Below are 144,179 nucleotides of genomic sequence, written 5' to 3' on the forward strand. Positions count from 1 at the left end.
ACCCGAGACCGAGACACACGCTGAAGCGGCCATGATGAAACTGAGCCAGAGTGAATTAAACAGACAGTTGAGGAGAGGAGCCCTCTGTCACCAGACAACACAGCTCAGGAGTTCACACTCACAGATCACAACTCAGACATTTGAAATATAGAACAGGAAGTCAATCTTGTACTCGAGAATTCGGAACATAACTATCTTCTTGACTGTCAGCAGTGAATGGAAGATAAAGACCCAAGGATACCTGCTATAGGTAAAGACTATTTTGTGTGTGTGTGGTGTATGTATGCAGGCTAATTCCATCTGATTCATGTCTGGCATTAGGTTTTTGTGCTGCCCTATAGATCATAGTATAGAGTACAATGCACAGTATAGGGGATCCGTTGCTAAAAGAACAGAATTGTTTGAAATGGGGGATTTTGATACTATAAGCCTCTTATCACCTTCACTGGACCATTCATTCAAATCAGCTCCCCTCAACACTTACTTGGCTGCGTGTGCCTCCACTGATGTACATTCCAGACCTCACACATGATGAACTCCGCACATACTCACACACACGCATCGTTCAACACACGAGCGTCACACACTCCGGACCCTGACAATCGGACCTTGTCCTGGGATTAGGGGGAGGGGGCTGCTAATCTGCCTCCTTACTGCCGCCTACATGGTTTCTCTGGGGGAAGGTGGGTGGTGATGGAGGCACGGAGGGAACAAGAGGGGAGGGGCATGATTGTCCACTGTTATGTAACCATGTTAGATCGCCATGGTGAAGAACAAATCATAGAACAAAAACTCTGATCACTCCCCTCTCTCTCCTCAACCCCTTTCATCTTCTCTCTGCTACATGATCCTCAGCTCTTTCTCTCTTGTTGCTTCTGCCTGCAAACTTCTTGTTCTACTCCTCTCACCCATCTTTTCTTTCTTCTAACATCTATTCCATTTCCTCTCAAACCTGCTGTCCCCCTGCTGTCCTCATTTCTCATAACGTTTCTGCCATCACCTCTGGCTCCATTCTCCTCCATCTGTATGAGATCGGTAACCTTGGGAATTCTGTAAATACTAGATCTCTCTCAGAATCTGTGTGACTGTTAAACCCCTTTCCTCATGTGGCCAGCAGCACACGGCGAGGGAGGCCTCAATTGCCCCTTTAGTAGAGACAATTCGGTTGCAGCATCAAATAAAAAATATAATACAGGTAATCCATGACCCTGGGAAATCATAGAAGGGTTTCAGTGTTCCAGAGCTGGATTTGCAGCACAGGAAATGGTTTCTGCTATGGCAGGAAATGGTCCTCAGGCATTCAAATCACAAAAACAGAAGATTTAGCCCAGATGCATTTTATTTTTAACTTTTTGGTCTTTGTTCCACTCATATACAGAACTTCACTGCTGGTTTACATTCACTGTAAGAAGTTATTGTGCCTTTGTTAGTTAGACAGCCCAAACACAGGGTGAACAAAGTGTCTTGAACAATGATGGTGCCCGTTAGACATAACAATTAGCTGTTTTTTTCATGATGTATTTCGTAAAGTTTCATATCTCCAACCTTATCCTGAGGGATATGCGTCCCTCTCCTCCCCGCCCTCTCCCTACCCACTCCCATCTACCCTCCCCTCCCTCCTACCCACTCCCATCTACCCTCCCCTCCCTCCTACCCACTCCCATCTACCCTCCCCTCCCTCCCTCCTACCCACTCCCATTCACCCTACCCTCCCTCCTACCCACTCCCATCTACCCTCCCCTCCCTCCTACCCACTCCCATCTACCCTCCCCTCCCTCCTACCCACTCCCATCTACCCTCCCCTCCCTCCTACCCACTCCCATCTACCCTCCCTCCTACCCACTCCCATCTACCCTCCCCTCCCTCCTACCCACTCCATCCACCCTCCCCTCCCTCCTACCCACTCCCATCTACCCTCCCCTCCCTCCTACCCACTCCCATCTACCCTCCCTCCTACCCACTCCCATCTACCCTCCCCTCCCTCCTACCCACTCCCATCTACCCTCCCCTCCCTCCTACCCACTCCCATCTACCCTCCCCTCCCTCCTACCCACTCCCATCCACCCTCCCCTCCCTCCTACCCACTCCCATCCACCCTCCCCTCCCTCCTACCCACTCCCATCTACCCTCCCCTCCCTCCTACCCACTCCCATCTACCCTTCCCTCCCTCCTACCCACTCCCATCCACCCTCCCCTCCCTCCTACACACTCCCATCCACCCTCCCCTCCCTCCTACCCACTCCCATCTACCCTCCCCTCCCTCCTACCCACTCCCACCTACCTCCCCTCCCTCCTACCCACTCCCATCTACCCTCCCCTCCCTCCTACCCACTCCCATCCACCCTCCCCTCCCTCCTACCCACTCCCATCCACCCTCCCCTCCCTCCTACCCACTCCCATCCACCCTCCCCTCCCTCCTACCCACTCCCATCTACCCTCCCCTCCCTCCTACCCACTCCCATCCACCCTCTCTCCCTCCTACCCACTCCCATCTACCCTCCCCTCCCTCCTACCCACTCCCATCCACCCTCTCTCCCTCCTACCCACTCCCATCTACCCTCCCCTCCCTCCTACCCACTCCCATCTACCCTCCCCTCCCTCCTACCCACTCCCATCCACCCTCTCCTCCTTAACTCAAGCTGTTCCAAATGCTCCGATGTTATTTCTCAATCAAATATTTAAGCTCCTGGTAACCCAAGTTTGCGCAATCCACCTGCTTTTATGGCCAACCCACTTTGAACCTGATCTTGGGGGAATCCGTAAGTGATCTCCACATAGTGACTGAAACCGAGACTACAACTCCATGGCTTTAGAGCTTCAGTAGGGACTAACGTTGTGACAGTTGATCTGAGCGTTGCGGTCCAGACGTTCTGTTTGTGCTAGGATTCGTCTACCGCATGTCCACATTTCATAATTTTGTGTCCAAATGAGGAATTGTCCACCCTTAGAAATATGTTGGATAATTTGGCAATGCATTACAGTAACGCAGTGAGTTGTTGAGATCATGTTGCAGATTGTGTGTTAAGTGCATCATAACCTGCAACCATATGACCCTCCATCATTAGTGGTGTTACTCTGAGATTGTACTGGTCCACTGGCATTAAAGGGGTCTAAACAGTCTACGGAAACGGAGCCAATGGAGGAACGTCGCTCTCTCTACTTAGTTATACGTACTTTTGTGCGGCTGCAATTTTGAAACGAGACGCACAGGGACCTTAGTCAGCTCCGTTTGTGTAGACTGTGTAGACCCCTTAAGAGTGCCATGTCATATGACCGATGGCTAGGTCAGCATGTACAGTATAAAGACATTTCTCTGAAAACAGAGGCGGCAGTAAGTAGTCATTGATGTCAGGGAACAGCGCCACATGCTGTCCCTTCAGTGGAGAGACACAGGATGATAGGAACACAGGATGTTCTGACCAGATGTCACCAGTACCACCACCTCTTAGAGCTGGCAGGGGAAGACTTAGTGATTTGGAGGCCCCATGCAGAGGCTTTTATAGTAAAGATGCAATTTAACTGTAAAAATGTATTACCTTCTAATATGCCATGACAACAACCAGTCATTATGTTTTCAAACAAATCACTTCAAAAAGTAGGTTACCGTCGCACGCACGTTCATCCAAAATAATTCCAGAATACAGAAAGTACACTGTGCACCCGTCACCTTTCCTTCAATTTGCAAGTGGCTGAAACTGTCTCACCAGAGAAAGCATCCAAGCTAGTGATACAGCTCCCCTCTATCTTACTATACGTAGTCCATGTATCTGATGCTGTCTGGCCAAAATCTTTCTTACCAGACTCTGGCCTTTGGTCTGATGAGGCCAAATGGGAGATTTTTGGTTCCAACCGCCGTGTCTTTGTGAGACACAGAGTAGGTGAACTGATGATCTCCGCATGTGTGGTTCCCACTGTGAAGCATGGAGGAGGAGGTGTGATGGTGTGGAGATGCTTTGCTGGTGACACTCAGTGATATATTTAGAATTCAAGGCACCATTAACCAGCATGGCTACCACAGCATTCTACAGCAATACGCCATCCCACCTGGTTAGTGGGACTATCATTTGTTTTTCAACAGGACAATGACCCAAAACACACCTCCAGGCTGTGTAAGGGCTATTTGACCAAGAAGGAGAGTGATGGTGCTGCTTCAGATGACCTGGCCTCCACAATCACCCGACCTCAACCCAATTGAGATGGTTTGAGATGATTTGGTCTGCAGAGTAAAAGAAAAGCAGCCAACAAGTGCTCAGCATATGTGGGAACTCCTTTAAGACTGTTGGAAAAGCATTCCTCATGAAGCTGGTTGAGAGAATGCCAAGAGTGTGCAAAGCTGTCATCAAGGCAAAGGGTGCCTACTTTCAAGAATCAAAAATATAAAATATAGTTTGATTTGTTAAACACTTTTTTAGTTACTACATGATTCCATATATGTTATTTCATAGTTTTGATAGTTCTACATAGTAGAAAATAGTACAAAAAAATTTAACCCTGGAATGAGTAGGTGTGTCCAAACTTTTGACTGGTTCTGTATATAAAAAAACTTTTCATTTGACCTTACTTCTATTACCCCATAAAACTCATTGAATAATAGATTCATACATGGAAAAACTAAAATGTAATCAATTGGAAGTATGTTTTGAAGTGTCTGTCCTATATCTGAGAGATATAAGATCAGAAAAAAAGTAACATCTTTTTTTTCAGTGGAATAAATAACCTGTATACATTTTTTCGGACGGGTACCTTCAGACGAGTCCCGTGACACTCGTAGAGCAATTTCCTCTTCTGCCTAATGGTAAGTCCACCAGTGAGAGCCGGGTTCACACACACACACATGCACACACATACTATCAGTTTGACTAGGCCCGATGCTCCCTCAGATAGCTGGGATCAGCCCTAGGCTAGCAATAGTTTCCAGACCTGATAACGACCACACCAGCCACTGGGAAAACAATCTATTTGATGACTCAACGTGGAAAATGGATTGGATTTGCAAAAAGTCCTCAATTTAAGGGCATTTAGTTTTTTTGTTTTTTACCCACCTTTTGAGAGAGAGAGAGTTCCTCTGTCCAGTGTCTGTGTTATTTTGCCTATCTTAATCTTTTATTTTTATTGGCCAGTCTGAGATATGTTTTTTCTTTGCAACTGCCTAGAAGGCCAGCATTCCAGTCGCCTCTTCACTGTTGACGTTGAGACTGGTGTTTTGCGTGTACTATTTAATGAAGCTGCCAGTTGAGGACTTGTGAGGAGTCTGTTTCTCAAACTAGACACTGTCCTCTTGCTCAGTTGTGCACCAGGGCCTCCCACTCCTCTTTCTATTCTGGTTAAAGCCAGTTTTTGCTGTTCTGTGAAGGGAGTAGTACACAGCGTTGTATGAGATCTTCAGTTTCTTGGCAATTTCTTGCATAGAATAGCCTTCATTTCTCAGAACAAGAAGAGACTGACGAGTTTCAGAAGAAAGTTATTTGTTTCTGGGCTTTTTGAGCCTGTAATCGAACCCACAAACATTAACAATGTCTACACTGTATTTCTAATCAATTTGATGTTATTTTAATGGACAAAAAAATGTTTCTAAGTGACCCCAAACTTTGGACCGGTAGTGTAAATGTCAACCCTGTGACACTCATCTTTTCACATTGCACCCAATGCATTTGTGACGCTCATCTTTTCCCATTGTCTGCAATGTATTGAAAAAAATGTAAACCGTGTGACACTCATTTTTTTCCCGATTGACTGCAATGTACTGAGAAAAAACTTAAACCCTGAGAATCTCATATTTTCCCATTGATTGCAATGAATTGAGAAAAACGTCAACTCTGTGACACTCATCTTTTCCCATTGACTGCAATATACTGAAGAAATTGTCATTCTGACACAATTTTTTTCACATTGACTGCAATGTATCAGCTACTGTGACATTTGACCTTTTTTTGCAAAATGTGCCTGCGTGATGTTTTCAGGCTGATAATGGGCTGGCCACAAGTGTTGAATTGGGTGGAGATCTGGGGACTGAGAGGCCATGGTGTATGGTTTACATTGTTTTCATGCTTATCAAACCATTCAGTGACCACTTGTGCCCTGTGGATGTGGGCATTGTCATTCTATGGGGGCATAGCCATGGTAGCCAAAATAGTGCTAATAGTGTTACGTGATAAATTAACTCAGGAACCACACCTGTGTGGAAGTACCTACAATATACTTTGTATCCCTCATTTACCCAAGTGTTTCCATTATTTAGGCAGTTACATGTACCTGTACACCTTATATGAATCTACCCTCTCTCAACTCTGTATCTCCCCCTAAACATAGCTGTCACTAACTTACCTGTGACACTCCCTTTTCAGGAATGAACTCGCGTGCAGGCTCACACCGTAAATCCCCGTGACTTTATAATAACACCTTTACGACTCGAGAAGCTGATGGAACAAGCGCCGAAATATTTACATGGGGTCCGGCTGCAGAGCGAGCTGGAGAGGAGAGAAACGTTTTACTGGAGCTTTGTTCTCTCTTTTTTATATTTAATAGTAATTTGCAAATGTGTCATCCCTTTACAGTAGGTCTAGGCCTACAAGCCAAATCGCCATCCCCCCTCTTCATATATTTCAAGCTCGCGCGTAATGGAGTGATATTGTTGAAAACACTTCTGTTTCTTTCCACTGTATTATGGGGTATACCAATATTATTTATTTGCACAGTAAGAGGACGCGCCCGAGCCTCTCTCCTGTGCAACCCTGTCCCACGCGCCACCCAGTCCCCTGTGACTGTTCAATGTCACCTGCTGCCCAAAGCGCAACAATGGTGAGCTCATATGTTTGGACAAATAGCGTGAGGCGTAGTGGTTATACCATGGAACTCCCAATCAGATGGTAGAGAAAATAATGTATTGTCATTTGACACATGAAAGCAAACTGTAAAGGCAACACAGCAATAATCATACATTTTCTTAAATAACCATTCATAACCACCCACTTTGATAATGTCAATTTCTATACTTTGGCAATTTCTATATCTGTTAATTGGGGTATTGACTGGGAAGCGCTGTCAAAAAGAAACAAACTATAATTTGGTAGGTGAAACTCCATTATCAAAGCCACCCTGTGGTCCCATCCCACTGGTCAATGAGATTACAAACTATATTCACCCACTCAAAGACAGCCAAAAGTTAGTTGAATTTCCAATATGTTATCCCTATGCTTTCCCTAAGCACATGCCGTTCGAGATTCTGTGCAGATTATTACAGCAATGAAGATCTCTCCGTAGACCTGCGATGACCTATGCATGCTTTCTTGAACATGCACACGTTATATGATTACATAAGAAGACATTTATAGTTAAAGTGACCTAAAAATGTGGCCATGGATGTGTTACACCATTTAACCTTTTACTGCAATGGACTAAATCAAGGTCTCTCAGTGTTTCTTGTAGTCTTAAACAAATCTACTTTGAAACAAAAGTATACACCTCACACCCATGGTTATGGGCTTAAAGAAAAGAAGACACCTGTACCATGTCAGATATAGAGTTGAAATGTATTACATTTTGAGTTTGCATCCCAATATTACATTTATTTACATCACAGAAGACTGAAATAAAACAAAACCATTTGACATAGAAACACCGGATTTTCTGCAGTTAAACAAAAATTATGAAATGCTGAAAAATATGAATAACATTCCACTCATGAGGCCACTAGGTCATTTGACTACAGGAAAGGGCTACATTGAATGTTACGTTAGCTTGTAAAATAGCCTTAACTTACTGTATCACAAAAGTAATATGGAATCAACATTTAAAGGAGATGTATCTACTGCTTGGATAGTTCCATCGGCGCCTCTGGTTTAATCTCATTCTTTAACTTACATTTTTGGTTGAGTTGAATACGTGAATCCAACATATCATTGGTTAAGTTGTTGACAAGTTAATAAAAGCTATTTATTGTATTTCAAAAGTGGTAACCAAATATCTTCTGCTAGGATAGTTCCATCTGTGCCACTGACTAAGTCTGGCTTTAATTTTAGTTTGTCTACTAATTAATTATTGATACATTTGATTCAGGTCTTCCAAACCGCTCTGCCAATAACAGCTAGTTTTCAGTTTCCCCCTCCCCACTCAGACAACTCCCCGACAGTCCTATCAAAATTCTTGTTTGAGAAATTGTAATGTCAAACTATTACAGTAAGGTACTTAATTGTTTCCCAGAAATTATTTGATATTGATATAAAAATGTCTGCACTGGGCCTTTAAAACCAGACTAAGTCAGTGGCACAGATGGAACAAGACATACAGAGCATTTGTCTTCAAATGTTGATATTTGGTTGTGTTGACAACCAAACACAATTCAACATCACTAAATATAATTACATTTGAAATCAACCAGAGCTTGAAAGCCTAGGCCTATTTTATGGTTTATTTTTTGTTTAATTCTGTGTTGAACTGAAACAATAGCTGATGACTTTGCAAATGCTATATTTACATTTAAGTCATTTAGCAGACACTCTTATCCAGAGCAACTAGCGTTAAGAGCCTTGCTGAACGGCACATTGTACATATTCAACATATGTTATACAAGGTTTGTCTATTTAGACATTTGGTTACCATGATGACATAATCCTGTGATTGAAATTTCAAATCAAAATACGTTGACAAATTACGCTAAAACAACATTGATTCAACCAGTTTGTGCCCACTGGGATGTTCTCTCTCTGCAAAACAATATGCGCCCGGAAGCACAGGAAGGCCAGGAAAATTGTTAAAGACTCCAGCCATCCAAGCCATAGACTGTTTTCTCTGCTTCCGCAAGGCAAGCGGTACTGGAGCAAGTCTGACACCAACAGGCTCCCGAACAGCTTCTATCCCCAATCCTGAACAGCTTCTATCCCCAATCCCGAACAGCTTCTATCCCCTAGACATAAGACTGCTAAATAGCTAATAAAATGGCTACACGGACTATCTGCATTGACCCTTCTATTTGAATTTTTACACTGTCGCTATGCACACTTACACACTCACTCTATTCACACTCCCCTTACAGAAAAACCACATAATTTCACATGTGTAGTTTAATGTTATCACATGTTGCTTTACATGTTGTCACATGTTATCACATTAACTTCACATAAGATCACATGTGATCACATGAAAACATGTGTTTTTGGAACACTACATGTGATCACGTTAAATTCATGTGTTTTTTTCACAAGGGTCTACACACTCACTCACACTTACAGTCAAACACCCTCAAACAAACACACGCACGCGCGCACGCGCGCGCGCACACACACACACACACACACACACACACAATCATTTTATATGCTGCTGCTGCTCCGTTTATTATATCCTGATGCCAAGTCACCTTAGCCCTATACATATTTAATCCTATCATTCCAGTATCCCAGTATATTGTAAATATGGTATTGGCACCCAGGAACTGACCCTGTATATACTGTACCTTACTTACTGTACTTTTTCTTGTTCTTATTTCTATTTCTCGTGTATTTTTGTTCTACTTTACTTTGTATTACATGTTTATAGTACTACTGATATTGATTAATGCATTGTTAGGAAAGAGCAAGCAAGAAAGGCATTTCACTGTATTTGTGTAAATAAAAGCTTGAAACTTCCGCAGCGCGCTACCCGCTAATTAATTACAGCGAAACACACACACACACACACACACACACACACACACACACCTTTCCCTCAATCTCCCACTCTCTCACACTCTATCTACCCTGCTCATGAAAACTTGTTGCAGACTATACTTTTTCTCCCTGACACCAGGAAACATTTTGGGATAGGCCTACTTTGGAGAGTTCTCAGTTGTCATAAAAAGGATTATTATTCTTCTGGTTGGATTTTTGGAAGGGCTTCACTATAGGTCCCAGTCGTGGAGTTAACTTTCCGGGACAGTTTGTTTCACTTCGTGAGACTCCAGCGATGGTGCGAGGACAGCGGCTAGGCGGAGGGACTCTCCGCGCACCCCTCTGACATCCCTCACCGGTTATTTAGGTGCTCCGTCAGGTTGGTCTGCTGTTGTGTTTAGTCGTTTCTCAGAGACCTCTGTTCATATGATTGATGCGGTATTATCGTGAGGAGGAATCATAGCCCTTTAACGCCGAAATTAGCTGCTATTCTGTGGGATCGTGCTATTGCTATTTCAAAATCCCGACACAGATGTTAATACAATAACGATTGATTAAGATGTGCGTTAAAATGACATATTTTTAAAATGAAAAGTGATTTTAAATGTTTTTCATGATAACCTATGATAAACCAGTGCATGTGAAAGAAAGTAGACAATGCCATTCATTGAGTTAGTAGGCTTTTGAGAGTGAAAGTTAGGACTTGAACCCTGTAAATTATAGTCAAGTTCAATTTGTTCTTTTGATTCATTGTTTTTAGTTGAGATTTAAATATGTTTTGGCAAGAAAGACAAAGCAGTCAGTTTGAAAACATGCTTATGTTCAAGCAGTTTAAACTACAACACATTTAGGCTTTTATTTAAAGTTTAATAGGGGAGACAAGGGATGAATGTAACACAAGACAGCTGTAACACTTTCAATATCTCCGAGCAGAAACGAGTGCTGTAACTCACTCTGCACATGCATGTCAGGAAGGAAAGTCATAAACCAAAGTAGGAAAATAATAATTGGCAAAAATCTCATAGAAGAGAAAGTTATAGGGATAATTCTAATAAGAGCCTCATATGGAGTGTGCACCATGTGGCTAGTATACTATGTCTAGCCACTGGCTTGAGGCAAGGGCAAGCTATGCCAATAACTGCATTCTTACACTTGATTTGATCATCTTAGAATAAATTGCTAAACGGATTACAGTGCGAGGTGGAATGTTTCAATATTGCCCCTGCAGAACACTGGCTGCGCTTTGTCCAGCTTTGCTAACCGCATGCAGTTCACCCGCTGCTCCCCGTGCCACCCCTCTAATCTTAAAAGGGAAAGAGGGGATTGGGCCAGGCAAACTGACAGGGACAATGAATGGATTAAAAACAATTGAAAGTGGTACTGGGTGGACAATAGGAGGCTCAAAGCCACAGGGTTACACCTATCCGTGACAATCCTACTGGTAATTGGTCCCTGACTGATCTTGATACCACATAATCTCTCAGGTGAACGGAGTAGATAGTGAGGCCACAAGTGAAAGTTGTCAGAAAATAGGCTAACTATAAGCTTTTACAGTAAAATTGTCTTCTCCGCCTAAGGCCCCAGTTAGCTCAGAAATGATTTGTGGTTAAGGCCACATGAGTTTAAAGGACAAATGTAGAGACAAACACACATTATAACCATCATGCACTGTCAAAACATGTCCATCAAACTGCTGCCGGGGCCAGGAACAGGCCTCATGCTCGGTGCTCACGCCGACCCCTGTGGCTAAGTGTTGACTGACCTTTGTTAGCACACGTTTCAATGTGGTTGAAACCGGTGGAGAGGATTTTGAAAAAACTGCGTAAACGCCTCTCTAGTCCGGTTGTGCCTGCAGGAATCCGTAAAGCTGTGATCTAAACTGGGAAAATTACGAAAGGATACGAGGAAGGAAACTACAGACATTTCCCAGACCCCCAGAAAAGAAACGGAAGAAGTCATTGTTCATTTTGACAAGACAATTACAACTCGTGTCATCCTAACAGGCCTACTTACGACTTAATTAAATAGCTATTACTGAAGATTTTCTCCAGAAAAGATACATATGCTGTTTGATATAAGGTATAGGTGTTTGTAGGCCTGCAGGCTTTAGTAGTATTATAGTAACTTGTGTCTTAAACTGGTAGCTTCTCGGAGTTGTTGACTAGCGAGGAAGCATCTAAATGCTGGTCATCCTTGTTTAACCACTGAGATTGAAAAACAAAGACCTAGGATTAAGACCAATCAAAGGCACACCATAGTGAAAGTGCTCTGTCATCAGCCTGCGACTGCTTATACTGTGAGACGGTTACAGCCCTGGGGATATCTTAGTCAGCCCACAGACAGTGACATGGTGTGACACACACACACACACACACACACACACACACACACACACACACACACACACACACACAAACACACACACACACACACACACACACACACACACACACACACACACACACACACACACACACACACACACTACTACTGGGCACACATAAACACATTCATTTAGACCCAGGTAAAGAAGGGCAGACAGACAGACAAGCGAACGGACAAACAGACTGAAATACCCACCCCTTCGTAAGCTCTCTATACACAAAATATGACAGACAGACGTACATATACATGTAGCTCATGAGTCAGTGTGGTTATTAAAATGGTAATGTAGAAGACAGATCGAAACATTGTATGATGTCATGGTCGATTGTACATAATTATATCAGCGACATGTCAGTGCAACCCATTGCCTAACGACTCAAACTGAACTTTTCCACTGCTCTATCGTTCGCTACATACTTCAGTCTGAGACTGCCATCATTGAAGTCGTTTGTGGTGATGTCAGAATAAGAGGTGTTGTACAAAACAAAGTCATCAGCGATTGGATCATCTCTAACCAATCAGAGTATCAAAGCCAATGACACATTTTCAAAAAAACGTCCGCTTTACCCACAAGTGTTCTGGCTCGGCCCAACCCAAAGGTTTCTAGGACCAATCAGACGGTCTAAAATTGATTTTTGTTCTAGTAATCGTCAGGGAGGTACTCAGATCCAGACTCATTGCGGAGAAGAAACTAACGGACGTGTGGCTGTTGCATAGCATTTGGCCAGAGCAAGGAGTTTGGGTAGCCAGGCAATGCAACCCAGATGCAACCTCATAAAAATGCACAATATAAACCTATAGTGCTTCTAGGTGCTGTATATTGTGATTTATGTATGTATTTGTTGTTTATTTGTCAGGGACTAAACAGCTCACTTATATGCAGACCCACTGGCTTACACTGTAAGTTACCTGTCAAGCTCATTAACATCTGTGGTTTCCAGGCAGGTCACAAAAGCTCTGATCAACTCAACATTCTGTGCAATACCTATAATCTCACTCAGATTGTCAACAGTGTAACTAGGTTGAATATAAAATATCCTCTGAAATCCTCTTTGATTGATTTGATCTTAACCAATACTCCTCATCGTTTTAATGCTTCTGGTATTTTTGCAAATGACATAAGTGATCACTGTGTTATTGCCTGTGTGAGAGATGGTAAAATTCCTAAGAAATCTCCACGTGTCATTACGAAAAGAAACTGGAAGCGGTTTAATATTCAAGGTTTTTTACATGATGTATCTTGCATTGAATGGAATAGAATGGAATTAATCCCTGATGTTGAACTAGCCTTTTCTTACTTCCACAACGCATTCCAGGATGTATGCAATAGGCATGCCCCTTTTAAAAAATTCAGGATTAAGGGCAGAGAGAACACTTGGTTTACTAAGGAACTTACAAAAATCATAAGGGAATGAAATGCTATGTGGGCTAATGCAAGAGGGACTGGTTTGGCAGATGATTGGATGGCTTTTAAACGTCTTTGAAATATGGGTGTGGCTATGGTCCGTAAATTGAAAGCAGACCACTACCTGAAATCTACTTCACATAATTTAAATAATCCACCCAAATTCTAGCAAGTAGTGAAAGATTTAGAGTACAAAAAAGATACACAGCTTCCCAAACAATTGTTGGTAGACACACAGATTGTAACTGAGAGAACCTCCATTCTGAAAGCCTTGAATCAGCATTTTTTTAGATGCAGGCAGTTTATTTGAAAAGGTCAAAGGTATAATTGAGCCCCCTATGAATTTACCTGACACCCCTGTGCACTCCTTCACCAGGTTCTCCTTTTCATCCTTCTCTATTTCAGAAGTGTGTAAAGCCCTGAAAGAAATTGATGAAAAACTATCCCCTGGCCCTGATGAACTAGATCCCTGCTTCCTACACCTAGCTGCAGACATTATTGCTCCCCCTTAACATGTATTTTTAACCTCACACTTGATGTTAAGGAAATCCCCAAGTTATGGAAATCTGCTTTTGTACTGCCTCTCCTGAAAGGTGGAGATCCTTCGCTACTTGACAACTATCGACCCATATCAAAATTGTCTGTACTGTCTAAGGTACTGGAGTCCTTAGTTAGTAGGCAGCTAAAAGCCTACTTCCAAGAAAACAACATCTTAAATGGAATGCAATCAGGTTTTAGGTCTGGCCACAGCTCTGTTTCAGCAACACTGAAGGTTTTAAATGACATCCACTGTGCTCTAGATAAGAAGTTACATTGTGTGTCTGTCTTTATTGATTTGTCAAAGGCTTTTGACACCATGGACCATGCTGTGTTAGTGCAAAGGTTAAAATGTTGTGGAATTACTGGTCATGCTCTAGATTGGTTTATAAATGACCTGGTTGTAAATCTGAGTCCATAGAGGTGTGCTCAGGTGTTCCGCAAGGTTCTATTTTGGGCCCACTGTTGTTCATTTTGTATTGGGGATCTTATTGAAACAGCGGGTGATCATTTTTATGCAGATGATACTGTTCTTTATTCAAGTGGTAGTAGTTTATCTTTAGCTTTTGAAAATGCCCAAAGAGCATTTAACATCATACAACAGAATCTGTATGATTTAAAGCTGGTTCTAAATTTGGGTAAAACAAAATGCATGGTATTTTCAAATGGCAGGCATGTTACTAATCATGTCATTTCTACATTGGCTGGACATACTATAGACCAAGTTAAAGTGTACAAATATTTGGGTGTGTGGGTTGATGATAAGCTGAGCTTCACTGTGCATGTAGAGAACTTGATAAGGAAGCTCAAGCTGAGAATAGGTTTTTATTACTGGCATAAAGCTTGTTTTTCTTTGGAGGCCAGGAAGGAGCTGGTACGATGTACATTACTGGCGGTTTTAGATTTGAGTGATGTTACATATATGCAGGCCTCAACCACTACCCTGAGAGCACTTGATTCAGTGTATCATGCAGCCCTCAGGTTCATTACAAATCAGAAACGTCTAACAGATCATTGTGATCTCTACAGCGCTGTTGGCTGGTCGTCATTGACCTTGCGTAGGCTTAAACACTGGTATACACTGATTTATAAGGCCATATTGGGTAAAATCTGATCTCTGTTCTTTTTTAGTCAGGTCGGTAAATAAATATCAGTTACGGTCCCATTCTCATTTGCTTCTAACAGTAACAAAAATTAGAACAGGTCATGGTAGAAATAGTTTTTGTCACTTAGCTCCGTGGTCCTGGAATTCTCTCCTGAACATTTTACAATTTGATGGTCTAGTTTCGTTGGTGGAGTTTAAACACTTGATCGATGTATATATCATAGAAGAGTTTCTTTAGGACAGCTGTTTTTAGTCAAGACTTTCGTGTTTTTAACGTAATATGTAATTGTTGTGCTGTATGTGTTTTATAGTTTTGTTTAATGTTGTATTAGTGTATGTAAGTTGTTTTGTCTGAAACATTGTTCCCCCTGCTGCTATTGGTCTCTCTTGGAAAAGAGATGTTATCTCAATGAGAAAAACCTGTATAAATAAAGGTTAAATAAAATTGTAAAAAACAAACAAAGAACATTATGATATTACAGTGAAATTGGTACACAATAAATACACTTAATATACTCTCTCTCTCTCTCTCGCTCTCTCTCTCTCTCTCACACACTTATTAACTCACTCACTCACTCACTCACTCACTCACTCACTCACTCACTCACTCACTCACTCACTCACTCACTCACTCACTCACTCACTCACTCACTCACTCACTCACTCACTCACTCACACACACACACACACACACACACACACACACACACACACACACACACACACACACACACGTTTTGTTCTTCTATCCTCGTGGGGACCTAAATTGATTTCCATTCAAAATCCTATTTTCCCTAACCCTAAACCTAACCTTAACCTCATCCCTAACCTTAATAATAACCCTAAACCTAACCTCTTACCCTAATTCTAACCCTAAGCTTAAAATATTCTTTGTCCTCATGGAGATGTAGGAAATGTCCCCATGAGGGAGACTATTCCTTCTTTTACTATCTTTGTGGGGACTTTGGGGGATTTTAGGTCCCCCCCCACACACACACACACACACACACACACACACACACTAAATCTAGATGATTTGGTCTGAAGTGTGGTCATGTATTGTGTTGTTCAGCTCTGTGCTGTCTTGTAGAGACTGAGGACAAGCAGAAGCTTGCAAGCTTCCTCTCAAATTGGCCAGATCCTGTGCTCTTTTGGGTTTGGTCAAACCTCGCTGTAGCCTTCTATGCATTGTCTTTCCCTGTAGCTTTCTTGCAGTTTCTGTGGGAGTTGTTAGTCCAATCTGCCCTTATTAAACTTAGTCACGAGACTAGAATAGTTGTGTCATTTTTCTGTCACACTGATATATGAATCTTATGTTTTTATATTTTCCCCACTCCAAGTTCACTGTCTTGTGTTTTCCATGAGCAGTGTCACAGGCCCCTGCTAAAACCACTTCTGTTTACTGGGAATATTCGTAATGGCGCCACCCTGTGGTGAGTGCTGAACAGTGATCCTGTATTCTGTGGCGTGAATAGGAGAGACTTGGGTATAGTTGTTCTATCTAGACTTCTGCATTCCTGTATATTAAAACAATGTGGTGTTGGTGGGAGAATGGGAATGGAGAAAGAGAGTTTGTGTGTAATAATACACATGTAAGCGTGGTATTAAATATATGTCTGTATTTCTCCCCTCAGTGTATAAGTATCTGTATGTAGTATTGTAGTGTGCAGAGATAGTTCATGACAACTGTATCTTATTCTTCAGGATGTGTGTGTGAGGGCTGACGGTGTGGGTCAAGCCATGGAGCCAGAGTTGAACTGCAGCTCTCACTGTGATTCCGGACTCTGCCTCATCCACCCTGGAGTCAATACACAGGAGGACCTGGAGATACTGCAGAGACTATGTACCCTCAGCACGGTAAAGTAAACATGTAAACATGCACACATGCACACACATGCACACAGGTTCAGGGTTCAGAGTCAGGTTTTGCATCGTCCCGCAACAAGCCATTGTTTACAGACAGATGGCTCGTTGCAGAAGCTTCCGTAGCCTGGCAACCTTTATCAACTTGGGGGGACCGAGTGGCACAACGGTCTACGGCCGTGACCGGGAGTCCCATAGGGTGGCGCACAATTGGCCCAGTGTCGTCCAGGTTAGGGGAGGGGTAGGCCGTCATTGTAAATAATAATTTCTTCTTAACTGACTTGCCTAGTTAAATAAAGGTTAAATAAAAAAATTAAATAAACCTTGGTTTGGTTTCAACAAAATAACATTTCCTGCCACCAGAGGCATATCCATTACGTCTAGGAACAATACTTACTATTCGTCGGGTTGAACGTGTCCTTAAAACACGTTTTTATCCAGGGTCTGCTATTTTCTACCTGTGGGCTGCAATTGAAGTCCATTCTAGGCTACACAGTTACGCGAGAGTAAGCTACCACGTAATCTCTCGTATCAATAATTAACTTTCCACACACCTAGTTCCTCTTTACCCTTCCTTGACCCCGAACACACACATTCCTTATACATGTAATCAATAATATTCCCTCCTTTTTGAATAGTAACTCCATACTGTTCAAAATTATACAAACTTATACAAAATGACTTATAAATGAACAGAAGAGAAAACATGATTAATATTCTCAATTGATTTGTATGTTTACACCTCCAAGACTTATGGCCTCTGACTATGTAATCTTCTTCCATGGCTTTAGGACCTGGTCTCAAACTTATAATTATACTATATACACTCTTACCCCCCCCCCCCCCCCCCCTGGAGCTGGAGCTTGCGACTTTCTCTTCCTCCTTCGGGTTCCTAAGAGAGTGATAGCAAAAGTCTTGAAATGAACAAGAAAACACAAAATATAACAAGTATTAGTAATGCGTTAAGCTATGCATAAAAATGTATGGCAATAACCGAAGTTTTATAACATGACGATTCCCACTCTCCCTTAGCCTGACTCTATACCTTTGGGATACTATTCTGCTGGGGTCCACAAAAATGAAGGCTCTATACACCTCATGATAATAGGCAGACTTCCCCCGTCAGGCTGCAGGTTTACAGGAGGTGTTCCCACGCGATGTCATCGTCACTTTGCCCTCTGTTTTCCCAGACAAGTCCTACCCCCTCCTGAGTCTAGTATGTACAATGAATCTCTGTGGCTAGGCAGGTGGTGTTATCGTCCCATCCCGAGTCCTGAACCTTTGGTACTCCTCCACACATCTCCCGGTCTTCTTATCACTAGGTAGTATACATTCTTGCACATAGCCTCAGTCCATTGTGAATTTTCCGGACTCATACACAAAGAGTTATTTGAAAATAAGCAACCCATTCATACTCAAGTGAATATCATGATGCAAAACATAGAGAGAATACAATAATATAAAACAGGGAAGCTATAAGTGTCACACCCTGACCTGAGAGAGAGGGTTTGTTTCTCTATGTGGTTAGGGCAGGGTGTGGGGTGGGCATTCTATGTTTTTGTATTTCTTTGTTTTGGGCCGAGTATGGTTCCTAATCAGAGGCAGCTGTCTATCGTTGTCTCTGATTAGGAATCATACTTAGGCAGCCTTTTCCCCAAATGTGTTTGTGGGTTATTGTTATTTCTGTGTGTGTACGGCATAGTGCGTTACGTTTCTTGCTGCGTACCTGTTTATTGTTTTGTTTTCGGTTTCCTTAAATAAAGATGTGGAATTACCGGCACGCTGTGCCTTGGCTCCTTTATGACAGGGGATTTGAAGACAGCACTCGTGACAATAAGACCTGTTATAAGGCAATAGTTCACAATCTATAGTATTATCTCTATAATATGACTCCTATCTCACCCTTATGGAAACATTCTGTCTCAGAGACAGGCCCCCTTTGTACTTTGCCTCCGGCCACAAATACATTTGCACATAGATCATTCCATCTAACCCATAACACGTTGATCACTACTGCTAGGCCACTTATGTAGTTATAAACATACTAAAATGTGCTCAAGTCAATTAGTCAGTTTCCAACAGTCCATCATGTGGAACAGTGATCACCCCCCTCCCTCCCGGCTCTCATTTGTCTGGCGTCTCTTCATTTTCATCTTTGGATAGCTTTACAGTTCATACTCCCAATGGCACACATGTAACTCATGCCTGTCAAAGTGGATGGCCCTTGATAATGTCCCCGATTTCAATATCTGGGGAATAATCTGATTTTCCCAAGCAGACGAAGCACACGAATGTCTCACCACCAACGTTTACGGTCCATTCTGTCTTGTCCATTTCTGTCTTGACCATTTTCCAACCAGTACACCAGCAGCATGAGATAAGTTTGGACATGATCTCTCTCCATGCTCACTCCACATGGACGGTCTCAGGAATCATGCTGCGCTCCTGAGAGAAAAGGCATTGATAGCTTCGACTGGATGCTGTACACCGTTTGCTGGCTCGGACTCATGTCTCAGGTAGAGGTGGTGGAGGACAGGGTCATAGTGAACACCATTGTCACCATTTCTTCAGCCGGTTAGAGGGGGTAAGGCTCACACTGTTCTCGGTCGAATGATCCCTTCCATGCATCTAGATACAGACTGGGGTCGTTATCACCATAACCTTGAGAGAGGACAGACCAGAACAACAGTTTAGGGCATTTCTGATTCAGGAAATCCAGACAAACTATTCACTGTATGACTAATTATTACATTCCCAATATTCTTAATATAAATGTCTAAGACAAATGTCAATGAGAATAACAACATACTGTTTTGCAAATTGGCTTATCATATTGGCGATCTCACCGCAGAGTTACAGGGTCAGGGAGTTAGAGGGGTAACCTTTAGAGAGAATTCCTGACCATACAGCAGACTCAATCTGGTGAGATTTGTATTGAAGCAAAGACAAAAACAAAACCACAACAGCAATACACTTCTTCATATTTACCAACATTTACATATTATACTTAAATCTCAGGGTGATCACGCCTCACCAGAAAGTCAGAACAGAGGTCACCATTAAGTGAGTCTGTTCTTTCCCTTTTCTTTCCCTGTATTTCAGACTAATTATTTAAAGAAAGTTCAAACATTCTGTGTACCAGGTTTGTATTGGGTTTTTCAGTACATTTCTAATGTACTCGCCACCGAGTCTAACGATTAACTTCAGTACATGACTGGTCTCTCTTTTTCCCTATAATTTTGCGTAACCACCTCACTACAATGCCCTTCTTGCTCATGAACTAACATTTAAAAGGTCATTTTAGGTTTGGTAACCCCAATGCTGGCACTTGACACAATTGCTTTTTTAAAACTCTACAATTATAATTGTTTCCAATATTAACTACACTCTAATTTCTCGCGAGGACCCCTCCTCCCTTTTGTCAATTCTGTAAAGCTATTTCAGAATAAGATGGAATGAAGTGTCAAACGAAATTAAAAACCCCAATGTTTTTCTAAGCTTGCGAGGACTGTTTGGCCGTGCCAATTGTCATTTGTTACCTTTTATAATCCATTGCCCTTGCATTTTGCAAAGATTATCCAAACCCAAAATCGGTTCTACCCCAGCTACCATAAATAATGAGCCCGGTATTGTTACTGGACCCATTGTACACAGTATGGGTAGTAATTGCATAGCTTTAGATTCTGTCCCTGTTACTCCACTGAACATAATGGTTTTTCGCCATACATTATGCCAATTTGACGACCTCACAGAGGCCAAATAAACCTATGCGTTACTCCCAACTCCGGCCGCTTTCAGGAGTGCTTCCTGTTGCTCACCAGTCAGTGAAGAAAATGTCTGCACAGCCGCACTTACCCTGCAATAGCCGTTTTGATGGTGGGTTTCATCCCTGCCAGCAAAGCGGAGGTACAAATTCCCACATCTTGATTCAAATGATCTGCTAGTGCCAGATTACTGCGCAATACATCTTCCATCCTATCAACATACTCACGTACCCAGTCCTTTTGATGCTGAGTACATCTGCTAGTTTTGGTTCTATCGGTTTTGCTTTTCTGTTGATAGAACGCTGACATCAAAATGCCAGTTTATTGAGATTTTTATTTTGTATTTTATGTCATTGTGCCAACTCACAATAGCATCTTTGAATTCTTTATTGGATTGGAATTTTCTGTCAGCAGGGAAGCTGACCAATTTCATCAATTTTGCAAAAAAGGCCCCATCTTCAAGACGAATTGGTTGATTGCTCATGCGTCTCTTTCAGCTCCTCTATGGCTTTTTTAAAGGGAGGATCGGGGCCATCGGTCACCATTTCAATAGTTATTATTCTGACGCTGTTACGTGGAGTGGAACAGGGAAACCCAAGAGCAGACTCAGACGAGGAGACTCGGATGAAGTAACCAAGGTTTTTATTGAAACACAGGGGGAAGATGGAGTGCAGGCCAGGGGAAGCTCAGGCGGGTTGCAGGAAACCAGGTGCGGAGGCTGAGGTTGGAGCGAGAGGGGTTGGGGCAGGGTAAGCAGGTCCTGAGGGGAATCCAAGGGAGAAGTAGAGTGGGGAATCCAGGGCAAAGTAGCAGGATGAGGAGATGTGAGACTGGAGACAGGGACCAGAGTCAGAGCGGGCAGAACTGTAGCGGAGCGGAAAACTGTGTCAGGCAAGGAAAACAGGCACAACAGGATAACAGGATCTAAATAGTAACAAACGGCTACAAACGTAGACTGACTGAGCAGAGATTACAATCTGGCAGTGTGGAAGTGGCAGGACTGAGTATTTGTAGAGGTCTTGATTATGGAACAGGTTGCAGCTGGTGGGGATCTGCTCTGACTCCAGCACACCTGTCTCCGCCCACACAATCACACACACAGAGAGAGAGGGAGAGGGAGAAGGAGAGAGCACTGGGGGAGTGGCGGCAGGTCAAGGAGACACAGGATGAGCAGTTGAGGGCGTGGCAGGAGCAGATGTAACAGACGCTTCTCCCGACGGTGTCTAGGGTGTTTAGATTTCCTCACCCACGGCTCTAATACACAACAATTTGAACTATTTTTCCAGGTAGTGATACCCACTTCCCGGAGAATACTTACAGTAAAGGTGCTTAATAATTTGGTAACCGAACCTGATACCTTGTTTTAAAAACGATACTGAAGCGTCTGACAATTTACTACTGGAGAATACAGGAGACCTAATGCCTTATACCAGTGTCACGCCTCAAATATCACTGTTGTTGACAACACACACAAAATTACTCAGTTGTCCTCCTATTTCAACATAATCTGTCACGGTTCCCCGCCCCAGTAAGGCATTAAACCAACCTCTCTCCTTATTGTTACTGCTAATACACACAAATCACTTTAAAACCTCTTACATCTACACGTTCCGCTAGCGGAACGTCTGCTCCAATATCCAATGATGGGCGGGGCGCGAAATACAAACTCCTCTAAAATCCGAAAACTTCCATTTTTCAAACATATGACTATTTTACAGCTATTTAAAGACAAGACTCTCCTTTATCTAACCACACTGTCCGATTTCAAAAAGGCTTTACAGCGAAAGCAAAACATTAGATTATGTCAGCAGAGTACCCAGCCAGAAATAATCAGACACCCATTTTTCAAGCTAGCATATCATGTCACATAAACCCAAACCATAGCTAAATGCAGCACTAACCTTTTATGATCTTCATCAGATGACACACCTAGGACATTATGTTATACAATACATGCATGTCTGTTCAATCAAGTTCATATTTATATCAAAAACCAGCTTTTTACATTAGCATGTGACGTTCAGAACTAGCATTCCCACCGAACACTTCCGGTGATTTTACTAAATTACTCACGATAAACGTTCACAAAAAGCATAACAATTATTTTAAGAATTATAGATACAGAACTCCTCTATGCACTCGATATGTCCGATTTTAAAATAGCTTTTCGGATGAAGCACATTTTGCAATAATCTAAGTACATAGCCCGGCATCACAGGGCTAGCTATTTAGACACCCAAACAGTTTAGCCTTCACCAAAATCACATTTCCTATAAGAAAAATGTTCTTACCTTGCTTGTTCTTCGTCAGAATGCACTGCCAGGACTTCTACTTCAATAACAAATGTAGGTTTGGTCCCAAATAATCCATCGTTATGTTCCATCAAGACGTTTTGTTCGTGCGTTCTAGACACTATCCCAACGCTAAATCTCGGCCACGAGCATGACGCAGAATTTGACAAAAAAATTCTAAATATTCCATTACCGTACTTCAAAGCATGTCAACCGCTGTTTAAAACCAATTTTTATGCAATTTATCTCGTAGAAAAGCGATAATATTCCGACCGGGAATCTGCCTGTCTGTATACTGAGGGAAAAAACGAAAGCCGGGGGCGGGGCGGGTCGCGAGCGTAAGGCTTAGTCCACTGAGTGACCACTTAGCTTTTGCTCTCGTGTGCTTCAGCCAGGGCTTTGAATTACGTCATTCCTGTTTTTCCCGGGCTCTGAGACTTCATTGGAGACGTGGGAAGTGTCACGTAACAGCAGAGATCCCTTGTAATAGATAGAGAGAATCAACAAGGGCAAGAAATGTTCAAACAGGGTACTTCCTGAACAGAAGCATCTCAGGTTTTTGCCTGCCATAGGAGTTCTGTTATACTCACAGACACCATTCAAACAGTTTCAGAAACTGTGGAGTGTTTTTTATCCAGCCGTGAAAATACTGCCCCCTAGCCATAAGAGGTTAAAACAACGTTCTAATATCCCTTTGCTTTTCCAACCATGGATGAGGCTATAGGAAACCTTCTATCACCATCCACATTCCCACTCACTGACAATGTTTCATCTTTAAGCACAGATATCCTCGGATACCTCCTATTCTCCACCGAATGCACTTCCTGCCTTTGTTCTTCTACATGGACCTCTTTTCTACAATCTATCATACAAGCATGCCAATTTCTCCATACACTATGCAGGTAATAACACATGATTAAACAGACATGTCATAGGGATGGCCACTTCCCCCGACCCTCCTAAGGGACTTCCACCCCCTAGTCTAATCTTCTGGTGGACAGAGTGCCTAGTCGAACATTCTGGTGGCTAAACCCCCCTAGGGGCCCCAACCCCTAGGTCTATCAGTAGTATATACAGTGGGTCTACTGAATAAACTCAGGCTTTCCAGATCTGTATCCTTTCATTTGTATTAGAATCTCGCCTCACCAAGACGTCAGAATGAGTAGTAACAGGTAGGATCTTTGCCTACCTTGTTTTTAGGTTCCGGCTCCTGTTCCACTGATTTGGACTCTCCAGTTCAACTATACATCTTGGTTAATCCTGCCAACATTGGCAACTGTTAGGTTCTGTACAAACAGAGTAAAAACTCACGGATGACTAGAAAAAGCTCAAACCAAGTTTATTCAACCACTGGGTCATACAGCTGCAAAGACAACATACAAGTCACACAAGCACATCTTTATTCCTTCCAAATATGCGGAGTCATCTCCTATCATCTCCTATCTAAGATAGACACTCCTTCTCTGTATATAGGCAGAAACAGAGTAGGTTCCTCTTACTGGTATTGTCATGGCCATGGCTAAGACTAGGACCCTCATGGGCGTGGAAATGTGCATGTGTGTGAGATAGGACTATAATCAGATGGTCTTTGGGGTGGACCCCTGTGGCCCCCCTCCCAGCAGTGTCTTCTCTCTTCATCTGTTGACGTTAATGTTTTGTACACTCAGTGTAGGAAGATCTGCTCCTTTAAGAGATGGAGAAGAAAGCTCAAAGTCTTTCAATATGGTGTTGGGAGGAGCCTGTTTCTGAAATGAAACTAAACAACAGAGCTGAATGTTGAAGACCTGAAGACACTTTCTCCTTATACATTTTTCTGAACACTTGCCAGTCCCCTGAACTCAGTCTTACTTTGGGATTCAAGAGAAAAAAAAGATAATTCAACAACACACATCATCTCAGGTAAGAAGAGATAGAGAACATCTTAGAATTTTTGTATTTTATCGTAGCTTCTCTTGTTTGTAGTGTATGTTTGAAGTTTATTTTTGTTAAAGAGTATGTTTAGAAACGATAGCATTCAAGAATTGAAAAGAAAATACATAAGCATAATTCTGGTGTGAATGCCAAGATAACACAGATTGTTGATTCATTCAGGAAAGTTGGTTTCACTTTCTGTTTGTTCCTAGGCATGGCATCAGCTAACAATCCACAGTCTGAAATGCAGTTAATATGCAGTATCTGTGAGGAGGTGCTCAAGAAACCAGTCACAACCCCATGTGGGCACAACTTCTGCATGGATTGTATCAGAGAATACTGGAAAAGCAATGTCCTGTGCCAGTGTCCACAGTGCAAGGAGAAATTCCTTAACATATACGAGCTAAAAGTCAATACTCAATTATCTAAAATGGTTGATGAGTTCTGGAATCCATTCGTGGTAAATAACACAAGCCCCCAGGACCAATGCCTGGACCATCCTAGAGAGGTGTCCCATGATATCTGTGTTGGGAGGGAGGTCAAGGCTGTGAATTCTTCTTTTGAGGCCTCTTACTGTGAGACTCCCCTGGAGCCCAATCAGAGAGTCGCAAACTTGAGGAGACAACAGCATGTAGAGAATCCTGAAGAACATATGTGTGAGAGGCATGGGAGATGTCTAGAGTTCAAGACCGACTACAATACCCACAACACTGTCCCTCTTGAAGTGGAAACCAGAAAGAATAATGTACAGTTAGGAAAGGCTGAAGTGCAGCAGATGATTCAGGGCAGACAGCAGAAAGTTATTGAGATCAGAAATAGACTACAATCTAGCGGAATAAATGCAGAGCAAGAGGTAGAGAACAGTTGTCAGATCTTTAGAGCTTTAATGCGCTCCATTAAAAGAAGCGAGGCTGAACTCATTGAGGTGATTTCAGAAAAGCAAAAGGAAACCAAAAGGCTGGCTGAAGGGCTCATTAAAGAGCTGGAGCAGGAAATCACTGACCTAAAACTCCTCCAGAGCTCACCATCCCTGTGCACCTTTCCACCCACCAAGGACTGGTCTGAGATCAGGGTTCAGAGTGTTGAGAATGTCGGCATGGTGAGGAAAGCTGTGAAGAGAGCTGGCTCTCAGTTTGAAGACGCACTGAAGAGTGAATTGAAGAGGTTGTGGGAGGCTGAGCTCAAGGTTATTCAGCAGTGGTCAGTGGATGTAACTCTGGACCCTGATACAGCTCATCCCAATCTCACTCTTTCTGAAGATGTGAAACAACTTAGACATCCCGGTAGACGACAAAACTACCCTGGCAATCCAAAGAGGTTCTTCTATATTGCCAGCATCCTGGGAAAGGAAGGCTTCTCCTCAGGAAGATTCTACTACGAGGTGCAGGTGAAGGGAAATACTCTCTGGAGTGTAGGAGTGGCCAGAGAGTCCATTAAAAGAACGATTCATACAGCAAAGCCTGAGAATGGACTCTGGACTATCCAGCTGGGGAAAGGGAACGTCTACAGGGCCTGCACCACTGACCCTACCACCCTCTCCCTGAGTGAGAAGCCCCAGAAGGTGGGGGTCTATGTGGACTATGAAGATGGTGAGGTCTCCTTTTACAATGCCCAGGCCAGGTCTCATATCTACTCGTTTACCGATTGTTCCTTCACTGAGAAACTTTACCCGTACTTCAACCTTGGGGTTTGTGGCATTGACAAAATGTCAGCACCGTTGATCATCTCTCATGTGAGCCAATCAGATTGAGATTTAACTTGTATCAATTACATTCTAAAGAAAACTGAAAATTCCATGCATTGATTTATATTAAATATTTAGAGAGGTATATATTGTATCTTACCAGGAAATCTAGAATCACATTTGCTGGGCTGTATTGTGATGTCATTTACGATTGTATGATGACATACTGAAAATGCAGCTCATTACTAATCCTGCCCCAATATGTCTCTGTATCTAATTTATGTGGAAATATTAAATTGAATCCTCTTTGCATTGAACTGATCTGAAATGTGCATACTTTTTTCAATGGCTTTGTTATTTGGGCAGGTCCTCAGTAAATCTTCTGGGCTACAGCACAATAAAAGCTTTGTGAACTCCTACATAATATGAACAGGAAGTGTGACTGTATTAGATGCATGGCAACCATAGTACATGGTTCAGCTGAGAGAGTCCTGTCATGTTAAGGGTTAATTCAGCCATGTACTGTACCTTTAAGAGCAGCTGCCTTTCAGCTTAGCAGTAAGGGACCGGGACAAGCCATGGTAATGTCACCTTCTAAAATGAGACTAAACTAGAGAACTTTGTGCTTTAGCATGACAAAATTCCCTCACAAATCTCTCTACACAGCCTAATAGAGTACAAAATATATCGTCTTTGACATTGCTGTTCTTCTGAATACAGAGGTGAGTGGAGGTTCTTTCATTTGTGCTGTGTTGTCTGTTACGTTAGGTTGTTTATTCAAGTTTCAACACCTGTCCCTCCCAGCCCAGTTATAAATATAATCAAGGGGAAGAATACAGTTATATATATATATTTTTAAATTGTATTACATTACTTTTAATGTGTATACAGTAGGCTTGATTTAGAGACAGATTGAATTTGACATGTGAGGATGTCATCACTGTCCCTTTCAATTTCTTTATCTGTTAGGCTGTATTAGACTTTTCATCATATGTTTATAAATGCATATTTCTGAATGAAATATAAAACCATATGATTGGTACCATTGGTTACATGTATTGAGAAAGCTATTTGGGTGTGCTGTAACTGCATAGAGCTTGGTGGTCTACTGTAAGCTAGAAAAAAACATTCCAGTAAAAAAATTCCAAGGTCGAGAGCCAACTGATTCCATGAAGTCCCATGTGGTTTATTTTTGGATCTCTTCCCAGACCCAGACATGGCTTCCGCCAGCAGCCTGCTGTCCGAGGAGCAGTTCCTGTGCCCCATCTGTCTAGACGTGTTCACCAGCCCAATCACCACCCCGTGTGGACACAACTTCTGCAAGGACTGCATACATGGCTACTGGCATGTCACCAGCCCATGCCAGTGTCCCATGTGTAAGCAGAAATTCGGCAGAAGACCTGAGCTCAAAGTCAATACTTTCATAGCTGAGATGGCCGATCATTTCAGAAGGTCAGTTGAAATTAGGGCTACTGCTACTAGTACACAGGACCAACCCCAAGCAGCCCAACCTGGAGAAGTGCCCTGTGACGTCTGCACTGGGAGGAAAATCAAGGCCTTGAAGTCCTGCCTGGAGTGTCTGGCCTCTTACTGTGAGACTCACCTAGATCCTCACCATATACTGGCCACCTTCAAGAAACACAATCTGATTGAGCCTGTGATTAACATAGAGGACAGAGTGTGTAAGCGGCACCAGAAAATTCTGGAGCTGTTCTGTAGAAGTGACCAGACGTACATGTGTCAGGTTTGCGCTGAGAAAAGACATAAGAGACACAATGTTGTCCCTTTGGAGGAAGAAAGCAGAGAGAGGAGGGCTCAGCTGGGGAATATGGAAGATGTAATGCAGCAGATGATTCAGGGTCGACTGCAGAAAGTGAAGGAGATCAAACACACAGTACAATCAGGCAAAGTAAATGCAGAGAGAGAGATTAGGGAGAGCTTGCAGGTCTTCACTGCTCTGGTGCGCTCCATTCAGAGAAGCCAGGCTGAGCTCATTGAGGTGATTGAAGAGAAGCAGAAAGCAGCAGAGAGGCGGGCTGAAGGGCTCATTAAAGAGCTGGAGCAGGAAATCACTGAGCTAAAGAGGAGAAGCACTGGGGTGAAGCAGCTCTCACTCACTGAGGACCACCTCCACCTCATCCATAGCTTCCCATCCCTGTGCACCCCTCCACCCGCCAAGGACTGGTCCGAAATCAGAGTTCAAAGTGTTGTGTACGTAGGAACAGTGAGAAGAGCTGTGAGGAGAGCTGGATCCCAGTTTGAGGAGACACTGAAGAATGAAGTGAAAAGATTATGTGAAACAGAACTTACAAGAACTCAGCAGTGTGCCGTGGATGTGACCCTTGACCCTGATACAGCTCACCCTAAACTTATTCTCTCTGACAACGGTAAACAAGTGGCCCACGGCAATACAGCACTGAACCTCCCTGACAACCCCGAGAGGTTTTACCCTGGTATCAGTGTCCTGGGGAGGGATGGCTTCTCCTCAGGGAGGTTCTACTACGAGGTGCAGGTGAAGGGGAAGACAGAGTGGGACATAGGAGTGGGGAGAGAGTCTGTCAACAAGAAAGGAGGGAATACCCTAAACCCTGAACATGGCTACTGGACAGTAGGCCTGAGGAACAGGACTGAGTACTGGGCTCTGACGACCCCTCCTGTCCCCCTGCCACTGGTCGATAAGCCCCAGAGGGTGGGGGTGTACGTGGACTGGGAAGGGGGGCAGGTGTCCTTTTACGATGTGGATTCCAGATCTCATATCTACTCGTTCACCGGTTACATCTTCGCAGAAAGACTCTATGCATACTTCAACCCCCGAAAGAATAACGGCGGGGTCAACTCAGCGCCATTGGTGATCTCTCCTGTCAGTGATGTTACCTCCTCACCTTAACCTTTAACCTATCACCTCTCCTTGAATAGGACACTGAGTGTTGTGTCAGTTTTATTTGTTAAAGAAGCTTGTGCCAAAATATATTTTCTCTATCTCTTGTATTGTGTGGTTGATTTAATAAAGATATAATTAATATTAATAAAGGTTCATAAAAGTTGTCTGTATGCCATATATTTATGAGGCGATACAAAAAAAACACCAGGTTGAAGGTTTTGGGCCGACTCCAATCATTCCAGAATGCAAATGATAGCAACTGAAACACATACAATACTCTTAACATGATCAACACATACACAAACACACAAACACAAAGTTACTGTATTTACTCAAGTGTTTCCCATTAGTGTAGATATTCTAATTGAAATGTGATTGACATCTACTGTAGATGGGAGTGGAGCTGCAGAGGCAGTCTCTCTCCCCAGTGCTCTGTGCAGTGGTCTGGACTATTCTCTCCTGTGGCATCCTGCTGGCATTCTGCTTCCTGCTCTTTACCCTGCGCTTCAAGAACAACAGGTATACATATAGACACACTACAGTGCCTTCAGAAAGTATTCAACTCCCTTGACTTTTTCCACATTTTGTTGCATTACAAAGTGTGATTATAATGGATTTAATTGGATTTAACAACTAAAACTATAAACAAATGATATATATACATATATATATATATATATATATATATATTTAAATAAAATACGTTTTTGCTCAAAACTTTGGGGGCAAAATAAAATCACCTGAGGGCCGAATTTGGCTTTGGGCCGCTTATTGGGAACCCTGCTGTACAGGCTTCCTTCTTTTCACTCTGTCATTCAGCTTCATATTTAATTAATTATTAAAAAAAATCTAAAAACTAAATTCCACTTTGACATTATGCGATATTGTGTGTAGATTAGTGTCCACAAAAATCAGAATTTAATACATTTTAAATTCAGGCTGTAACACAACAAAATGTGGAAAAAGTCAATACTTTGAATACGTTCTGAAAGCACTATAAAAGCATATATACATGCTCAAATCGATACACAGACGTGAACATTCTAACTTTTGTGTTTGTTCCTCTCTCTGTCTCAGGATAGTGAAGATGTCTAGTCCTAACCTCAATGTGCTGACTCTGTGTGGGAGTGTCCTCACCTACAGCAGTGGATTCCTATTCGCTTTTGAGGAACGCGCCCACCTACAAGGGGGAGGAGTGAGAGCTATACTACAGGTAAGAACACACACACACACATTGCTCTAATGGTGCCGTGCTGTGTGATATTATGGGATGTCCTGATGTTATTGTGGTGTATCCTAGGCCAGGATCTGGATGTTTTGTATCGGCAGCACTCTGGTATTTGGGCCCATCCTGGGGAAAACATGGCGGCTGTACAGAGTATTCACCCAACGCGTACCTGACAAGAGAGTGGTAAGCAGGCTGCTGCTCTCACTGTCTCTCTGGTTGAAGTGTGTAGTAGAGTGGGTGTGTTGCACGGTGTATTACTGAACTCTATGTGCGTGTTTCAGATCATCAGAGACATCCAGTTGATGGGCTTGGTAGCTCTGTTGATTCTGCTGGACATGCTGGTTTTGACCGCCTGGAGTCTAACCGACCCGGTCAAATGTGCACTGTCCATTGGGGCTATGGTCAAGGTGGTGGAGAGGGAATTGTCCTACTCTCTGTCTCAGCTGGACTCCTGTTCCTCTCTCTATTCAGACCTGTGGGTTATCCTCCTCGCTGTGATGAAGGTAAAGCATACAACTGGGAGAAAGGCTCAGATAAAAATGAGAGCACATTATAGCTGTTTCCTCTGAGTTTGTGTTGGTTTGTCATGTCATGAACATTATGTGGTTATGTTGCGTTCTCTCCAGGGTAGCCTGCTCCTGTATGGGACCTACCTGGCCGGTCTGACCAGCAACGTCAGCCTCCCTCCGGTTAACCAGTCCCCCACCATCATGACCGCGGTCAGCCTGGTCACCCTGTCCACGGCGGTGGCGGTCCCAGTGTCGCGGTTCCTGCAGGCCTGGCCTAACGTGGTCTATAGCGTGGTAGCTGGAGCCATCTTCATCTGTACCCTCGCCACCAACTGTATGCTGTTTGTACCTCAGGTGAGAGAGACAGTTAGCACACATCACAAAAAGACGGACAGAGCAGAAACCCCTATCATTTATGACAGGCCCAATTCGAGTGGCTACATGAGTGTTTCCCATACCTCACCGTAGTGTGTGTGTGTTAACAAGGCTGTGTGACTCATACAAACACACACATTGATCCATGAGTCAACACGCTACAGCCTCCGCCAACAAGTTAATGACTCCCCATAAGTAACTGGTGGTGAGCTGATGCTATGATACAGGAATGCATCCTGGACAGAAAGAAAGGAAGTACTTGAACAATGAGCAACACACACACCTGGAGATTCAAGGGTATGCTCAAAGACTGGCACATTTGTCTAACAGTTATCTGACTATCCATCACAATCCCCCTCTTCCTCTCCAATCTTTCCCCTTTCCACCCCTCTTGGTCCCCTCTTCCCAGTTAACCCAGTGGCGTCGGTTTGAGGAGGAGCACAACAACCTTAGCCAGATGGCGAAGTACTTCAGCAGCCCCAGTAAGAGTGTCCACTCTGTCTACAGCCAGGATGAAGTCTACTATCTACTGGGGGAGAACAACTCTATGAAGAGGCTCCTCAATGAGGTAGTCAGTGTGTAGGCTATGTATTATTTTAACCCTCACTCGCCCCCTAAAGGTTATAAAAGGTAGTGAAATACTCTCCTTACTGACTGAAATGGTCCCTACATGGTCCTGTACTCAGAATAATCTCTGTGACCCCTCAACACTATAGTATATACCTAAACTTGTTTACTTTGTATTCTGAATACCCTCCTACTCATCACTAACTTCACCTATAACCTTTAACCCGGCACCAATCTTTAGGTTAACCTTTAACCTGACTCTTGTTGTTGATGTTTTTTGTTTTGAAGGGGATTTAAAAGTTTGTTGTTGTCATTTGGCAGAAGAATGCTGTAATTGACAGTCTGCAGGAGCAGGTGAACAACGCCAAAGACAAGCTATTGCGCCTCATGTCCAATACCCACCCTCACGAGGACCAGGAAATGGACTCTTCCACCACCAACCTCCACTCTTCCTCCACCCAGACCACAGTGGTGCCGTCCGACTGCTCTCCAATTCCCCTGCCACAGAGAGACGTAGCAGAACCTACCCTCTCTTCTCCTCCCTTCTCTCCACCTCCTCTGTCTGCTCCTCCCACTACTTCTGCTCTCTGTACACCTCCTTCTGAATTGACCTCTGCTCCTCTCTCTTCTCCTCCCCCTCCTGCCCTCTCTTTCCCCCCAGGGGATTGGGTGAATGTTAAACCGTGCAGTGTAGAGTTTGGCCCATACATCCAGGGTGCAGGGATGGAGACAGAGGCAGGGGGGCGTAAGGTTGAGGGGACTGTGTCCCAGCAGCAGTGTGGAGAGGAAAGGTCTCACCTCCCAGTCTCCCCTCAGCCCTCTGTTTCTTCCAAGACAGGAGTCAGAACACCAGGGGAGATGGGAGGGACACAAACCACACCCTCCTGTCAGTCAAACTATGTCACTTCCTCATCCACTCTCCCCCCGGTGGGTTTGGCCCCTGCTCAGTCGGAACTGTCAGGTTGCCATGGCGATACCACATCACCGTGGATGGCAGGTGTCAGGCAGGCAGGGTTTGTGAGCAGTGAGCAGCTGCAGGAGATACTCCAGGAACTGAGCGTGGACACTGTCATGGAAACGGCCCTCCGCTCACCAAATCACAGCAGGGGGTTCAGGAGACCCTCTCAGCCCTCCTCGACCAATCCCTCTGTCCTCTCTCCTCTCTCCCTCCGCACTCCTCATTCCCCCAATCTCCCTCTCCTCTTCCGCTACCCCAGTATCTCCCCCTACGTAATGAGGAAACGCAGACCTCCATTCCATTCCCCCAGAGGGGGGCCTCCGCCCTGTTACTACCCAGGCTCCGAGCCTCCTGGTTGGGGAAGGAGGAGGGACACGGGGCTCTCACAACCAGACAAGCACTCCTCAAAAACACAACCTCTGCTCAATCCTGTCGCCACAGAGACTAATCATCTCTGCCCCGATGACAGTGATGGAGAAGAAGGGGTAGAGGCGTGGCATAGGGTAACAAACAGGTGCGGGAGGCGCGGCTTAAGGTGGGAGCACCGGCCACCACCCCTTCGAAAATGCCCTCCAGATGGTGACGGGGGGGGTGAGGGAGGGCCAGGCAGAGAACATGGCAGGGACTCGTATGGTTACTGGGACTCAGACTCCAGCAGCTTGGCTGACTACTCCTACTACCATCGTCCCTACTGCAACGCCTGCCTGCAACACGGCTCCTACCCCTCCAGCGACAGCTCCTCCTCAGACTCCTCGGACAGTGAGTACGGCGGCTTCACCAGCCTCTGCCGCTCCACACATCCGGTGGTCAACTTCAAGGAGGACCTCAAACCGACCTTCGTATGAGCCTGTCTGGAACCTAGACTGAACCGGTGCTGCGGAAGAATCATTTAAGTCAAACTGTGTTGTAATTTACTTTCAATGGCCAGTTCACGGCAGAACATTTCAGTTTACACACTGTTGTAACACTATTTAGAAGTGGTAAATTGAGCAGGAACTAATGCTAGAAAAGCTTGCCTTGTACCCATCCAAGATGGCTAATTTGAAGGCAAAACATCTGATTTTGAATTCAACAATGCATCTTCCTTATCTATGTGTGGAGTACGAGTACCCTAGCAACACATTACCTCACAGCAATCACATTACAGGCTTTTTAATTGGTTGCAAGTGCTTTAGAAATGGGACCAAGATGGAGTGTGTTGTTCAATGGGTCGAGTTTGCTGTATGATGATTGGTTTCTGATTTTAATTTATTGACTTTGTCTTTAACTTATTGCACTGACTGCCATTGTCTCTAGGTCATGTTAAATAAAATGTATATTTGTAGCTAAATAAGATACAATATTTAGATCATATAGATTGTTGCATGTTACAAAAAAACACTGGGTTTTATTGATCTGTTACCACCTCTTTTAATCCCCCCTACATTGAATAGAGCCCACCAGGGATGGAGTGCAGCGTCACCATTGTAAAGAATACTATTATAACCATTTTGTCTGAGTTTTTATGATCTTTATGCTTTTGTTTACCTTTTTATACATCAAAATCCCTCAATGCACTACGTTGGTAATGTTATTAATTTGAGTGTTATGTGTGTGTGAGTGCGTGCGTGAGTGTGTGTGGCGTGCATGTGTGTGTGCACAATGTACTGTATTCATTGCATTTTAATTGGAAGCTCTGCCTCCAATTCTATCAATTGTAGTTCTCTGTGTGCTGATTGATTATTAAATTACCTATTGGCCTTTGCCCTCCGGTCCCCTCTGGTCCCAATTCACCCAGTCTGCCTGTAGATTACTTCTGTCTCCCTCTTCTGGCTCTCAATGCTTCTCATAAGAGGATGCAACTCTATTCATTTTCAGAATGAATGAGTTTAGGTAATTAGATGTTTTTCTCTGGTGTTAATGATACAGTATGTACTGAAGACGCAGGGAGTCAGAAAGCAGGTGCAGTTGGTGAGTTTAATAGGAAAGAACATAGAGTGAATACAAAAACAGGAGTAGCGTCTGAACATGTAAACAAACAATACTGCCTGATGGGTGATACAACGGGGGAGCGGGAGTAGATGTGACACAGTAACTGCATAGTATAAAAGCTGATTTGCTACTGTGTGCTGTACCTTTTAGACTTTTGTAAGTGCTCTAAACTCAGCCTTAATGAGGATAAGTATAATGTGTGTGTGTGTGTGTGGCTTCACATACTTTAGGCCTACTAATGTAATGACATTGTAATGACATAATAGCCAATGATCCCTTACACACACACACACACACACACACACACACACACACACACACACACACACACACACACACACACACACACACACACACACACACACACACACACACACACAATGACAAACATTATGTGTGGAAATCAATACCCACAGCTGGAAAATCTGCACACCCAGTCAGAGAGAGATGCAAAGAGGGAGGGAGATACAGTGTGTGTGTGTGTGTGTGTGTGTGTGTGTGTGTGTGTGTGTGTGTGTGTGTGTGTGTGTGTGTGTGTGTGTGTGTGTGTGTGTGTGTGTGTGTGTGTGTGTGTGTGTGTGTGTGTGTGTGTGTGTTGTCTTGTTTTGTACGCTTTGTACAAATAATAAAACGCAGAACTACAGGATGTTTCTTAACATAACTCTTTATTAACTAGCTACAACTACATGTTCGCCTATCTCCAACCACGATCAACTGACGATGCCCTAACCGTCTGGGTGGTCTTAACCAATCACTGCACAGTAGGATACGGCGGTAAAATGCATCCAATTATAATTCAGTATGTATTCACATATGAATATTACATCCCCTTTCTTTTAAAACAAAATACAAATTTTTACATATTCTAAGCTTTTCTTTTGAATACATGCTCTGTAGTTTGAACTCAAGGTAAGTAACCATTTATATTGCATAACACACCAACTGAATCAACATAGACTCTGAAACAATGATCCAACATACTGTTACTTTTAGAACAAGGGATTCTCAGCAACTCAGCTTTCACTGTAGAAATGACATCTTAACATTTCAAACAAATACAATACCAAAGAATTTCAAGTGAACTTTCAATAACAAGTTTACAGTCTGGAACTCTTTTAGGGCAGCGATCCGCCTACACCCTTTGACATTTCACAGGTCGAGGACAGCTCTGGGCTTGACCTCTCTTCCTGACCTTGTGCGATATGATGTTGAGCATGCTTCTGTGTCAGTCAACAGCTCTTGTGGTGTTGCAGGTAAGTATGGTGTATGTTGTGCTGTGTGTGTGTTTAGTCCATCACGTTCTCTTTCAGGGGAACAGTTCATCTCATCAGTGTGTTGTTCTTTTGTATTCAGTAAATGACGACGATTGCGGCGGTACACTGCTCCTTCTGCTGTGCGGACGTGATATGAACGTTCAGTGTCAGCTGGCTGGATGACGACTGCTGGTTTCCAGAGGCCATGCTCCTGGATGGATTCTAACTGACTCTCCGTCGATCAGTGGTGGCAGTGGTCTAGCTGACCTGTCGTAGTATCGCTTTTGTTGTTGTTGTCTCTGTGCACGTTTTCCATGCATTTCATTGTAGCTGACGACCTCAGGTTGCAGCTGCTGGTTGGTGCTGGGAAGGGTTGAGCGAAGTCTGCGGCTCATCAACAGCTGGGCTGGTGATTTGAAGTTGTCAACTGGAGTGTTGCGGTATTCAAGGAGACTGAGATAGGGGTCTCTCTTGTCTGCTTTTGCTTTGTCCATGAGTGATTTAGCAATCTGCACAGATTTTTCAGCAAGGCCATTACTTTGAGGGTAATGTGGGCATGTGGTGACATGTGTGAACTCCCATGCTTTTGTGAAGGATTCAAACTCATTTGATTTGTAACAGGGCCCATTGTCAGATATTAAAGTCTCTACAATGCCATGCCTGGCAAAGGCTGCTTTTAGCTTGTGTATCACAGCTGCAGATGTGGTGCTGTGAAGCTTGTCGAGTTCGAAGTATCTGCTGTAGTAGTCCACTGTTACGATGTAGTCCTCGTTGTTCCAGGTGAACAGATCGGTTGCCACGACCTGCCAGGGTCGGTCTGGGATACAGTGAGGTAACATTGGTGTGTGTGTGTGTGTGTGTGTGTGTGTGTGTGTGTGTGTGTGTGTGTGTGTGTGTGTGTGTGTGTGTGTGTGTGTGTGTTTCTGCAGGTGGCCCAGTCAGACCCAGAGCAGGTCTAATTGCTGTGTGTGAGTGTTGTCTTTTATCGGCATAATTACTGCTGTTTAATCTTTCCTCTGGCTGGCACACACACGCGCTCGCACACACACACATATTAGAGAAAAGTTTTAGTATCAACTGAGAGTAAAATGGAACCACTCTCATTTGACTGTCATGGGTTGTGTTTAAAAGTATCAGTTGTTGCCTACCTCATGCTATTGGGTAGATTACAAGAGTTGACATAGCAACAGTGAGGGAGATCTTTTAGGTTGGCCCAACCCGTCATGTCATCGTGCGAAAACGGGGAGGAAGGAGCACCCTTCTCAAATCCAACAGTAATCTGCACCTGCTCGGTCATTTTGTCAACAATGCAGCATGGTGAATCCTCCAGAAACATAAAACCTGTTTTCCATCAAATAATGTTAGCATTTTCTAACTAGTTTTCATTGGGAAGGAAGATAAAGCGCTTTTATCAAAAGCATTAACTTTTGCATGGAAAAACACAAAATCCTACTCATTACTTTGCTTGTGCTTCAGCACTTCTGTTTTGTTCCGACTTCGTTGTTCGCTCACGCCCGGGAGGCAGCCCGGTTCCAAATCAAATGCAATCAACTTTTAACGGTGCACATCTCTCCGGCATCTGGTTGAGATGAATCGAATCCCCGCATTGCAAAAATGCTACCGGTGCACTGTCGGTAGCAGCTGTTTAGCCATTGGTGCAAGTAGTGTGTCCCTGAGTTGGATTGGCTGAGACTGCTATCAATCCCTCTGACTACCCCGCCCATTTCCCCAGTGCCTATAACGCACGGACACGAGCCTCTGAACAGCAGGGACGGTGTCAGGGACATTATGCCATGTGTTTTACAAGAACAGCGTCCTTATTGGTCTACAGTACGGGCTATCTGCCCATCGCCAAGGGATACGCTTCGGATTGGCTGAATCGGCTACCCCAGATTCACCCTTGCGCGTGCACAATTCTCAGATTCTCTACAGTGGTTTATTTGCGTAACCCTGTCGCCACGCGCATCTACACATAAAACCAAGGCTCACAATTTACGCAAATAGCGTTACAAAGGTCCGTAGTGACAAAGACAGCGAGCTGAGGAGGAAGGAATAAAGAAGAATTTCAGGCTTGGACTGCCACTTCACGAAGAACGAAACGCACAGGGTTTCCTCAAGACCCGATACTAGAAGACCCGTATTTGGACGTCGCCGTGTATGGAGTTGGGACAAATTTGAAGGGCCGTAGAAATCGTTCACGTATTGATTGGGCAACTGGCAGATTTTTCCGTTTGAATCGTCCGTAGGGTAGGAGAGCGAGCAGCCATGGCGGTCGGGTCATTGAGTCTTCACATCGGAATATAAAGAGGAACTGCATGGCCCTGCATCTATAGGAATATACAGCAACCATTCCCCATGTCTGATCTTCTCACTTCTCATTTTGTGTTCAACTGTGACCACGTTAGAGAAATCAAACCAGCAGTGCAGTGGGTTTATTCGGAGGCCAGCTTCATGATTATTTTAGTTGGAAGACGTGTCTCCAAGGCCTAGCAACTGAAGGAAAACGAGGGCTCAAAGGGAAATAGGATGCTTTGAATTACTGTTAGTGGACGAAAAAGGGTGATTGATAGACTAAATAACGGCTGTCAAGGCTCGTGGACAGAGGAGTTGATTTAAAAAATCATATTGTGAATAATCAAACATTCAGATTAAGGAACTGTTATTCTTTGGATGCAAAGGTTTAGAAAGATAAACCTACCAAGACATCTACACTCACGTAGCCTACAGTATTTGATTCGGGGATTGGATCATGTCTGGTCGGCCCAGAACCACCTCCTTCGCAGAGAGCTGCAAACCAGTGCCGCAGCCCTCGGCTTTTGGCTCTATGAAAGTCAGCAGTAAGTCTACCATTTTTAATCATCTAACTAACTTGCCAGCCTTTTGAATAAAACCAATTTTAAACTAACCTAGCAGTCTCATTGTTAAGCACATTGACTCGATGCTAGGTCTGAAAGGACAGGCAGGCTTTTCCTTCTGTGTGTCCTTGCTGAGATTCTCAGGCATAGAGTGACACCCTGGTTTCTGTGGGGAGGGAGCACTGTGACGTGGGGGAGAGGGGCAGGGCTGGCAGCCACGCAAACCAGCATCGTGGCAAGTGGGTCAATCTGATTTGCCTCATCATTTGCAGATTTTTCAAAGTGTCTAGTCCATCAGATCACTAGAATAATGCTAACCGATTACTGATCTCTCCAGATCGACCCAGCGCCAGGATAAAGTGACTAAGGGGGCAGTTGAAATTGCAAGGGTGTTTCTAGGATTTGAAGATATTTGGGGCTTATCCCAAAGCCAGTAGGAGGGTCCGGGGGCAATCTCCCATGTCAAAAAAGAAAAGGGAATTTCATCAGTAAAATGCATGAATGTGGTGCACTTTGAGATTAACATTGGGGAGAGAAATTACAACAATGAGAGATTAGATATTTTTTCAGGTAACTTGCACCTTCCCACCTGCCACAGCAGACACTGCCAGTACTCAGTTATAATAGCTACTGTGGGTATCTCATCTCTGGAACACATACATATACAGTGTATTGCCAAAAACCACACAACAACTTTTTATTTATTTTATTTCACCTTTATTTAACTGGGTAGGCAATTTGAGAACAAGTTCACATTTACAATTGCGACCTGGCCAAGATAAAGCAAGCAGTTTTACACATACAACAACACAGAGTTACACATGGAGAAAAAAACAAACATACAGTCAATAATATAGTAGAAAAATAAGTCTATATACAAAGTGAGCAAATGAGGTGCGATAAGGGAGGTAAAGGCAAAAAAGGCCATGGTGGCGAAGTAAATACAATATAGCAAGTAAAACACTGGAATAGTAGATTTGCAGTGGAAGAAAGTGCGAAATATAAATAATGGGGTGCAAAGGAGCTAAATAAATACAGTAGGGGACGAGGTAATTGTTTGGGCTAAATTATAGATGGGCTATGTACAGGTGCAGTAATCTGTGAGCTCCTCTGACAGCTGGTGTTTAAAGCTAGTGAGGGAGACAAGTGTTTCCAGTTTTAGAGATTTTTGTAGTTCGTTCCAGTCATTGGCAGCAGAGAAATGGAAGGAGAGGCGGACGAAGGAGGAATTGGCTTTGGGGGTGACCAGAGAGATATACCTGCTGGAGCGCATGTTACAGGTGGGTGCTGCTATGGTGACCAGCGAGCTGAGATAAGGGGGAACTTTACCTAGCAGGGTCTTGTAGATGACCTGGAGCCAGTGGGTTTGGCGACAAGTATGAAGTGAGGGCCAGCCAACGAGAGCGTACAGGTCGCAGTGGTGGGTAGTATATGGGGCTTTGGTGACAAAACGGATGGCACTGTGATAGACTGCATCCAATTTATTGAGTAGGGTATTGGAGGCTATTTTGTAAATGACATCGGCAAAGTCGAGGATCGGTAGGATGGTCAGTTTTACGTGGGTATGTTTGGCAGCATGAGTGAAAGATGCTTTGCTGCGAAATAGGAAGCCAATTCTAGATTTAACTTTGGATTGGAGATGTTTGATGTGAGTCTGGAAGGAGAGTTTACAGTCTAACCAGACAAAATCAAATCAAATTTATTTGTCACATACACATGGTTAGCAGTTGTTAATGCAAGTGTGCGAAATGCTTGTGCTTCTAGTTCCGACCATGCAGTAATATCTAACAAGTAATATAACCTAACAATTCCACAACAACTACCTTGTACACACAAGTGTAAAGGAATGAATACAAATATGTACATAAAAATATATAAATGAGTGATGGCTGAACGGCATAGGCAAGATGTAATAGATGGTATAGAGTACAGTATATACATATGAGATGAGCAATGTAGGGTATGAGAACATTATATAAAGTGGCATTGTTTAAAGTGGCTAGTGATACATTTAATTACATCAGATGGCAAGATGCAGTAGATGGTATAGCGTACAGTATATACATAAGAGATAAGTAATGTAGGGTAAGTAAACATTATATAATATAAAGTGGCTAGTGATAAATTGATTACATCAATTTTACCATTATTAAAGTGGGTGGAGTTGAGTCGGTATGTTGGCAGCAGCCACTCAATGTTAGTGATGGCTGTTAAACAGTCTGATGGCCTTGAGATAGAAGCTGTTTTTCAGTCTCTCGGTCCCCACTTTGATGCACCTGTACTGACCTCGCCTTCTGGATGATAGCGGGGTGAACAGGCAGTGGCTCGGGTGGTTGTTGTCCTTGATGATCTTTTTGGCCTTCCTGTGACATCGGGTGGTGTAGGTGTCCTGGAGGGCAGGTAGTTTGCACCCGGTGATGCATTGTGCAGACCTCACTACCCTCTGGAGAGCCTTCCGGTTATGGGCGGAGCAGCTGCCGTACCAGGCGGTGATACAGCCCGACAGGATGCTCTCGATTGTGCATTTGTAAAAGTTTGTGAGTGTTTTTGGTGACAAGCCAAATTTCTTCAGCCTCCTGAGGTTGAAGAGGCGCTGCTGCGGGTTCCTTGATAATTTGTGTGAGATTGAGGGCATCTAGTTTAGATTGTTGGACTGCCGGGGTGTTAACCATAACCCAGTTTAGGTCACCTAACAGAACGAACTCTGAAGATAGATGGGGGAAATCAATTCACATATGGTGTCCAGGGCACAGCTGAGAGCTGACGGGGTCTATAACAGGCGGCAACAGTGAGAGACTTATTTCTGGAGAGATTAATTTTTAAAATTAGAAGCTTGAACTGTTTGGGCATAGACCTGGAAAGCATGACAGAACTTTTCAGGCTATCTCTGCAGTAGATTGCAACTCCTCCCCCTTTGGCAGTTCTATCTTGATGGAAAATGTTGTAGTTGGGGATAGAAATCTCAGAATTCTTGGTGGCCTTTCTAAGCCAGGATTCAGGCACGGCAAGGACTTCAGGGTTGGCGGAGTGTGCTAAAGCAGTGAGTAAAACAAACTTAGGGAGGAGGCTTCTGATGTTAACATGCATGAAACCAAGGCTTTTACGGTTACAGAAGTCAACAAATGAGAGCCCCTGGGGACACGCAGGGCCTGGGTTTACCTCCACTTCACCCAAGGAACAGAGGAGGAGTAGGATGAGGGTACGGCTAAAGGCTATCAAAACTGGTCGTCTAGTGCGCTGGGGACAGAGAATAAAAGGAGCAGATTTCTGGGCGTGGTAGGATAGATTCAGGGCTTAATGTACAGACAGGGGTATGGCTGGGTGCGGGTACAGTGGAGGTAAACCTAGGCATTGAGTGATGATAAGAAAGGTTGCATCTCTGGACGCACTAGTTATGCTGGGTGAGGTCACCGCATGTGTGGGAGGTGGGACAAAATATTTATCTGAGGCATGTTGAGTGGGACTAGGGGCTCCGCAGTAAACTAAAACAATGATAACTATCCTGAACAACAGTATACAAGGCATATTGACATTAGAGAGAGACATAAAGCGAGGCATAAAGCAATCACAGGTGTTGATTGGGAGAGCTAGCTAAGACAACAACGGGTAAGACAACAACAGCTAATCAGCTAAGACAACAACAACAGGTAAAATGGCGATGAATGGGCAGAGAGGGTCAGTTAACTACACACAGGGCCTGAGTTCGAGGCTGGGGCCAACAGATAAACAAAATGGAGTACCGTGATTAATGAACAGTCCAGCAGGCATCAGCTATGTAGCCAAGTGATCATAGGGTCCAGTGAACAGCAATAGATGAAACAGGGAAGCCGCTAGGTAGTCGTTGCTACGCTAGCAAGCGGGAGACACGGCGTTCAGAAATTGCTGTTCTAAGTGCTCCATTGGCCTGCTGTTCTCATGTGGCCTCCTCCTGGCTCATTTTAAAGGTAGCACGTTGGAGGTGCAACATGTCATTAGTTTGATTCTAAAGGGAAACTGCACTTCCTGAAATGGCCTCGTTTTAGGTTTGGTTCATTGACTGACGTGAGTTGGTTTTGGGGTGTGGTTTGATGTGCGTGTCTCGTGTGTGTTCGCAGGTGGGAATTGTTAGACAAATTATTTAGCCAATTTCCTTCAGCCTGCTGGCGTGCGACCTGACATTGACTTTGGATAGCCTATCTCTGGGGCTAGTTAGGGACCGTCAATAAATTTCACAATGTAAATGAGACAATATTTTCATGTTGCATGCTTTCAATATTTGTATATGAATTTCTACCGTTTATATTTGGTTTGGAGCTATAGTATTTTAACATATCGTCCCATGTACATTGTGTAATTTACAGATTTACAGTCCCTATCCACAGGGATATCCAAAGTCAACACAAATTTACGACACACATTACGATCAGGTCGTATGCAGCTGCACTCCGAATTGATGATTACTCGTGTTTGGTGGGCAGGATTGAAACAAACCAAGCCTTCATTTACATTGTGATGCAGTCACGACCACAAGTCTCACAAATCTCTGTTTTGGATGAGACTGACTTTATGACCCAAATTATTCTATTTACACTTTGTAGTCAATTTTGACAGTAGAATAAATGTTTCTGATGCATATCAATGCCATGTAGTCTGTTTTCTAAAGGAGAAGTCGTTTTTTAGGGGCATTTGATCTTTAAAGATACTGTACAAGACCAGGGCAACCCAACTGTAAAGGGAAACCCAACTGTAAAGAAAAATTCAAGTGTCCGTATAACAGCGCAACACAACTCCAAACATGAGAGATAAGAAGCAACATAGCCCCTAGGCTGTATGAATATTAAGAGATATGAGGAAAAAAATGTACCTGTATAATGGAATAAGTTATAAAACCTCTTCATTTAATCAGTTCTACCAGCTGTGAGATTTTTGGATTACGTAACATTTGAGGACAATTAATTTCAGGGCATATGCATTTTCAATGTTTGTTCACGTACAATCTAACCACAAAGCTGGCCATTTTTTCCTCCCATCTTCCTGGCTGCCCTCCCCTTCTAAGTTCATGTTTGTTTATTTGTCATATACATGTAGTACACTGTTTTAATGAAACGCATACTTGCAGGTTAAACTCTCGACAATTCAACAACAATAGAAAAGTAAGTAGCTAAGTGAATAAAATGATAAAATAAGAGTGTGCAAAGCTGTCATCAAGGCAAAGGGAGGCTACTTTAAAGAATCTCATATAGAATATATTTTGATTTGTTTAACACTTGTTTTGGTTACTGTATGATTCCATATGTGTTATTTCATAGTTTTGATGTCTTCACTATTATTCTACAATGTAGAAAATAATAAAAATAAAGAAACAACCTTGAATGAGGAGGTGTGTCCAAACTTTTGACTGGTATTATATATACTGCTAAAAAAAATAAAGGGAACACTTAAACAACACAATGTAACTCCAAGTCAATCACACTTCTGTGAAATCAAACTGTCCACTTAGGAAGCAACACTGATTGACAATAAATGTCACATGCTGTTGTGCAAATGGAATAGACAACAGGTGGAAATTATAGGCAATTAGCAAGACACCCCCAATAAAGGAGTGGTTCTGCAGGTGGGGACCACAGGCCACTTCTCAGTTCCTATGCTTCCTGGCTGATGTTTTGGTCACTTTTGAATGCTGGCGGTGCTTTCACTCTAGTGGTAGCATGAGACGGAGTCTACAACCCACACAAGTGGCTCAGGTAGTGCAGCTCATCCAGGATGGCACATCAATGCGAGCTATGGCAAGAAGGTTTGCTGTGTCTGTCAGCGTAGTGTCCAGAGCATGGAGGCGCTACCAGGAGACAGGCCAGTACATCAGGAGACGTGGAGGAGGCCGTAGGAGGGCAACAACCCAGCAGCAGGACCGCTACCTCCGCCTTTGTACCATGGGGAGCAGGAGAAGCACTGCCAGAGCCCTGCAAAATGACCTCAAGCAGGCCACAAACGTGCATGTGTCTGCTCAAACGGTCAGAAACAGACTCCATGAGGGTGGTATGAGGGTCCGACGTCCACAGGTGGGGGTTGTGCTTACAGCCCAACACCGTGCAGGACGTTTGGCATTTGCCAAAGAACACCAAGATTGGCAAATTCGCCACTGGCGCCCTGTGCTCTTCACAGATGAAAGCAGGTTCACACTGAGCACATGACAGACGTGACAGAGTCTGGAGACGCCGTGGAGAACGTTCTGCTGCCTGCAACATCCTCCAGCATGACCGGTTTGGCGGTGGGTCAGTCATGGTGTGGGGTGGCATTTCTTTGGGGGGCCGCACAGCCCTCCATGTGCTCGCCAGAGGTAGCCTGACTGCCATTAAGTACCGAGATGAGATCCTCAGACCCCTTGTGAGACCATATGCTGGTGCGGTTGGCCCTGGGTTCCTCCTAATGCAAGACAATGCTAGACCTCATGTGGCTGGAGTGTGTCAGCAGTTCCTGCAAGAGGAAGGCATTGATGCTATGGACTGGCCCGCCCGTTCCCCAGACCTGAATCCAATTGAGCACATCTGGGACATCATGTCTCGCTCCATCCACCAACGCCACGTTGCACCACAGACTGTTCAGGAGACCATCCGCCACCTCATCAGGAGCATGCCCAGGCGTTGTAGGGAGGTCATACAGGCACGTGGAGGCCACACACACTACTGAGCCTCATTTTGACTTGTTTTAAGGACATTACATCAAAGTTGGATCAGCCTGTAGTGTGGTTTTCCACTTTAATTTTGAGTGTGACTCCAAATCCAGACCTCCATGGGTTGATAAATTGGATTTCCATTGATTATTTTTGTGTAATTTTGTTGTCAGCACATTCAACTATGTAAAGAAAAAAGTATTTAAGATTATTTCTTTCATTCAGATCTAGGATGTGTTGTTTAAGTGTTCCCTTTATTTTTTGAGCTGTATATATATATATATATATACATACACACACACACACACAAAGTTTTGATTTCAAAATGTCAGCATTCAAAAGATAAAGCCTCTCATCAGGCAAAACCTGTCTCAACCAATAATGCAGAGGTGGGCTCTACCATGCTCAGTTTTCTAACCACGCCCCTTACACACACACACTACCCAAGTTAATGGACGTGACAGCAAGGCAGAATGGCACATTCCAGATGAGCACTGGGTCATGATACATACAGTTGAAGTCGGAAGTTTACATACACTTAGGTTGAAGTCATTAAAACTCATTTTTCTACCACTCTACAAATTTCTTGTTAACAAACTATAGTTTTGGCAAGTCGGTTAGGACATCTACTTTGTGCATGACACAAGTGCATGACGCGTTCTGTCTCCTAGAGATGAACATACTTTGGTGGAAAAGTGCAAATCAATCTCAGAACAACAGCAAAGGACCTTGTGAAGATGCTGGAGAAAACAGGTACAAAAGTATCTGTATCCACAGTAAAATAAGTCCTATATCGACATAACCTGAAAGGCCGCTCAGCAAGTGAGAATTCACTGCTCCAAAACCGCCATAAAAAAGCCCGACTACGGTTTGCAACTGCACATGAGGACAAAGATCCTACTTTTTGGAGAAATGTCCTCTGGTCTGATGAAACAAAAATAGAACTGTTTGGCCATAATGACCATCATTATGTTTGGAGGAAAAAGGGGGAGGCTTGCAAGCTGAAGAACACCATCCCAACTGTGAAGCACGGGGGAGGCAGCATCATGTTGTGGGGGTGCTTTGCTGCAGGAGGGACTGGTGCACTTCACAAAATAGATATATTGAAGCAACATCTCAAGACATCAGTCAGGAAGTTAAAGCTTGGTCGCAAATGGGTCTTCCAAATGGACAATGACCCCAAGCATACTTCCAAAGTTGTGGCAAAATGTGTTAAGGACAACAAAGTCAAGGTATTGGAGTGGCCTTCACAAAGCCCTGACCTCAATCCTATAGAAAATTTGTGGGCAGAACTGAAAAACCGTGTGCGAGCAAGGAGGTCTACAAACCTGACTCAGTTACACAAGCTCTGTAAGGAGGAATGGGCCAAAATTCACCCAACTTATTGTGGGAAGCTTGTGGAAGGCTACCCGAAACGTTTGACCCAAGTTAAACAATTTAAAGGCAATGCTACCAAATACTAGTTGAGTGTATGTAAACTTCTGACCCACTGGGAATGTGATGAAAGAAATAAAAGCTGAAATAAATTATTCTCTCTACTATTATTCTGACATTTCACATTCTTAAAATAAAGTGGTGATCTAATTGACCTAAAACAGGGAATATTTCCAAGCATTAAATCAGGAGTTGTGAAAAACTGAGTTTAAATGTATTTGGCTAAGGTGTATGTAAACTTCGGACTTCAACTGTATGTTTGTGCATGTACATTGATTGATTGTACTGTAGTGACCAACATGGTATGTCCATTTGGTGAATATATAGATTGGCGGAGCAAATAAAGGAATATCATAGCAGTTGCCCCCGAGGCAGATGAACACTTTGCCCCTAAACACTATCCTCTAACCTTTTGGCGATGCAGGGGCACAAACTTCCCCGCATGGGCCTTTGTTGAAGCAGGTAAGGGAGCATTCTCTCCCCCGAACAATGCAGTGGACACTGGGGTTGTATCCAGACCCCCCAGCAGTGACAACTTTTGTGCCACATCCAGGAACATTTAGCTGTGCAGTCCTTTTCTCTCCAAGTCCGGGGAAAGTGTCAGAGCACATTCTCTCCAGACTCCGGAGAGAGCTCGGTCATAATCAATTCAGTGTCAGTCAAATGTCGGGTGAAAACCTCACACCTCATCATAGGGCAGACACTCCTGCAGAGCACCACCAATAGCAACAGCAGATGAGAAGTAAGGAGGGAGATGAGTAGTAAAGAGGCCTCCAACACTGCGTCTTCACCAGGGCCTGACGGGTAAACTTGGCCCTGCCCTAATAAATCAAATATTGCAGGCGGAGATGTATCACGTTATTCACTTACGTAAAAAAAAAAATTGTTATGGGAAACCCAAAGGTGTCGTACCTAAACGACTCAGTGGCTTTCCATAGCCCCCCCAGACACACCGCGGCATAGCCCCCCCTAGACACACCACGGCATAGCCCCCCCAGACACACCGCGGCATAGCCCCCCCAGACACACCGCGGCATAGCCCCCCCAGACACACCGTGGGATAGCCCCCCCAGACACACCGTGGCACGCTCTGTCAATTGTGCTGACGCAGCGGAGACACAGATTTTATCTTGCGCCAACCTGTCACTCAATCATTTGAACTTTTTTGCTATTTTTATATAGGGACATAAAACCAAGGCATATAGCTGAGAACCCAATGGGACAATATGAACTACAATCCCGATCTTCAGTTTTAAAGTTGAGAAACGTCAATCAGTACGGTTTTCGAAACATACGGGACTTATCTTTCATGTCAGCGAGAAATAATCTGTCAAATTAAAAATATACTTACTGTAGGAGGTTTGCACAGATGCGTACGGCTGTCAGCCTCCAGCCGACGAGCTACACTTCCACTACACTTCCTCCTTAGTTACACTAACACACAGGTGTTGGAGCATGCTAGATAGAGGCGACCACCTGTGCTAATTAGTTGTCCATCGCAAATTATGTGTGTTACGAGCGTTGGGGCACTAAACAAAACTCCCACGACCAGAAGATACTTTCATGAATAGACACTAAAGGCAGTTTGCGTCTATGAATGGGCTCAGTTGGAGTAGGCCTATGTGTCACAATGTATAAGACTGAAGATGCTGCAATACATAGTTCAACCCCAGCCTTGCTCTACATACAGTACCATTAGGCCTGTCACCTTCTGCACTTCTGTAAGTCTGTGTGTGGGCTACTCTGAGAGAGAGTGATGTGGCAGTGGTGACGGATCTCAGATACTGTTTCACGATGCAAGTTTCCCTTTCACTGGATGATTGACCCTATTAGTGTATGGAGAGTGTATGGAGAGTGTATGGTTGAGAGCGTGTGTGTGCGTGCAGATGGGAGTTGGGAGTAGAAAGCATTATTTTGCACTTACAGCGCTGCAGAAGAATGCCTTTCCCTCCCCTCCCCCATCTCTCTCCCCATCTCACGCTCCCTCTTTGTGCCCCCACACCTGTGTTATAAATAGTGATGCGTGTTATTGGGGCGAGGCTGCAGGCTGAGACTCCTTTTAAGTCTCATCACAGAAAATCACCCACCGGACCATCAGGATTACACACAGCCAGACACCAGGCCTCTCTCTCTCTCTCTTTCTCCCCCCCCAGGCACGTGCGCCAGTGTGTGTGACTAACTTGGCCGATGTTCTGAAGCAGCTGTAGCCAGAGTGTATGGTCCTAGAGTGAACGTTGCCCCCCCCCCCCCCCCCCCCCCAGCAGCTGGCCAAGAAAAATGGCAGCTGGCCAAGAACAATGAGCAGCTTGTTTAGCATTTCAAAGCTTTCTTTTTCTCTTTCTCATTCTCTCTTACTCTATTTCCTTCGGTCTCAATGAAGACCTGAACAAAATGAACAAATTGAACATGATGTTCAATTTAAATTGCCGGTTAACGTGCAAAAAAGGACAGAGCGTGTTAAACCAACTGAAGAACAAACAGAAAGAAACAGACAGACTGAGCATCAGAGAGAACTGAGAAGAAAAAGGACAGAGCGTGTTAAACCAACTGAAGAACAAACAGAAAGAAACAGACAGACTGAGCATCAGAGAGAACTGAGAAGAAAAAGCGAAAGGGAGAGAGGGATGTTAAATATTGGGTCTGAGTTATTACTCTGTAATAGTTATTTCCTACATACTGACAACCCTTCTACTCCTCCCATTAAGGCCTGTGGTAGGTGATGACTGATTAACAAGGTGATATCTAGGGTTGATCTATGATTAAATCGAATATTGTGATATTTGACATTGATGAAATTTCGTGACGTTCAAGATGATACATCGTGAAGACTACTCTATTTGAACTTTTACAAATCAAAACGATTCAGTTTTATCAGTTAGGCTGTATCAATATGTTGAAAATTAAGTCAAAATGTATTAACTAAACCTTATTGTTTTCTCCATACTAAGATTATTTAATGAGAATGTGACTATAATATCGTAAATAAGCACAAAAGTTGCACAGGCTGGATTTATCTAGTCAATAACAGCGCAAAATGATTATTTGGGATATCACGATGTTTGGAGTAGCATATCATAGAAGAGGCCCAAATATTGCCCAACCCTAGTGATACCCAGATGTCTCTGCCTTAGGCCACACCCATTAGATAGTACTGCTCCACAGGTCTTCTTTAGGGGAGAGAGAGATTTGGATTCATTCAGAAAGTCTGCCTGCTTCCCAGACAGCCATACAATGGAGACTGTTGACCCACTCCCACACCACCACAGTGAGTGTGTGCTGTGTGTGTTTCAGGGTTTTCATTAGGAAAATGTGACGCCAGACAACATGACCGGGAAGATTAACATTTACCGTCCATTTGAGAAATTTACCAGACCCATATGCATTGGGTGCGTAACCCAATGATTGTCTGATTGTCTTAACTCACCACATCCACCACTAATGAGCTTAGCTTCTGTCGTTTCTTTTCTTCACCTCACACAGTAAGTCAACAAAGTCTGTTTTTTTTAACATCCATTGTGAATGATAAATATTTCCAACAATCTCTGCCTCTTAATTACCAAGTCTTAGTGTGAAAGACCAAAATATCATGATCTGATGATCCCATATATCCAGTGGAAACATCATAAAATAACTGAACATTTTTCCTTTGTGCAAAAACAGCTGTCTGTCCCGAGCTCACTGATGGGGAAACTCTGAGGGCCCAGAATAGGCTAGTTGATACAATGTTACAAGTACACTAGTGACAGCTTCGGGCCGGACCCACACTGAAAAAATATCAATTCTATTTAATATTGTGTGTTTTAATTAACTACATTTTAATAATATTTATTGTGGGTAATTTAACACTTTCAGAGTTTCTGCTACTTTTACACAACGTTATCTGCAAGTATATTTATATATTAGTATAAAGGAGTTTGTTGCGCTATGAGGTATAATGGATCATAATGAACGGATATCAAAACTGTCGTTCAACGATGAGACCCACCATTCCCACCATCAACAAGGTCACGTGCACAACTGCTCGCAACCCTTAATGCTAGAGGCACATGCAGCATCATACAATGCTTGCAGTTCTACCTCTACTGACTGCTAGGGGAATGAGCACTGTGTTCAGTAATGCCTGCTAAAGTGGGTTAAAATGGCAAAGAATAGAAGACATCATTTTTTGGGGAACATTAAGACAAGATCACCCAAAGTACCTGATCAAGAATATTATAATAACAGTTTTGGAATTGATACAATTCAGATGTATTTAAGCCGTCTTTTAGATTTTGGGAGTAATATATTAGTGCAGGACTTCAACCCTGTTCCTGGAGAGCTCCTGTCCTGAAGGTTTTGGCTCCAACCCGAATCTAGCACACCTGATTGTAATAATTAGCTGGTTGATAAGCTGAATCAGGTTAGTTACAACTGGGGTTGGAGTGAAAACCTTCAGGAAGGTATCTCCAGGATTAGTGTTGGAGAGCCCAGTATTACTGTTTGTGAAACACAAGTTAATTAACTCAAGGATCCACCCCTTTTTTTACATTTTCGCCTAAAATGACATACCCAAGTCGAACTGCCTGTAGCTCAGGCCCTGAAGCAAGGATATGCATATTCTTGGTACCATTTGACGGGAAACACTTTGAAGTTGGTGGAAATGTTAATGGAATGTAGGAGAATATAACACTCCGTCTATTGAAGTCTTTATGAAAGAATTTCCCCCACGTTTCTATAGTCTGACTTTGCCTAGGCTAATTTGAAGCAAGGTAAGACATGCTTCATAATATGAAATAAAACATTCAGTTTTCAAACAATTAGGCCTAAGTATGTTTTCAAAATGCATAGCTCACATTGTAAAGTGGTGGGTGATGTGCTGATAGCCTGCCTATCGTTGCCTTCACTTGAATGGGAGGCGTGCTTCAATTACCAAATAAAAATAGTAGCTCTTTTTAGTCGTGGCCATCAAAACAGTTAACACTTGATTGCATTTAGAATTGTTGCGCAATGACGGGGCTTATAAAAGTGCATGTTTCACCCAGCAGCAACCAGCTGAGGAGCTGCAGCAGAAATCCCACTCAAAATAGGCTCTGTAGGCCTATGCTGTGTGCGTGTGATAGTTGTATTGGATAAATGATACATGACGACTAACAAAAATACACATGCCAATTTAATTCCATAAAATTATGCAAATTACCCAATAGACCGATAAGCATGATGGTCAAACATATTTGTGTCTCGTCTGTCTGTTTGTCTGTGTGAATGAACAGTGTGAAAGCCTTCTCCGTGTAGTCTGTCATTTCCTACTCTTGAATGTGTGCGTGTGTGCTGCACTGTGGTGATATTCCTACTTGGCACTAACACTATCTGCATTGATGGAGGTAGTGTGCTGAGTCGTACATTGTCCAAGTGAAAGTTGGGTCGACATGGCATCCCTCTTAGCAGAAATGTAGAAGTAGGAGATGTGGGGGAAAAGGGAGGATACCTAGTCAGTTGTACAATTGAATGCATTCAACTCAAATGTGTCATCCGTATTTAACCCAACCCCTCTGAATCAGAGAGGTGCTGGGGGCTGCCTTAACCTGTTGAGGACAGACGTTCCGCTAGCGGAACCCCGTTCCGCCTGCGGAACCCCTAGCCAACAGCCAATGGCATCGCACGGTGCGAAATACAAAACCAACTCAAATACCACAATTCAATTTTCTCAAACAATCAACTATTTTAAACCATTTTAAAGATAAGACTCTCGTTAATCTAACCACATTGTCCGATTTTAAAAAGGCTTTACAGCGAAAGCAAAACATTAGATTATGTTAGGAGAGTACATAGACACAAATAATCACACAGCCATTTTCCAAGCAAGCATATATGTCACATAAACCCAAACCACAGCTAAATGCAGCACTAACCTTCGATGATCTTCATCAGATGACACTCCTAGGACATTATGTTATACAATACATGCATGTTTTGTTCAATCAAGTTCATATTTATATCAAAACCCAGCTTTTTACATTAGCATGTGATGTTCAGAACTAGCATACCCACCGAAAACTTCCAGTGAATTTACTACCGTAATTTCCGGACTATTAAGCGCACCTGAATATAAACCGCACCCACTGAATTAAAAATATATATATTATTTTGAACATAAATAAGCCACACATGTCTATAAGCCGCAGGTGTCTACCGGTACATTGAAACAAATGAACTTTACACAGGCTTTAACGAAACAAGGCTTGTAACAAAAATAAATAGGCTTTAACGAAACACGGCTTGTAACAAAAATAAATAGGCTTTAACGAAGCACGGCTTGTAACAAAAATAAATAGGCTTTAACGAAACACGCCTTATAACAAAAAATTAAAAATTAGCAGTAAACAGTAGCCTACCAAGAAAGTCATTGGTCACTACTTTCCTCCTCCTGTGCACTGAAACCATCTCCTTCGGTGTCGGAGTTGAATAGCCTCAGAATTGCTTCATCCGATATTGGATCGTTTTCATTGTTGCTCTTGTCACTCTTGTCACAGGCAAATCCCCCGCTGAGCCCTCTTCAACACGCAGCAGTCCATCCTTTCGAAACCCATTGATGAAAGTGGATTTTTTGACAATGCTCCACGCTGTTAGGACCCACAAATTTGAAAGCGGGAAAAATCCATATATTAGCCACGTCATTGTTTAAGCCGCGAAGTTAAAGCGTGGGAAAAAAGTTGCGGCTTATAGTCCGGAATTTACGGTAAATTACTCACGATAAACGTTGACAAAATACATAACAATTATTTTAAGAATTATAGATACAGAACTCCTTTATGCAATCGCTATGTCCGATTTTAAAATAGCTTTTCGGCGAAAGCACATTTTGCAATATTCTGAGTACATAGCTCGGCCATCACGGCTAGCTAATTTGACACCCACCAAGTTTGGGACAACCTAAACTCAGAATTACTATTAGAAAAATTGGATTACCTTTGCTGTTCTTCGTCAGAATGCACTCCCGGGACTTCTACTTCAACAACAAATGTTGTTTTGGTTCCAAATAATCCATAGTTATATCCAAATACCTCCGTTTTGTTCATGCGTTCAGGTCACTACCCGAAGGGTGACACGCGAGGGCATTTCTTGACAAAAAAATTCAAAATATTCCATTACCGTACTTAGAAGCATGTCAAACGCTGTTTAAAATCAATTTTTCTGCTATTTTTCTCGTAAAATAGCGATAATATTCCAACTGGGCAACGTTGTATTCATTCAAGAGCTGAAAGAAAAAATTGAGAAGTCTCGTGACCGCTCATCTCCAGTCACACGGTCCCCAGGCTGACCACTCACAAACAGAGCTGCTGTACTTTGCCCAAAGACAGCAGACACCCCATTCCACTTTCTGGCAGCTTTAGAGAGCCAATGGAAGCCTTAGAAAGTGTCACGTTACAGCACAGATGCTGTAGTGTCGATAGAGATGCAACAGAAGGACAACAAATTGTCATACAGGGCACTTCCTCTATGGAATCTTCTCAGGTTTTGGCCTGCCATATGAGTTATGTTATACTCACAGACACCATTCAAACAGTTTTAGAAACTTTAGAGTGTTTTCTATCCAAATCTACTAATTATATGCATATTCTAGTTTCTAGGCAGGAGTAGTAACCAGATTAAATCGGGTACATTTTTTATCCAGCCGTGAAAATACTGCCCCTATCCCAAAGAAGTTAATCAACATCCACATCATCGGTTACTTGCCCAACGCTCCTACCCGCCAGGCTACCTACCCGCCCCTAAGGGCTAAGGTCATGTGTTTGTGTGTGCGGCTGATGTGTACGTTTCTCACGGTTTCAGGAAGTGAAGAGGCGTTCATGAAACGATCCTGCTGGATTGTGTAGAAGCTACTATTCTCTCGCTCTCTTGCTCTCGGAGGGAGGTGCATTAGTGTGTGTGTTTCTGCAGGTCTAGTTGCTAAGTGTGTGAGACTGCATCAAGACTGCTGGAATAATTACTGCTGTTTAACCTTTCCTCTGACACACAAACAATTGACCAAGTGAGTGTACTCCTTTTTCAGCATAGCATTCATCCACTGTCTCATTTTGACAGGTTCAGAACCAGCAGGCGTTTGGTATAGAGAGTCTGTCTGTTAGTGTTGGCTCAGCAGCATTAACACACCACAGACTCATCCAGCTGATCTTTTCATTGCCCGCCTGCCTTTCAGCACTGCAGCTACACTCACCACAGAAGCAGCTGACAGTAGTCCATGTCTTGCAGTAGAGTGAATTCTGCTGTGATAGTTAGAACAACTCTGTCATGTACTGTCTCCCAAGCAAGTTGGAAAATGATCCAGACTAATATGGAAGAGTTATTTTATTTTTTATTTTATTTAATCTTTATTTAACTAGGCAAGTCAGTTAAGAACAAATTCTTATTTATAATGACGGCCTACCCCGGCCAAACCCTAATGACGCTGGGCCAATTGTGCGCCGCCCTATGGGACAATCATGGCCATTTGTGATACAGCCTTGAATCGAACCAGGTTACATATTTAGCAAATGTGTAACCTGGTTTCCCTGGGTCTTGTGTAAGGGATGGGTCATGTTAATGGCATGTGACTGTCTGTGAGGGAACTAACTATAGGCTATAGGAACCAAGGGTTTAGGTGGCTAGGGAGAGTCAATTGGTTTATGGATGTGAGTGGGATCGTGATTCAGTATCTATGTCATTGTAAGTGTGAGTGAGAGTCATTTTATTATCTTGGCTTTGACACCCATGGATGTTAATAATATGAACAGATTTCACTCCTAGCTAAATATGTGTTTGGTAGCAGGGGTTGGGTGTGGTGGTATGGCTACAGCATGCACCACGGCACGCGACGCCCACCACGGCACGCGACGCCCACCACGGCACGCGACGCCCACCACGGCACGCGACGCCCACCACGGCACGCTAGGCAGGTCTGGTTATCCTTTAACAAGGAGTTAACACAGACTTTAACCCTGACACAGACAGACAGACACACACACTCCAGCGCACTTCAGTTTAAACCCACTTAAACAGGAGTAGGCCTCCCAATAATCCCAAGGGAAAGGGCTGCTGTGCAATTTACTGTAGAGGAAGGAAAGTGAGGAGAGGGGGAAGGGCAGAGGAGGATAGTTATATGTGAATCTGGCTCAATTCCAGTTTATGGATCCTGACTACCAATCGTCTTGAATCATCTAATTCATGCAAGTCACTGGCTGAGATTCAAACCCAGTCCCACTGCTGTTTAGTAATGTATGACTGTTATAATGTGTGTATCATATCTTAGTAATAAGATCGTGTAATAACGTGTGTGTCAGGCTTAGTAAAATGACCCTAACAGTGTGATCATCTGAGTGTGCCGTATCTAGTCTCACTTACTGATTTCCCCTACGGTCACTGAACTAGCTCACCCCTTCTTTCCCCTCCTCCTCTCTCTGTCCTCCCTCCAGGGGACAAGGATGGCAGTAAGGTGACGACGGTGGTGGCCACCCCAGGCCAAGGGCCCGACAGGCCCCAAGAGGTCAGCTATACAGACACCAAGGTGATTGGGAACGGCTCCTTCGGAGTGGTCTACCAGGCCAAGCTGTGTGACTCTGGAGAACTGCTGGCGATCAAGAAGGTTCTGCAGGACAAGCGGTTTAAGGTGAGCGAAACTGCAGTCACAGACACACACACGCACGGTTTCTCTGATCTCTCATGAAACTGTAACATCCTTCAATCATCTTTCAATCTTTTTCTTCCACCTTTTCTTTGTAACGGATTACTTTCATTCAGAGTGTGTGTGAGTGTGTTCATCTGTGAAGCATGACTCCATCTGTTCACACTACTGTTGTCTTGCCTTTTGTGAATGGATCACAGGCACCACGTTAGAAGAGCAGAGCGAGACAAACACACTAAGTGTCAGTCAGTTCACCACCACTCTCACTGACTACTACAGAAACAAACTCCTAAATCCAAATCTGTTCATATCTGCTCAGTTGTAGCAGTGAATGCAATGATGGCTGCTCTGCGTAACATTGTGTGTGTGTATGTGTGTGTGTCAAGTTCAGGATCGTCGCCATAGTAACCAAATTTCTCCTAGGCCTCAGGATACCATCAATATCCCTATGTAGGTCTGTGAATAGGATTGACTGATGTGTTGTTGTTGTCCCTTAGAGGAGGGAACATGTCCCAGCTCCTTGTTGTGTTGACAGCAAGGCCTGTTGGTGATGGTGGCACTGGCCAGTGTCCTGCTGCTAGCTGAGAGCCTGAGGACAAAGACACAGACAGACAGTCCTAGAGAGAGGGAGAGTCTTCTTTTTTCTGTTTACATTAGCATTAGTTACTAGCTTGGGATTTTCATTAAAGTCACTAGCTTTGGAGTGTCATTGTCAGGAAACTAGCTTTGGAGTGTCATTGTCAGGTCACTAGCTTTGGCTTTGGAGCAGTAGATGTACTGAACAGTTGGACAGAAGTGATATGTTGGTTTGAGGTATTGTCTTATTCAGAGTTCAACATAGGCTGCTAATCTTAGCCTAGCTAGCAGTCTCTGCCAGACAGGCTCGTAAGGCAATAGCAGACTTAGCTTCTAACACATTTTTCTCTCTCTTTAGGTGTTCTGTTTTCCCTTTATAGCAGCCAAACCCCATCTTTTTCTCTCTCTCCCTATGTAGGGGCTGTTAGGAAGAGTGAACTCGATGACTGTTGAGCGCTAAGTCTCCTCACATGACTGCTCCACACACACACACACACACACACACACACACACACACACACACACACACACACACACACAGTGCATTCGGAAAGTATTCAGACCCCTTAACTTTTTCCACATTTTGTTATGTTACAGCCTTATTCTAAAATTGATTAAATAAAAATGTTCTTTATCAATCTACACACAATACCCCATAATGACAAAGCAAAAACAGTTTTAAAAAAAGTTTGCTAACTTATTAAAAATACAAAAACAGGAATAACTTCATTACATAACTATTCAGACCCTTTGCTATGAGACTCGAAATTGAGCTCAGGCGCATCCTGTTTCCATTGATCATCCTTGAGATGTTTCTACAACTTGATATGAGTCCACCTGTGGTAAATTCAATTGATTGGACATGATTTGGAAAGGCACACACTTGTCTATATTAGGTCCCACAGTTGACAGTGCATGTCAGAGTATAAACCAAGACATGAGGTCAAAGGAATTGTCCTTAGAGCTCCAAGACAGGATTGTGTCGAGGCACAGATCTGGGGAAGGATACCAAAAATGTCTCCTCAGGGAGGTGACCAAGAACCCACTCTGACAGAGCTCTGGAGTTCCTCTGTGGAGATGGGAGAACCTTCCAGAAGGACAACCATCTCTGCAGCACTCAGGCCTTTATGGTAGAGTGGCCACTCCTCAATAAAATGCACATGACAGCCCGCTTGAAGTTTGCCAAAGGGCTCCTAAAGGACTATCAGACCATGAGAAACAAGATTCTTTGGGCTGATGAAACCAAGATTGAACTCTTTGGCCTTAATGCCAAGCGTCACGTCTGGAGGAAACCAGGCACCGCTCATCACCTGGCCAATACCATCCCTATGGAGAAGCATGGTGGTGGCAGCATCATGCTTTGGGGATGTTTTTCAGCAGCAGGGACTGGGAGACTAGTAAGGATCAAGGGAAAGATAAACGGAGCAAAGTACAAAGAGATCCTTGATGAAAACCTGCTCCAGAGCGCTCAGGACCACAGACTGGGGCGAAGGTTCACCTTCCAACAGGACAACGACCCGAAGCACACTGCCAAGACAACGTAGGAGTGACTTTCGGACCATAATTTTCACTTGTCTGACCGCTTGCATGATGACACATTTCTCACACAGCTGGCCTATCTGGGTGATGTTTTTTCTCGCATGAATGATCTGAATCTAGGATTACAGGGACTCTCCGCAACTATATTCAATGTGTGGGATAAAATTGAGGCTATGATTAAGAAGTTGGAGCTCTTTTCTGTCTGCATTAACAAGGCCAACACACAGGTCTTTCCATCATTGTATAATTAGTTTTGCGTGCAAATGAACTCAAGAATATGGACAATGCCAAATGTGATATAGCGAAGCACCTGAATGAGTTGGGTGCGCAATTACGCAGCTACTTTCCCGAAACGGATGACACAAACAACTAGATTCGTTATCCCTTTCATGCCCTGTTTCCAGTCCACTTACCAATATCTGAACAAGAGAGCCTCATCGAAATTGCAAGAAGCAGTTCTGTGAAAATTGAATTTAATCAGAAGCCACTGCCAGATTTCTGGATTGGGCTGCGCTCAGAGTATCCTGCCTTGACAAATCGCACTGTTAAGACACTGATTCCTTTTGCAGCCACGTACCTATGTGAGAGTGGATTCTCAGCCCTCACTAGCATGAAAACTAAATACAGGCACAGACTGTGTGTGGAAAATGATTTAAGACTGAGACTCTCCAATTCAACCCAACATTGCAGAGTTATGTGCATCCTTTCAAGCACACCCTTCTCATTATCCTGTGGTGAGTTAGTCATAATTTTTGATGAACAAATAAGGTTTTATATGTAAGATGGCTAAATAAAGAGCAAAATGATTTATTATCATATTATTATTTGTGTCCTGGTCCTATAAGAGCTCTTTGTCACTTCCCACAAGCTGGGTTTTGACAAAAACTTACACTCATTCTTATGTTTAATAAATGTATCGTATAGTCTGTGTGTGTGGCAGGTTTACAATGATGGCAAAAAAAAACATTTGAGAGTGCGCTGACCCTGGTGCTAGAGGGGGTATGCAGCTGGAGGTTGAATGTTTGAAGGGGTACGGGACTATAAAACGTTTGGGAACCACTGATCTACACTGATTGAAGTGGATTTAACAAGTGACATCAATAAGGGGTCATAGCTTTCAACGGTATTCACCTGGTCAGTCTATGTCATGGAAAGAGCTTAATTCTTCATTTTTTGTTCACTCAGTGTATTCTGTCAATAAAAAAACAAGTGCCATTTAAGATACATTTTTTGAGACCGTAATATCAACTGGTTATATTAGACCGTGGAACACAATCTTCAAAAAGGCAGTAACCTCAGTAGTGATGCTTGTTTGTAGAAGCCTTAGGCTGTACAATGGCATAGCCTTGTTATGTTAATTTTCCGAGCCCTTATAAAACTTAAAAAAGTGCGCCTCTAAAACAAAAACTGGAACAGTTTTTCTCAAAAAGTGATCATTTGAAACAGGGCTCTGTTTGGCAAGTTGAAAGAGAATTTCTTCAGGGTTACAAACCAAAATATGTTTTCTTTTTGACATACAGTCGTGCAATTTAGTTTATTCTGGCTGTTCTTTGGAATTTTAAACATAGATGAACAATTCCACAATGAAAGCTGTATGTTGATGAATTATGGCCACGACATCTGTCTAGTGAGTTGGCTTAATGATTCTGATGAAAATACGCTCTTTGTCTTTATCAAACTAATGTTGTAGCATATTTTCAGTGTGGAACCTGTCTACTGTATGTTTAGGGGGGTTATAGCCTAGGCCAGGGGTCACCAAAATGTTCCCAAATTATGTTTTCTCCATTTTATATTGTCTGGGTTTAGATTATATATTAGTTACAATGGTTCATAGAGGTTCTTTGGTCTGGAAGAAAACTTTTTGTGTAATTCCCCTTTAATTGTGCTACTGGCCCTTTAATTGCGCATTTAGCGAGTGAGGAATATGCCATCTAATGTGCTGGTCTAGCAATGGTTCTGTACTGCTGCTACTCATTTCATGGCAAAGTTAGCAAATTAAAGATACAAATATACTTACTCAAGATATACTTCTGCCAGGTTAGCCAACTTTGCAGTTAACATTTAATTGAGAAGGTTTTGGGGAAAGTATTTCTGTCAACCCACAAGACGGTTATGACATCAACTGGCTTCACATGAAGCGATAGACAAACGCGCGCACCACACAGACAGACAGGGGCAATGTTACTAGAAATTAATTGACAGATATTGTTAGGTTTGGTTAAGCCAATAGTTGGTAACTAGGGGTGGGATAATGTCAATGTTGCTAACATTAGATCATAGCCGAGAGCTTGCGGTGTCTGATACTGTCAGATGTGTTTATGACAGTTTGCGGTGGAACACGTGAAAATTGCATGTACTTTCAGAGTTGTTTGGTAAGCTACGAGCTACTGGTAGACCGCGATCGACCTGTTGGAGACCCCTGGCTCTAGCAGTTGGCGAAGTAGCTTAAAGGGATACTTTATATCCCTAAGTATCCATTTAAGCGGAAAATAGACAGGATGCAATTATTCCAAAACTGCAGCTCGTTGTTGGAACACATTTTACCTACTTCAATCAACCAGTCCATTTTGAATGTGTGATAAAACTGTTTTTATTTGTAGCTTGTGTATCACATCAGTTAGATACGTTTTTTTTAATAGGCATTTATTTCTGTAGGCCTATGGGAGCTTGCGTGCACACTCAGCAGCACGAGTGTATAGAGGGAGTGGTCGGGAACACAAATAAGTGAGACATGGAGGGGAACGGGAGTTTAGGTAGAAGAGCTGTGTGATGCCTGGCTTGGTTTCTTTTTTTGTTGTGCCCTGCCAATGCACATGTACAAATGGAGCACTCGAGTCAAAACAAGTTAATGTTGTCTTCAAGACATTTCAGTTGCCCGTTCGGGCAGGCACAAAGCACATTCCACCAAATAGTTTTACAGTATTTGAAGATGTTTTTATCTCTGGATTAAGATAGAGTTTTGACGTCCGTTCGAGTACTTGATTACTCATGCCCATCCCTAGTGCGTGTGTTTGTAGGATGTTCTGATGTGTGTGTACTCTGCTTTACCATCCTGTTAGTGTCTGTCTGTATGACAACTTCCATGTTGGTTGTGTGTCATGATGTCACTGTGGTTTACAGTCTCTGTCTCTATCCTCACCATGTCTCTGTCCCAGTGCAGTATATGACAGGTCAGCAGTAATGATTGCAGTGCCATCTTCTGCTCTGCTCTGCTCCGTATGGCACTACGTCCTCTCCTCTCCCTGGCGCTGGGAAAGAGGGCGTTGCCAGTTTGCAATGCATGCTTGTCTGCTGGCCTGTATGTCTCTGTCTGTGAGAAACAGGAAACCACATTGGAGGATTGTGATGATGTCACTGGCTAGTTGAGGGGGTGTCTCAATGGTAGATGAGATTACAGTAGTAGGCTAACATTGCTCATATGTGTCCCTCCATACAGTACCCTATGCATGTAGTTTGTTTGTCAGAGTATAAGATGATTTTGTCTCTGTCAGTGTACTGCCCTCTCAGTGGTCTTGTTCTTCCTTAGTTACAGGATTACATCCAAGTCGTTCCCAACCTCCACTCCCAGTCACACTCAAATGGCTGCGTATCCCAGGGACATTTCTGTAGTTCTGTTGAACACTCCTGGCTTTCCTGCTTTCTCTCTCTCTCTGCATTCCGGTGTGGATCAGAGCTGTGAGCTCTGGCTACTCATCCTCTGTGGGTGGCTACTCCTTCTTTTGGCCTGTTTGACCTGGAGTTCTCCAGATTGAGGGCCAACATTTATTGTATATTGATGGGAATCAAATCTCTGCTGTGTTTCTGTAGTCTAACCTGACTCTCCATCTGCTCATGCTGTACCCTGTTGAAACAGTAAGTAGTATTGACTGACATCTGTCTCTCTCTCCCCGTCAGAACCGCGAGCTGCAGATCATGAGGAAGCTGGACCACTGCAACATCGTTCGCCTGCGCTACTTCTTCTACTCCAGCGGAGACAAGGTCCCTCTGTCTGTCTGTGTCCCTCTGTCTGTCTGTCTGTCTGTGTCCCTCTGTGTCTGTCTGTGTCCCTCTGTGTCTGTCTGTGTCCCTCTGTGTCTGTCTGTGTCCCTCTGTCTCTGTCTGTGTCCCTCTGTCTGTCTGTGTCCCTCTGTCTCTGTCTGTGTCCCTCTGTCTGTCTGTGTCCCTCTGTCTGTCTTTGTCCCTCTGTCTCTGTCTGTGTCCCTCTGTCTGTCTGTGTCCCTCTGTCTCTGTCTGTGTCCCTCTGTCTCTGTCTGTGTCCCTCTGTCTCTGTCTGTGTCCCTCTGTCTCTGTCTGTGTCCCTCTGTCTCTGTCTGTGTCCCTCTGTCTCTGTCTGTGTCCCTCTGTCTCTGTCTGTGTCCCTCTGTCTCTGTCTGTGTGTCTGTGTGTCTGTCTGTGTGTCTGTCTGTGTCCGTCTGTGTCCCTCTGTGTCCGTCTGTGTCCCTCTGTGTCCCTCTGTGTGCGTCTGTCTGTGTCCCTCTGTCTGTTTATCTGTATGGCTGTTTGTCTGAATGTCCTGTTCCTTCTGAATATTCCTTCTCTCAGTATTCATAACCCATGAATGGTTGAGTTCGTAGAAGCTGTCATTCGGATGGTGATAGGGAGAGCACTGACAAATATAGACCACACTCGTGTGTCCAATCTGTCAGAGTGCACGTATGCAAGCACTCACAGAATCAGGTCCATGACAATGCAGAAATGAATCCTCCCACCTAGGAAACCTAGTCTGGACTGGGGTTGGGGTGCCCATGCGTGAGGATTAGAGAGAGAGGCTGGGGGAGAGGGGAGAGTGCACAGAGCAAGGGGGTTGCCTGACTAAAGGCCACCTGCTAATTTTAGGAAACACCAGCTGCTAGGCGCCTTCTTGTGAGCCTCACTCTTCTCGTCTCTCTTCTCCATCTCCTCTCATTTCCTCCTACCCCCTTATTTCTCTCTGTTCTAATTGTGGATAGCTGGCATAGGATGATTCGGCTGGGGATTACAGTTTTTAGCAGTTGTGTTAGCAGTAGCAAAAGTGTTAGCAGTAGCGCTAGCAGTAGAAATAGTGTTAGCAGTAGCAATAGTGTTAGTAACAGCAGTAGCGTTAGCTGTTAGCAGTAGTATTAGTAGCAGCAGTAGCGCTAGCTGTAGCAAAAGTATTAGTAGCAGCAGTAGTATTAGTAGTAGCAGTAACGTTAGCTGTTAGCAGTAGTATTAGTAGCAGCAGTATTTTTTTTATTTAACATTTATTTATCTAGGCAAGTCAGTTAAGAACAAATTCTTATTTACAATGACGGCCTACCGGGGAACAGTGGGTTAACTGCCTTGTTCAAGGGCAAAACAACATTTTTACCTTCTCAGCTCAGGGATTCAATCCAGCAACCTTTCGGTTACTGGCCTAACGCTCTAACCACTAGGCTACCTGCCTCCCCAGTAGTGCTAGCTGTAGCAATAGTATTAGTAGCAGCAATAGTGTTAGTAGAAGCAGTAGTAGAAACAGTAGAGTTAGCTGTTAGCAGTAGTTTTAGCAGTAGCACTAGCTTTAGCAATAGTATTAGTAGCAGCAGTAGTATTAATAGCAGCAGTAGTGCTAGCTGCAGCACTAGTATTAGCTGAACTAGTGTTATGAGCAGTAGTATTAATAGTATTAGAAGTATTACTAGCAGCAGTAGTATTAGTAGCAGCAGTAGCACTAGATGTAGTGTTAGTAGTAGCAGTAGTAGTGTTAGAAGCAGCAGTAGTATTTGCTGTTAGCAGTAGCACTGTTAGAAGTAGTGTTAGGATTATGTGGAGTTATGCAAGGTCGGATTCTGGACTGATTGAACACTTCTCTGGTTCACTCTTAACTCACGTACACAACACACCTGAAACACAGTTCAAGGGCTCTATTTTTGGCTGGCGTTAAGGTGGCGTTAGTTTCAAACGCACGTTAGTTTTCAATTTAGTCATGTAAAAACTGCCGCACTGGCATTTTCCAGCCATAACGCCAGGTTCCTCAATTTACCTGTTTAATATCAGCTAGCTTATGCTCAGATGGGAGGGGTGGATATATTTGAAGTGTGTCCTTAAAAACATGAGCCAAAGTGCTCATTTCAGGCAGCGCTGGTAGGGATATTTAAACCAACCAAAGCAGATTTTAGCGGTAAAGCAGTTGGTTATGGCATGAATTTTGACAGCGGTAATCCTTGACGCACCCTTCCCATATGCACATGGAACAAGATGTGGTTTCGGTATCTGTATACTTCATGAAACACTTAATGTTTTTTTTCCCCCATTTTGCTTTATTTGATTAAAATCCAAGCATAGCCTTGTCTGCTTGGGGATTTGATCCAGCAACCTTTCGGTTACTGACCCAACGCTCTAACCACTAGCGTGTTTGGCTTGTGAGACCGCTTGGAAATAATTCTTAATCACCAAAGCTGTATTAAAAGATAAAGTTTGAGAGGAGCAAAAACAGTGAGCTGACGTTCCCCTTTTTATTTATTGTAGGCAGGCCTGCATTATTTTAGCCATGCTTTGTACGTACATAAATCCTCCGTTATGTAGGTTACATCTGTCCATGCCCATCATGACATGAGAGATGAGAACCTTGGTGAACCTCGCATTTAGAAGTTATTTTCCAGTAATAAATGTTTATTTTCCGTTTCATATTTTTAAAACCCCAGCCCCTGGTAGGCTACTCTTACACTAGGCCTGCTATAACGAAGGTTGATTCAACAGCAATGTCTCATGTTTTTTTTTATTACGGTGATTTTATGATATCATTACATTTGACATGTATTTATTGTTGTTAGAAATAAAAACAGTGCTTGTTTTTCATTTAATTTGATTAAAACCAAACTTTCCTTGGTTTTATGGTGAGAACGGCCGTGGCGCGCATGCAATGACAGTGTGGATGCGATCTGTAGATGGTTCCAATATGCCGATAAAACATTATATTTTGGAGCAGTATAAGGGTGACTGGATATTCTGCCTTTCTCTTTATATTGGTTCTTTGTCCTGCTACTGTGTGAAGTTTGGATGTGTGTAAAACCCTCCATAGTCTGCGTTGTTTTAATATGATGTGTGTAAAACCCTCCATAGTCTGCGTTGTTTTAATATGATGTGTGTAAAACCCTCCATAGTCTGAGTTGTTTTAATATGATGTGTGTAAAACCCTCCATAGTCTGAGTTGTTTTAATATGATGTGCCCACAGGAAGAAATGATGGTACCTGTAAGTGTATTTAGACATAAAGCCTGATTAGAATTGAATTAACATTATTCACTTTCTTTTTAGGCCTTATCAATAATGAATTGAATCTTGCTTATTGACAGCGTTTGGGATGTCCATGCTCAGCCATAATGCAATTTACAGTAGGCCTAGCCCTACATCAGTGCTAATGCTATGTATATATTTCCACATTGAATCCATGAAATTACTTAGAACAATGCGGACTGCAAACAGGTTCATGTTAACATGTTTAGCAAAGATGGGATAGGTCTACATTTAGTTATTTTGTGTCTGTACGCTGTTTAACCTGTTGAGGCCACGGGTTAGCAATGAACCCTGAGACGGGATTGCTAGCAAGGCTGGAAATTCAAAACATCAAAAATCTAATAATTTCAATTTCTCAAACAATCAACTATTTTACACCATTTAAAAGATAAACATCTCCTTAATCTAACCACATTGTCCGATTTTCAAAGAGGCTTTACGGCAAAAGCATAAAGTTAGATTATGTTAGGACAGTACATAGCCACAAAAGTACAAACATCCATTTTCAATTCAAGGTCAGGCGTCACCAAAAGCAGAAACCAGCTAAAATTATGCACCAACCTTTGACAATCTCCATCAGATGACACTCCTAGGACATTATGTTATACAATACATGCATTTTTTGTTCCATCAAGTTCATATTTATATCCAAAAACCGCATTTTACAGTAGCTGTGAAATTCTGATTTTTTTCTTCTCTGAAATGCTTCCGGTGAACAACGTTACAATTTTCCAAATTACTATTCGAAAACATTGGTAAATTATAATATTGTCATTCAAATAATTATAGTTTAACATTTCGTAAATGATACTGTCTTGCCAGATTTCAAAATAACTTTACTGGGAAATCACAAGTTGCAATAAACCAGGTGCTGTGCTTAGAACAATAAGCTAGCCTAATTAGCTTAGCATCATCTTGTAACCATGTAATATCAATAATACTATTGTCAATAATCCATTACCTTTGATTATCTTCATCCATTGGCAGTTCCAGGAATTCCAGGTCCACAACAAATGTGGTTTCTTTTGACAAAGTTCATAATTGATGTCCAAAGAACTCCAAGTTGTTCCATGTTGTTAGCGCTTCGGTGGCTACTAAAAAGTAGCGCGGGGGGGTGTGTGAAGTCACGGCAAAAAGTTAAAAAAGTTACAAAAATAATCTATTTATGTTTGTTCAAACATGTCAAACGTTGTTTAGCATCAATCTTTAGAGCCATTTTTAACGTGAAACATCAGTAATGTTTCAACCCGACCTCACCTGTGTCTAGAAAAACGTTTTTGAAAAATGTCCCGTGTCTCATGATTGCGCAGGTGCAGGCCATAATGGAAGTGACGACATCCCACGGACGTCAACTTCAATGCATTCTTATTTGCTCCCTGTTAATCATGGAAGCTTCAAACAACTTTATAAAGATCGCTGACATCTAGTGGAATCCGTAGGAGTTGCGAACTGAATCCTTTCTCACTATGGTATCTAATAAACAATGACACTAAATAGTACAGCCACAAAATTCTCATTTTTTTTAAATCTATTTTTCTCAGCTTTTTGCCTGCAATATGAGTTTTGTTATACTTACAGACACCATTCAAACTGTTTTAGAAAATTCAGAGTGTTTTCTATCCGAATGTGTTAATAATATGCATATCCTAGCTTCTGAGTTGGTGTAGGAGGCATTCAAAAATGGGCACGTATTTTTTTCAAAATTCTCAATACTGCCACCGTGGCCCGTAGAGGTTAACAAACTATAATGGTGTAACATTGGAGTTGATTCCAAGGCAGTACATAAAAGACTAAATACACTACTTGAAGCAACCACATATTTAGCCATGGAGCACGTTCTGATTGGCCAGTGAGGGGCCAAGCCTTGACACACCCACAACTTGTTTGTTCATCTACACTACCGGTCAAAAGTTTTAAAACACCTACTCAAGGGTTTTTATTGATTTGACTATTTTCTACATTGTAGAATAATAATGAAGACATCAAAACTATGAAATAACACATGGAATCATGTAGTAACCAAAAAAGTGTTAGACACATCAAAATATATTTTATATTCGTCACGTCTGCTCCTCCCCTCCGGCGTACAATTATGCACACCTGGCACTCATCATTATGCGCACCTGTTAGTCATTATGATTCACACCGGGACTCCATTACGTAATCATTTCCTCCCCTTTATATGTCACTCTCCCAGGTTCACTCACCAGTTGGTATTGTTCTTGTGTAACGGGGTACTGCCTTATGTTAGTGTCTTGGTTTTGTTGTTTTATTAAAATGTTTCCCCTGCTTCCGACTCACCGCCCCATCATTACAATATTTGAGATTCTTCAATGTAGCCACCTTTGCCTTGATGACAGCTTTGCACAACCTTGGCATTCTCTCAACCAGCTTCACCTGGAATGCTTTTCCAACAGTCTTGAAGGAGTTCCCACATATGCTGAGCACTTGTTGGCTGCTTTTCCCTCGCTCTGCGATCCGATTCATCCCAAACCATCTCAATTTGGTTGAGGTCGGGGGATTGTGGAGGCCAGGTCATCTGATGCAGCAGTCCAACACTCTTGGACAAATAGCCCTTACACAGCCTGGAGGTGTGTTGGGTCATTGTCCTGTTGAAAATAAATTATAGTCCCACTAAGCCCAAACCAGATGGCAGTACTAATATCTTTATATGTCTTTGACAGGATGCCAGGCTCATGCTTTTTAAGTGCTCTAGTCTTCCTAGTTGAATATGTACAGACTTGTAGTGTGAATTATTCTGAAATGAGTGCTCGTGCTCCCTCTTTCTCTCTGGGCTCTCTCTGTGCTATCTCTTTCACTCTTTCTCTCTGTAAATCCTACTGTTATCGATAAATTATGTTGAGGTGTGAGCACCATCACCTTAACCTGTAAAAAAACATTTGTCAGACTGGATGCCATGTCTTGGGGTGTTTGTGTGTGTACGTGCGACTGTATGTGTGTCTACGGTATGCGTGAGAAAGAGAAAAGGGTCAGTCCAGACAGATATATTCTAGTAGACAGAATTGTGTCAGATTGGCAGTCTCTTCAGACTCCATGATAACACTAGCTCACATGAACAGCCAGCTAGCTTCTCACGCTACAACCTGTCTCCTCTGGTTAGTTTGCTGACTGGCTCTGCTAACAGAGGGAGGGAGAGGAGTCTAATAGGTGAGAGAGAGAGGAGGAGTGGAAGATGAGTGAAGTAGGTGAGAGAGAGAGGAGGAGTGGAAGATGAGTGAAGTAGGTGAGAGAGAGAGGAGGAGTGGAAGATGAGTGAAGTAGGTGAGAGAGAGAGGAGGAGTGGAAGATGAGTGAAGTAGGTGAGAGAGAGAGAGGAGGAGTGGAAGATGAGTGAAGTAGGTGAGAGAGAGAGGAGGAGTGGAAGATGAGTGAAGTAGGTGAGAGAGAGAGGAGGAGTGGAAAATGAGTGAAGTAGGTGAGAGAGAGAGGAGGAGTGGAAGATGAGTGAAGTAGGTGAGAGAGAGAGGAGGAGTGGAAGATGAGTGAAGTAGGTGAGAGAGAGAGGAGGAGTGGAAAATGAGTGAAGTAGGTGAGAGAGAGAGGAGGAGTGGAAGATGAGTGAAGTAGGTGAGAGAGAGAGGAGGAGTGGAAGATGAGTGAAGTAGGTGAGAGAGAGAGGAGGAGTGGAAGATGAGTGAAGTAGGTGAGAGAGAGAGGAGGAGTGGAAGATGAGTGAAGTAGGTGAGAGAGAGAGGAGGAGTGGAAGATGAGTGAAGTAGGTGAGAGAGAGAGGAGGAGTGGAAGATGAGTGAAGTAGGTGAGAGAGAGAGGAGGAGTGGAAGATGAGTGAAGTAGGTGAGAGAGAGAGGAGGAGTGGAAGATGAGTGAAGTAGGTGAGAGAGAGAGGAGGAGTGGAAGATGAGTGAAGTAGGTGAGAGAGAGAGGAGGAGTGGAAAATGAGTGAAGTAGGTGAGAGAGAGAGGAGGAGTGGAAGATGAGTGAAGTAGGTGAGAGAGAGAGGAGGAGTGGAAGATGAGTGAAGTAGGTGAGAGAGAGAGGAGGAGTGGAAGATGAGTGAAGTAGAAAGGAAAAGTTGACCTGCCGCTTCGCTCCGTCCTTCTTCGGGCACCTTCAAGGGCAGTATGGATGAAGTCTGAGCTCAGAGATGAGGAACGGCTGGCATGTGACCTCACGGCAGACTGTTGACCTCCACCAATCAGATCAGAGGAAGAGGGATTGAGCGGTAGGCTTGCTATAGGGGTGGGGTGCAGCGCAAAGCCCCCTGGTGCCCGCGGCAGGAAATGACATCACTGTCTGCGGCAGTGAGCGAGAGAGAGAGTCACTGATAGTCAAACAATAGTTACATTGTGCGTGGGTGTTGCCTAACCCCCCCCTGTTTCTGTGTAACAGAAGGATGAGGTGTATCTGAACCTGGTACTGGACTATGTTCCTGAGACGGTCTACAGAGTGGCCAGACACTACAGCCGAGCCAAACAGACCCTACCCATGGTCTATGTCAAGGTACCTGTGTGTGTGTGTGTGTGTGTGTGTGTGTGTGCGCGCGTGCACACTGTTTCCATCAAGTGTGTCCTTGTCCTCTGCTCTCCATTTCTAATGTGTGCATGTTCTCCTGTGTGTGTGTTGTAGTTATATATGTACCAGCTGTTCAGGAGTCTGGCCTACATCCACTCGTTTGGGATCTGCCATCGGGACATCAAACCCCAGAACCTGCTGCTGGACCCCGAGACGGCCGTGCTCAAACTCTGTGACTTTGGCAGGTCAGTTTAAACTATGTGAAAGAATCTGCAGTTCTCATTAGCTTTGATTGGCTTTGATGATGATGATTATGACAGTGATGTTATTGATAATGAAAATGATGATAATGATATGACTGATGACGAGGACGTTGAACATGGTGATGATATTGATGACTATGATGATGAAGAGTGTGTGACTGACAGTATGTTGTGCTGATGTTGTGTGTCCAGCGCTAAGCAGCTGGTACGCGGAGAGCCCAACGTGTCCTACATCTGCTCTCGCTACTACAGAGCCCCCGAGCTTATCTTTGGTGCCACCGACTATACCTCTAGCATAGGTAGGCTAACAGCCAACTGCTAAATCCCAATTTAAATGAATATACACCCTAGCATGGATAGGCTAGGGTGTAAAGTTACACCTCTAGAGCAAGTATGCAAATCACAACATCTTCCTGTTGATGCTCCGCCCCCTCTACAGATGTGTGGTCAGCTGGTTGTGTGCTAGCAGAGCTGTTGCTAGGGCAACCAATCTTCCCCGGCGACAGTGGAGTGGATCAGCTGGTGGAAATCATCAAGGTACTGATACCTGCCTGTCAGTTCTGGTGTTTGCCACCCAATTCTCTCTCTTTCATCGAATGAAAGTTGTCTCTCTCGCTCTCTCTCTCTCCCTGTTGTTCGCAAATTGACCCTCTCTTCACGGCTCACACTCTCTGTCATCTTCTCTCCCTCGCTTGTCTCTTCCTCCCCCTGTCTTCCCCTCACCCTCTTCTCCTCTGCTGTCTCTGTGCTGTAGGTTCTGGGGACCCCAACACGGGAGCAGATCCGAGAGATGAACCCCAACTACACTGAGTTCAAGTTCCCCCAGATTAAGGCACACGCATGGACTAAGGTGAGTCAACAGGTACAGGAACTATTTTACTACTCTACAATCCACCCCCTCCCCTAGCATCATTTCTCTGTGCTCGTCTCGTCAGCCTGCCAGGCATTCATCTCTGCCATCTCATTTAATCTGTATCCCCCAATTATGAAAATCAATTCACCTAGGAACTTCATGATGGGCCCCACCTAGATCTGTAAGGATTGGATAGGTGTAAGCAATATGGTAACAACTCCATCTATCCAGTAGGCTAGCTGGGGTTTCTACCTAATTGCTTACAACCATCAGGTTCTTTCTAATCTGCAAGGGCACATGAAGAAGTCATCAGGGCCCGGTTTCCCAAAAGCATCTTAAGGCTAAATTCATCGTTAGAACCTTCATAGGAGCATCGTTAAATCTCCGAGCTGTTTACCAAAACCATCAATATTAACGTTGCACTTGAAAACGCTCGTAATCTAATGCCTGCCTCAGACCACTGGTAATCTAACGCCTGCCTCAGACCACTGGTAATCTAACGCCTGCCTCAGACCACTGGTAATCTAACGCCTGCCTCAGACCGCTGGTAATCTAACGCCTGCCTCAGACCACTGGTAATCTAACGCCTGCCTCAGACCACTGGTAATCTAACGCCTGCCTCAGACCACTGGTAATCTAACGCCTGCCTCAGACCACTGGTAATCTAACGCCTGCCCTCAGACCACTGGTAATCTAACGCCTGCCTCAGACCACTGGTAATCTAACGCCTGCCTCAGACCACTGGTAATCTAACGCCTGCCTCAGACCACTGGTAATCTAACGCCTGCCTCAGACCACTGGTAATCTAACGCCTGCCTCAGACCACTGGTAATCTAACGTCTGACTCAGACCACTGGTAATCTAACGCCTGCCTCAGACCACTGGTAATCTAACGCCTGCCTCAGACCACTGGTAATCTAACGCCTGCCTCAGACCACTGGTAATCTAACGCCTGCCTCAGACCCCTGGTAATCTAACGCCTGCCTCAGACCGCTGGTAATCTAACGCCTGCCTCAGACCGCTGGTAATCTAACGCCTGCCTCAGACCGCTGGTAATCTAACGCCTGCCTCAGACCGCTGGTAATCTAACGCCTGCCTCAGACCGCTGGTAATCTAACGCCTGCCTCAGACCGCTGGTAATCTAACGCCTGCCTCAGACCGCTGGTAATCTAACGCTGCCTCAGACCGCTGGTAATCTAACGCCTGCCTCAGACCGCTGGTAATCTAACGCCTGCCTCAGACCGCTGGTAATCTAACGCCTGCCTCAGACCGCTGGTAATCTAACGCCTGCCTCAGACCGCTGGTAATCTAACGCCTGCCTCAGACCGCTGGTAATCTAACGCCTGCCTCAGACCGCTGGTAATCTAACGCCTGCCTCAGACCGCTGGTAATCTAACGCCTGCCTCAGACCGCTGGTAATCTAACGCCTGCCTCAGACCGCTGGTAATCTAACGCCTGCCTCAGACCGCTGGTAATCTAACGCCTGCCTCAGACCGCTGGTAATCTAACGCCTGCCTCAGACCGCTGGTAATCTAACGCCTGCCTCAGACCGCTGGTAATCTAACGCCTGCCTCAGACCGCTGGTAATCTAACGTCTGCCTCAGACCACTGGTAATCTAACGCCTGCCTCAGACCGCTGGTAATCTAACGCCTGCCTCAGACCTCTGGTAATCTAACGCCTGCCTCAGACCGCTGGTAATCTAACGCCTGCCTCAGACCGCTGGTAATCTAACGCCTGCCTCAGACCGCTGGTAATCTAACGCCTGCCTCAGACCGCTGGTAATCTAACGCCTGCCTCAGACCGCTGGTAATCTAACGCCTGCCTCAGACCGCTGGTAATCTAACGCCTGCCTCAGACCGCTGGTAATCTAACGCCTGCCTCAGACCACTGGTAATCTAACGCCTGCCTCAGACCACTGGTAATCTAACGCCTGCCTCAGACCACTCGTAGAACAGCTAAATGCTTTGTTAGATGCTTTTTTGCCCTCCCGCATCACTTTATACACAGATCTCTGCTAAACATAGAATCACATGGTTTATCGTCTCTCTGTGACCACCAATAACTGCAGAACAAAGTTGATTACAAATACAAAGTTACCAATGTCTTTGCAATTGATACAAACAAGCAACGTATAAAAAGATGCTTCAAATGAATGACTGCATTCAAATATAAACAGTAGGCTATAGGCCTATTTCAATCATATTGAAATAATGTACATTTCATGCTCAATTGATTGCTATTTGTAGGTTACTGTCTGCAATTTATCTTAATATATTTCATGATGTGTAGCCTAAGGTGTGCAATGATGTGCCGATTTGGTGCATTTTTATTGGGTAAGCATTAGAATAAGCTGTCTTCGATTTGCAGCCGTAGGTTTTAATATCTCTGTATGAACTGATTCGTTGTCAGTATTGTGAAATATTTATAGTGTTAAGGAATGATTTAAATGTAAAAAGCTGATCTGAGCGCAGCGCCCCCTTTCTTTCGATCCTACAGTATCGACACATGCTCCAAAAACGTGCTTAGCGACCGTTCTCTATGCGTGGTGTTCTCTATGCGTAAGCCTAAGTTCCATCACAATTGGGAAAACGGGCCCTGGTCAGGTCAGTGATAACTACAACGAAGGGAGTTAGGAAAGAGGACATTGTACAGCATTTGAACAGGGCCCAGCCTTGCCCACTGCTCCAGCATTGGATAACCCCTTTAGCCAATAAGCAGGCAGTGTTGTAGAGCAGGTCCTTGTGGTGGTGCTCCAGACTCCACCTTGTGGTTGTTCTGTAGTACTGCAGCCCCCCTAGCCACCCAGTCTCAAATCAAATTGTATTAGTCACATGTGCTGAATACAACAGGTGTAGACCTTACAGTGAAATGCTTACTTACAATTCCTTAAGCAACAATGCAGTTTTAAGAAAATACCTAAAAAAAGTAAGCGATAAAAATAACAAATAATTAAAGAGCAGCAGTAAAATAACAATAGCGGGGCTATATACAGGGGGTACAGAGTCAATGTGTGGGGGGCACTGGTGTCGAGGTAATTGAGGTAATATGTACATGTAGGTAGAGTTATTAAAGTGACTATGCATAGATACTAACAGAGTAGCAGCAGGGTAGAAGAGAGGGGCAACGCAAATTGTCTGGGTAGCCATTTGATTAGACGTTCAGGAGTCTTATGGCTTGGGGGTAGAAGCTGTCTCTGTGCTGATCTAGAGTCTCCTACCCTGTGGGACCTTTACACTTGAACTGGAAAATATAAAGGACAATTTATGGACAAACCATTTTAATATAATTTATCCAAGCGTACTAACCCCAATAGTTAAGTTTATACTATATTTATGTATACCACCCTCACCTTTGATGACCTCAGTCAGTTAAGATAATATCTATAACATAGGAAGTAATAATGACATTCTCCATTTCATATCGTTAATAGTCTTTACATCCCTCTCACACCTGCTATCATGACAACATACATCTTTGTGTGCATGATACTAGCTTTAAATTGATTGGTTAACTGATTCCAGTCTTGTCTTTGTGATTGGCTCCTTGACTCTTGTCCTTGCGTGTGATTGGTTGCTAGGTGTTCCGGCCCCGTACGCCGCCGGAGGCCATCGCCCTGTGCTCTCGGCTGCTGGAGTACACGCCCACCTCGCGCTTCACCCCCCTGGAAGCGTGTGCACACTCTTTCTTCGACGAGCTGAGGGACCCCAACGTCAAGCTGCCCAACGGGCGAGAAAAACCCTCCCTCTTTAACTTCACCACCCAGGGTAATGCACTCTGTCTGTCTGTCTTTTTACCTCTCTTTCACCCCAGTTTCATTGGTAGTACAGAGAGACTTGTTTTAGTGTTTGAGTTGACTGGAAGACAGTTACCTCTCCTTTATTTATAATGATGTGGTCTCTACTAATGCTACCTGTTGTCACCTGTGTGTGTGTGTGTGTCACCTGTGCTTGAGGTGTGTTTGGATGTGTTTACCTGTGGTGGGTGTAATCTGCTGTGATCTGGTGTATCCTGTCTCTCTCACAGAGCTGTCCAGTAATCCCTCGCTGGCCAACATCCTAATCCCCGCCCACGCCTGCACTCAGGCCTCCACCCCAACCACCGCCACCACAGGTCAGACCCACACGTCCTCATTCCTCCATCCCTCTCCATCTTCCCTTTCTCTCTCTCGTCTCTCTCTCAGGAAAATCTCTTATTAAAACACCTGTTTTCTCATTGATAAACATATGAATGGATGTGTAAATTAGTGAACAATCTTTGTCTCTCCTGTCCTCTTCCCTAGATGGTAACAGCACAGATCGCAGCCCTAACACCATTACTGCCTCGGCCTCCGCCTCCAACTCCACCTCCTGAACCCCCCGCTCCAGCCAGGGGTGATGCCAGTGGAGGGATGATGACATGGCAGGGTTTAAAGCAGATAACAACTACAACAACAACCCCAAGTCACCCATCTAGGTGTTTGATTTCTGCAACCTACTCCACTGTGGACATCTTTATTGTCTGTTAGAAGGAAGGAGTGGTGGGGGGCAGGGGGAGGCTGATGAAATATAAGAGTATTCATATATAAATGTACCCTATATACACAATACTAGCCTGCTAATGTTTCCAAGAGGACAATCCTACGTATCAAAGTAGTTAGCTGACCCCACACCCTCCTCCTCTTCCCTGTCCACAATGAAGCCCCCCCCCCCCCCCCCCCCACACACACACACATTCACATGAGGGATCAGTCCCTTCCTCGTGCCCTCTCCATACCCCACCCCTTCATGTTCTCATCACTTCCCCTCTGACTGCTTGGGATGTCTACCCTGGCTCCTCCTCCTGTAGTGCATGGCCTGAGTAAGGTTAGGAGTGACCTTTCACCTTTTACCGCTGCATCGACCTCCACACTTCTGCTAATTAGGCATAAGGCGCACACACACACACTCACCCCATGCATGAAGGTCCTGATATATGTGGACACGGATGTCAGAGGTTTGCTCTGGGTTATTTTTAAACGGTTAGCGAACAGTTCTGTTATGTTTTTATTTTTGTTTTATATTCTCTGGGCTCGGGTTGGGCGGGATCATTTAGATTGATATATGTGACATGTCTCTGGTTCTGTGTGCTTGTGTGTGTGTATATATATATATATATATATACATATATACATACACACATACACCCCCACAGTTTATATATTATGTTGCATTATGTACAAAAATATATATATATAGATATATGAAACTTCAATGGTTCAGAATCCATAACGGTTAGTTGTTGGCTCACAGAGCAGGGGCAATATTTGCTGCTGCCTAAAGACATGAAGAGGCAAGGTGGTGTGATCTCTATTGCTGGAAAAGCCTTTTTTCAGCAGTCACTTTACTATTTCCCTGTGTGTCATCATTTGTATGTTAAGGCTGTAGACCGGACTACATATTGTTCTATTGCTTAACTTTCTCTCTCCATTGATCATGTCACTGTGTAGTCGTGCTGTCAGTTTCTAGGGGATGTCTCCCCCACACATGCTCTGTCTTTAGATGAAGACATTTTAAAGTCATGCATACTTTTTCTTCAACTCGTGTGCCAAATTCCAAATCAACAGCTAGCTTCTACCCTCTAGGCACTTGATTTGGAATTTCAGACATGGTTTCTGGCTGGATTGCGAGAAGTGTTCTTATCTAGGCCTCTGTCACTCCTAGCTCTCTCTTATTGTGACCACTGACTCAGTGTTTGTCTAATGTTAATCTGTTGGTCCAACGTTAATTTAACGTTAGTCTAGTGTTCTTCTGTATCTCTCCACCTGGACCACACAACCACCTCACTGGTACAGGCTGAGTCGAGCGTCACCCAGACATATTCACAAAGGTTTAAAATGACAACACAACTACACAATGTGTATATGTACAGTTAATATGCTCCTCACCAAATCCTGACTTGTTTATGTTGTATTTTATGTTGTGATCGTGGTATGTGTATATATGCAGACCCATGTACTGTTTATGAGCAAAAACAAAGATATGGAGGAGAAAAGAAATGAAACGAAAATAAGAAAAAATCAGGGCAATATGTTGGAGATTGTAGATGATGATGATGATGATGATGCTATATCCAGCCATATAGTTCAACCTTTACCTGTACAGTACAGTAGATAACAAGTGTATTATTGTAACAATAACTAGTCATGTATAGTGTATCTATAGTTTGGAGTGCCTTTGCTTTCATACACCTTCGCCTTGCCCCCTCACCTCCTACCCCCTTCCACAACACAACCTTGCATCCCTCTTCGGTGCCGTTGAATGACTTGCTGCCCCCCTCTGAGCTCAGTTTCAGTCTAGCGTTGTACCAATGTTAGATCAGCTTTAGCATTTTTCTCTTTCTCTGTATGTACACATTCTCCTTGGTGTCAACATCTTCCTCTTCTGTTTTCCCCATGTTAAGGTTATGACAAATCTGTAAAAACATACATATATTGTTCCAGATTATTGACCTGATTTGAAGCAAAGTTTGCTTGAGTTCAATGTTTTTTTCTGATTTCACTAGGATGCACAAATATTTTACACACGCACACTGTATCCAGGGTTTAAGTAGGGGTATGGGGATTGCCTTTTAGGTCAACAGTGTCATATACACATACATTAGAGTACAGTATGTATTCAGTTAAAATGTTGCTTCTGGTATCAAAGCCATTAAGCCAATTGATGATATTGATTTTGTGACAAGCCATTCTCAGAGGAAATGCAGTACATTCTCTTTTCTTTACCTGCTTCCCTCCCTCCGTCTGAGGGATATTCAGTATCACCCAAGGGGCTTGTCATGCCTCACACCCGTCCCGTCCCGCTTGCTGTAATATTTGCTTTCATTGACGTGTTGCTATCTATCCCATCGCCAGGTCTGTGACCACTCCCCCAACTCCAGTACAACCAGAGTGAACCATGTCAAATCACACCAAACCGTTTCAAACAGTTACCAAAAAAAGAACAAGGATAGTGGACTATAAAATATACAGACTATGGCTTCGCACACACTCTCGTGGCAGAAGAATATGCTATCTGGGTTTAAAGAAAAAATAATAAAAGATGATTTAAAAAAAAAAAAATTGTATAACAATACTACTACTACTACTACTACTACTAGTACTACTTGAATGCCTCTGTTTGTGACTGACATTTTTATTTCATTTTGAAATGTTTGTTTTTATTCTGTGAAGGTATGCTAAATGTCCACCCCTGTAAATACTTTCCCTTGTGTGCCCTGAGGAATAGTTCCCTGGTACTGTCATTTGCATTAAATAAAGAGTAGGATAGCCTGGAAATGAACTAGTCTTTGCCTCTGTGTGTGTGTGTGTGTGTGTGTGTGTGTGTGTGTGTGTGTGTGTGTGTGTGTGTGTGTGTGTGTGTGTGTGTGTGTGTGTGTGTGTGTGTGTGTGTGTCATTGCAAATGGTGGCTACTCCGGTTAACTCTTACTGCAGGTAGCCTCAGCAGGTTGATCCAGTGGCAATGCCCTGTTGTGATGTCTGGTGTAGAACCAAATATGTTTAGTAGAACAGCAGGCTGTAATGACCAACAGCCCAGTACATGACTGACCACAAGAGGGCACTGCCCATCCACTCAATCCAGCCACACATTCTACACTTCTGTGATAGTCAAACTTGCTCTTTATTTGACGGTTAGATACAACAGAGCACTTCAGGTTGATATGACAATTTAAATATAGAATTCATTTTTGGTCACATTTGTTTTACATATAACAGCTTTCCAACAAAAGAGCGTAAGGCTAAGGCCACACAGACATTAAAACGCAAATGCATTTTTGTCGGTCAAAAGTTCTACTCATTTCAACTGTTTTCCGGACATCTTGTGTGTTTTTTGACAGATACTCATCTGGGTTGTCCATCATCCACTAACGGATGACTTTCATTGAAAAATTGTCACAATCAGTCAATTTCAGACAGAGTAAAATCTCTGTGGCTATACCCTAATAGAAGGACAGCCTGAGGAATTGTAGACCAGAGGTAATTGGTAGGCAGTGCTGGTCACAAGGCTGAGTTCTAAGGTGGCGAGTGCTGGCCATGAGTGTGACTGCAGCCCTGTGTCTTCTAGTGTTACACCACACAGGAAGATAAACATTTATGACAGAAAACAACATTGACCCAACACTCACAAAGCCAAACACATGTCCATGTAATGTTCTTGTCAAGAAAACACAACCCAACCTTCACAGAATACATGTACCTGCATTTGTAACATTCTTCAATACATAAGATTATGTATCACACTTTGATTCTAATTGTTATTTTCACACACACAGTTCTGCAATGAGGGTAAATTGATATGGACTAGATCAGGGGTAGGCAACCCTGTTCCTGGGATGCCGCAGGTACTGCAGGACTTTGTCTACACACCAGATCAGACCAACTGAGCTCATTGATAAGTTCAATGATTGACTAAATTCAACACACCTGGTCTTCCACGTTGGTTAAATCAAAAACATGAAGTGTATGCAGCACTCCAGGACCAGCGTTGCCTACCCCTGGACTAGACTGCTGATTTTATCTCACATTTAAAGCTGGAATCCACAGTGGTGAAACTGCCACGTCCATTTCGCAATATTACAACAACAAAGACGTTACTTCAAACAACAATGTTTTTTTCCCATGTTCTATATTTTTTTTACTATGATGCTGGATGCTCATTTCTTCAAAACAAAAACACTAGTGCCACTGGGGCGGCCATTGGCGATGTTTCGCCTATCACGGATCTCATCTTTAAGGAGGCACTTGACCAGATTTAAAGAACGAGATTACAGCAGCCAATTCGTGTTATTCACAGTAAACAATATCACTCCTTAAATTCTGTAGGAACAATAGGGCACAGATAAATCCCTTTGAATGCACATCATGTACTGAACAATGTCCTTTGTGCATTCCTGTATAAGAGGATTTTGGATTAGTGCTTTAAAAACAAGTCTGACAATTGTTTTGAATTGGCAAGATGCATACCGGTAATTGAATTATGGCTAATAGAAAAAACATACAAGTGTAACAGTGTAGGTTCCGTCCCTCTCTTCGCCCCAACCCGGGCTCGAACCAGGGATCCTTGCACAAATCAACAACTGACACCCACGAAGCATCGTTACCCATCGCGCCACAAAAGCCGCGGCCCTTGCATCGCAAGGGGAACAACCACTTCAGGTCTCAGAGCGAGTGACGTCACTGATTGAAACGTTATTAGCGCGCACCACCGCTAACTAACAAGCCATTTCACATCGGTTACACAAGCATGCACACAATGAATATGAAAAGCATAGCTCTTTTTTTCGGCCATTTTCACAAACATAGTCAGATTTGAATTAAATAAAAGCTTAATTCTTGCCACATGGGCAGTTTTACAGAATTGTGGATCCTTGGTTTAGATGTCTGTTGATCCCTGTTACATTTATTTGGGCATCCATCCTATATCAGTCTGAGGAAGGAGGATTTAGCTAGCTGTCAAAGTGATTTAGGTGTCCTTGTTGAAACCTGTCTGAAAGCGATTTAGGCATCCCTGTTGATGCCTGTCTGTGTGCATCTGTCTAAGGGGTCCTTGCTGACCACCTGCAGGATGAGTGTGTCAAATGAGTTGTCTGGCTGGATGTCCAGAATCTGCAGTACCTATTTGGTATACTCCTCACTCACAGTCCTCATATACATCAGACACCAGAATGTTAGGGTACAGCAGGCTAGGGGGACAGGAGGCCACTATGAAGACATAGCATTACTACCCACTGGTCACAGACGTCAATTCAACGCCTATACCATGTTGGTTCAACATCATTTTATTGAAATGAAGTGGAAACAACGTTCATTCAACCAGTGTGTGCCCAGTGTGTAGGCGCATTATCCAACGGCATACTTTATGACACATGACTCTGTCTCATGTCTCAATGAAATCCAATATTTCAAATGAGACTCACTGTTTCTCAGGCTTGGGCCTCTTAGAGTCGATGTGGACCTTCAGCACGATAGCCAGCTTCTCCTGCAGTCAATCAATCACATTGTGACCGATCACACCCAGACGATCTGCCAATCAGGACATAGCATTTTCAACCACATAAGCATTTAGGGAGCAAACTACTACTGTCTCAGAAAGTCCTTTATAATTGAAACCAATTTCACTGTCTTTCTTCACTAGTTTGGATGTACTTAAATGTATTGAAAGCAGGAAGAACGAAGTTAGAGCATAGTAATGAATATGTGTGTGTGTGTGTGTGTGTGTGTGTGTGTGTGTGTGTGTGTGTGTGTGTGTGTGTGTGTGTGTGTGTGTGTGTGTGTGTGTGTGTGTGTGTGTGTGTGTGTGTGTGTGTGTGTGTGTGTGTGTGTGTGTGTGTGGCCTAATGTTTCCTGGAGAGAAGAGGGAGATGAGAACACTCCTGCAGCTATAGGTTCCTCAGGGTGTAGTGGAACCGCATTAGAAGGTTCAACTTATCCAGAACAGTGCTGCCAGGGTCCTGGCCAGGACCAAGAAGTCAGACCACATCACCCCGATCCTGGCCCAACTCAACTGGCTACAAGATCGGCTACAAAATCCTCCTGCTTGTACTCATAGCCTTGAATGGATTGAGCTCCACCTACATCAGCGACCTCATCTCAATCAGCAAGCAACCTAGCACTCTCCGCTCAAGCCACTCTCTACTGCTTCAAGACCCCAAAATAAGCCTTCCGAATATGGAGGACCGAGCCTTGTGCTCCTTGCCCCTCAGCTATTGAATGCTCTCCCTGACCATCTGAGAGCTCACTCTGAACTTTTAAAACGGGCCTTAAAACCCACTTCTACAGTATTTTTTATAGTGCTAGTCCCAATATAAAATGTATTTAGCACCAAGCCCACTATTGCTATTTTATCTGCCTTGATTCTAAATGTGATGTTTTTATTGCCAATGGCAACGGTAACCAGGAGGCTGCTGTCCTCATCAGAGCCATCTATAACTTCATGATGGGCAGCCCAATTCTGATCATTTGCCACTAATTGGTCTTTTGACTGATCAGATCAAATCTTAAGCCAATAATTGGGTAAAATATCAGAATTGGGCTGCCTGTGTAAACACAGTCATGGAGATGTAAACAAACAGATTGCCTGTTGGAAGGGGAGGGGATCATTAAAGTCACCTTAAGGCTTAGTTAAATGAAAACATAAGGCTCTGTATCATGTCCTTACGATATTCTTATTACTAGCTTCTCCTAATAGTGAGGGCAATATATTAGCAAGAGCATTGAGGCTGCTAGTCAGGTGAGTAAAGATCTGTCTCCATGTACCTTCGCCAGTCTTAGAGCTCTGACTAGTCTGCATGGAACAACCTGTGCTGGTTAACTGTGGTTTGGGTTGGCCGGTCAGGCTAATGATATTCACATACTGTACAGTGCATTCGGAAAGTATTCAGACGCCTTGACTTTCTCCACATTTAGTTACGTTACAGCCTTATTTTAAAATATATTAAATAAAATAAAAACTCAGCAATCTACACACAATACCCCACAAAGCAAAAACAGGTTTTTCTAATTTTTTCAATAATTTATTACAATAAAAAGTAATCAGACCCTTTGCTATGAGACTCGAAATTGAGCTCAGGTGCATCCTGTTTCCATTGATCATCCTTGAGATGTTTCTACAACTTGATTAGAGTCTGTGGTAAACCCACCTGTGATAAATGTAATTGATTGGACATGAGTTGGAAAGGCACACACCTGTCTATATAAGGTCTCACAGTTGACAGTGCATGTCACAGCAAAAAGCAAGCCATGAGGTCGAAGGAATTGTCCATAGAGCTCCGAGACAGGATTGTGTCGAGTCACAGATCTGGGGAAGGGTACCAAAAAATGTCTGGAGCATTGAATGTCCCCAAGAACACAGTGGCCTCCATCATTATTAAATGTAAGACGTTTGGAATCACCAACACTCTTCCTAGAGCTGGCCGCCCGGCCAAACTGAGCAATTGGGGGAGAAAGGCCTTGGTCAGGGAGGGAACCAAGAACCCAATGGTCACTCTGACAGAGCTCTAGAGTTCCTCTGTGGAGATGGGAGAACCTTCCAGAAGGACATCTATCTCTGCAACACTCCACCAATCAGGCCTTTGTGGTAGAGTGGCCAGACGGAAGCCACTCCTCAGTAAAAGACACATGACAGCTCACTTTGAGTTTTCAAGGCACCTAAAGACTCTCAGACCATGAGAAACAAGATTCTCTGGTCTGATGAAACCAACATCAAACTCTTTGGCCTGAATGCCAAGTGTCACGTCTGAAGGAAACGTGGCACCACCCCTACGGTGAAGCATGGTGGTGGCAGCATTATACTGTGGTTATGTTTTTCAGTGTCAGGGACTGGGAGACTAGTCAGGATAGAGGGAAAGATGAATGGAGCAAAGTACAGGGAGATCCTTGATGAAAACCTGCTCCATTAGCGCTCAGAACATTCCAACACTACAACGACCCTAAGCAAACAGCCAAGACAACACAGGAGTGGCTTCGGGACAAGTCCCTGAATGTCCTTGAGTGGCCCAGCCAGAGCCCGGACTTGAACCCGATCAAACATCTCTGGAGAGACCTGAAAATAGCTGTGCATCAACGCTCCCCATCCAACCGAACAGAGCTTGAGAGGATCTCTAGAGAAGATTGGGAAAATCTCCACAAATACAGGTGTGCCAAGCTTGTAGGTTTATACCCAAGAAGACTCGATGCTGTAATCGCTGCCAAATGTGCTTCAACAAAATACTGAGTAAAGTGTCTGAATACTTAAATGTGAATGTAAATGTGATATTTCAGTTTTTTATAAATTATCAAAACATTTCATAAACCAGTTTTTGCTTCATCATTATGGGGTATTATGGGGTATTGTTTTTAGATTGATGAGGGAAAGGGGGCAGATTTCTGTAAACTATATTCTTCCCTCCATCAGTCCTGTCCCCCTTCTACTCTTCCTCCTGCTCCCCTTCAAAAGAACAGGAGGAAGAGGAGGTAGTGATAGAAGTGGAGTAAGAGGACAACAAGTTATTTATTCTTCTAGTCAGAACTCTGATTCCACAAAGACATGGGGTTGAGGTCTCTGTCGATGGGCTGAAAACTGACACAAAAGATCAGATACACTTCATGACCAATGTATGTGGACACCTGCTCGTCAAACATCTCATTCCAAAATCATGGGCAATAATATGGATTTGGTTCCCCCTTAGCTGCTTTAACAGACTCCACTCTTCTGGGAAGTCTTTCCACTAGATGTTGGAACATTTCTGCGTGGACTTGCGGTCACGGATGTTGGGCAATTAGACCTGGCTCACAGTCGGTGTTCCAATTGATCCCAAAGGTGTCCGATGGGATTGAGATCAGGGCTCTGTGCAGGCCAGCCAAGTTCTTCCACACCGATCTTGACAAACCATTTCTGTATGAACAAGGATATTGTCATGTTGAAACAGGAAAGGGCCTTCCCCGAACTGTTGCCACAAAGTTGGAAGCACAGAATCGTCTAGAATGTCATTGTATGCTGTAGTGTTAAGATTTCCCTTCACTGTAAATAAGGGGCCCGAACCATGAAAAACAGCCCGCAACCATTATTCCTACTCCACCAAACTTTACAGTTGGCACTATGCATTGGAGCAGGTAGCGTTCTCCTGGCATCTGCCAATCCCAGATTTGTCCGTCGAACTGCCAGATGGTGAAAAGTGATACATCACTTCAGAGAACCCGTTTCCACTGCTCCGGAGTCCAATGGTGGTAAGCTTTACACCACTCCAGCCAACCCTTGGCAGTACGCATGGTGAACTTAGGCTTGTGCGCGGCTGCTCGGCTGTGGAAACCCATTTCATGAAGCTCCCGACTAACAGTTCTTGTGCTGACATTTTGTGTGGTCTACCACTTTGCAGTAAATATAAGTATACTGTAAATATACTGTTGTGGAAATTCTTACACAGGGACACTCGAAGTCAATCTTAAATGAGAGATTCCAATCAACTGAATGCACCATAGTACATATGTCAATCAGGAGCTCTGCCTGGGTAGTCCCAGCAGTTGTCTTATATATGGCTATACACAAGACAAGTTATATTTGCATGATTTAGCATAATTCATTAATCATTAGTGTTTTGTTTCATATCAAATCAAATGTATTTATATAGCCCTTCTTACATCAGCTGATATCTCAAAGTGCTGTACAGAAACCCAGCCTAAAACCCCAAACAGCAAGCAATGCAGGTGTAGAAGCACGGTGGCTAGGAAAAACTCCCTAGAAAGGCCAAAACCTTGGAAGAAACCTAGAGAGGAACCAGGCTATGAGGGGTGGCCAGTCCTCTTCTGGCTGTGCCGGGTGGAGATTATAACAGCACATGGCCAAGATGTTCAAATGTTCATAAATGACCAGCATGGTCAAATAATAATAATCATAGTAGTTGTCGAGGGTGCAACAAGTCAGTAACACAAGAGTAAGTGTCAGTTGGCTTTTTCATAGCCAATCTTTGAGAGTATCTCTACCGCTCCTGCTGTCTCTAGAGAGTTGAAAACAGCAGGTCTGGGACAGGTAGCACGTCCGGTGAATAGGTCAGGGTTCCAGCAGGTCTGGGACAACAGGTCTGGGACAGGTAGCACGTCCGGTGAACAGGTCAGGGTTCCATAGCTGCAGGCAGAACAGTTGGAACTGGAGCAGCAGCACGGCCAAGTGAACTGGGGACAGCAAGGAGTCATCAAGCCACGTAGTCCTGAGGCATGGTCCTAGGGCTCAGGTCCTCCGAGAGAGAGAAAGAAAGAAAGAGAAAGAGAGAATTAGAGAGAGCATATTTAAATTCACACAGGACACCGGAAAAGACAAGAGAAATACTCCAGATGTGACAGACTGACCCTAGCCCCCCGACACATAAACTACTGCAGCATAAATACTGGAGGCTGAGACAGGAGGGGTCAGGAGACACTGTGGCCCCATCCGATGAAACCCCCGGACAGGGCCAAACAGGTAGGATATAACCCCACCCACTTTGCCAAAGCACAGCCTCCACACCACTGGAGGGATATCTCCAACCACCAACATACCATCCCGGGACAAAGATCTCCGCCACGGCACAGCCCAAAGGGGGGCGCCAACCCAAACAGGAAGACCACGTCAGTGACTCAACCCACTCAAGTGACGCACCCCTCCCAGGGACGGCATGGAAGAACACCAGTAAGCCAGTGACTCAGCCCCCGTAATAGGGGTAGAGGCAGAGTATCCCAGTGGAAAGAGGGGAAACCGGCCAGGCAGAGACAGCAAGGGCGGTTCGTTGCTCCAGCATTTCCGTTCACCTTCAAACCCCTGGGCCAGACTACACTTAATCATAGGACCTACTGAAGAGATATGTCTTCAGTAAAGACTTAAAGGTTGAGACTGAGTCTCAACCTTTAAGTATTTGAATAACGTATTTTCTGAAAAAGCATGCTTAACATAACTAAATATAATAATGTATTTGAATAACGCGCCACGGGATTCAACTGGCTGTTGAGTAGGTGGGACGCATACTTAAATATGATCCCCAATTAGAGACAATGATGACCAGCTGCCTCTAATTGGGAATCATACAAAACCGCAACATAGAAAAAAGAAACTAGAACCCAACATAGAAATAAATAAACTAGATAAACCCCCCAGTCACGCCCTGACCTACTCTACCATAGAAAACAAGAGCTCTCTATCTATGGTCAGGACGTGACAAATTCGATGTTGATCTAGCTTTGTACACTCACATGGGCTTCAGCCTTCATTCTGCTTACCCATGTCTAATATTTAAACTTATATTGATTATTCTTTCTACTTCAAAAGAACAGTATAGTTACTGAGAATCACCAGATGACTGGAAAATGCTACCACACAAGCCAGCTGCACAGAAAGACAGATTGGATATTTTCACTGGTATTTAACTATGTTTTTATATATTGTAGGGCTGTAGCCACTAAATTCTTTTAGTTTTTACTTGAAAGAATAAAACCACCGATCCCAAATTAAATTTGCCACTGGTACAATACAGGCAATGCCGTGCAACGCTGCCATTCGTCCGGCTCGTTACCTCAGCGAACAGAGTCAGGCACCCCGACACAGCTAGCAAGCCAGCACTCATCATGGAAATGGGGATGGCAAAACGAGAATTTGTACCAATCCCTGACAACCCATACATCAAAACGTAGCTATAGAGTACCACAGTATGAATCATAATACCCATAAAACTTAGCAGTCAAATAGGGAAATGGTTCCAATCAATAAAAGTCACCTTGTCCTACACAGTTATCAAAATGTCATGCCAGGGTAAGCCTACACGAAAGACAGCTCTTATTTTAAGAGTTTCTAAAATCCCCAATGGGAAAAATGAATGGTGGAAAAACAATTGGAACCATTTCGTTGCCAGCAGCACAAATGAGAAAACAGTCAGTGGTTGTATTCTGTAAAAGTCTTTATTTCAACACCCTGCAGAAGGACCGCGGTTGTACAGGACAAACATACAGGTAAGCGTTTTCAGAATTTAAATTTTTACAAGTAGGCTATGGACTGATCGTGGTGACTTACTATGCAGCTTTAATCGTGGTGACTCACTAGGCAGCTTTCCGTTGACCTAGGTTTTTTTATTAAATTATGATTGCAGAATCATTTTGAAGGTACGCGGGGCATTTGATTTTTGTGTGACGTCATTATGTCCAGACGTTTTTATCGACACAAGATAGTTAAATGTGACACGTTTCAGGAAACTAGGCGCATGTCACACGTCACTACTTCACAAGAGAGGCATTTGAGCATAAACATTTATTTTTATTTGATCAAAATGTGTTTTTTGGCAGAAATGCCTTCTGGAACATGTGAACTTTCATGTGCCTTAATAACAATCTTGTATTCTATACTTAAATAAGGATAAAATTGTTAAATTATGAGTCTAGCTGGTTTAGCCACGGATAAAGAAGGAACCTTGAGCGTGCCGTCCTTGGCCAGCTCTCTTGCTATCTCTCTCAGAATGACCTTCTTGATCCAAATCAGTCAGGTTTCAAGACTGGTCATTCAACTGAGACTGCTCTTCTCTGTGTCACGGAGGCTGTCCGCACTGCTAAAGCTAACTCTCTCTCCTCTGCTCTCATCCTTCTAGACCTATCTGCTGCCTTTGATACTGTGAACCATCAGATCCTCCTCTCCACCCTCTCCGAGTTGGGCATCTCCGGCGCGGCTCACTCTTGGATTGCGTCCTACCTGACAGGTCGCTCCTACCAGGTGGCATGGCAAGAATCCGTCTCCGTACCACGTGCTCTCACCACTGGTGTCCCCCAGGGCTCTGTTCTAGGCCCTCTCCTATTCTCGCTATACGCCAAGTCACTTGGCTCTGTCATATCCTCACATGGTCTCTCCTATCATTGCTACGCAGACGACACACAATTCATCTTCTCCTTTCCCCTTCTGATAACCAGGTGGCGAATCGCATCTCTGCATGTCTGGAAGACATATCAGTGTGGATAACGGATCACCACCTCAAGCTGAACCTCTGCAAGACGGAGCTGCTCTTCCTCCCGGGGAAGGACTGCCCGTTCCATGATCTCGCCATCACGGTTGACAACTCCATTGTGTCCTCCTCCCAGAGTGCTAAGAGCCTTGGCGTGACCCTGGACAACACCCTGTCATTCTCTGCTAACATCAAGGCGGTGACCCGATCCTGTAGGTTCATGCTCTACAACATTCGCAGAGTACGACCCTGCCTCACACAGGAAGCGGCGCAGGTCCTAATCCAGGCACTTGTCATCTCCCGTCTGGATTACTGCAACTCGCTGTTGGCGGGGCTCCCTGCCTGTGCCATCAAACCCCTACAACTCATCCAGAACGCCGCAGCCCGTCTGGTGTTCAACCTTCCCAAGTTCTCTCACATCACCCCGCTCCTCCGCACACTCCACTGGCTTCCAGTTGAAGCTCGCATCTGCTACAAGACCATGGTGCTTGCCTACGGAGCTGTGAGGGGAACGGTACCTCCGTACCTTCAGGCTCTGATCAGTCCCTACACCCAAAGAAGGGCACTGCGTTCATCCACCTCTGGCCTGCTCGCCTCCCTCCCTCTGCGGAAGCACAGTTCCCGCTCAGCCCAGTCAAAACTGTTTGCTGCTCTGGCACCCCAATGGTGGAACAAGCTCCCTCACAACGCCAGGACAGTGGAGTCAATCACCACCTTCCGGAGACACCTGAAACCCCACCTCTTTAAGGAATACCTGGGATAGGATTAAGTAATCCTTCTAACCCCCCCACCCTCCCCCCAAAAAATATATAGATGTACTATTGTAAAGTGGTTGTTCCACTGGATATCATAAGGTGAATGCACCAATTTGTAAGTCGCTCTGGATAAGAGCGTCTGCTAAATGAGGTAAATGTAAATGTAACCTTCCCTCTAGCCATGATTGGCTGAGATAATGGATGGGCTGGACATGTCGAGAGTTTGGATTGGTCTGCCATGAAGCATGCTTCTGTCTATAACGTGAGCTGCTCAGTATGTGTTGATAGTCCTTTCTACCTAACTTTAGCCATCAAGAACTACAACATTTTTGCTACTTTTCTCAACAACATTGATGCCCTGAATTTAGCAGGCGCTATCGACAGATCAGTTGGAAAAAGGGATGGGCTACTTTTTGCACAAGCCATGGTCAGTGTGAACCAGAGTGACTTGACACAATGCTGTCCAAACAAGATGTGGCTACAAACAAAACTGAGTTAAACGGTTCCAGTTTTTTGGTCTTGATTTACGGTTAGCCATAAGCTTAAGGGTAAGGTTAGGTTTAGGTTTCACATTTTAAGAAGATAAATTGTAGAACTAGGTGAGGTTTATGACTTTGTGGCTGTGGTAACTAGTGACAACGACAGCCTCCCCCACACTATATTCATGGGACGACATGTTTTGTACACAGTAGCCTGTAGTAAGAGCCTTTAGTAACATGACCCATACAATACATATATTTGATCTAGTCAACTTCTGACCCAATGACCCATGAAAAAATATCTTAGACTCAGCTTTTTCAAAATTCTTAGCAACTCACTTTATCAAGCACAGCACGTAAGAACAAGCCAAACACAATGATAATGAAATACAATCTCAGTTTTATTTTAGCAAAAGCATGACACTGCATTCTTTGGAAATGCATTGCTTGAAGAAACACTAAGTGTTTTCTCTACTGTTGAGAAATTAATCTATTCTCAGCTGGTTCTTTTCTGCTGTGCCTCTCCCGCCTCCCTACGCTCCTCCTCTCCCCTGCCTGCTCCCTCCAGCTCCTGCTCCACATGGGTTAGCATCTCCTCCAGGAGCTGGCTGGAAGCCCTGTCCGAGGGCGAGGGGGGGCGCTGGGCCCCAGGGGAGCCAGGAGGAGGGGCCACGGAGCTCTCTTCACCCCCATGGATGATCTGGTGAGCCGCCTGGAGGTGCCTGCGCTGGCTCTGACGCACTGGAGGAAGGAAGGGGAGGGAGAGAGAGAGAGGGAAGGGGAGGGAGAGAGAGGAAAGGAAGGAGAGACAGAGAGGAAGGTGGATGAAGAGATAGAAAGACAGAAGAGACTAAAGTATTATTATGTAATTATTATTGTGTTACTACGCTATCATGTATTATCATCATGTGATGGTACTGGGTGCTTTGGGAATAAACGGCCTACCTCTGTCTCTGACGTTGATCTTCTGCACCTCAGGGATCAGGAAACTGTACACCAGCTCTGCTACGATCTCCTCTGACTGCAGGCTGCTCCGACTATACACACACACACACACACACACACACACACACACACACACACACACACACACACACACACACACACACACACACACACACACACACACACACACACACACACACACACACACAGGGACAGCTTTTACAATGTGCAATACAAAGATACAGTGTTTATGGATGGTATGTTAGATGGCGTGTGTGTCAGGGTTTCAGTTAGGAAAATGTGGCGCCGGACAATTGAGAAATCTGCCGGACCAATATGCAGTGGGTGCATAACCTGATTAGGGTGTCCACCCACAGCGCTCAGGATGACAGAAATCACATTTAGATTATAGTAATTCATATTAACAGAACATGCAAGTTGAGGATACAACGATATGCGGTCCTTCTTACTGAATTCTGATGTGCACTTTGAGGATGTTAGAATAACTGTCCACATTTACTTTTCCTCAAACAACAAGACCAGTAACCAACAGCAACATCGCCAGCCTGTCAATCTACTATCCCCAGAGTAGAAAGGTTTACATATTCTATTGGTCAGCTTGTCGAGAAAGAAATAGCCTATTCAAACAGACTATGGGACAATAAAAAGCAATGAGCCTGTGCAACAGATCAGAATGTTTAGCTTAAAATGTTGATAAACTATTATTTCTTCACATTATAAGCGATGTGCACAAGGCAGTAGGCTACGTGTGAATGTTCATTCCATAATGCAATTAGCTGGAAAACACTGTTGTCTAAAGAGCACCGTACATGAGAGTTGTTTCATGTGACAGAGATGAAAATATCCGTTAGAAATGTAGAAAGAGAGGAGATCTAACAGGCTACTTTGAAGCAAGGTAAGACATGCTTAATAATATCTATTAAAATGTTCAGGTTTCAAACAATTAAGTATATGTTTCCAAAATGCATAGCTCACTGCAAGGTGGTGTGTGAAGCGCTGATGAAGCTTGCCTTCCGTTGCCATTTGAGATGCTGACACAGCAGCTCTCACGCTGTCTGACAGATTTTCCGCTCAAAGGCTCTGTATCTGTACGCTGTATTCGTGTGATAAATAAGATACACAGCAAATATACTGTAGCCTACACACGCCAATTTAATTCCACTAAATTATGCAAATTGACCTATAGACCGATAAGTATGACCAGTCAAATGTATTTACATTAACTGGTATTTCCATCATTGAATTGGCTAAAAAGCATTATATCACAATGGTATTTTTTATTATTCTTCTGGACAATTGGCTAGCGCCAATTTTAGTTATCAGCTTTTCTATGTTTTTATAGGCCAAAAGCCAGCTATTACCGACTAACGGAAACCCTGGTGTGTGTGTGTGTGTCGTACGTCTCCTCCATGGCGTAGGCGATGTTGTTGACGTTCTCTGCCACTCTGCGTATCTCCTGTCTGGCCTGTTGGTCTGCTGTCTGGTCCAGAGTCCCCAGGATGATGTCCTCCAGGTACAGATCTACTGTCTCCTGATGAACCCTCATCACCTACAGGACAGTACAGGCATTACACACACAAACACGACACACACACGGGCGTGCGCATGCAGGCAGACACATACACACATACACACATGCACGCACGCACGCACGCACACGCACACACCTGTTTGAAGATCTCATCCTCCTCTCTACGTCTCCTCTCTTCCATCTGTCTCCGTCCACTCTCCTCGGCCTCACGGAGGCGCCTGTCTCTCTCGGCCAATAAGGTGAAGGCATGGATCCTGCGTTCCTCCTGTAGGCGAATCAGCTCCTTCGATAGGAAGTCCAGCATGTCCACAAGCTCCGCCCCTGCCACACCTGCCTGGTACCCCTCCACCAATGATGCCTGGGACAGGAAGATGGGAGAGTGAGGGATGGGGGAGAAAAGAGGTGTCTGTACCTGTCTGTGTCTGTGTGTTTTCTCTCTCACCTTATGTGTGTGTTGCTCTCGCTGTCTCTGCAGAGCCAGTGTGAGCTGTGTGTCTGCTCTCTGGAGCTCCTGCACCTCTCTCTGCAGGGCATGAGTGGTTCTCAACTCCTGGATCAGCTCTAGACGCTTCTCCTTCCCCTCAAACATCTGACACACACACGTACAGATAGATAGCAGCGCACAGAGATGGAATCCCATAACATCAGACACAGAGAAAGGTTGGTTTATCATAGAGCTTATCATTCTCTTCATAAAAATACACCTGGTTCTGAATGCTTCTTCCCCTCAGCAGCTTCTGCAAGCAGATGACAGCCAGCTCTCTCTCCTCGTCCCCCTGGAAAAACACCGGAATGACAGGGTGAAGAGAGAATGAAGAGATGTGCTACAGACCACATAGTGAGTGAGGGGGGATAGTGTACATCTCCAGACGGTGTGTTGAGACAGACTGTACTGTACCTCAGGGGGCTCGTCCACCACGGGAGTCTGTGGTCGAGGAACAGATTTCTCTGTCTTAAAGAGGAAGCGCAGGGTCTTCTTCTCCTCCACACGAGTCTTCTCCTCCTTCAGAGCCTGCAGATAGAGGGACAAAAAGAGTGTTATACATCTTTTGAGTGTGTGTGTGTGTGTGTTTGTGTGTGTTTGTGACCTGGTGTGTCTTCATGAGCTCTATCTCTCTGCGTGCAGAACGTTTGACGAAGCCCTTGCTGACTTTGGGTACGGGGGCTTTGATACATGGCTCTGTCACTGAGACTGGAAGTCCCGCCTCCAGCTCCAGCAAACCTGTGATTGACAGATAGGAAGAGAGCTCACTACCTTCTACCTTAGCAATTTTGATGATCTGGCATTATTAAAAAACCATCACTTTGAGATTCAGGGCCTGTATTAATTTTTCTCAGAGTAGGAGTGCTGACCTAAGATCAGGTCCCCCATGTCCATGTAATCTTATTCATAATGATCTTGAAATATCAAACTGATCCTAATCAGCACACTCAAACCTTCGTAGGTATCAAGGTAGCGGCTCTTGACCATGTTGCGCTGGGAGTGGCGGTCAGGGAACAGGCCGATGCGGGACAGAGGGGCGTACGTCTGAGATGAGTAGTTGGAGTAGTCCTTGATGATGTCACGGCGCTTTAGCTTTCCCTCCACATTCTTTCTTTTCGCCGTCAGCTTCCTCATTGCTGAGGGAGGGAAAAGAGAGACAGAAAGGGGGAAGGAGAGAGGGAGAAAGAGTGGAATAGAAGGAGAACGATAGTGAGACAGTTCATCTTTAAGCCCTACAGTTCTCATCATATTAAATCAAAGTTAAAGGGAAGGTTAGAGGCGTTTGAACACTTATCAGAGTATATCACAGTGATTTATGACATACAAAATGTAAATACGCAGAATTTCTATGCATCATTGCCTAAGACAAGATTTTGTTCCTCAAAATGCATTCTACCGTACTCCGGGCACACAAATTGGACCAAGGGAGGGTTGGAGTATGAGTCCAAATCAACGTATGCTAAACGTCGAATGCGTACTCCGTTTGTACATATTTTTAAGCATGCAACGATGCAGGCTTCAAAGGAAAGTATACAAAGAAATATGACACAACCACCTAAAAAATTACGCAAAATGTATTGAAATCACTGGTAGCCATTATTTGAGCTGAAGCGAAAGAAAATACACTTCAACTTCAGAATGAAATGTTGCCTATTCACATCTCATATGTTGCCTGACTACAATATTTTATCTTGATATGTTAATAAATACATGCTGTGTTAATTTTGGCATGTTTACCTGCCTACGTACCGTAGATCGCAAGCCCATAATAAGTCAATAGAGCTAACTGGCTAGCTACTACTCTTTGAGTATATCTTGTTTTGTCTCCATTGCCATTGTCCTAGCTGGAAGACGGTTAAGTGAATGAGTAAGTCCCAAGTCCATATTAAGTCAATAGGGCTAACTGGATAGCTAGCTGGCTAATAACATTAGTTTTAGTTTTTTTTGGCCTGTTTAACTAGCTGGCTAGCTAGATTATGACGATGTACATATCTAGCTGATAATTATGAAGTGAAACATTTGCTTTGTGTATATCTTGTTTTGTCTATTGTTGCCATTGTCGTGGCTGGAAGAAGGTTCAGTGAATGGGGAGGTGCAGTGTGAGTTAATACAGTAGGGGGAGTGCGTGTGCTCCTCAAATGTAATGTTTTATACATTCTCCACACTCTCATCCCCATAAGAACGTATTCAAAAGAAAGTCGTCGGAGAATGCACTAGGATCATGAGAGTGTGGAGCACGGTAGAATGCATATTGAGAAACACCCATTGTCTTACAGATGATGTAGTCATTGCGTATCTTGCTCAGCTTGCTCTCCTTGTCTCTCTGGTGCTGGGAGTACTTGAGGTCCAGCCTGTCCACCGTGGCCCCTTGCTGAACCTCCTCCCTCTGCCTCAGTAGACCCATCAGCAGGGCCAGGCGAGCCTCCTGCAGCCTGGGGTAGAGGGGGGAGAATGACAGTGGGGCAAGGGGAGGGAGAGCAGGGATGGGTGGACAAGGGCAGGAGGGAAAGAATAAAAAAAGATGGTAGAGTAGTTGAAGCTGCTTGTGTGGTGCATCCCTTCCTTTATTCTCTCGCTCACTCACTTCTGGATCTCGTCCTCCCTGAAGGCCCACTCCTTCCTCTCCATCTCATCCATCATCCTCTTCCTCTTGTCCAGTTGACTCAAGTCGTCCATGGGGGGCAGAGTGGCCTCCCACGCCCGCTTCACCCTGGTTCGCTCAATCATCTCCACCTCCGCCAGTCCCGCTGGAAGACCACGACCTGTGGGGGTAGAGGGAGAGAGATAGGGTCAGAGGAGTCAAGGTGATGAGGGTAGGGTGAAGGGAGTTGTGTAGTGTTGGAACATGTGTGAGGATGGGTCAGAATGGCCTGTCCTGCAGTATAAGTATTGTAGAGGTGCAACAGGAGGTGAAGCGGTAGGGTCTCTGAAGCTCGTATGTACCCCATGTCAGTGTGGCCAGTGTCAGCAGCTCTGGGGGGGTTGTCCCGGGCCGTACCACGTATTCGGGGGTGTAGGGGTCCGTCTGGGCCTCACTGTCCCTGTAGTCAGTCTGCACTCCCATGGTGCGCTGGAATGGAGTGGGCAGCTGCTCATTACCCCCCTCCACTGTAGAGTATGGGTTAGCTCTGAGTGGAGGGAGGAAGGGAGAGAGAGTGATAGAGAAGAGAGGGGTTCCTAATATGTTTACAGCATTTTTCAGGGGACTTTGGCAGCATGACTTACTTGGGCAATGCAAAGACCACATCGGGGGGAACCTGCTGTGCAAAGGGGATCAGGGGGCTGAGGGAGGGAAAGGAATACAAAAAACATAATCAGAAACAATCAATGTTTTACTTTATTAAGGGATAAGGCTTCAACACTACACACTCAGAGTCAAATCCATCTGAACTGATACAAAAATCATAATTACTGGTTTTAATTGGTTCTATTTTTTTACAGAGAATGATAACACGTTAGTCTGCTGACATTCTATCCAGTGACCATGCCGCTGGTGCTACAGTGAGGATAATGACGGTTGTGTGATTTGTCTCTCATGATACAAATGACCTCTGATGCTGTCATGATTTAATGCCTGAGTCTTCCTTCAGGCCATGGTGTCCTCTCTGACACCATTCATTCTTTAACCCTTGATCCCACAATGTCCTGCTGCCACATTACGGGTATGTGCTCTCTCTCACCACTTGAAAAACTTCCAACGATCAATGCCTGAAACGCTGCTGTCTTTGCGCCCTCTGACCTGAAACTGAGCACCAGGAATGACCCTAACAAAGGAAAAAAACAAAAAGACAAACATATGCCTTAATAATCAAGTAAATCAAGTATATGAAATACAGCACATTACCAAAAGTATGTAGACACCTGCTCTTAAATATCTCATTCAAAAATCATGGGCATTAATATGGAGTTGACCCCTTCTTTGCTGCTTTAACAGTTGTTGGAACATTGCTGCAGTGACTTGCTTTCATTCAGCCACAAGAGCATTGGTGAGGTTGGGTACTGATGTTGGGCGATTAGGCCTGGCTCGCAGTCGGCATTCCAATTCATCCCAAAGGTGTTCGATGGGGTTGAGGTCAGAGCTCTGTGCAGGCCAGTCAAGTTCTTCCACACCGATCTCGACAAACCATTTCTGTATGGACCCCGCTTTTTGCACGGGGGCATTGTCATGCTGAAACAGGAAAGGGCCTTCCCCAAACTGTTGCCACCAAATTGGAAGCACAGAATTGTCTAGAATGTCATTGTATGCTGCAGTGTTAAGGTTCCCCTTCACTGGAACTAAGGGGCCTAGCCCGAACCATGAAAAACAGCCCGCAACCATTATTAGTCTTCCACCAAACTTTACAGTTGCCACTATGCATTGGGGCAGGTAGCGTTCTCCTGGCATCCGCCAAACCCAGATTCGTCTGTTGGACTGCCAGATGGTGAAGCGTGATTCATCACTCCAGAGAATGTGTTTCTACTGCTCCATAGTCCAATGCCAGAAAGATTTACACCACTCCAGCTGATGCTTGGCATTGTGTATGGTGAGCTTAGGCTTGTGTGCGGCTGCTTGGCCATGGAAACCTATTTCATGAAGCTCCCGACGAACAGTTATTGTGCTGACGTTGTTTCCAGAGGCAGTTTGGAACTCGGTAGTGAGTGCTGCAGCCGAGGCGATTTTTACGCACTACGCGCTTCAGCACTCGGCGGTCCCGTTCTGTGAGTTTATGTGACCTACCACTTCGCGGCTGAGCTGTTGTTGTTCCTACACGTTTACAATTCACAGACTTTTTGGAAAGGTGGCATCCTATGACGGTGCCACGTTAAAAGTCACTGAGCTCTTCAGTAAGGCCATTCTACTGCCAATGTTTGTCTATGGAGATTGCATGGCTGTGTACTCAATTTTATACACCTGTCAGCAACGGGTGTGGCTGAAATGGCCAAATCCACTAATATGAAGTGGTGTCCACATACATTTGTATATATAGTGTATGAATTTAACTTGAATCTATCTACTTCAGTATTTCTCCTCTGTAGGGATAGCATGTGTGTGTCTGTGTGTGTGTTACCTTGCCAGCTGCTGAACTGCCTCTCTGCGCTGCTCTGTGTACCCTCGCAAGCGGCGGTCAATAAAAGTGGGCACAGGGTCAGTGGTGTCCAGACGCAAGGCGTAACGAGGGTGGTGAGGTAGGTGACTGAACATGGACCCATACTCTGGAACCTTCCTCTAAGCAGGGGGACATGGAGAGAGGTCTTTCACAGGGTTAAGGCTGTTACGGTGACCATATTTGGGTTACAGGGTTACTGTCAGATTATTGGGTTAATAATATTAACATTATTTCAACAGGTGTGAATTGAATTTCTTCTCAAAATAAATCCTTGCAGTTATGCATGATATGAAAAACTGTCATGGGAACCGGAGGTCAGGAAAAGTCCTATTAGGTATTGTATTAGAGTCATGGACACATGTGACATTACTGACAAATGAAGAGAGAGATAAGCATTGATTGTGAATCTGTAATCACATGAAAGGTCATTTGAAAGTAAGGGTTTAGGTCGAGGTTGCTATGCTAGCTAGCTAACGTTGATTAACTTACCACCCGGTCCACGGATGCATGTGCCTTGAAGCTGGCCCTTGCATGGTCCGTTTCCCCGGACACAGTATATACGGGGTCTGTAATGCAACATCCACAACAAAAACAGTTCATGTTCGGTTGCAAACTGTCTAGATAATTATTGCAAACAAGCTAACTTACCTAGCTAACGTTAGCTAACTCACCATATAGATAGTCGTGTACCCGCTGTTGTGTAAAACCTTTGTTGGTTTCATTTTGCTTATTAAATGTTCGAGTTACTGATAAACTCATTTTTGCACCGGTTTAAAAACACTTCATCTAATAGATAGAAAGCTATCAAGCAAGGTAGCTAGCTACTGTAGTCAGCTGTCAAACTTCAAGAGCTGGGCCACATCGTAACCATGGAGATTGTAAACTGCCCTTCCTCCGAGACGCTGATCATTTTTGCCAGCTCGGGGGCAGTATTACACATAATTCCAGGCTTGTGTTTTGGCCACCATTTCATCACTCTTGGTTAATCATCTTAATTTAAAATCAGATGCGGGGGAATTGTATATATTTTTTAAATTATATTATATTATTGACTAGGCTTCTCTTCTAACTTTCATTCCTTTATATCTGATGTCAGAAGAAGCCTACATGATAGAATAATTCCATACTTGAAGACATATCATTACCAAAAGAAACAAATGAAACAACCTATCTTGATATTTTCCTTTCCATAAAGCAACAGTTCTGGACTGTTGTATTTGGGTCAGTGACGCCTTTATCTTTCCCACAGTTTGGCTAAAGTAATCAGGAAAGAAAAGCTGTCAGTGCAAAAAAAAAGGAGGCAGAGTGGCAACCAAATGGAAAACATGACTAATTAGGGTTTATGCATCTCTGCAACACCACATATGGCCTTTGTGGATCATGTTTTTGAAAAGAACAACACACACAACCACCTACTCACCCACCCGCACAAAGACACAGACACAGACACACACACACCATACTACTATACTATACTACATCTACTATACATCTACTATACTTCTGGGGACCTAAAATGGATTTCTACTTACAGCTCTTACCCTAATTCTAACCCTAAGCCTAAACCTAACCCCTAAGCTTAAAACAGCTTGTGGGGGTGTGGGAAATGTCCCCACGAAGGAACATTTTCAATGTTTTACTATCCTTGTGGGGACTTTTGGGAATTTCTGGTACGAGGATAGTAATACAAGCCGACACACACACACACACACATTTTTCCACTAACACTTTACCAACAAATGCTATGCAATTACTGTAAATGACAACATATAGCGGTGATCGCAATCAGGGACATCAGGGTAGAATTTGCATAGTCTGTCCACAAGGCCGCGGTCGGAAGTCATCATTTTCACAGTTTGCTGCGTCTTATTTTTTTTTCAGAAGTTATAGGTGCTTGTCATAGCTGATTTCAGGCCACCGTTTATGTTAGCTCCTTGGGGACTCTCCCCATGTCCATGCAGTTGTATTGTTACTATGGCTTTTGTGATTGTCACGGCAGACTCCACTCAAGGCACTGTGTCAGTTCTGGGAATGGACTGTGACTCTGCCTAACTGACAGGAAACTGCCAAGCTCTATCAGAGAAGAGCAGAGAGCATCCGCACACACACACACACACACACACACACACACACACACACACACACACACACACACACACACACACACACACACACACACACACACACACACACACACACACACAAACACGCATGCACACATGTACCCAAATGAATGCGAGCAGTGGTCATCGTGAATGAGAATGTGTTGACAGCACTGTTAGGTCCAGACTGATCTATACAGGACCAGTCTCAACACAGACTTGAAACCCTAAAAGAGAACTGAGCGTCAATACATATGAAACATGATGTTTGAAACCTGCTGATTCTAAGACATTGGTTTGAAAAGTTGTCAGCAAGAACAAAAATGAAAGCCAAGTTTAGTCTAATTAAATTATTATCTTCATCTGTTTATGTTGATCATTGCCTGTATGCATAGAGGATCAAACGACACCAAAATGTACAGCCAAGGAAAGGGCTTAGGACTATATAGTAATGGTCTGACGTGTTGGTGGGTATGTGTGCAGTCTACAACAGAAACATTTCCACAGGCCAAATTACAACAGTTCAGCCAAAACATTAACACCACAAATCAAACCACAAGGTCAGGAGAGTCATCTCTGTAATCACATGGACACACACCAACCAGACAAACAGTTGATGTGAGTGAATGACGTGTGTGTGTGTGTGTGTGCGTGTGTGTGTGTGTATGTGTGTGTGTGTGTGTGTGCGTGTGTGTGTGTGTATGTGTGTGTGTGTGTGTGTGTGTGTGTGTGTGTGTGTGTGTGTGTGTGTGTGTGTGTGTGTGTGTGTGTGTGTGTGTGTGTGTGTGTGTGTGTGTGCCATGAGTCAATCAGAGGAAGCTGGGGGAGGAGCTATAGGAGGACGGGCTCATTGTAATGGCTGGAATAGAATCTATGGAACGGAGTCTAACATGTGGTTTCCATATGCTCGATGTGCTTGATACCGTTCCATTTATTCCATTCCAGCCATTACAATGAGCCTGTCCTCCTATAGCTCCTCCCACCAGTCTCCTCTGGAGTCAAAATACCAGATAACACAATATATTACATGGAATTTAAGTGATATCAGTGTGAGGATAATGGCTGTATTGTTTTGATTTGTTATGCCTGTCTAATTTATTTCCAAGCTACTGTACAGCAGATAATAGCCTTTAACATCACTGAGACTATGCACAGCAAATTCTTGTGTAAAAAAAATAAATAAGTGTGTTAGACAGTGTCATGTCCTGACCAGTATAAGGGGTTATTGTTTATTGTAGTTTGGTCAGGACGTGGCAGGGGGTATTTGTTTTATGTGGTTCGGGGTTTAATGGTATATGTATTTATGTCAGAGGGGTGTTTGATTTATGTGTTCCGGGGTTTTTGGGTAATGTTCTTGTTTTGTATTTCTATGTTTTTCTATGTTGTGTATTTCTTTGTTGGCCTGGTATGGCTCTCAATCAGGAAAAGCTGTACATCGTTGTTGCTGATTGAGAGTCATACTTAAGTAGCCCTATTTTGACCTGTCCCTTTGTGGGAAGTTGTTTGTGCATTGCTGTGTGTAGCCTGCATTACTGTGCGTTCTCTTGTTTTGTTTGTGTTCTAAATTAAAAGTTAAAATGAGCACTCAACCTGCTGCGCCTTGGTCCATTACGTACGACGACCGTTACAGAACTTCCCACCACCAACGGACCAAGCAGCGGGCCCAGGAAGAGGAAGGATCCTGGGCCAGGGAGAGAAGGGAGTGGAGGACATTTTGGACATGGGAGGAGGTAATGGCAGGGGACAAGACCCTGCCATGGAAACAGGTGGAGACAGTGAGGGAGGAACAGTGAAAGTGAAGCGAAGAGCGGGCCCAACGTAGGATGCATGAGAGGCAGCCCCAATAAAAAAAAATTGGGGGGGGGGCACACAGACAGATCGGCGGAGCCGAGGATGGAACCAGAGCCAGTCGGGGTAAAATTGGAGGTGAGCGAAGCAGAGGCTAAAGGAGTTGATTGGAAAATTGGAGGAGAAAACTATGAGAGAGCTACTGTGTTGGTGTTTTAGGCACGGCATTCGCCCTACGGAGCGTGTCCTAAAATTTATGTCACCTGAGTCAGCTCTCCATACTTGTCCTGAGGTGCGTGCTAGCCGTCTGGTGAAGACAGTACCAGGCCCACGCGCCAGGCCTCCAGTGCGTCAGCCCAGTCCAGCTCGTCCTACTCCTGCTCCTCGCACTAGCCCTGAGGTGCGTGTATCCAGTCTGGCATCTCCAGTACCAGCCCCACGCACCAGGCATCCAGTGCGTCAGCCCAGTCCAACTCGTCCTGTTCCTGCTCCCAGCACTAGCCTTGGGGTGCGTGTATCCAGTCTGGTACCTCCACTACCAGCCCCACGCATCAGGCTCTCAGTGCGCAGTCCCCGTCCAGAGCTTCCGACGACAGTACCCCGTCCAGAGCTTCCGGCGACAGTACCCTGTCCAGAGCTTCCGGCGACAGTACCCCATCCAGAGCTTCCGGCGACAGTACCCCGTCCAGAGCTTCCGGCAACAGTTCCCCGTCCAGAGCTTCCGGCAACAGTTCCCCGTCCAGAGCTTCCGGCAACAGTTCCCCGTCCAGAGCTTCTGGCAACAGTTCCCCGTCCAGAGTGTCCGACGACAGTGCCCCGTCCAGAGTGTCCGACGACAGTGCCCCGTCCAGAGTGTCCGACGACAGTGCCCCGTCCAGAGTGTCCGACGACAGTGCCCCGTCCAGAGTGTCCGACGACAGTGCCCCGTCCAGAGTGTCCGACGACAGTGCCCCGTCCAGAGTGTCTGGCGACAATGCCCCGTCTAGAGATGGCCCACAGTCCGGAACCGAGTGAGATGACCTACAGTCCGGAACCGAGTGAGTCGCCCTACAGTCCGGAACCGAGTGAGTCGCCCTACAGTCCGGAGCTCCCAGAATTGTCCTTCAGCCTGAGGTCTACAGCAAAGTGCTTCAGCCCGAGGTCTACAGCGACATACCTCAGCCAGAGGTATTTAGCGGGGGTGGACAGGTTAGGTGGTGGACTAAGGCCAGAGCCTGAGCCACCTCCACAGTAGGAGGATTGGGGAGGGGGGGGGGGGGGGGGTGTAGCACGGGAACCGTCGGTGACGGCAGGGGGGGTACTGGGTATGGGGTATGCACCTTTGGGGGGGTACTGTCACGTCCTGACCAGTATAAGGGGTTATTGTTTATTGTAGTTTGGTCAGGACGTGGCAGGGGGTATTTGTTTTATGTGGTTCGGGGTTTAATGGTATATGTATTTATGTAAGAGGGGTGTTTGATTTATGTGTTCCGGGGTTTTTGGGTAATGTTCTTGTTTTGTATTTCTATGTTTTTCTATGTTGTGTATTTCTTTGTTGGCCTGGTATGGCTCTCGATCAGGAACAGCTGTACATCGTTGTTGCTGATTGAGAGTCATACTTAAGTAGCCCTGTTTTCACCTGTCCCTTTGTGGGAAGTTGTTTGTGCATTGCTGTGTGTAGCCTGCAGTACTGTGCGTTCGTGCGTTTTTCTTGTTTTGTTTGTGTTCTAAATTAAAAGTTCAAATGAGCACTCAACCCGCTGCGTCTTGGTCCATTACGTACGACGACCGTTACAGACAGTGTTAAATCAACACTGAAAGTGTTGAGTCTGTGGACCCACACCGGAACAGACACACTGCTTAGTCGCAGAGCTCTCCAACCCTGTTCCTGGAGAGCTAACATCCTGTAAATTTTCACTCCAACCCTAATCTAGCACACCTTATTCTAATACTTAGCTGGTATATCAGCTAATGGGTTAATGTAAAGCCTTAAAGTGTGGGTGGCAGAAAGGCCTTCCCTGTAGCTCAGTTGATAGAGCATGATGTTTGCAACGCCAGGGTTGTGGGTTCGATTCCTATGGGGGGCCTAGTACGAAAAAAAAAAGAAATGTATGAAATGTAAGTCGCTCTGGATAAGAGCGTCTGATAAATGACTAAAATGTAAAAAAAATATTCACACTTTATTGTTGCACTGTGCGCATCCTCTGCATTTATAGCTACCATTTGGTAGAGGGCGTAAAAGAGCCTGGCTGATTTTCTTTTGTGGCTGGCAGTTGGCATGAACCAATTTATCGTGTAAATTGTGACCTCTCCTATACACAATAAGTGGTGGATTTTTAAATTCAGCCGGCAAAGCTGGGTCCGATGATAAAATATTCCAGTGTTTCTTGACCACACCTCCCACTTCGCGAATTCAAAGTATATGTAGTTGTGAACATTACGGAGTGTTCAATTTAGTGAAAAGGTACTCTGATAAATATTTGAATAAGGCTTTACACTAAGCAGAGTGTTAAATTAACAATGTTGCTTCCAGTGTCTATATGGGTCCATAGACTGAACACTCTCAGTGTTCTCTTTATTTTTAATACTGGAGGATTTGCTGTGTGGGCAAAAAAATTACTTCCTCTAGGTTGCCAACTCACCCTCGTCTGATCTACAGCTATGACCAAATCCTGTCATAGCAAGACTCATTTTAATCCACTGAAACAAATCAGGAAGATAAAAACAGACAATAGTTGGATTATTAGTTGCAGTGGCTCTTCACAATGTGGCTGTCGTGTAGGAAAAAAGCAGGCAGGTGACATTTTGTGAAGTGCTTAAAACAAAGTTCAGGGCTGCCAACTTTTCAAGAAAGCTTGGAGTGAGATTTGCTATGTGATAGTCATTTCTACCTGGCAAAACCCCTAGAGTGGGGTCTGGGGGTCCTCCCCCAGGAAAATGTGACTGTTTTAAAGCTAATTTCCTGCAATTCTACATATTTTGACATGGCTTAGACCTATAACCAAGGTGGAATGTAAATGTAAACCACAGGTCAGGGCCCGGTTTCCCAAAAGCATCTTAATGCTACTTTTATCATTATTTTACTTTTATTTAACTAGGCAAGTCAGTTAAGAACAAAAGCTTATTTTCAATGAGGGCCTAGGAACAGTGGGTGAACTGCCTGTTCAGGGGCAGAATGACAGACTTGTACCTTGTTAGCTCAGGGATTTGAACTTGCAACTTTTTGGTTACTAGGCCAACGCTCTAACCACCAGGCTACCCTGCCACCCGAAACCATATCAACCTGTTGGGGCTAGGGGGCAGTATTTTCACGGCAGGATAAAAAACGTACCCGATTTAAACTGGTTACTACACTTGCCCAGAAACGAGAATATGCATATAATTAGTAGATTTGGATAGAAAACACTCTAAAGTTTCTACAACTGTTTGAATGGTGTCTGTGAATATAACAGAACTCATATGGCAGGCAAAAACCTGAGAAGATTCCAGGCAGGAAGTGGCCTGTCTGACAATTTGTAGTCCTTCTGTTGCATCTCTATCGAAATTACAGCATCTGTGCTGTTACATGACACTTTCTAAGGCTTCCATTGGCTCTCTAAAGCCCTCAGAAAGCGGAATGACGCGTCTCCTGTCTCTGGGCAAAGTACAGCAGCAGAGTTTGAAAGTGGCCTGCCTGGGGACAGTGACACTGGAGATGCGCGTTCACGAGACTTCGCCACTTTTTTCTTTCTCTCTTTGAATGAATACAACATTGTCCGGTTGGAATATTATCGCAATTTTCCGAGAAAAATAGCATAAAAATTGATTTTAAACAGCGTTTGACATGCTTCTACGTACGGTAATGGAATATTTTGACATTTTTTGTCACGAAATGCACACACGCATTACCCTTCGGATAGTGACCTGAACGCACAAACAAAACGGAGGTATTTGGATATAACTATGGATTATTTGGAACCAAAACTACATTTGTTGTTGAAGTAGAAGTCCTGGGAGTGCATCCTGACAAAGAACAGCAAAGGTAATCCAAATTTTCTAATAGTAATTCTGAGTTTAGGTTGTCCCAAACTTGGTGGGTGTCAAATTAGCTAGCCGTGATACTCAGAATATTGCTAAATGTTCTTTCGCCGAAAAGCTATTTTAAAATCTGACATAGCATTTGCATAAAGGAGTTCTGTATCTATAATTCTTAAAATAATTGTTATGTATTTTGTCAACGTTTATCGTGAGTAATTTAGTAAATTCACCGGAAGTTTTCGGTGGGTATGCTAGTTCTGAACATCACATGCCAATGTAAAAAGCTGTTTTTTGATATAAATATGAACTTGATTGAACAAAACATGCATGTATTGTATAACATAATGTCCTAGGAGTGTCATCTGATGAAGATCATCAAAGGTTAGTGCTGCATTTAGCTGTGGTTTTGGTTTTTGTGACATATATGCTTGCTTTGAAAATGGCTGTGTGATTATTTTTGGCAGGGTACTCTCCTGACATAATCTAATGTTTTGCTTTCGCTGTAAAGCCTTTTTGAAATCGGACAACGTGGTTGGATTAACGAGAGTCTTATCTTTCAAATGGTGTAAAATAGTCATATGTTTGAGAAATTGAAGTTATAGCATTTTTGAGGTATTTGTATTTTGAGCCACACGATTCCACTGGCTGTTGATCAGGGTGGGACGCTAACGTCTCACTGGCCCAGAGAGGTTAAAACCATATCATTAAAATCTCAGAGCTGTTTCCCAAAACAACCGTTACTAAAGTTGCTCTTGAAAATGCTTATTATTTAACAACTGTCCCAGACCACTCATAGAACAGCTAAGTCCGTCATTAGATGCTTTTTTTTGCCCTTCCGTATCCCTTTATACACAGAAGCTCTCCGCTAAAAACAAAATAACGATGTTTATCTGTCTTTCTGTGACTGGTGATAACTTCAGAACAAATGTGACAGTGACAACAAATACAAAGTTTTCCAATACTTTGCATAACAAGCGAAGTGTATACAGACTCTTCAAATCGAAACCAAGATTACTGTATTAAAAAATAAATAGTAAAGGCTACATAGACCTATATATGAATGATATTGAAATATATTTAATGTTAATTAAATTGAGTTTTATTTAGCTATTTGTATGCCACTGTCTGTACATTATTCTATATATTTCAAGAGGTGTAACGTGCGAAATTATGTGCCAAATCTTGATTTACTGCATTATTATAAGTTTAAGGTAAAATCTTCCCTGTGGCTCAGTTGGTAGAGCATGGTGTTTGCAACGCCAGCATGGTGTGTGCAATGCCAGGGTTGTGGGTTCAATTCCCATGGGGGGCCAGTACAAAAAACAAAGAAAAAATGCATGAAATGTATGCATTCACTACTGTACAGTCGCTCTGGATAAGAGCGTCTGCTAAATGACGTAAAATGATAACGCTGATCTGAGAGAAGTGTTTCCTTTCCATCCTATCAGTATCGACACATGCCTGAATGACTCACTTAACAAATATTTTCTCTGCGTGGTGTTTTAGGAAACACGTTACATCTTCGGCCGTTGTAAGAAAGATGCATTGTTAAAACACTCGAAAGCCCCTGAGTTCCATCGCTGTCGGGAAACTGGGACGGAGTGTATTGATGCTTTGAACATTAAATGAACACTCAAAATTCAATGACTTTGTTATTTTTAGATTTTGGGGGATTACATTTTAAGTATGCTAATATTTTTTAGGTGGTTTGACACTTTATTCAGACAGAAATGAAATGGGGAGACAGGCAAATGGCAGAAACAGTGGGAAGGTTGCAAGCAACGATTGATCCCTGTTCTCAGGTGGAAAGTTGTATGTGACACATGTTATCACTACACCAAGACTCCGCACAGGACATACTAATATTAATGGTTGATGGCAGTGGGTAGCCAAATAATAGATTGCAGTCCATAGACTGCTTACAAGGTAAGGACACAAACATTTTGATTTTGTAATTTGGGTAAACTTTCTCTTTAAAATATGGCTGGAAGAAAATCATGTTTCCTCTCCAAGAGTGTTGACCACCCCTGATCTATGTTTCCCAAGTGCTGGGTGTTTGAAAATGTCTTTGTTATAACAACGAATTTCTCAAATCACCCAACCATCAAGAAACATCTAATGAATATCCATATTCAGGTGGTTTAGGCCTAGAAGTCCTTACCATCAACTTACTCTACATAGACAAAATAGGATGCATTTATGTGATGTGAGTCCACTTACCATCTCTGCCTAGCATGTGCAAAATACTAAAATGCCAAAACTTGTATTTGAGGGCTGGAGCATTTACTATCCAATGCATAACTGTCAATGAATGGCTGCAAAAATACACAACCTCATATAAGTCATTTTCAAAGACCCAGTCATTTTCAAAGACCCAAGTCATTTTCAAACACCCAGATTTCAAATATGCGATTACACTGGAAAAATTGGGAAAAGTGGAATAATACAAAAATGTGTGGGAAATAACACTAGTATTCTTGCTAACAAGCACCCTAATTACCTTGTATTTTATCACCCATTGTTAATAATGAGATTTGTTCCACTGATCAGACTAATTAAAGTAAATAGATAATAAAATCTCCTGGAGACAAGATTACATAAATCTGCCCCTACACACTACCCAAATTAATGTTTTATTTATTGTCCCCCCTCTAGAATCAAGTTTACACTTTTTGGTTTACAATCTGTATGGCAAAATGATTTTCATTGTTAAAATTCAGTTTACCCTACCAAACATCCATGCTAAAACATACAGTACGTCTGTCTGCTGCCTTTGAGTTGTCACAGACTAAATGCCAATCACCAAACGAGGAAACTAATGCATTTGTAGATTACATCGAACTTTATGCTGTCAAAGGCTACATTCTGCAATACGAACGGGAGTTACAGCAACCTACATATGTTGACATCCTTGTACATAAAACAGCGCTACAGTGCTGCTGTGTTTACGGTTTAATAAACTCAGCAGAGAATGTTCTCTCTCCATTCAGCTCCACTCCTCTTGAGGAGCGTTTATTTAAAGCGCGCATTCAATCCCCTTGATCTCTTACACAACTAGCCCAATCATGCTCAATGTGCCGCGATTCACAGTGCGTTGGCAGGACATGACAATGACAGAGGTTCCGCTTGTGATGTTAAATTGCAGGCGCAGATGCTCTGATTTCAAAACGATTTGGAGCACAGTTGAAAAGTTAACACATTGACTATACAATGGACTAATTAGACAAATAAAAACAGTACTTTTCAATGCTTGAGGTATAAGCGGTGTGGCGTGTGAGCGTGAGATGGTAAAATGCATGTCTCACCGCCAAAGCGTGAGAGTTGGCAGCTCTGCTGCTTTGACATCTGTGACATCTGATCGATATGCACTATATTACTGTAATGTACTGAATCTTAAATCATGTACGTGTATTTATTTATAAAACAGTTGTACATTAAGTATCTGTTTTGAACACAGTGCCATAAGGCATATTATTGATATCCAACTTTACTCCTACCTATACCCATCCTTAGTTAGAACACAAGGCATTGTTGAACATTAGTTCACATACAATATAGTATTCGAATTGAGTGGCCATAGTGTTCAGCTTTTGATCAACTTTAGATTCATTCATTATCATCAGCTCTTTTTTTATTGTTCTTTTTTGCCAGCTTGCACATAATTAAGTTTCCAAAGAACATACAGATAAGTGGCACAGACAAAACCAATGCCCCCTCCTCCCCACATCCTCCTCCTCTCTCCCCTCTGTGGTTCAGACATTTTTTACTGATGTCAACAGGATTGCAAGGGGTGAAAGGTTGTCGTTCTGCTAGACTACATCATATCTGTTTGGGGGTATTTGTTCGACCACACCCTGAATGTGCTAAATGTTTGTTCATGTCAGTTAATCTCCCATTTGAAAAGCTCAATGTGATGAAGGAGTCATCAACATCTTCCCTCTTATGTTGAGTGTGATGGCATCTCTGCAGAGCGAGATCATTACAGTCATATGGAGAGTGTTTGTTCAACACAAACACGTATAGCACATTATACAGACCATCTACACATCTATTAGCTGGTAATGAGTGTTCACGCTGAGCCGATTAGTAATTATAAAGCCGTACCAATAATTATGTATCAACATGAAACTAGGAACATTTTGACTTAAAGTAATGTAAGGACCTCAAAGACCTGTTGGCTGTTCTGCCACCCGCACAGCACATTATCCAGTGTTAAATCAACACTGAACGCTAGTCCAGTGTCCATACTGATCCACACTTTTCAGTGTTACATTAACACACTGCTTATTTCCCACAGTGCCTTACCTTTCGAGTAAATTGTAGAGTTACCACCCATGACTGTATTTCTTAGTGGCAGAGACATGGTTGTTACATTCATCCATTTTTTGTCCTGTGGCCTTCATCAAGTGAGTTCCTCAGCAAATAGGCTATCATTCAAATTCAATTCTTAAACACAATACAGGTTTTAAAAAGGTATTACTTTGAGGGCCTATTTTTATCCTAATACAGTGGCATGAAACGGATGGTTTTCAGGCCTGCAAGTCACATTATGATGGCTTGCAAAGTGATGTGTAATTACTATTGGAATCCAACCAGCGTGGGAATATGCAACATTTTGAATTTTTACTCACCTGCATTCCGAATGACTGCCGGGTTGTTAAGAATAAGAAATGGGACTATCTAAACCATTTAAACTGGAACAGCCATTTCAGTAATTGGTGCAATAAGTCCAAGTAACAGATTGGATTAGTTAAAAAAAATCTATGTTATTTATATTTGAGTCGCATAAGATGAATTAGTCAATTAATATACTGTACATGCAAAAACATAGATATTGAAACAAACACAAATCAACCTGTAATAGAGCATACTGGGAAAAATGATAATGATTGTCATGGTTTTGGTTTAACACTGGTTATTAATGCCAACACTGGGGTTCTTTTAAATCAATGAGTGTTAATTTAACACTTACAGAGTTCATTACACTGAAAAATCAACAATAGGGAACATTAGACCATTTTCTGTATGTGGTTTTTGAGTTTACAATCTGATATGTTCTATTACATAAATAGTAATATTTATTTACGAAGATAATTATTGTGGGGGCGATAGCAAGTTAAAAAAATAACTTAAGAAAGAGGAACTACATGTTAGGGTCCATTGGACAAATCAAAATCCGTGACTTGGAACAGAATGACAGAAGTATGATAACCAGTGTTTTTAAGAGTTTTGGCAGGGTACCTGCAGTTATTGCTGTTTCAGAGACTTTAAAGACTGTGTGGCACTCTGTGGTTATGTGACAAGCGGGAGAGGAAACAGGCGTCTGAGTCAACAACCGTCACCGTGTGTGGGAGAATGAGAACGAGAGAGCTGTACAGAGGAAGTAGGGGAAGAGAGAGGGAGGGATTATTTCGTTTTTTTAGGGGCTTGTTACAGTAACATCAGTAAAGGAGTCAAATATGTAGATCAGGACAGAGCCAGAGAGCTGATATCAACTCAGATTTAGAGATTGGAGGAAAGAGAAGAGAGCATTGAGACAGTTTAAACAGTACAGTTATAACACATTGAGACAAGAGGAGACAGAATGGAACAATAATACAGACAGTTTTAGGGTTCAGGGATAACGGTATAGTGTCCAAGGGGGGAGTTTAGGAATTTGGTTTTTGGGGGGGACAGGTGGAACGAGTAGCAGTGTCTTGAGGAGTACAGGAGTATTGTCAGGAGCCATATAGAACAACCAGAGAGATGGGGAAGACATTGATAATAGGAGTCATCTCTCTTCTGGCTGTTTCTGCATCCTGGAGCTTAGAAACAGGTTTGAGAATCTCATCCCTTCATTTTGATCTCATCACTTCATTTTGTTTATCTGGCTGGTTTTGGTTTATTCTGAGTCCAGTTTAAAGCAGTGGTCACCAACCTTTTCTGAGTCAAGATCACTTTCTGAATTAAAATGCAAACCGCTCTGTTTTTTAAAAAACATTACTTAATAAACGTAAACCTATTCAACATTAACCAAATAAGTACAGTTCTGTAGCAACAAGGTTTGTGCAGTAGGCTATAGGCCCAATATATTACCACTGCATATCGGCTATGCTTGAATTTCCCTGCCAATGTTGTTCTTCTCAGACCATTTTGAAATTATATAAAAAAATGTTAGGCATATGATCACTCTGGTAATATATAATCCGTTGTATTATTATAATTATATATTTCTTTTACTGAACTAATGGCCTTGCTCTAATGGTCAGTCTGAGGGGAGGGAGGGAGCAGCAGTGAGGCTGCCTGTCACCCGACTCACCGTCCCTCTGCTCTCCCTCCGCTGAGATAAAAGGACACAGTCTTCAAACTGATGGCAAAAAATCAAGTCACATTGCCTTATTTCTGCCTCATGCACCAATTCATGTTGTTACTCCTATGACCAGAGAAAGTTAAATATTCCTCGATATTAAAAAAGACACAAGCCGCTAATAATAACCCAAGCTTATTGGAACACTTTGTTATACTCCTTCATTGCAGCTGCAGCGCTGGTTGTAGCGTGAGTGAAAGTAGGGAGAACATGCATGTTATGGCTTAAATTGTTGACAGTGCTGAATAACAACTTAAACATGAACTTACTCATAAAAACAGCAGTCTCTCTCTAGTCATGGCTTTAAACGTTTTTAAATCTCACAGTATCAACTTTGCTGTGCATCCAATGCTTCTTTTTACAGTCTATGGCTCAAGGAAACTGTGCAGACACGGTGATCTGAGCTATCTGATTGGCCAGTGGTAGGCCTGTAGGTAGGCCTGTAGGTGCATATACTCTCCACCTACCGCCAACAGTGCAATTAAAAAATAAATCGGAAGTCAATTATTTGCGTTGGGTTTTTTGCAAAAATGTTTGGGGATCGACTAGGAATGCTTTGGAGATCAGTTAGTGACCACTGGTGTAAAGGGTTAAATTATTCGTAAAACATTCAAAGCATTTTATCTATAGATACCCTAAAATAGATATGATTATATCATACAGTCAAAATATTTATTTTATGACCAAAAAAAACTGATAAAAAATAGATGTTTTATATTTTCATACTGCTCTGACTAAGGAGTCCCACGGTCTAAATTGTATACTCTGTCAGCTGCTGGTAGAATCCCCAAGGGTTCTAGATTTCTATGCCATGTATATCGAGAGTTCTGTTCTGACTACTCTGTTGTGGTCAAACTGAAGACAAAGTCAGTGGAACAGATTTGGGTGATTATACAAAGATGTTTTAAACAAAAGGTTCCATTGTTTTCTACCACGGGAAGGAACATGCAGCGTATCACACGGTAGAGACTAGTGTGTGTTGGTGTGGCATGGTTTACAGATGAACTAACATATTTTCCCCTGTATTTGAGAGGAGATTGATTTGAGGCATGTTAGGGGGAAAGTGACATTACTAATCAGGCAGTGTATGGGGGTCCTGTGGGTTTCTGTAACCACCACAGAAGTTCTACACTTGTCTAAAGTAAACATCAACAAGAATGAAAGAGCAGTGTGTGACCCAGAACACATCCCACTTCAGAAACTTCCGTAACCTAGCAGTCATCCTCCCATGATATCACATCTTATGATAACATTGGGAGCTATTTTAAGAGTGGAAAGTTTTATGTTCTGCTTTTTTTTTTAAACACTTAACTAACAAACCAAACTTTATAATAATGACTAATAACCTCCAACTGTTCAACTATCACTTTTTTGTAAGACAAATTTTATAAGACATTGGCTTTCAAATTACCGACAACCCACTTTTCTTCCTCAAGACTGTTTTGCTGATCAACTAAGACATTTACATTTATGTCATTTAGCAGACGCTCTTATCCAGAGCGACTTACAAATTGGTGCATTCACCTTATGATATCCAGTGGAACAACCACTTTACAATAGTACATCTATATCTTTTTTTGGGGGGGGGGTTAGAAGGATTACTATATCCTATCCTATCCTATCTTAAGGCATGCTTTTCTATTGATTGAACTTACACTTGATGAAATCATGTTTAATTGATGATGTTGAATGCTTAACATTTTGCTAACATGATCTGCCACTAACATGCACTTTGATCATTCTCTCAGGATATAACCACAACATTTCTGTGATCTCTCACACTTCCCCTTTCCTCACCTCCATTGTTCCTCTAGGCCAACAACACGGAGTCATTGGTAAAACATACATTTTTTTTACCAAACCTATTTAATCGCCACTATGAGCCTGCATTAGCATGTTGCCACATTTTTGGTCAGAGAGAGAGATAGGGCTTTATGTTTTAGGAGAGGAGAAAGAGGAAATGATGCATAAAAGTTTCCTGTTCCTTGGAATGAGGCCTGATAGTCTGCATGACTCTGATAGGGCTGAATATCCGACATAGCCACATCAAGCTCCTCTGTATGTATTGTAAAAAGATAATGATACATATACGTAGGCCTTTCATAATACTCATACAACTGTATCACACATGCATTTGATATGAAACCATTGATTCATTTACTGTCCATTTATCCAAAAGTATTTTTTATTTACATAAGTACAATTCTTTGAAGTAGTTATTTTAATAGTATTTCTTTAGATGCCAGGAGTGAACATTTCCACCTGGGGAGTAATGCCATCTTAAAGTGCAGCAATAAGACTTGGAGTGAGATGATGTACACCATCTGGAAACTAAACCTGGATGGAATAAAGTGTCAAATATCATCTAGTAATGATAACCTAAATCTGAACACATGCAATGATGGAAAAGCCATGCTCAACACATCCAGGGGTGAATCCTACCTGCAGATTCCAGGGTTCTCAAAGAGAGATGAGGGAATCTACCATTGTGAGTCGGTGTACAAAGCAGGAAGCTACACTTCAAACATTGATGTATCACTAATAGGTAAGAAACCTTCATAGATCTGTACAATTTAGCATGACTTCTGTGTGCTTTAATTTCTCTATACTGCAAAATACAAAATACCTGTGTTGTTCTCAATATGCCTATTTCCCCCCTATTCCCCCTGTGTGCAGCCCCTCCCAGTGTGTCTGCCTGGCTAGAGTGGGAGGGCAGTAGGCAGGTGGCTGTGTGTTTAGCTGAAGGGGGGAAACCAGCTGCCTCCATCTCCTGGAGTGAAAAATGGAACTCTACTTCAACCACCACATTGAACCTAGATGGCTTCAACAAAGTAGAGAGTCGATTGGTCCTGCCTGAGGGGATTGCTACGGGCAACCTGACTTGTGCTGTCATACATCCCTCCTGGGAAGAGGTGCATATGGTGACACCAGGTACAGACTGACTATTTAGAATTTAGAAGGACTAATATCTCACTCTTTTAGAATAGGAGTGAACATCGTCGCTTTTTTAGTCAATAAAATCCTTCAGAGTCTATTGACAAAGTTTACTTGTGACGTAGAATCTACATGGAAAATACATTGGAATTGAAAAAAGTAACCAACTTGTTTTGAGGGTGAAATTTCAACCAAAGAATCCCCAAGGGCTCTAGTCATCATTGTAACCAATTTTCAGCATAAACAAACCTTGTATAAAATATGTTGAATATGTACCTTTGAAACAATGTCAGATCTTCAACGTTATGTCCACTATCCGAAAAAAACTAAAGGCTGGGCAGCACCTACTGCAGAGTTGATCTATCTAACATCTATTCATTTTGTCTCCCATCCAGGGTTTTAACCAAACCCAGGCCTGCTTAAGCTTTGATATTTGCCATTGACTACTACCAATGTGCTACTGTGAGAATGATTATAAGGAGATCTCTTAATAACTAAATATACTGCTCAAAAAAATAAAGAGAACACTAAAATAACACATCCTAGATCTGAATGAATGAAATAATCTTATTAAATGCTTTTTTCTGGAAATCCAATTTATCAACCCATGGAGGTCTGGATTTGGAGTCACACTCAAAATTAAAGTGGAAAACCACACTACAGGCTGATCCAACTTTGATGTAATGTCCTTAAAACAAGTCAAAATGAGGCTCAGTAGTGTGTGTGGCCTCCTCATGCCTGTATGACCTCCCTACAACGCCTGGGCATGCTCCTGATGAGGTGGCGGATGGTCTCCCGAGGGATCTCCTCCCAGACCTGGACTAAAGCATCCGCCAACTCCTGGACAGTCTGTGGTGCAACGTGGCGTTGGTGGATGGAGCGAGACATGATGTCCCAGATGTGCTCAATTGGATTCAGGTCTGGGGAACGGGCGGGCCAGTCCATAGCATCAATGCCTTCCTCTTGCAGGAACTGCTGACACACTCCAGCCACATGAGGTCTAGCATTGCCTTGCATTAGGAGGAACCCAGGGCCAACCGCACCAGCATATGGTCTCACAAGGGGTCTGAGGATCTCATCTCGGTACCTAATGGCAGTCAGGCTACCTCTGGCGAGCACATGGAGGGCTGTGCGGCCCCCAAAGAAATGCCACCCCACACCATGACTGACCCACCGCCAAACCGGTCATGCTGGAGGATGTTGCAGGCAGCAGAACGTTCTCCACGGCGTCTCCACTCTGTCACGTCTGTCACATGTGCTCAGTGTGAACCTGCTTTCATCTGTGAAGAGCACAGGGCGTCAGTGGCGAATTTGCCAATCTTGGTGTTCTCTGGCAAATACCAAACGTCCTGCACGGTGTTGGGCTGTAAGCACAACCCCCACCTGTGGACGCCGGGCCCTCATACCACCCTCATGGAGTCTGTTTCTGACCGTTTGAGCAGACACATGCACATTTGTGGCCTGCTGGAGGTCATTTTGCAGGGCTCTGGCAGTGCTCCTCCTGCTCCTCCTTGCACAAAGGCGGAGGTAGCGGTCCTGCTGCTGGGTTGTTGCCCTCCTACGGCCTCCTCCACGTCTCCTGATGTACTGGCCTGTCTCCTGGTAGCGCCTCCATGCTCTGGACACTACGCTGACAGACACAGCAAACCTTGCCACAGCTCGCATTGATGTGCCATCCTGGATGAGCTGCACTACCTGAGCCACTTGTGTGGGATGTAGACTCCGTCTCATGCTACCACTAGAGTGAAAGCACCGCCAGCATTCAAAAGTGACCAAAACATCAGCCAGGAAGCATAGGAACTGAGAAGTGGTCTGTGGTCCCCACCTGCAGAACCACTCCTTTATTGGGGGTGTCTTGCTAATTGCCTATAATTTCCACAACAGCATGTGAAATGTATTGTCAATCAGTGTTGCTTCCTAAGTGGACAGTTTGATTTCACAGAAGTGTGATTGACTTGAAGTTACATTGTGTTGTTTAAGTGTTCCCTTTATTTTTTTGAGCAGTGTATTTTCATTGTTGATATCGAAGTCATTCCAAAGGATATGTGTGACAGAGCAAATGAAATGTAACCATCCTTTATAAGTCATACACTGTATCATAACAAATTAGATTTAGGCCTATATATATTGTATAGCATTTGCAAAGTCATCAACAGCTATTGTTTCAATACAACCCAGCGTTAAACGAAAAATAGACAATACATATAGGCCTAGGGTTTCAATCTTGGTTTGATTTCAAATTTACTCATTAATGTGTTGGATTCACGTCTCCATCTCATCCAAAAATCTAAGTTAAAGAATCTGACTAAATGAAATGAAACTTTAAATGCACTTTAAATAACGTTTGATTAGATTTAGTCCTATTTTTTAACTTCGATTCCGGTTTGAGATGGAGACATGAACCCAACATATCAATTATACATTTGTAGACCTACTGGAATTAAAGCCAGACTAAGGGCACTATTCAATTTGTAAAGCTGAAGCGTTATCCACTCTGCACTAGAATTTTTTATGTAATTTTCGATTGAGCCAACATATGCAGTGTTTACTGTGAGTGCAATCTCAGCCAAAGTGGGAACATTGCCTCTAAATTTCAATCGCGCTGTAAAGCTGAACTTCCACAATGCGGATTGAATAGAGCCCTAAGTCAGTGGCACAAAATATACACTGCCTTCGGAAAGTATTCAGACCCCTTGACTTTTTCCACATTTTGTTACGTTATAGCCTTTTTCTAAAATAGATTAAATAAAATAAAATTCTATGCAATACCCCATAATGATGTAGCTAAAACAGAAATGTATTACAAATAAAAAGTATTCAGACCCTTTGCTATCAGACTCAAAATTGAGCTCAGGCGAATCCTGTCTCCGTTGATCATCCTTGAAATGTTTCTACAGCTTGATTGGAGTCCACCTGTGGTAAATTCAATTGTTTGGACATAATTTGGAAAGGCACACACCTGTCTATATGAGGTCCCACAGTTGACAGTGCATGTCAGACAAAAACCAAGCCATGAGGTCAAAGGAATTGCCCGTAAAGCTCCAAGAAAGGATCGTGTCAAGGCACAGATCTGGGGAAGGGTACCAAAACATTTCTGAAGCATTGAAAGTCCCCAAGAAAACAATGGCCTCCATCATTGTTAAATGGAAGAAGTTTGGAACCAGTAAGACTTCCTAGAGCTGGCCGCCCAGCCAAACTGAGCAATCGGGGGAGGGAGGGCCTTGGTCAGGGAGGTGACCAAGAACCCAATGGTCACTCTGACAGAGCTCTAGAGAACTTTCCAGAAGGACAACCATCTCTGTTGCACTCAACCAATTAGGCCTTTATGGTAGAGTGGCCAGACTGAAGCCCCTTCTCAGTAAAAGGCACATGACAGCCCGCTTGGAGTTTGCCAAAAGGCACCAAAAGACTCTCAGACCATGAGAAACAATATTCTCTGGTCTGATGAAAGCAAGATTGAACTCTTTGGCCTGAATGCCAAGAGCCACTTCTGGAGGAAACCTGGCACTATCCCTACAGTGAAGCATGGTGGTGGCAGCATCATGCTGTGGGGATGTCTGTCAGTGGCAGGGACTAGGAGACTAGTCAAGATCGAGGCAAAGGTGAACAGAGCAAAGTACAGAGAGATCCTTAATGAAAATCTGCTCCAGAGTGCTCAGGACCTCAGACTGGGGTGAAGTTTCACCTTCCAACAGGACAAAGACCCTAAGCACACAGCCAAGACAAAGCAGGAGTGGCTATGGGACAAGTCTCTGAATGTCCTTGAGTGGCCCAGCCAGTGCCCGAACTTGAACCCGATCAAATATCTATGGAAAGATCTGAAAATAGCTGTGCAGCAACACTTTCCATCCAACCTGACAGAGCTTGAGAGGATCTGCAGAGAAGAATGGGAAAAACTCCCCAAATACTGGTGTGCCAATTTTGTAGCGTCATACCCAAGAAGACTTGAGGCTGTAATCGCTGCCAAAGGAGCTTCAACAAAGTACTGAGTATTGGGTCTGAATACTTATGTAAATGTCATATTTAATGTTTTTAATTTTAGAAATTAGCAAAGATTGTACATTTTTGCTTTGTCTTTATGGTGTATTGGGCGTACAGTAGATTGATGAGTGGAAAAAATAATTTAATCTATTGTAGAATAAGGCTGTAACCTAACAAAAAGTGTAAAAAAGTCAAGGGGTCTGAATACCCCTCAAATGTTGCGTTGACAACCAAACACAATTCACTTTTGTAATACAGTAAATAGCCTATTAAATTGTTGACAAGTTAAGTTAAACCAAAAATAATAGTTAAAGAATAGGATTAAGCCAGTTGCTCAGATAAAACTATCCTTTCTTTCGATTTTCTTTAAATCAAATCAAATGTTATTTGTCACATGCGTCGAATACAACAGTGAAATGCTTATTTACAAGCCCTTAACCAACAATGCAGTTTTAAGAAAAATACAAAAAAAAGAAAAAAAGGTACAAATAATTAAAGAGCAGCAGTAAAATAACAATAGCAAGGCTATATACTGTATAGGGGGTACCGGTACAGAGTCAATGTGCGGGGGGCACCGGTAAATCAAGGTAATTGAGGTAGTATGTACATGTAGGTAGAGTTATTAAAATGACAATGCATAGATAATAACAGAGAGTAGCAGCGTAAAAGAGGGGGGGCAATGCAAATAGCAGAGAGAACAGTCTATGACTAGGGTGGCTGGAGTCTGACAATTTTTAGGGCCTTCCTCTGACACCGCCTGGTATAGAAGTCCTGGATGGAAGGAAGCTTGGTCCCAAATAAAATAAAATAGTATTTGTCACATACACATGGTTAGCAGATGTTAATGCGAGTGTAGCAAAATGCTTGTACTTCTAGTTCCGACCATGCAGTAATATCTAACAAGTAATCTTACCTAACAATTTCACAACAACTACCTTATACACACAAGTGTAAAGGAATGAATAAGAATATGTACATAAAAATATATGAATGAGCGATGGCCGAACGGCATAGGCAAGATGCAGTAGATGGTATAGAGTACAGTATATACATATGAGATGAGTAATGTAGGGTATGTAAACATTATATAAAGTGGCATTGTTTAAAGTGGCTAGTGATACATTTCTTACATAAATTTTTTCATTATTAAAGTGGCTAGAGATGAATCAGTATGTTGGCAGCAGCCACTCAATGTTAGTGATGGCTGTTTAACAGTCTGATGGCCTTGAGACAGAAGCTGTTTTTCAGTCTCTCGGTCCCCGCTTTGATGCACCTGTACCGACCTTGCCTTCTGGATGATAGCGGGGTGAACAGGCAGTGGCTCGGGTGGTTGTTGTCCTTGATGATCTTTTGGCCTTCCTGTGACATCGGGTGGTGTAGGTGTCCTGGAGGGCAGGTAGTTTTCCCCCGGTGATGCGTTGTGCAGACCTCACTACCCTCTGGAGAGCCTTACGATTGTGGGTGGAGCAGTTGCCGTACCAAGCGGTGATACAGCCCGACAGGATGCTCTCGATTGTGCATCTGTAAAAGTTTGAGTGTTTTTGGTGACAAGCCGAATTTCTTCAGCCTCCTGAGGTTGAAGAGGCGCTGCTGCGCCTTCTTCACCACGCTGTCTGTGTGGGTGGACCATTTCAGCTTGTCCGTGATGTGGACGCCGAGGAACTTAAAACTTTCCACCTTCTCCACTACTGTCCCGTCGATGTGGCTAGGGGGCTGCTCCCTCTGCTGTTTCCTGAAGTCCACAATCATCTCCTTTGCTTTGTTGACATTGAGTGTGAGGTTATTTTCCTGACACCACACTCCGAGGGCCCTCACCTCCTCCCTGTCGGCCGTCTCGTCATTGTTGGTAATCAAGAGGGCCACCATTGTTCCTGTTCACAAGAAAGTGAAGGTAACTGAGCTAATGACTATGTACTGGGCCGTACTCACTACCCTCTGTAGTGCCTTGCGGTCGGAGGCTGAACAGGTGCCATACCAGGCAGTGATGAAACCAGTCAGGATGCTCTTGAAGGTGCAGCAGTAGAACCTTTTGAGGATCTGAGGACCCATGCCAAAACTTTTCAGTCTCCTGAGGGGAAATAGGTTTTGTCATGCTCTCTTCACAACTGTCTTAGTGTGCTTGGACCATGTTCGTTTGTCGGTGATGTGGATGCCAAGGAACTTGAAGCTTTCAACCTGCTCCACTACAGCCCCGTCGATGCGAATGGGGGCGTACTCGGTCCTCCTTTTCCTGTAGTCCACAATCATCTCCCTTGTCTTGATCACTTTGAGGGAGAGGTTGTTGTCCTTGCACCACACGGTCAGGTCTCTGACCTCCTCCTTATAGGCTGTCTCGTCATTGCCGGTGATCAGGCCTACCACTGTTGTGTCATCGGCAAACTTAATAATAGTGTTGGAGTCGTGCCTGGCCGTACAGTCATGAGTGAACAGGGAGTACAGGAGGGGACTGAGCATACACCCCTGAGGGGCCCCCGTGTTGAGGATCAGCATGGCGGATTTGTTGTTACCTACCCTTACCACCTGGGGGCGGACCGTCAGGAAGTCCAGGATCCAGTTGCAGAGGGAGGTGTTTAGTCCCAGGGTCCTTAGCTTAGTGATGAGCTTTGAGTGCACTATGGTGTTGAACGCTGAGCTGTAGTCAATGAATAGCATTTTCACATAGGTGTTCCTTTTGTCCAGGTGGGAACGGGCAGTGCGGAGTGCAATAGAGATTGCATCATCTGTGGATCTGTTGGGGCGATATGCAAATTGGAGTGGGTCTAGGGTTTCTGGGATAATTGTGTTGATGTGAGCCATGACCAGCCTTTCAAAGCAATTCAAGGGCTACATACGTGAGTGCTACAGGTCAGTAGTCATTTAGGCAGGTTACCTTCGTGTTCTTGGTCACAGGGACTATGGTTGTCTGCTTGAAACATGTTGGTATTACAGACTCAGACAGGGAGAGGTTGAAAATGTCAGTGAAGACACTTGCCAGTTGTTCAGCGCGTGCTCGGAGTATATGTCCTGGTACTCCACCAGGCTCTGCGGCCTTGTGAATGCTGTCCTGTTTAACCTCTTACATCTAGGGGGCAGTAATTTCACGGCTGGATAAAAAACGTACCCGATTTAATCTGATTATTAGTCCTGCCCAGAAACTGGAATATGCATATAATTATTAGCTTTGGAGAGAAAACACTCCAAAGTTTCTGAAACTGTTTGAATGGTGTCTGTGAGTATAACAGAACTCCTATGGCAGGCAAAAACCTGAGATGCTTCTGTTCAGGAAGTACCCTGTCTGAACATTTCTTGCCCTTCTTGATTCTCTCTATCGTTTACAAAGGATCTCTGCTCTTACGTGACACTTCTCACGTCAACAATGGAGTCTCACAGCCCGGGAAAAACAGGAATGATGTCATTCAAAGCCCTGGCTGAAGCACACGAGAGCAAAAGCTGAGTGGTCAGTCAATGGACTAAGCCTTAGGCGCGTGACACGCCCCGCCCCCGGCTTTTGGTTTTTTCCTCAGTTTACAGACAGGCAGATTCCCGGTCGGAATATTATCGCTTCTCTACGAGATAAATTGCATAAATATTGGTTTTAAACAGCGGTTGACATGCTTCGAAGTACGGTAATGGAATATTTAGAAATTTTTTGTCATATTTTGCGTCATGCTCGTGGCCGAGATTTAGCGTTGGGATAGTGTCTAGAACGCACGAACAAAACGTCGCTGTTTGGATATAACGATGGATTATTTGGGACCAAACCTACATTTGTTATTGAAGTAGAAGTCCTGGCAGTGTATTCTGATGAAGAACAAGCAAGGTAAGAACATTTTTCTTATAGGAAATGTGATTTTGGTGAAGGCTAAACTTGCAGGGTGTCTAAATAGCTAGCCCTGTAACGCCGGGCTATGTACTTACATTATTGCAAAATGTGCTTCATCCGAAAAGCTATTTTAAAATCGGACATATCGAGTGCATAGAGGAGTTCTGTATCTATAATTCTTAAAATAATTGTTATGCTTTTTGTGAACGTTTATCGTGAGTAATTTAGTAAAATCACCGGAAGTGTTCGGTGGGAATGCTAGTTCTGAACGTCACATGCTAATGTAAAAAGCTGGTTTTTGATATAAATATGAACTTGATTGAACAGACATGCATGTATTGTATAACACAATGTCCTAGGTGTGTCATCTGATGAAGATCATCAAAGGTTAGTGCTGCATTTAGATATGGTTTGGGTTTATGTGACATGATATGCTAGCTTGAAAAATGGCTGTGTGATTATTCCTGGCTGGGTACTCTGCTGACATAATCTAATGTTTTGCTTTCGCTGTAAAGCCTTTTTGAAATCGGACAGTTTGGTTAGATAAAGGAGAGTCTTGTCTTTAAATAGCTGTAACATAGTCATATGTTTGAAAAGTGTAAGTTTTCGGATTTAGAGGAGTTTGAATTTCGCGCCCCGCCCATCATTGGATATTGGAGCAGACGTTCCGCTAGCGGAACGTGTAGATGTAAGAGGTTAAAGGTCTTACTCACATCAGCTTCAGAGAGCGTGATCACATAGTCGTCCGGAACAGCTGATGCTCTCATATGTGTTTCACTGTTACTTGCTTAGAAGCGAGCAAAGAAGTCATTTAGTTCGTCTGGTAGGCTTGTGTCACTGGGCAGCTCTTGGCTGTGCTTCCCTTTGTAGTCTGTAATAGTTTGCAAGCCCTGCCACATCCGATGAGCGTCGGAGCTGGTGTAGTACGACTCGATCTTAGTCCTGTGTTGTGGCTTTGCCTGTTTGATCGTTCATTGGAGGGCATAGGAGGATTTCTTATAAGCTTCCGGGTTAGAGTCCCGCTCCTTGAAAGCAGCAGCTCTACCCTTTAGCTCAGTGCGGATGTTGCCTGTAGTCCATGGCTTCTGGTTGGGGTATGTACGTACATTCACTGTAGGGACGACGTCATCGATGCACTTATTGACGAAGCCAGTGACTGATGTGGTGTACTCCTCAATGCCATCTGAAGAGTCCCGGAACATATTCCAGTCTGTGCTTGCAAAACAGTCCTGTAGCTGTAGCTTTGCTTCATCTGACCACTTTTTTATTGACCAAGTCACTGGTGCTTCCTGCTTTAATTTTTGATTGTAAGCAGGAATCAGGAGGATAGTATCATGGTCAGATTTGCCAAATGGAGGTCGAGGGAGAGCTTTGTAAGTGTCTCTGTGTGTGGAGTAAAAGTGGTCTAGAGTTGTTTTCCCTCTGGTTGCACATTTAACATGCTGGTAGAAATGAGGTAAAACTGATTTACGTTTCCCTGCATTAAAGTCCCCTGCCACTAGGAGCGCCGCCTTTGGGATGAGCATTTTCCTGTTTGCTTATGGCCGTACACAGCTCCTTGAGTGCGGTCTTATTGCCAGCATCGGTTTGTGGTGGTAAATAGACAGCTACGAAGAATATAGATGAAAACTCTCCAGGTAGATAGTGTTGTCTACAGCTTATCATGGGATACTCTACCTCAGGTGAGCAAAACCTCAAGACTACCTTAGATATCGTGCACCAGCTGTTGTTTACAAATATACATAGACCGCCACCCCTTGTCTTACCAGAGGCTGCTGTTCTATCCTGCCGATACAGTGTGTAACCCGTATAACCTGTATTTTATTTATGTCGTCGTTCAGCCACGACTCGGTGAAACATAAGATATTACGGATTTTAATGTCCCGTTGGTAGGATATACATGTCACCCCGATCTCTTTCTGCAAAACCTCTGTCTCTTTCTCCTGAGAATGACGGGATTAGGGCCTGTTCGGGTGTCTGGAGTAAATCCCTCCCGTCCGCCTCATTAAAGAAAAATGATTTGTCAAGTTCAAGGTTAGTAATCGCTGTTCTGATGTCCAGAAGCTCTTTTTCGGTCATAAGAGATGGTAGCAGCAACATTATGTACAAAATAAGTTACAAACAATGCGAATAACAAACAAAATAGCACGGTTGGTTAAGAACCCATAAAAGGGAAGCCCTCCCCTGGTTGCGTTGTCAATCAAACACTATTCAATATAACTATACAGTAAATACATAGCATATAGTTAAGGCTGTCTTACAAACTAATGTAGGCCTAACAGTATTTATTCAACCTTAAAATGAGTAATACATCCATTGCCTACTGTAGCCTAACTATAAATATATTCTTACGTAATCATAGAAAGCGTGCATGATCGAGATAGCATGCAAAGATCACAGGTCTGTGGAGATCTTCACAGTTGCTATAATAATCTGGGCAGAATCTCGAACAGCAATAATCACTTGCACTGTGTACTTTTGTATAAATACAAAATATCTGACATTGTTTTCCCATTGAAATGGTTGAAAGTGCAGTGATACACATTTAGATGACAACTAAACCAAAAATCAGACATTGTTTTTCCATTGGAATTTGGTTGTGCTTTTAGATTGTTAAAATCATAGTGATAACACATTGGGTATTCATCAAACTTATGGCTGTCTTTTAGAGTAGGTGAATAATCGTTGAAATCTCATTGATTAACGTCTCAACCAAATATTACCCAAATTTTCATGTTGAAATTACGTGGTGTGCCCAGTGGGAAATGTATTCTGAGTCTGATTATTTATAATTTTCTCTCCCTGTCAGAAATCTTCATACCCTGGCGATTAGTCATAATCTCCGTGGGAACTATAAGCTTCATCATGGCTATTCTGGGGGGTTTATACTTCACACGAAAACACCCCTGCAGAACTAGGTATGAATATTCATTATTCAAATGATTTTGATCTTTTATGATTTGGTTCAACGTTATTGCTTGTATAATAAAGAGCTGTATCTGTGTATTCACAGCCCCAAGGCTCCTCAGGTATGTATGAGCTATATCCTGCGTTGTGTCACGTCACATTACCTTAATACCTGTATGTTTTGCGTAGATAGCAGTTTACTGTAAATAGTGATGAGTCTCTGTTTCTCTCTCAGTCACAGGACTATGTAGAGGAAGTAGAACCCTACGCCAGCTATGTACAAAGTGTCAATTCAATCTACAACTCCTCTGCAGACCTGTTCACATAACACACACACACACCTCTGCACGCCACTCTGAGAACTTTGAGGTTGAAGAAACGGATCCAGTAAACAGGGGAATGACGGAGGACATGACACAGGGCTTCTGTTACAAAAGGAAAACCTCACAGATCTGATCACTCCTGACTGACGTGAGAAAATGGCCAAAACAGACATTTCTACCACCAAAGAGATGTGGGCAGATGAGAGATGATCTTTCCAGTTTAGCATTTTCACAATTTGCACAATGAGAACTATGACTTGCTGTGTAGTCAGCACAACTGTATACCACTGCTCTCATAACACACGTTTGACTGTTCCCACACTCCTGTCATCTGCAAATCATGGGGAAGAGTGCAATTTTGAGATGTTTAATCAAAATCTCAATTTATATAATACTGATGTGTAATTACAGTGTTTTTGTTGAGTTTATATTTATGATTGAACTTAAATATCAAGTTTATTATATATTAAAAACAGATTCTTTACATTTGAAACCTACATCCAGAGTTAATGAGGAAAGGATTTGAAGCACACACACACCATTCTCTGTGTTTACATTCATGAGACAAGAGTTTGACTCTGAGAACTAAGATAACTACTAAACTCTTGAATTTAATCAATTGTTTTTGAGTTGGAAAATGTGTTTGCAGTGGTGGAAAAAGTACTCAAATGTCATTCTTGAGTAAATCTAAAGATACCTTAATAGAAAACGACTGAAGTAAAAGTGAAAGCCACCCAGTAAAATACTACTTGAGGAAAAGTCTAAAAGTATTTGGTTTTAAATATACTTAAGTATCAAAAGTAAAAGTATTAATAATTTCAAATTTCTTATATTATGCAAACCAGGGGCACACTCCAACAATCAGACATTCACTTACGAACAAAGCATTTTTGTTTGGCGAGTCCGCTAGATCAGAGGCAGTAGGGTGTCAGGGAAAATGTATGGAGTAAAAAGGGCATTATTCTTTTTAGGAATGTAGTGAAGTAAAGGTTGTCAACAATATATATAGTAAAGTAAAGTACAGATACCCCCCAAAACTACTTAAGCAGTACTTTAAAGTATTTTTACTGAAGTACTTTACACTACTGTATGTTTGTTTGTATTGGTCAATTTCATAGGATGTGACATGATACTGTATACTCACAAACAGAATGGGGTACCCCAGACACAACACAGGGGCTATAAAGCTGAAACATCTGTCTAGAACGTTTTATCATCACCAAATATGGTAGTGAGAGAAAGTCCAGTCACGGATTGTGGGGGAGGTTGGAACTAGCTGAAACTGGGTCGACATTCTGCAAATGATCTCATTGATGAAACATTTTTCTGTTCCTAAAACTAGAATATGTTATGAACACAGCGCACTAAGTTTTATAGACTTGACGTTTTGTCAAAGTTTTTTAAAAATTGCATTGTTTTAAAGGAGTGCAAGGTCTATTTGGGTTTACCCACACGCACACTTCACATTGGAGGCGTTCCCTAATGGAAATATGCAAATACATGCTACAATGCGCTAGTAGGATCTTGCTAGCTCGTGCATGACTTTGTCCACCTCATTCCTTGTTCTGCCCACTATGCATCATTTGCTCCCACTGTAAACACAGATTAACTATCTGTTGGCATACTGTTGAGTGCTTGCCATAAAGCAGGGGATGTGCACCCTCTGCTGGAGAATATTGGTAAACTAATTTTATGAGAAAGAGGGTATGTTTAGGGCAGCATTCCAAATTCAAAGTAGACAGCCCTCAGCCCTTGAATGACGTTTTACATCTTCACATCCGAGTGTACCTTAAATGTCCCTTACCCAAGCGACGGCGAGTGATGATCGGAGAAGCAACGTCCATGGTGGAAATCTTGAAATTGAGCATAAAAACAACCAACCTAAAGCTGTTAATGTACCTTGCAAGCTAACTTAGCTAGCTAGCACTCCTGTCAGCTACAGTTGGCTAGCTAGTTTTATAGTAACGTATTCCAATACATTTCAGAATTCCCAAAAATAAGTTTATGAAGGTAGCTACGTTCTACAGGGTTCTCACTAGGAGACTAAGCCAATTTACCAACGCTAAAATAAATGTAATCTATATAAAAAAAATAGCAAGCTAGCTCCCTGGCCCCCAATTAAAAATAAAAAAAATAAATACAATATAAATATAGGACAAAACACACATCACAACAAGAGAGACAACACAACACTACATAAAGAGAGACCTAAGACAACAACATAGCAAGGCAGCAACACATTACAACACAGCATGGTATCAACACAACATAACATGTGACTACAGTTATCATTAAAATGTAGGTCATAGCAACCCCACAAGTGATCAAAGTTCTTCACTCGCTACCTCAAGCTAAATCGAGGGCCGAGGGGGCAACATTAGTGAATTGGACCTCCACTTAAGATGGCAATCAAACTGCATTCAGTTTCAATGGGGATTCCCCAAAACGACAGTAGCTAGCGCAAGGGCTGAGGGGTTAAAAATGACGTACTTGGACTGCAGCTTAGATCTCCTTTCCATGAAGACGTTTTCTATGAGTTCACCTCTTTCCTAACCAGAAATCTCAAAGAAGAAGGACAGGGGAATACAATAATGTGAAAACTCATGCTGGACTTTCCTCCATCTTGCTTTCACAATTTTAGTGATGTTAGAAACCCAGTTATAACAAATCAAGGGAGTAGTGTAGGAGACTAGTAAAGGAAGTCCAGTATAAGTAGGCCTAGTGATACAGAGTGACAAAGCAACATACAGGTTGAATCTACAATGTGGCTCACATAGGATTTGAAACAATCACCTGCTGATTATCAGTCCATATGATCCATTTTGATGAGCATGGACCTTGAATTGAAACATGTTTTGGTTAACATACTTAAGCTGTAGGCTATTATGTGATTTGTGAATAATGCTGACTAAAGAGGAAGCTAAATTGATCTATTTTGACAGAGGTTCTATTTTTTACCTCCTAAGGATCCACATTATTGGCTATATAAGTCTTCCACAGTTACTCTTTGTCTTCCTCTCTTTAGTTTTAAAGAAGCCCCAAAATATTAATTGATTCAATCTTGAAGTTGCAGAAAATTGTCTGCCGTTGATTGTTGCCATTGATGTTATAAACGTCAGGATACAAAAGTGGCATTTTCAAACAATGTTGATTTAATCCATCTTTACATCCATCATTGATAGGATACGATTTACGATCGGACAGATCCTGGTGATTTTGAGAAACAACTAAGACCGGTTCACAAAACAACAGTATCTCCAATCCTGCTCTCACCTTACTGTATCTCATTGAAATAGATTTGTGCAAAGAAAATATTTCGCATAAAATTCAAACACGTAATTCTATCACAAACATCTCATCTCTCTCTTTTGCGGTACTAAACATTATCTTAGGCACGAGCCCAGGGTGTGTGTGTGGTGTGGTTGGTAGTTGTATCTCAAGGGTCAGTATGATAGCGATAGCATTTGAATCTCTGGCCTGTATGTTCCCTCTGTCAAGAGGCCAAATAAACCACATAGAAAGTCTGAACGAAAGCATCCATTTCTCTTAGTAGAAAAGACGTATACATTAACATAGGCATAATGTGACTGTAAAACATAATTAAACACAACTATAGAAGCACATAATTCCTGCAACCACACTGCATCAAGAAAAGTTCAATTTGTGGGCGCTATCATAGTCATATCTAGGGTCCTTTGGTTCAGAAAGGTGCTGTCCAGCTTGCCCCAGGCCTGTGTCCACCTTGCATCTCCATTGCCCCCCATAAAATGTCCCCCCCCCCCCTCCACACACACACATTGTACATGAGGTCAGCCCATGAAGACATAGTCATTTGCACAGTCTTCTTTAATTAACGACTGGTGGGCGGGGCAAGTTGGAAGTTTAACAATGGCGTAGTCACAGTCGTTAGCGTAAGAATCTACGATGACTCCTGTTGTCTTGGTGTTGCTATGGTCAATGGTGGCGTATGTCACATCCTCTTCCTGTCACAAAATAGAAACAATGGGGTAAAACAAAAGTTATGTTGTAATTGTCTTAAATAAGCTTCCTTTCCTTAAATCTTTCCCTTTATGATAAGGGCCAGGAATTATCCTTGATCATGTGACTTGATCAGGAAAAACTTGTTGGCTAAAATAGAATATACATTTTTTTAAATAACTCCTCTCCCCCATGACCACTGATCTAGTGTGAATGTATCACAGGTGAATTGGATAATTTTAGACTGATAAGGAAGCTTCTGTACTTGTTGAATTCTTGAATATGTAACACACAGACACACATTATCTGTGTATATCAGACAGCGGTTTTGATTTGACTATGATCTACTTCTGTGCACACTTTTTGAACCATGAATACAGCCTTTTACACTATAGAATCCACCTCTCACCTGACAAGCAAAACAAATATGCTGTGAACTTTATCTAAAATACTTATTATAAATCATCCACATCCCTTACAACTTTCACTACTTGTTTGAAGAGCCCCAAAAAGTTATTTTCTAACTGAGATCCAGCGAGAGACAGAATTATACACACACACACGCACATGCATTTTTGAAAAGCATTGAAAATAATTGGAATTTCAGTGTACTTCTTGAATATAAATGAAGTTGACCCTGACCCTGTACTCAACTCAGTGTCATATCATCCATGTGTTTGGACATGCCAAATATTGTTTGTACTTCATACCTTCTTTTCTGTGTCTGGGCTGCTATGATCATCACTGTCATCTCCTGAAGAGAATCATACACGTAGCCATGTTTTTATTTAATTTTAACAAATACTTTAAAGCATAACAAGAAAACGTGACATTCTTTTCTAAAAGAAATAGAAGTATTACCATGTTTATTTTTCTTCTTCCTGAAAAAAGGAAACAGAGGACAAAGTTTATACATGTAATTCACAACTCACTCTAACAGAGAAGAGTGTAAATCAAATTGGTCACCCAACAGAAATGAGAGAGAGTGCTGTTACAATGTGTGCACTTCAAATGAAAACATATTGCTATTAAAGAGTTTTAATGAGTATTCACTGCAAAGTTATTGTTAAAAATAACTTCCTGGAAGATGCTGCTAGACAGGAAGCCCTACTCAACACTATTGCTGCAACAGGAAGCTCTGTACACATGCTTGTATATGTATTCAGACAGAGGCCATATTCCCTGTCAGCTACAGGCCATCATCTCTCTGAGACCAACAAGAAAGTCATGCACACTTACAGCCACTTTTTCAAAATAGATCAACTACTGCAAGACAGTTTTGAAATAAGCAGAACACACTAACAAGAACAAACCAAATGTGTGCGTGTTTGGTGTGTGTGTGCATATTCCTCAGTAAGTGCTCACCTCAGTGTACTACACATATAGTTTCCCATGGTGAGTCAGCTGATCCGGGGTGCCCGGGTTGGAGGGCGCTCAGAACGTGTCAGGTGTCGAGGTCGTGGTGCCACGACAACTCTGCTCTGTCACCGTTAACTATTAACTGACACAAGATAGAGTGTGGAAGAACACATGTCAGTCAGAGAGAGAGAAGGAGAGAGACAACGGTATGTTTGATATACTGATTTCCTGTGCTCTGTGGTTTACAGCAGCACTCCACACACACACACACACACACACACACACACACACACACACACACACACACACACACACACACACACACACACACACACCACACACGGTAAGATAGCATGTTTTTTTTATTTAACTAGGCAAGTCAGTTAAGAAAAAAGTCTTATTTACAATGACGGCCTAGGAACAGGGGTGTTAACTGACTTGTTCAGGGCAGAACGACATATTTTCACCTTGTCAGCTCGGGGATTCAATCTAGCAACATTTCAGTTACTGACGTTATAATGGTCTAACCACTAGGCTACCTTCCGCCCCAGATAGCATATCTGTACAGCATGCAAATACAATTATCCTTGATGATGTTTGATGGGAGCTCAACTCAACAAATATCCAGTCATTCATATAAAAGTGGGAAAAACCCCAATTACAGATGTAGGATCTTAATTTCAGCCAGTTTGCTAAACCAGGAAAAGAATCCTGCAGCAACAGGAAATGTGAATTATTATGTGGATTATAATTAACCTGTTTAGGATAGGGGGCAGTATTTTCACAGCCAGATAAAAAACATAACCGATTTAATCTGGTTATTACTCCTGCCCAGAAACTAGAATATGCATATAATTATTTATTTGGATAGAAAACACCCTAAAGTTTCTAAAACTGTTTGAATGGTGTCTGTGAGTATAACAGAACTCATATGGCAGGCCAAAACCTGAGAAGATTCTATATGGGAAGTGCCCTGTCTGACCATTTCTTGTCCTTCTATAGCCTCTTTATTGAAAATAGAGGATCTCTGCTGTAACGTGACATTTTCTAAGGCTCTCATAGGCTCTCAGAAGGCGCCAGAACGGGGAATGATGACTCTGCAGTCCCTGGGCGAAAAACAGTAGGGGTTTTGCAAAGTGGTCGTTCTGAGAACAATGACACTGGTGCGCGCGTGCATGTGAAGACTCCATTTTCTATTTTCAGTGTTTGAACGAAAACGAGGTCTCCCGGTTGGAATATTATCGCTATTTTACGAGAAAAATCGCATAAAAATTGATTTTAAACAGCGTTTGACATGCTTCGAAGTACGGTAATGGAATATTTTGAATTTTTTTGTCACGATATGCGCCGGCGCGTCACCCTTCGGATAGTGTCTTGAACGCAAGAACAAAACGCAGCTATTTGGATATAACTATGGATTATTTGGAACCAAAACAACATTGGGTGTTGAAGTAGAAGTCCTGGGAGTGCATTCTCATGAAGAACAGCAAAGGTAATCCAATTTTTCTTATAGTAAATCTGAGTTTGGTGAGTGCCAAACTTGGTGGGTGTCAAAATAGCTAGCCATGATGGCCATGATGGCTAGCCTATCTACTCAGAATATTGTAAAATGTGCTTTCACCGAAAAGCTATTTTAAAATTGGACACCGCGATTGCATAAAGGAGTTCTGTATCTATAATTCTTAAAATAATTGTTATGCTTTTTGTGAATGTTTATCGTGAGTAATTTAGTAAATTCACCGGAAGTGTTCGGTGGGAATGCTAGTTCTGAACGTCACATGCTAATGTACAAAGCTGGTTTTTGATATAAATATGAACTTGATTGAACAAAACATGCATGTATTGTATAACATAATGTCCTAGGAGTGTCATCTGATGAAGATCATCAAAGGTTAGTGCTGCATTTAGCTGTGGTTTTGGTTTTTGTGACATTATATGCTAGCTTGAAAAATGGGTGTGTGATTATTTCTGGCTGGGTACTCTCCTGACATAATCTAATGTTTTGCTTTCGTTGTAAAGCCTTTTTGAAATCGGACAGTGTGGTTAGATAAAGGAGAGTCTTGTCTTTAAAATGGTGTAAAATAGTCATATGTTTGAAAAATTGAAGTTTTCGGATTTTCGAGGAGTTTGTATTTCGCGCCACACCCTATCATTGGATATTGGAGTGGTGTTCCGCTAGCGGAACATCTAGCTTACTTGTTTTATTGCTGTCCAGTGGCAGCACAAGTGGGGCTTTTGATTTGCGAACTCACCACATGATCAGCGTCAAGTCAGCAACACTGAAAAAGTACTTCCATTATTTTGGGCATTTTCAAAATAAAAGTCCCCCACGTAATAGTAGAAAAGTGTAAATAACCATTCATACACTACATATATACAAAAGTATGTGGACACCCCTTCAAATGTGTCACGTCCTGACCAGTATAAAGATTATTTGCTATTGTAGTTTGGTCAGGACGTGGCAGAGGGTATTTTGTTTATGTGTTTCGGGATGATGGTTTATGTAGTAGGGTGTTTGATTTATTATTTCCGGGTTTATGTTAGTCTATTTCTATGTTCTTTTTAGTTAGTCTGTTTCTATGTTTAGTTAATTGGGGTGTGGACTCTCAATTGGAGGCAGGGGTTGTCTAGTTGCCTTTGATTGAGAGTCCTATATATTAGGGTGTGTTTGTGATTTGTGAGAGGTTGTGCTCGTTTAGCTGTCTATGCCTGACAAGACTGTATTTCGTCGTTCATCATTTTTGTGATTTTTTGTATACGTGTTTGTTTGGTTTTCCTTCTTTCTCCTATTAAAAGAAGATGAGTATACAACCCGCTGCGTTTTGGTCCTTTCCAGACGACAACTATGACAAAATGAGTGGATTAGGCAATTTCAGCCACACCTGTTGCTGACAGGTTTATAAAATCGAACAAAGCCATGCAATCTCCAAAGACAAGCATTGGTAGTACTGTAGAATGGCCTTACTGAAGAGCTCAGTGACTTTCAACGTGGGACCGTCATAGAATGCCACCTTTCCAACAAGTCAGTTTGTCAAATTTCTGCCCAGCTAGAGCTGCCCCGGTCAACTGTAAGTGCTGTTATTGTGGAAACGTCATGGAGCAACAATGGCTCAGCCGAAGTGATAGCCCACACAAGTACACAGAACGGGAAAGCTGAGTGCTGCTGAAGTTTGTCCTCGGTTGCAACACTCACTACCGAGTTCCAAACGGCCTCTTCATAAAATGGGTTTCCATGACCGAGCAGCCGCAAACAAGATTAAGACCAGGCGCAATGTCAAGCTTTGGCTTGAGTGGTGTAAAGCTTGCCGCCATTGGACTCTGAAGCAGTGGAAACACATTCTCTGAAGTGATGAATCATGCTTCACCATCTGGCAGTCTGACAGACAAATCTGTGTTTGGCAGATGCCAGGAGAACGCTACCTGCCCAATGCATAGTGACAACTGTAAAGTTTGGTGGAGGAGGAATAATGGTCTGGGGCTGTTTTTCATGGGACCCTTAGTTTCAGTGAAGGTCAATCTTAATAACTCTACAGCATACAATGACATTCTAGACGATTCTGTACTTCCAACTTTGTGGCAACAGTTTGGGGAAGGCCATTTCCTGTTTCAGCATGTCAATGCCCCCGTGCACAGATTGAGGTCCATACAGAAATGGTTTGTCGAGATCGGTGTGGAAGAACTTGACTGGCCTGCACAGAGCCCTGACCTCAACCACATCGAACATCTTTGGAATGAATTGGAACGGCGAATCTGATCCATGGCCTAATTGCCCAACATCAGTGCTTGAACTCACTAATGCTCTTGTTGCTAAATGGAAGTCCGTGTAGCAATGTTCCAACTTCTAGTGGAAAGCCTTCCCAGAAGAGTGGAGGCTGTTATAGCAGCAAAGGGGAGGACCAACTCCATATTAATGCCCATAATTCTGGAATGAGAAGTTTGACGAACAGGTGTCCACATACTTTTGGTCATGTAGTGTATATAAAAAATGTCTAAACATTAACAATGATTCATATTTGTTCATATGTAAGTGACATTCGCATTAAATTTGGGTTTTAAAACATGTTCCAAGTTCAAATAAATGTCCCCAACGCGAATCACTGTATATAGAAAATATATTGGCTGAGAGCAAAAACTATTCTCGGTGCCGCAGTAAACGTATTGTAGGGAATACTCACTAGGGTCTGTAGAATGTATATATGGTGACATTTCATTGGGCTCTGAATAATACGGAGTGTTGCTGGCCTTTTACTCTACCCTTTCCATTGGCGGCCGTATCACATCACAGGTGTGCTTACTAGAGGTCGACCGATTAATCGGACTGGCCGATTAATTAGGGCCGATTTCAAGTTTTCATAACAATCGGAAATCGGTATTTTCGGACGCCGTTTTTTTCTTTTTTAGACCTTTATTTAACTAGGCAAGTCAGTTAAGAACACATTCTTATTTTCAATGACAGCCTAGGAACGGTGGGTTAACTGCCTTGTTCAGGGGCAGAACGACAGATTTTTACCTTGTCAGCTCAGGGATTCAATCTTGCAAACTTGCGTTAACTAGTCCAACGCTCTAACCACCTGCTTTACATTGCACTCCACGAGGAGCCTGCCTGTTATGCGAATGCAGTAAGAAGCCAAGGTAAGTTGCTAGCTAGCATTACACTTATCTTATAAAAAACAATCAATCAATCATAATCACTAGTTAACCTCTACGGGCCACGGGGGCAGTATTGAGAATTTTGAAAGAAATATGTGCCCATTTTTAACTGCCTCCTACACCAACTCAGAAGCTAGGATATGCATATTATTAACACATTCGGATAGAAAACACTCTGAATTTTCTAAAACAGTTTGAATGGTGTCTGTAAGTATAACAAAACTCATATTGCAGGCAAAAACCTGTGAAAAATAGATAAAAAAAAAAGAGAATTTTGTGACTGTACTATTTAGTGTCATTGTTTTAAAGATACCACAGTGAGAAAGGATTCAGTTCGCAACTCCTACTGCTTCCACTAGATGTCAACGATCTTTAGAAAGTTGTTTGAAGCATCTGTGATAAATACACACCGAATTAGAAAGCTTACAAGTTGACACGTCATCACTTCATTTTTTGCGCCTGCGCATGAATCTGAGAAGAGTGCCTTTGTCATTATCGTTTATTCTAGACACTTGATAGGTTGTGTGAAAATATTACTGATGTTTACTGATGTTTCACGTTAAAAATGGAACAAAAGATTAGTGCTAAACAACGTTTGACATGTTTAAACAAACGTAAATAGATTATTTACTAGGTTTTCTTTAGTTTTTCGACGTGACTTTACACTGCCCACCTCATTTTGTGGGAGCCTACTGAACGCTAACTATTTGGACATAAATTATGAACTTTGTCAAAAGAAACCACATTTGTTCTGGACCTGGGATCTCTGGCAGCGCCTTCTGATGGAGATAATCAAAGGTAAGGGGATATTTAGAATGTTATTATCGATATTAGATGATGCTAATGCTAACGGTATAGCTTAGCTTAGCTTAGCATATAGCTTATTGTTGTTAGCATAGTACCCAGTTTATACAAAATGTGATTTCCCAGTAAAGTTATTTTGAGATCTGGCCCTTCGGTAGCAATTACGAGATGATAATATATTATTCTTTGAATGACAATATTATAATTTACCAATGTTTTCGAATAGTAATTCCGTGATTTGTAATGCTGGATTCACTGGGTGCATTCGAGCCGAAAAAAATTCTGAATTTCACCGCGACTGTAAATGCTGTTTTTGGATATAAATATGAACTTGATGGAACTAAAAATGCATGTATTGTATAACATAATGTCCTATGAGTGTCATCTGATGCAGATTGTCAAAGGTAAGTGCATAATTCTAGCTAGTTTTCTGTCTGTTGATGCCCTTCTTTGAATTGGCTAAACATTACACGCAGCTATTGTCAATGTACTCTCCTCACATAACCTAACTTTATGCATTCTCCGTAATGCCTCTGAAAATCGGACAGCGTGGTTAGATTTAGGAGATATATCTTTCAAATGGAGGAAAATAGTTGATTATTTGATTTTTTGAAATGATTACTCTTGCAGTTTTGAATTCCCCGCCATGGTCACATGACAATGAATCCCAATACCGGGATAAGATCGGGATAAGATCCTCAACAGGTTAACTACACATGGTTGATGATATTACTAGTTTATCTAGCCTGTCCTGCGTTGCATATAATCGCTTAGGTACACGTTGCTCCAACCATAAACATCAATGCCTTTCTTAAAATCAATACACAAGTATATATTTTTAAAGCTGCATATTTAGTTAATATTGCCTGCTAACATGAATTTATTTTAACTAGGGAAAATGTGTCACTTCTCTTGCAAACAGAGTCAGGGTATATGCAGCAGTTTGGGCCGCCTGGCTCGTTGCGAACTGTGAAGACTATTTCTTCCTAACAAAGACAGCCGACTTGGCCAAACGGGGGATGATTTAACAAAAGTGCATTTGCGAAAAAAGCACAATCGTTGCACGACTGTACCTAACCATAAACATCAATGCCTTTCTTAAAATCAATACACAGAAGTATATATTTTTAAACCTGCATATTTAGCTAAAAGAAATCCAGGTTAGCAGGCAATATTAACCAGGTGAAATTGTGTCATTTTGCGTTCATTGCACACAGTCAGGGTATATGCAACAGTTTGGGCCGCCTGGCTCATTGCGAACTAATTTGCCAAAATTTTACGTAATTATGACATAACATTGAAGGTTGTGCAATGTAACAGGAATAACGTTTTGTTTTCGAGATGATAGTTTCTGGATTCGACCATATTAATGACGTAAGGCTCGTATTTCTGTGTGTTATTATGTTATAATGAAGTCTATGATTTGATAGAGCAGTCTGACTGAGCGATGGTAGGCAGCAGCAGGCTCATAAGCATTCATTCAAACAGCCCTTCGCAATGCATTGCGCTGTTTATGACTTCAAGCCTGTCAACTCCCAAGATTAGGCTGGTGTAACCGATGTGAAATGGCTAGCTAGTTAGCCGGGTGCGCGCTAATAGCGTTTCAAATGTCACTCGCTCTGAGACTTGGAGTAGTTGTTCCCCTTGCTCTGCATGGGTAACGCTGCTTCGAGGGTGGCTGTTGTCGATGTGTTCCTGGTTTGAGCCCAGGTAGGCGCGAGGAGAGGGACGGAAGCTATACTGTTACACTGGCAATACTAAAGTGCCTATAAGAACATCCAATAGTCAAAGGTATATGAAATACAAATCGTATAGAGAGAAATAGTCCTATAATTCATATAATAACTACAACCTAAAACATCTTACCTGGGAATATTGAAGACTCATGTTAAAAGGAACCACCAGCTTTCATATGTTCTCATGTTCTGAGCAAGGAACTTAAACGTTACCTTTCTTACATGGCACATATTGCACTTTTACTTTCTTCTCCAACACTTTGTTTTTGCATTATTTAAACCAAATTGAACATGTTTCATTATTTATTTGAGGCTAAATTGATTTTATTGATGTATTATATTAAGTTCAAAAAGTACAAAAAAGTACAAAAAAATTAAATGCATGGTATGAAATGTATGCATTCACTACTGTAAGTCGCTCTTGATAAGAGCGTCTGCTAACTGACTAAAATGTAAAATGTAAATGTAAGTTAAAATAAGTGTTCATTCAGTATTGTTGTAATTGTCATTACTACAAATAAATAAATACATGTTAAAAATCGGCCGATTAATTGGCACAGCTTTTTTTGGTCCTCCAATAATCGGTATCGGCGTTGAAAAATCATAATCGGTCAACCTCTAGCGCTTACTGCACTACAGAAAACCCGCTAACCAAACAACAGTGCAGGGCATGCTTTCTGAATTAAAGGGCAACTACACTCAAAAAGTTTCTTAGATTTTTCCCAGACCTCAAAAGTCATCCCCTGATGTGGTTTAAGCATTGTTGTGAACACAGAAAAAACATTGTATAAAAAAAGTGGGGAAAAAGTAGGGTAAACCAAAAATTGTGGAAATCCGAAACCTGTAAAAACAAAACCAAGAAAACGACATTTTAGGAAAAAACAGAAGTACAGAAAAGATTTATAAAAGGCCCTACCAACGTAGGGCCAACTACACTTTAGGGTGTGTGTCATCCTGCAGCACAGTATTTTGTGGGAAGTTGAGGTCAGGTCCAATATTGACTATGCACCGAAGAACTAAAACGGTTTGGCCATCCTGGAAATGATTTAGTGAAATATAATCTAATATATACAATTTAGCAGACACTTTTATCCAAAGCGACTTACATTCATGCGTGAATACATTTTTACATATGGGTGGTCCCAGGAATCGAACCCAACATCCTGCCGTTGCAAATCTCTACCAAAATGCATGACAGGTTATAATTGCTTTGTGAAGCCTCAATTTAATATTATTTATAAAGGCCTTTATTAAGCGGTGCTTATGCCACCCTTCATAAAGCACAGGTTTATGTCATATTTGACATAGTTGGTTATGTCACATTTTACATTGGTGGTTATGTCACATAGTTATGCCACATTTATGAACCCTTTATTTAGCATGGTATACGGTTATAGATGATTTGTAACACATTTATGTAGTGTTTATGAAGGCTTTATGGGGCCTTCAAAAACTGCACATCATTTAAAGCGGGATCGAACTCAGTCACTGTTTTAAAGTCACCATTGGCCTCATGGTGAAATCCCTGAGCGGTTTCCTTCCTCTCCGGCAACTGAGTTAGGAAGGACGCCTGCATCTTTGTAGTGACTAGGTGTATTGATACACCATCCAAAGTATAATTAATAACTTCACCATGCTCAAAGGGATGTCTGCTTTTTTAACCCATCTACCAATAAGTGCCCTTCTTTGCGAAGAATTGTAAAACCAACCTGGTCTTTGTGGTTGAATCTGTGTTTGAAATTCACTGCCTGACTGAGGGACCTTACAGATAATCAATCGTATGTGTGAGGTACAGAGATGAGGTAGTCATTCAAAAATCATGTTAAACACTATTATTGTCAATGCAACTTGTTATGTGAGTTGTTAAGCAAATTTTTACTCCTGAACTTATTTAGGCTTGCCATAACAAAGGGATTGAATATTTATTGACTCAAAACTTTTCAGCGTTCATTTTTAATTAATTTGTAAAAATGTAAAAAAAACAATTCCATTTAGACGTTATGGGATATGTGTGTAGGCCAGTGACACAAAATCTCAATTGAATACATTTTAAATTCAGGCTGTAACACAACACAATGTGGAAAAAGTCAAGGGGTGTGAATACTTTCTGAAGGCATTATAAATTTGGCAATGCTGCTTGACGTGGCCAGTAATAATTCACATGCATAGGCCTAAAACCTACAGTGCCTTCAGAATGTATTCACACCCCTTTACATTTTCCACATTTTGTTGTTAAACTGAATTTTTGTAATTATTAAATTGAAATTTTGTGTCACTGATACAAATATTGTACAATCCAGGTGTGCTTAACTGTTATAGAGACATACCCAGCAAGACTCAAAGCTGTAATCACAGCCAATGGTGCTTCTACAAAGTATTGACTCAGGGGTGTGAATACTTATGTAAATTAGATATTTCTGTATTTAATTCTCAATAAATTTGCAACAATTTCTAAAAACATGTTTTCACTTTGTCGTTATGGGGTATTGTGTGTAGATGGGTTAGAAAAACATATTTAATCAATTTATATTTAAACTGTAAACACAGCAGAATGTGGAATTAGTCAAGGGGTATGAACACTTTCTGAAGGCATTGTATGTATTTACATTGTATTTACATTGTATTTACATAGGAATGTACATAGCCATTAAAGTGTAGGTATATTGGTTTTAGGCCATTTGATTTAAAGTGGGACTGATTTTGAATATTTGACATTCATTTGTCTTAATTTCAGAGATTTGAAATGAATGTGTTTATCTGGGCAGTAATATCATCCTAAAGTGCAGCAATAAGACTTGGAGTGAACCATCTGGAATCTAAACCTGCTTGGGAGAGAGTGTCGACTATACACTGATTTTAAGAACTGATACCAGAACACATGTAATGACCGCAAACTCCTGCTCAATGCTTCCACTGGACAATCCCTCCTTTTTATTCCAGTTTTTCATCAGGGATTAGGGAATCTACCACAGATTTTTTTAAACAATGGAGGGAGCCACGATGTACATATAAATGTGTTGGCTATAGATAAGACAACCTCTCCATCACGGTCGGCCCGCTCATTAGGCAGGACGGCCACATATGGCGGCAGATTGACGAGGGCGGCATTTTTTTTAGCTAAACTGACCAAGACGCACCTCCAACAACAACACATAAAACACATTTAATTCTGCCCAAAAACAATGACAATTTCTCTCAACAGGTGGCATATGGACTTTTTAGGTGATCGCTGATGCCACCCTTTGATAAGCAGTGCCCACCTTGTCAAAGGCGCAAAATATTTTTTGCTTGTCCATTCTCAGCCCCCTCTCCAGGGTGCTGTTGGAGAGATGCATCCCTGCTGCGCTCCACCAATGTTCTGTCAAAAAATACATTTAACATAAATCATGTATATGGTAGAAAGAGTGTGGCCTTTTCTGTAGCCTACAGGCTGGAGATAAAATGTATGACAATGTAATGTGTCAGGTGTGCTCCCTCTCCGGCCTCTAGGTCACAAGGCTGCTCGTTATGGCGCACACCTGTCACAAGCGTTACGCGCATAATGACACTCACCTGGACTCCATCACCTCCTTGAATACCTGCCCTTTATATGTCACTCCCTTTGGTTTCTTCCCCAGACATTGTTTCTGTTTCATTTCGGTGCGCTGTTTGTGTTTCTTGTTTTGTTCATTTATTAAATGTTTTCACTCCCTGAACTTGCTTCCCGACTCTGTGTACATCGTTACAGAATGACGACTCAACAAAGGGAAGCATCAGGGAGTGTTTTTGTTTCTTTGTTTCGGTGTTGGAGGTGATGTCGGGTCCAGGTGTCCGAACCGGAGCTACCTGGGAGGCCTCAGCCGTTTGTCGGTTTCCCCTGCCTCAGCTGACCCGACGGTTTTCCGTGCCTCAGCGGGCTCGACAGGCTGCCGTGCCTCGACCGAGGCAGCTGGGGAGGTCTCAACCGGCTCTCACGCCTCAGCCGGTTCATCAGGTTTCTGCGCCTCAGCGGAAGCGACCAGTCCGCTCCTGATCCCCGGGATCGCCATCTTGGTCGGCGTCCTGCGGCTGGAGCCGTGCGTAAGGGGGTACTGTCACGTGTGCTCCCGCTCCAGCCTCTGTCACCAGGCTGCTCGTTATGGTGCATACCTGTCACTAGCGTCGCGCGCATAATGACACTCACCTGGACTCCATCACCTCCTTGATTGTCTTCCCCAGTCGTCATTGTTCCTGTTTCATGTCGGTGCACTGTTTATGTTTCTTGTTTTGTTCATTGTATTTATTACATGTATTCACTCCCTGAACTTGCTTCCCAACTCTCAGCGTACATCGTTACATAAAACAGACACTTTTTACATCATGCAGGTTTCTCGATCAAATATCCTAACCTAAATGGTGCTCAATCAAACAAAAAATGAGTTGTCATGTTAACAAACAACATATCCTAAAAACAGGACCAGTCAAAGTAAAATGGACATTATGGACTGGACAATCACATCTTCTCCAGGAGTTTCCCCCCATTGTCACGATCAGTGGTTCCAAGTTTAAATCCATACATTTTTGACAAGCTGATCATAGCAAAAAATAGACTACATCTGCATTTCCCACTGTGTAAACACATTTCAAATAGTCTCAGGATAACTCCTGATAAAGTTGCGTAGCTGATATTCAGAGCTTAAATAGCCAAATTGATTGCTCACAGGAATCGGGACTAATAAACAATGCAATGGCCTGTTTTACAAACGGTGGGCCTACCACATGGATGAGCGTTCATAAAATTCAATTGCAGTGTCATGTATACTCCCTCTCTGGCACTCTAGGTCACCAGGCTGCTCATTTATTACGCATACTTGTCACCATCTTTACGCGCCTCATTCTCACCTGGACA

At 43.1% G+C, this 144,179-nt stretch overlaps 5 protein-coding genes across 11 annotated transcripts; 4 read left to right on the plus strand and 1 right to left on the minus strand.

The window, feature by feature from the left end:
- Nucleotides 1-9,706: 9,706 nt before the first annotated feature.
- LOC115155815 (probable G-protein coupled receptor 156) lies at nt 9,707-34,883 on the plus strand. The gene is made up of 9 exons (XM_029702782.1): nt 9,707-10,023; nt 16,781-16,933; nt 29,862-29,989; nt 30,548-30,683; nt 30,771-30,881; nt 30,980-31,201; nt 31,325-31,561; nt 31,992-32,150; nt 32,471-34,883. Exons 2-9 carry the CDS (start codon nt 16,817-16,819, stop codon nt 33,950-33,952), a joined length of 2,592 nt encoding a protein of 863 aa, XP_029558642.1. The 5' UTR covers nt 9,707-10,023; nt 16,781-16,816; the 3' UTR covers nt 33,953-34,883.
- Nucleotides 23,622-29,633, plus strand: LOC115155816 (zinc finger protein RFP). Its single transcript, XM_029702783.1, has 3 exons — nt 23,622-24,893; nt 25,118-27,311; nt 27,798-29,633. Exon 3 carries the CDS (start codon nt 27,806-27,808, stop codon nt 29,474-29,476), a length of 1,671 nt encoding a protein of 556 aa, XP_029558643.1. The 5' UTR covers nt 23,622-24,893; nt 25,118-27,311; nt 27,798-27,805; the 3' UTR covers nt 29,477-29,633.
- Nucleotides 34,884-38,183: 3,300 nt separating the features above from the next.
- LOC115155817 (glycogen synthase kinase-3 beta) lies at nt 38,184-79,155 on the plus strand. 3 transcript variants are annotated; one of them, XM_029702784.1, is made up of 11 exons: nt 38,201-39,168; nt 56,698-56,891; nt 62,916-62,999; nt 70,625-70,735; nt 70,862-70,992; nt 71,203-71,309; nt 71,450-71,547; nt 71,765-71,872; nt 75,442-75,628; nt 75,888-75,974; nt 76,144-79,155. In XM_029702784.1, the coding sequence occupies exons 1-11, from the start codon at nt 39,081-39,083 to the stop codon at nt 76,212-76,214; spliced, it is 1,266 nt and encodes a 421-aa protein (XP_029558644.1). In that variant the 5' UTR covers nt 38,201-39,080; the 3' UTR covers nt 76,215-79,155. The 3 variants fall into 3 exon arrangements, with proteins under 3 accessions (XP_029558647.1, XP_029558644.1, XP_029558645.1); XM_029702785.1 differs by having other exon boundaries at nt 38,209-39,168; nt 71,765-71,860; XM_029702787.1 differs by lacking the exon at nt 76,144-79,155 and having other exon boundaries at nt 38,184-39,168; nt 75,442-75,936.
- An 11,763-nt stretch (nt 79,156-90,918) lies between these two features.
- cfap91 (cilia and flagella associated protein 91) lies at nt 90,919-99,461 on the minus strand. The gene is made up of 17 exons (XM_029702788.1): nt 99,278-99,461; nt 99,096-99,172; nt 98,568-98,725; nt 97,200-97,283; nt 96,745-96,801; nt 96,463-96,647; nt 96,104-96,281; nt 95,794-95,951; nt 94,473-94,655; nt 94,124-94,257; nt 93,934-94,047; nt 93,740-93,811; nt 93,478-93,624; nt 93,172-93,393; nt 92,905-93,053; nt 91,484-91,575; nt 90,919-91,279 (listed from the first exon to the last, which is right to left on the minus strand). The coding sequence occupies exons 1-17, from the start codon at nt 99,363-99,365 to the stop codon at nt 91,035-91,037; spliced, it is 2,343 nt and encodes a 780-aa protein (XP_029558648.1). The 5' UTR covers nt 99,366-99,461; the 3' UTR covers nt 90,919-91,034.
- A 12,355-nt stretch (nt 99,462-111,816) lies between these two features.
- On the plus strand, nt 111,817-127,278 carry si:ch211-214p13.9 (cell surface glycoprotein CD200 receptor 1-A). Of its 5 annotated transcripts, none has more exons than XM_029702792.1 (7): nt 111,817-112,307; nt 114,587-114,673; nt 115,249-115,383; nt 115,515-115,769; nt 126,365-126,473; nt 126,569-126,584; nt 126,698-127,278. In XM_029702792.1, the coding sequence occupies exons 1-7, from the start codon at nt 112,238-112,240 to the stop codon at nt 126,788-126,790; spliced, it is 765 nt and encodes a 254-aa protein (XP_029558652.1). In that variant the 5' UTR covers nt 111,817-112,237; the 3' UTR covers nt 126,791-127,278. The 5 variants fall into 5 exon arrangements, with proteins under 5 accessions (XP_029558652.1, XP_029558650.1, XP_029558653.1 ...); XM_029702790.1 differs by having other exon boundaries at nt 114,653-114,673; nt 115,078-115,383; XM_029702789.1 differs by having other exon boundaries at nt 111,822-112,307; nt 115,078-115,383.
- The last annotated feature ends 16,901 nt before the right edge of the window (nt 127,279-144,179 follow it).

Source organism: Salmo trutta, chromosome 20 (assembly GCF_901001165.1).
Source record: "Salmo trutta chromosome 20, fSalTru1.1, whole genome shotgun sequence".
Lineage (NCBI taxonomy): Eukaryota > Metazoa > Chordata > Actinopteri > Salmoniformes > Salmonidae > Salmo > Salmo trutta.

Bases quoted from the DNA above. Each gene is read 5' to 3' on its own strand.
- cfap91 (XM_029702788.1), bottom strand. From the start codon at position 99,365: ATGAGTTTATCAGTAACTCGAACATTTAATAAGCAAAATGAAACCAAC. The intron at 96,802-97,199 runs GTGAGAGAGAGC...TCCCTCCCTCAG, and splicing joins CGTTGGAAGTTTTTCAAGTG to CCCCCTGATCCCCTTTGCAC. The intron at 93,054-93,171 runs GTGTGTGCGTGT...ACTGTCCTGTAG, and splicing joins AGGATGAGATCTTCAAACAG to GTGATGAGGGTTCATCAGGA.
- LOC115155816 (XM_029702783.1), top strand. From the start codon at position 27,806: ATGGCTTCCGCCAGCAGCCTGCTGTCCGAGGAGCAGTTCCTGTGCCCC.
- LOC115155817 (XM_029702784.1), top strand. From the start codon at position 39,081: ATGTCTGGTCGGCCCAGAACCACCTCCTTCGCAGAGAGCTGCAAACCA. The intron at 39,169-56,697 runs GTAAGTCTACCA...TCCTCCCTCCAG, and splicing joins TGGCTCTATGAAAGTCAGCA to GGGACAAGGATGGCAGTAAG. The intron at 63,000-70,624 runs GTCCCTCTGTCT...TCTGTGTAACAG, and splicing joins TCTACTCCAGCGGAGACAAG to AAGGATGAGGTGTATCTGAA.
- LOC115155815 (XM_029702782.1), top strand. From the start codon at position 16,817: ATGGAGCCAGAGTTGAACTGCAGCTCTCACTGTGATTCCGGACTCTGC. The intron at 31,202-31,324 runs GTAAAGCATACA...CGTTCTCTCCAG, and splicing joins TCCTCCTCGCTGTGATGAAG to GGTAGCCTGCTCCTGTATGG. The intron at 32,151-32,470 runs GTAGTCAGTGTG...GTCATTTGGCAG, and splicing joins TGAAGAGGCTCCTCAATGAG to AAGAATGCTGTAATTGACAG.
- si:ch211-214p13.9 (XM_029702789.1), top strand. From the start codon at position 112,238: ATGGGGAAGACATTGATAATAGGAGTCATCTCTCTTCTGGCTGTTTCT. The intron at 112,308-114,586 runs GTTTGAGAATCT...TCATTCTCTCAG, and splicing joins ATCCTGGAGCTTAGAAACAG to GATATAACCACAACATTTCT. The intron at 115,770-126,364 runs GTACAGACTGAC...TCTCCCTGTCAG, and splicing joins GGTGCATATGGTGACACCAG to AAATCTTCATACCCTGGCGA.